This window comes from Thamnophis elegans, chromosome 1, assembly GCF_009769535.1.
Source record: "Thamnophis elegans isolate rThaEle1 chromosome 1, rThaEle1.pri, whole genome shotgun sequence".
Taxonomy (NCBI): domain Eukaryota; kingdom Metazoa; phylum Chordata; class Lepidosauria; order Squamata; family Colubridae; genus Thamnophis; species Thamnophis elegans.
The window spans coordinates 141,711,195-141,843,594 of record NC_045541.1 but is presented as its reverse complement, the minus strand read 5'-3'; the positions used below and the strand labels follow the sequence as shown (position 1 = coordinate 141,843,594).

Genomic DNA, 132,400 nt, shown 5'->3' with positions numbered 1-132,400 from the left:
GCATTTTCCCCCACTTAAAGGGAGGGTGATGTCAGAAAAAGGTAAGAAAAGAACAAATCTCTAAAGAGATGTGCAGATATCCATGGAAAAGGAGCTTGAGCGCTCAAGAATCTTGTCTTTATGTTTGCCCCCTCAATTGAGCCACACAAAAGCTGAATTACCCATTCAAACTACCAGGACAAAAGGATGGAGTTGGATAGTACTCTTGCATCTGTAGTCAAACAGTTAGAGACTTAAATCGAGTCGTCATGATGGAGAAAGAGTTAGACAAAGCCCATAGAATTGCCATCAGCAAACATTTTCCTGTGTCATATTAGTGGGTCTCCATGACTCCCCCTGGCCTGGGGACAATAGCACAAGTTTGCACACTCGACTACTGTCACCCTGCCAACGCTGGCAATGAGCAGAAACAGGACAATCCTTTAAGGGGAAAGCATGCCCACTGCAGGGAAGGTAAGAAGAGAGGGAAGAAAAGCATGTGAAATGCTAATTGAGCTGCTTCCTTTATTGATTCAGAGTTATGTGAGTCCTCATCCTCCTTGCAGAGTTGTCCTTAGGGGTGGCAATAACTTAATAGCATGCTAAAGCATTGAGTCCCCACACTGTGGGTTATCCCTACAGAGGTCTTTAAGAATAGGAAAGGAGAAAGAGAGAGAGTTGCCCTGAGTGAATTTCAGAAATGCTAGACATTCAGGAATAAAGCCAACTAGCAATGCAGCATATCCACAACCAATGCTGGAGCAGACACAAATCCAACTGTTGCCAATTTTAGCACAAACAGCATAAATATAGTTAAATTCTAGAACTTGAGAGGGTTTTTAAGCAATCACTTGTCAGGTCATATTTCTATAGGAGAAAAACCAAACTACTGAATAATGAAATGATACTTTAGAAGAACACTGGTACAACCACAACAATAATAGCAGGAAGACTCTATCCTTATTTGCTGATAAGTGAATATCACTGATATATGTGGGATTAATTTCTAAAGAATCAGACACTGAATTGCAAAGTTAGATTTTGTAAACGACTAAGAAAATAAAGCAACTCTTAGGTAAGTATAATTTTTGATATTTAAAATCTCGTAAACCTATTGGTACAAGTATTTCATTTATATTTTCCTCCTTATAATATAGTCTTACTATATTAAAAAAGTTCGCAATTTCAAGTAAGTTAAGAATCAACACAAAAAATAATGTTGAAATAATTCAACAAGTAATGTTGAAATGCCAGGAAATTGTGTGCTAACAGGCTGATCCAAGATTGGCACCAAAATACATTTTATTTTTCTGCTTACCAAGAGGACAACCTGAATAATTTCAAACAATGTCAGCTCTTATTTGAATATTTTAAATTTTATGTCAGATTCCTTTGTGTAAAAACATATAACAAACAATAAAAAGTTACATAAAATTTTTGCCAATGCTGCTTCTATCAGTTGTTTTATAAGAAAAAAAATCAAAGTCCTTAAATTTATTTCTAGTCTCCTTTGCAGATAATTGAAATAATACTAGTGATGTTGATGATCATATAAGATTTAGTGATTACTGGGTATAAATTCTTTGCAGTAGAATCTCTGTAATAATAAAACTCTCTGTTTTCTATGAAAATTACACAAAAACAGATAATTTCTTTAATCTTGATTCAAAGTTGTTTAAAAGCTATGTGATGAACATGTTTGCAATCAGGCAACTGCCTACGTAGCAGCTGGTGGGATAAAATTTGAAAGTTATGGTAACTTGAGTGAATACAGATTGCACTAAACTCTATTGGAAATAAGTTGCAGTAGTTTCATTCATTGCATTGCAAGAACTTCTCTACTTGTTTCTGCAAATTAAGCCAGACATTGGTGGTGGTGGTTGTTGTTAATCTAAATGTGGTAGAAGAAGACTAATAGGTTTTAAAGGACTTTAATTAAGAAAAGATCCATTCTTCAAATCAAATTTTCTGCAATCTTTTCAGCATTTTCCCACCACCAGTGACTGCCAGAGAGAAGACGTAGTTCAGTCAAACAGATGTTGATTATTGCAGACTTGCTTTAAAACAGTTTTTTGCCTAGAAGCTCATCTAGTTGCTGCAAAAATGTAAGCAATGGATTTATTGTCCTCTCTCTCCCAGTGAGAACATCAATAGACATGTCTCGGGTACTCACTTTTCCCTTGGCAGGTGCAGGAAACCTTTTAATATGGGAGAGTCTCTTTTATTGTTTATATTGCAAACAAAAACAACAAGCCCTTTGGAAAAAGTGACTGAAATACAAAACCATGTGTACATGTGTGTAGAAACAATAAATCACTAGGAACTTTGTTATTTTCTTTGAGGCTAGTTTTAGTCTCAGATCTCTAGTTTTCCACCCTTAGATTGTATAAGCTTTCCCTCCTATATGGTACTAGTTAAACTTTGTTATATTACATTATTTACTATTTACAAATATAAGAAACTTATAAAAATGAGTTTCTAAGTATTACACATATAAAAGTACATAATTAGGCAATAGAAAATACAGCAATAATTGAAATATACCAAAACAAAGAAAACGGAAACATAAACATAAAGCATAGTAAAATGAATAACTAAAAAGGATATAGAAAATTTTGTTTGCTTGGTTGTTTATTTTTTTAACTTCAATTTCTATATTATTTCAATCTGACCCTCAGTGTTTTTTTTTTTTTAAAAATAGCTTGAAAAAGTACAAAATGTTTATACAAATTCAGAAACCATGGGAAAGCAGAAAAAAACCTCATGGAACATGGAAGACAGATAATAAGTCAGCTGATTGAAATACTCATGACCAATAAAATAAATATTTAAATCAACCTTTATTATTGCCTTTATAGCTTCCTTTGGAAAACCTGCAACTTGGAAACAATGAAGGAGCTTAGTAATATTCAGTATTACTGTGTCCAACATCTCTTGGCTATGCTTTTGTATTCTCATTATTTCAGAGTTTAATTTGCATTTTAAGACCTTGTTTCTCTATTTCTGAACTGAATTCATTTGGATGTACTTGGCTTATACACAGTAATTCATATTTCCTAAGGGATATTATAGAAATAAAAAAATGCAAACTTGCAATATCTGAAGAGGAGAAATTGTTTGGAAAGAATAACTCAGTTACCAAATGTATGGTTAAAAAAACCAATAATAATCAGGGCTATGATTTTAAAAAAAACATTGATGCAATACTTTTATTAGACCAATTTAAGATTTAGAGTAATTGCAAATGTTATGAATTTCCAAGTTATCTTAATTAGAAAGTTGATAACTAAATATCTCAATTTTAATATATCAAGAGTCATGTACAATATGAGTCCATGAGAATGTAGTAAAGTAAATATCAACTAGGTACGAACTTGTTATATTCCAAATATTGCTGAACTATGTCTCTTAGCATTGCTAGGGGACATGCTGTTGTGAGGACTATAACAATTCTGACTTACAAGTCAATTCCAAATTCAACTCCCCCACAAGTTTCAACTAAATAAAACAATTAGTAATTATATAAGGGGGAATACAAAGCAGTAAGAAAATATATAAGGATAATTCCTAGAGCCATTTTATGGTTGACAGTGAGGATGATAGTTGACACTTGGGCTGATAGAAGACATAATATCATGACATTGGTATGCATGTTTCTCTATTTATTTCTAATTCATGACTGCTCTACGTTTCCATTCAGTGGAGGCTTAGCTGGTCATTTCAAATGGGAAAAAATACCATTAAAAATTCGCTTTAGTAGCAAAATTGTTTCCCAATATTCTGCAATAAATAAAAGGGAGTACAACTCATTTTGTTAAATTGTCTTGCTGCCATTTAGCTACTAGTATAGTATAGTCTTTATTGCCATTGTACAAAATAAATACAACGAAATTGGTTTTAGCCTCACTGGTGCAAAATTATAGCAGAAACGAAAAAAGAAAGAAATTAAAAAACTAGTAATAAGTTTCCGTGTGTCCATGGAATGATTGTGGTTGTATTTAAAAGTCTGAGAGCCCAAGGATAGAAACTATTTTTAAATCTATTTGTTTAGCTGGCTAGACTTTGATGTTTTCTGCTCAATGGTAGAAGTGCAAAGAGACACTGACCAGGGTATGAATCATCTCTGAGTATCTTCCTTACTCTGCTAAAGCAGTGAGATCTGGTGATGTCATCCAGTGGTGTCTGAGGGCAACCAATGGTTTCTTGTGCCGAATTGATCACACTCTGTAGTGCCTTCCTGTCCGCAGCTGTTAAACCAACATACCATACTATAATGCAATATATGAGGACATTTTCTATGGTGGACCGATAGAAAGAGGTCATTAGCCGTTGTTCCACCTGATTTTTTCACAGGACTCTAAGGAAATGAAGTCTCTGTTGAGCCTTTCCAATCACCAGGGACATGTTGCTTTTCCAGGTGAGATCTTGACTAAAAAGCACTCCCATGAATTTAAAAGAGGAAACCCTCTCCACACAGTCCCCCTTGATATACAATGAGGCAGGTTCCTCTCTGTGCTTCCGGAAATCTAGCACTGTCACCTTTGTCTTGCTAGTATTTAAATGTAAGTTGTTTCTTGAGCACCTTCTGGACTTCTTCCCTGTATGCTGATTCATCCCCTCCAGTTATGAGACCCAGCAATTGGTATTAACAAATGATTTTTCTGTATTAAGTTTTTGAGCTAGCATTAGCAGAAGATTAATGAAAACAAACAAAGCATATTTTAATCCTAATGTTTTTTTTAAATCTAGGATTTAATTTACTTATAATTATAAGGTCCCCTCCCAGTCTAGTCCGTTAAAGTATGCCATAGTGCTGCAGAGACACATTTGGGGTCTTTCCTCTCAACATTTCTTCTTTTAGAGTTCCAGTTCCCCTGTAGCTGATTGATAATAAGGCACTGAAGTCAAGAGCACTATATTCTGAATAAAGGAAACTCTTTCAAGGTCAGACTCAGGTTGAGCTGCACGGGGTCTTCCCAAAGAGGCCATTGGAACCCCTTTGTTCCTCTCTGCTTTGGCCATGTTCATCTCAATGTACATCTGAAAGAAACAATTAACAATAGGGCACTCCACTTGGAATGTCTGGTGCACTTTGAAGCATCCACTGAGGAAAGCCATAAGAATGATACATCATTTTAACTGTGAGACTGTCAAAGTCATACAGCAGTTGAAAAAATGTCTCCACATGCCTTCCCAGCATGCAGACAGGGACCAGCTGTAGAGTCATTTCATATCTGACATGTCATTCCTCTAAAAACTGGCCTCCTGGGTATTTTGGTATGCAAAGATTGGAATACACACACACACACACACACACACACACACACACACACATTTTACAGGACAAACCCATTTAGCATTTTTTAAATTGTGGCAAGCATTTTTCATTTCTTTCAATCATTCATTCACAAGGAAGAGGGTCTGGACTTTAATGTTAATGAATAACTTTTAAAATAATTAAATTATTCATCACATTTAGCAATCTCTGCAAGAAATAGATTCATATATTTACCTTATATTAAAAATCATAGTTTTGTGTGTAGATATGTGTGTGTGTATAATATCTACATTTATTGACAATCTGTCAATATTAATTACTATTTAGAGTGTCATTATTTTAAATATAACATTAAAAAACTATTATAACACATATCACAATATTGATTGTTTAATCATAGTTTTAATCTAATCCCTTAATAATAAAATCTGTTACTTTATTTACTTCCCACTTTCATTATTTTTAAAAATAACTCAAGGCAGTGAATATCCCCAATATTCCTTCCTCCTCCTATTATCCCCACAACAATAACCCTGTGAAATGATATGGAGTGGCAGAGTGTGACTGGCTCAAAGCACGGAGCTAATTTTCCATGCCTAAAGTAGGACTAGAACGCATAACCTCCTGAATTCTTACCTGGTGGCTTAACCACTAGACCAAACTGGCTCAGCATATACATGTACACATACACAGTAGACCAAGTAAATTTAACAAAATATCTAAAAAGTAAAAGAGAAAAAAGAAAGGAAAATAATAAGAACTTGGTTTCCAGTCAGATACTGTCCGCCCCCTTCTTTAACTCATCTTATTTTTAACAAAATGTGATTAGAATAGGGTTGTTGTTTTTTAAATGATATATTTAATTTCAAGGCAACCATAATGTAGGAAGGAATTACATTAAGTCTACTTTTAAAATGCAATGAGAACATTTCAAAAATACAATTTTGCAAGTAAGTGGTTCTTACTTTGAAAATAAATTGTTAGTAAGTTACGGTGGCATCTTTCAGTATAATGCACAGCAACTTCTGAGCATTATTCAGAATGAGATAATAGAATACTGGAATGGGCTGTGCAATCACTTTTTAAAAAATATATAAGTTACATATATTGATCTATAACAAGAACTGTGAAATCTACAGATAATCCCTTTATCATTAGTAAGCATTTTGAACAATCTTTCTCAGTACCAAAAATTCAGGAGGGGTGGAAATGGAGGGGGAAGGGCTGATAAAGTAGTAATTAAATTATCATCCTTAAAATGGAATATAAGAAGAGGCACAAACAATGTTAGGCTTTATGTTGTATAACCATAACTGCCTTTCAGGTTAGAGAGGATTGTTGAGACAAAAAAAAATAGATAATGCTGCTTTCAGATTTTGGGATATAATGGATTCAGTTCTGTCACAGATCTCTTGCCATTTTGAGAGTCACATAGCTAATTTTTATAAAAAGCAAACTGAAGGTCAGTTATAGGCGATGCACTACATTTTTTTAAAAAGCCAATAGAAATCAAATTAGAAAGAATTATCTAGTAGCAGAAGGCACAAGAGCAAGATCTTGTCTTCAAATGATAGGTATTCATCTTCCTCCATTTATGGAATCTGGCAAAGGCCAAGTCTGTGAATTTTATCACAGCATTTAACCCTTTGTGAAAATTCTTTATCTAACTTCTTTTATTTAAATACTTTCCTCAAGGCTATTTACTTCTTTGCATTTTTAATTTTTTTTAAAAAAATTGTTATAGTCAGAGACCACCCCTCAACCAAGAAACAGAGATGAGCGCTGAGCCCTAGAGTCAGACATGACTGACAGGGAAACATTTTACCTTTTTACCTTTAGCCAGAAACTAAGGAAAAATCTATTTAAGAATCTTGATTTTGCAAAAGTTGGAAAATTGAGTTTTCTCCAAGTATCCCTGATCAATCAGAAAATAAAGTACTTAATGTTCTTTTCCAGTTATTCTGAAATACTGTGGTTTAACAGTCATGTTGTTTTTCAGTTATTACTATTGTTATTCAGACGAAAGTTATTCATGCTTAGTCTTGACCTCTGCAATGGATTCTACATGCAGCTGATCTTGATGATCACTCAGAAGCTTCAGCTGGTTTCGAATGAGATGGCACAAGCAGTACAGGTAATGCTTCAGTATGCCCATATAACATTTCTGCTTTGTGGGCTACATTGGCTGCATGGTCGCCTGTTTGCTGCCATGTTCAATTGAAGGTGCTAGTTATTATCTGTAAAGCTCTACACGACATAGGGCCAGATTACTTGAGGTCTGTCTCTCATAGTAGCTGCCTGACCAATTTGATCTTGCAGGGTTGACGTGTTTCAGGTTCCTTCAGTTAAACAATTTCAGAAGAAGGCACCTTTTCTGTAATAGTGCCTGCTGTTTGGAACAGGTTTCCCTGAGATCTGAATGATTCTAATTCTGCTGTTGTTTTGAAGAGCCATGAAGATGAGGAAAGAGTGAAATCCCACATTTCATCATGTTTGCCATCTGCTATATTTATCGTTTGATTTTATTTATTTTTATTGTTGTGAGTTTCGCAAAGTTGAGAGTTGGATGACGTACAAGTTTAAATAATAACAATTATTATTAATGAGTGTGGTAAAAGAAAGCAAAAATAGTATCTATAGTGATAGGCACCTTGGGTTCAATTCCAAAACATCTGGAACACTACTTGAACACTGTAAGCATTGTCAAGATCACCATCAATCAATTGCAAAAGGCAGCTTTACTTTGAATAGTTTACATCCTGTGATGACACCTTTAATGTTAAACAATATCTGTTATACCAAGTCCTTGGGAAGGAACTCAATAAGTGGACAAAAATGCCAAATCCGGACTAAACATTTGGCTGGGTGACAACCATAATAAATCATTTTAGTGTTATTTTCTAAATCTATCAGTACTCACCTCGTGGCTCATTGGTGTCACCAGCAATCAAACTTCTTTTGAGTTCAGGGTCACTTATGACCTGGAAAACTTAGATGAGCCTAAAGATCTCTTGCAAAAGTTGTAGCCAAATTGTAATATCATAAATATCATAAATGATAAAAAAATGAATGTATTAAACATGTGAGAATAGAATAGAACTTAATTATCATTTTAAATGTACACTGATCAGCATGCATTAAAATAAAATTACATTGCATTCAGCTCTCAAAAGACAATCATTATGCATATACTTATATATATTACATATATTATGAACATCATAATCTAGTTCAAATCTATACATTTAGATGGCGGGGTTGTGGTAGGATCCTACCAATTTATAAGACGAATGGCATAAGGAATTAAGCTGTTATTAGTAGTCCTGCGCTAAACACTTTGAAACCCCCTTCTAGAGGGGAGCAATAGAAGCAGACCATGAAGTGGGTGTATGGGGTCTCTAACAATGCTTCGAGCTTTAAGCTTATAGCACTTATAAAGAATATCCTGAATAATGGGAAGCGAGCTTCCTATGATTTTCTCAGCTGCTTTTACTACGCTCTGTATGGACAGGCACTGCTACCATTAAACCAAACATTGATACAATTTTAACAGGTTGTTAAAACGCTCTCAATTGTATCTCTGTAAAAACTGGCCAGGACAGAAGGAGAAAGATGTGCTCTCCTCATCTGACAGAGGAAGTGCAAACGCTGGTTTGCATGCTTCACTAAAGATAATGTATGAAGAGACCAAGTCAGATTGTTAGTTATCTGCGTCCCCACATACTTAATACTATTGACCACCTCCACAGCTGCAGTCTTGATACAAAGTGGAGTGTGACTATGCCAGCTCTTTCTAAAATCAACAAAGATCTCCTTTGTTTTATTAACATTCAAAACCAAGTTATTTTTATTTTTAATTTATAACAACTATAAATTTAAATCATTTAAAGCTGCATTTTGACCTTATTTCAGAAGCCAGTATGGCAAACATCCCATTGTTTTTAACTGAATGGTTATCAATTTTGACAGAATTCGAAATCATTGATATGGAGGATTGGTAGGGATCTTGGAGATCATCTAAGCCAGGGGTATCAAACATCACATGCATGCCACACCCACCCCAGCTCCACGAATGGGAAAAACGTGAAATGTCACGTGATGGCAACGTAACGTGGTGAGTTTGACACCCCTGATCTAAGCGAATCATCTCCAAGAATCTACTGTGTATAAAACTAAAAATGTAAGAATTGGAAGGAATTCTCTCTACTTCCAGGCTGTTTGTCTCACTACTAACAAAACTGTAAATCTCTTCTATTGCATGTTGCTTCCTGCCTTTCAGGCTTCCTTTTCTCTAATGGCAAGTGGTTTGATGTACTCTATATTATATTATTATATTAAAGATATATATATATATATATATATATATATATATATATATATATATATATATATATATATATATATATAATATATATAATAGATATAGATATAGATATAGATATAGATATAGATATAGATATAGATATAGATATAGATATATATATATATAGATATATAGATATATATATAGATATATATAGATATATATAGATATATATAGATATATATAGATATAGATATAGATATATCTTAATCTCTCACCTAGAGACATAGAGATGAACACACACACATGAACATACACAAACAGTTTAGATTATAACTTCGGGCATGTAATCTGCATTCAATTCCTATGATGTTTTCCTACCAATATGATACCATGTTTTCCCAGAAATTCTGAAAATAGTAATTTTGTGTGGATTCTCTTATTTTCTCTAGTCTTGCAGTCTTACAAAGAGCTCCATTCTATGGAACAGAAAGCCATTAAACCAGTGTTTCTCAACCTTGGCAACTTGAAGATGTCTGGACTTCAATTCCCAGAATTCCACAACCAGTGAATTCTGGGAGTTGAAGTCCAGACATCTTCAAGTTGCCAAGGTTGAGAAACACTGCATTAAACCTAGTTCTGAAGCTGGGATTGATATGCCAGAAAAGCAGCATGTAAAATACAAGAAAACACACATAACATCTCCAGCCACCAGGAGGAGCTTTCTCCTTTGTTTTTGTTTTTTCAACACCATCATGTAAGGATATAGAAAATATTTGAAGACTCCAAAATTATGCTTAATTCTAAATCAAGACCTATGCGTAATAAAGAAACTTAATTTATATTCACTTCAAATTCAAAGGAATAATGAATGGAAACTTTTGGAATGAAGTGAGGTATACTTTCCTTGAAATTAGTTTGTCCTTAAATAAAGGTATCTAAGTACAATAGGTAGATGTATTACCCTGTAATTAAAATGATGCCCATGAATACTTTTCATTGTGTCCTATTTTATAAATAGTTACTTGGCTCTAATTGCATCATTATTCATGTGGAAAATAGAATGAAAATAATATCTGCCTATTGATCAGTAAGCTCAATAAATAATGAAATAAAAACAACAATTTTATGAGAAATAGGGATGGGATAGTGATTTTTTTTCTTTTCCTCCCCCTGCAAACTTGCTCAAACCCACTGTAGATCAGTACCCAGTTAACTAATCCTACATAATCTCACAGGACCACCAACTCAAAGAGCAGAGTAGAATTCTATACAAGCACTTTTTAAAGTTAGATTACTGGAGGGTTTTGTCAATATTTCTGTGTTTAGGTTGGGCATGTACTCTGAATCTTAGCATTACAAGGCATGTACCTCCTACTTAAGTAAACTGGAGGCAGACAATAGTATATTAGCTTACAAGGTGGTGTCAAGATATCTTAATTCACACAGAGAATGTTGAGTATGCTTGGAGAAGAACTCAGATTTTGTTGCCCTTGTGGCATGTGTGAAAACTTTATCAGTATCATTATTTATTATTGGCAGAGAATGCTGCATAACACATGAATATGATTAAAATTAAGAATCTAGTTTGCATGTTAATAAAAGTGCAATATGAAAGCTTCACTTAACAATGTTCATAATGGGTCATGGAGGTCAATCTTCATGGGCTAATCTGGTAATATCATGGCATATAGAAGATGGTGCACTGAATATAAAATGAACAACTGGTAAAAAAGCATACATTAATGAAGGAAATCAAAGAACATAGATGTGGTATGGGTTTGTGAAACAATGAAAAGGAAGGATATATTTGAAGGAAAGTGGTCTGATTTTATGGAGTGGAATTGATGAGTACATGCATAGAAATGAAGGTATATATTTAATTAAGAATTAAAAGGGTAAACTGTGTGTCATAAAACATAAATTGAGCTTATATAGCTTATTGTGGATGAATATAAAATTAGAAATTCAGAGGTCAGTTATAGTTATGTTCCAATGAGTGAAAAGATTTGGGCTTTAAAGGAAAATTGTGCAATATTCAGAATGAATAGGATCTGAGGATTGGAAATACTCTATTGGGTAACATGAATGGATGGATGAAAATAAGATGAGACTATAGAAAAGCACATGGATATGTAAGAATGAATGAGAATCGTGTACCTGCTTGGGAAAAAAAAACTATTTCAAATATATATTGATTAATTAGATTAAATATAAGATTATTTATTTAATTATTTTTTTTACTTTTAAAGACTTCTTTATTTAGATAGTATAATCCAGTTTTGGCTTTAGTTCTCCCAAATCTTAAGTCTCAATGAGTTAATTCTGTAAATGCTGCTTTTCTCTCAAATTATTACACACACACACACACACACACACACACACACACACACACAATTTATACAGTGTGAGTTAATGAGTTTACTTTATACAGTAACTTCATTTTTAAAAAATTATTAATTAATTAATTAATAATATTTAATATTTTTTTAAAGCAAAGAATTGATTAGCTAGCTATAACATCTTTTTGATATTGCAAAATGGCACTCCAAAATCAGTTTTTAAAATCTTTCATTTTGAGACAATTAAACTCTATGTAATTCTTCAGAAATCAAAAGGTTCAGTATCCAAGTACTTACATGCTGAGGAAAAGAGGATTAATTGCTTTGTTAAAAGTTGGACTTAAGATCTGTGGATGTTGGCAGTTGATTAAAATAGTTGAAATATATCTCAGATTGTTACTGATTGCTCTATGCAATCTTCCTTTTGAATCTGAAGTCACACAACAGGGAGCCAGATTCAAAATGATTCACTCCCAGGGTAAATGTTTCCTCTACCTTATGAGGACTATCAGACACAAACACATACAGAAATGTAGGATTTCAGGTGCAATCCAGTCACAGAATTCCCTCTACCTCAGTTTTCCAAAGAAATACAGTATGTACGTACAATGGACAACTAAAATAATAGAAATGTTAGACACGTAATGAGTACATAAACTAGTTTTAAATGCATCCCAAACCCTTAATTCTTAATTTGGTGGAGTTATGAAAATGAAATGGTTGTCGATGAGACTAATTCATTTTTTCTTCTATTTAATCATGTCCAGTTCCTAATCAATACAATAAAAAGGGGCAATACAAATAATTATACTAAAAAAAAAACTTGGGAAAGAGGACGGAAGATTGTCCATAAGAAAACCTGTTCATCTCGTCTCCCATGGACATTTTCTTAGCAGTTACTTAGCAATGAAACTGGCTCTAAATGTGCTTTTTTTAAAAAAATGTTTGCATCTTTTCATACACCAATAACTCACAGGCTATCAAGGAACTTTCTGCATCAGTGTAAACTCCAACGCTATAAAAAACATCTCTTTCTGCAATTGGATCTTTACAAACGGGGTTGATGTTGAAAATATTCTTGTAATATGACTAAGGTGACCAGACGTCCCGCATCTGGCAGGACAGGCACACCTTTTCATAATTTTTCCCGCGTCCCGGGCCGTTCTCAAAAAACCCCGCTTTATTTTGGCGCTCATTGGCTCCCCTGCCCATCAGCTGCCGCTAGCTCGCTTGTTCCATTCCCCCATCTATTCTATTCTACACTAAAAATCTAAGCCAGCCCTGCCTGCCACTCACTGATTGGCCTGGACTCCAGCCAATCAGGGAGCTGGCTGGGATGGAAAACTTTAAGCATGCGGCATCCCAGCCAGCTCACTGATTGGCTGGAGTCCGCTTAAGCACACCGCGCGAGTCTCCATTTCATTTCACCTTCACCGTTTGCTTTTGCTGCTTCACTGGTGAGTAACCGGTGGGAATCGGGAGGCTTCGCCGCTTCGGGTGGGTGGCGGTGGCCTTTAGCAAGGGAAGGCCTTCGTCTGGCAGTAGCCGCCGTGGTCTGGCTTTAGGAGCCCAGCGAAGAGCGCCGCATGCCCGCCATGTACCTTTGCCTGCAAACAAAGCCCATCCGCGCCCGCCAACAACCCCTGCGCGCGAGAAACGAGCCTGGCTCCCCCGGGAGACACCCACCCCCAGGCCATGGGGGGGCTTCAGGTGGGGGAAGGGCAGAGGGGTGGAGGAGCCACCGCAAGGGCACCACATTTACCCCTGCCGCCGCCTCATCCTCTGCCGTGCTTTTGAGAAGACATGAGGGCCTTTTTTCCTGGTCCCGCCCCCTCCGCCGCCTTCCTATTGGCTCCCACGGCTTCATTGCTCCTCAAAAACAGTGCTGTTGGAGGAGGAGGTGGCATCAGATTTCCAACGGCGGCAGGGGCTTTGAGGGTTTATTTCAGCCGCAGCGCCGGGCGCAAGCGGCTAGAATTGGCCGCCTGCAAACGACCTCCCCAGACTTGTTTTGATGAGCACGGAGCAACTGATGGTAGTTTGTGCCGGCCGCAGCCGCTCAAACTAGTGTCAGTTGCCCCCGTGTTCAGCAAAGCAAGCCCGAGGAGGTCCTTTGTGGGTGGCCAATCGTCTCGCGCAGAGAACTTCCACTCGGAGCAACAGCCTGGAGCTTCTGCCGCCGCTGGCGGCCCTGTGCTGCGGTGGCAAGAGAGCTGCGGGTCCCCCTGCTGCCGCCACCGCCTTCTTTACCTCTGCCTCTTCCAGAGCCTGGGGTGGCTGTCAAGGCGCTGATGGCGGAGCGGACGCGCCCAGTTTGTTACTGCTTCCAGTAATCGAGACAGACGAGGGAAGAGGTGGTGGTGGACATCGGACGTCGGCAGCGACTGTAACGACCGCTCGGGCGAGGTGTGGAGGAAGAACGGAAGGTCCCTCCCGCCCGCGACGACGGCTCCAGCCATGGACGAGCAGGCTGGCCCCGGCGTCTTCTTCAACAACAACAGCAACAACATGCTGCTCTTGCCGCCACCTCCGGGTGGGAAGCAACCACGCCTCGCGGACTCGCTTCCCACCACAGCACACCACCGCTGGCGGCGTCTGTGCTGTGGTGGGAAGCGAGTCCGTGAGGCGTGGTTGCTTCCCACCTGGAGGTGACAGCAAGAGCAGCGCGTTGTTGTTGTTGGGGCCAGCCTGCTCGTCCATGGCTGGAGCTGTCGTCACGGGCGGGAGGGACCTTCCGTTCTTCCTCTGCACCTCGCCCGAGCAGTCGTTACAGTCACTGCCGACATCTGACGTCCACCACCGCCACTTCCCTTGTCTGTCTCGATCACTGGAAGCAGTAACAAACTGGGCGCGTCCGCTCCGCCATCAGTGCCCTGACAGCCACCCCCGCCGGCGGCTACCGGGCCTCTCTGGAGTCAATTGCAAAACCGCGTTCAGCGCTTTGAGGACCTGAGGCATCTTGGGAAATGCAGTTCCCTATCAGAAAGAATGGAGTAGCTGTGAATTTGTAACAACAACAGAAGATAATAACTTGGTGCTTTGCAGGTTACAAAAATCTCAAGTTTGATTTGCACACTGTTTTTTAAAAGTTAGATAAAGAAATTATGCTGTGAACGCGACTAGAAAGCCGCCCCCTCCCCTTCCTGTGTGCGAGAAAGGGAAGTAGAGGAAAGAAGGAGGGAGGGGGGAAGGAAAAGAAGAAGGGAGTGGGGGAGAAGATGGAAGGAGAAAAGATGGATGGAAGGAGAAAGAATGGAAGGAGAAGGAGGAAGATGGAAGAAGAAAGGAAGAAAAAGAAGAAGGGAGGGAGAAAAGAGGGAAGGAGGTAGGAAGAAAAGGGGTAGAGAGGGAAGAGAGGGAAAGAGCAGAAAGACAAAGAGGATGAAGTTGATAGGCAAGAGGAAGGAGGAAGGAAGGAAGGAAGGAAGGAAGGAAGAAAAAGGGAGGGAGAGAGGAAAGAAGAAAAGATGGAACTAGAAAGGAAAGAAGGGAGGGAGGGAGGAAAGGGGAAGACAGGGAAAGAGCAGAAAGACAGAAAAAGTGAAGGTAGATAGGCAGAAGGAAGGAAGAAGGAAAAATAGGAAAGGATGGAAGGAGGAAGGAACAGAAGCAAAGAGGAAGAGAGAAATGGAAAGAGCAGAAAGACAGAGAAGGTAGATAGGCAAAATAAATGAAGCTGAAAGTATGGAAGGAGGAAGGAAGAGAAAAGGAGGAAGGGAGTGAGTGAGGAAAGAAGAGAGGATGAAGGAGAAAGGAAGGAAGAGAGGGAAAGAGCAGAAGACAGATAAGGTGAAGGTAGATAAGCAAGAGGAATGAAGGAAGAAGTGAGGTGTCTCGAGGAGGGGGAAAACATTTAGTGACCAAAGTTACAGTGGCATTGAAAAAAGTGACTGATGACCATTTTTCACACTTAGCGACCGTTGCAACCATTTTTCACACTTAGCGACCATTGCAGCATCCTCATGGTCACGTGATCAAAATTTTGTTTGGCAATAGATTCGTATTTATGCTGGTTTCAGTGTCCTGGGGTGACCTTTTGACAAAATATAAAATTTTTAATCAACCCCCCCCCCCACCCACCCCCGTCAATGGTGTCTCTCTTTACCAATCTGAAAATCTGGTCACTTTAGATATGACAATCTTTTCTTAAATGTGGAGGAAGATGTTTAAGTGAACAAAAGACATGTACTAAAAAAAAGATACTGACAATATCTAATTTAGGTGTTTAATGTATTTTTAAATTGTGTTCACTCTTAAACCAAGTGTATGAGCTCTCACATCCTGTTGTGCTTTTCCACTGATTAAAAAAGTCAAAATGGAAAAGGCTGAAATAATTCCTCTATTGCCATCTCCTGGCCATGGAAGATAGAATCATGGTGATTAGTTGGTTCTGCAAAGAAGCTGAAGAAACAGTGGATCACCTGGTTAACTGCTACAAGATCAAACAGACTGACTACAAGCAACAGCACAACAAAGTAGCAACAATGGTGCATTGAAGATCTACAAGAAATATCATTTGCCTGCGAGCAAGAACTGGTGGGACTATAAAATAGGGAAAGTCATAGAAAATGAAATTAAATTGCTCTAGGATTTTAGAATTCAAACAGACAAGCACCAGCCACATAACACTCCAGACTTAACAAGTGTTAAGAAAGACAAAAGAAATCTGGCTAGTGGATATGGCAGACCCCGGTGACAGCTGAATAGAAGAGAAAGAACTAGAAAAAATAACAAAATACAAAGATCTGCAAACAGAAATAAATCAACTGTGTCAAAAGGAAGCAAAGGTAGTACCAATAGTAATAGACAGCTGGAGCACCACTTGAACACCATCAGCATTGACAATTCACCATTAGTCAATTGCAAATGGCAGCTTTACTCAGAACAGTTTACATCCTGCCATGACAACTTTTAACACCATCAAACATCCATACCTATGCTTGGAAAGGACTTAATAGGTAGACAAAAATGCCAAATCCAGTCTGAACATCTAGGTGACTGGGTGATGAACAATAATACTTTTCCAGAGTTTCCAAGACAGTTGAAAAATGCTATTCTGATTATCAGACTATTTGTTTACTAATTTCAGCTTGATTATTATTTTGTAAATGAAGTACATTTATACAATCATTTCTTTCCAGGTTTCTACAGGAAACAGTAATCATACTGTATCATTTATATGAAGAAATGAAACATGATTTTGCTGCATATGTTTATATAGTAAACTCTGTCCTTTTAGCAACTTTCATTAAATTCCAATTTATTTTAGCACAGTCTGTCTTAGGGGTGGGTTCCTGCCAGTTCTAGCCTCTTCTATAGAAGAGGTTCCACAAATCTATTGTGCTGTTTAGAACTGGTTCCAGCTCCCTCCCCCGCCTGTCCGCACCACATTTGCCCCACCTGCCACTCACTGATTGGCTGGCTCACCAATCGCCCCGCCCACCTCTAAGAGTCCTTTAAAGTCTTAAAGCTGTTAAGTTTGAACATCCCTGGGTTTTTTTTTTCTAAAGGGTCAGGGGTGCAAGGGTCTTGTAACTTGACAGCTTTAAGACTTGCACACTTCAATGCCAGAGTTCCTGAGCCAACATGACTGGAGGAGGAATTCTGGGAGTTGAAGTCCACAAGTATTAAAGCTGTCAAGTTTGAACACCCCTGGGGTGTTTTTTCTATAGGGTTGGGGTGTTAGGGTCTTATAACTTGACAGCTTTAAGACTTGTGTGCCTCAAATGCCAGAGTTTCTGAGCCAACATTTTTGTTGCTAATCAAGAGCGTTGTTAAGTGAGTTTCACCACATTTTACAAGTTGGCCATGCCCACCCAGTCACATGACTGCCAAGCCACTTCCACTCGGTCACATGGCTATCAAGCCACTCCCACCCAGTCACATGGCCAGCAAGCCACTCCCACAAAGCAGGCCACACCTACAGAAGAGGTTCTAAAAAAATTTGAAACCCACCACTGATCTGTCTGCTGCAAAAGGGAACATTGGTTTAGATTAGCAAGATTCCAATCAAATCTTTAAAGGCACATCTATTTATACCAGTTTATAGTTTATGCCTGCTAAATATAGTAACTGAGTATGATTTTAGTCCGTGTGATTATCCTGTTTGGTATGCTTGTGAAGCTTGCTCATTTCATAAAACTTTTAAGTGTTCAGCTGAAGGAATATGGACAAGTAATGTAATTTAGTCCTAAACCTATTCAACATAAATCTTACCTAGCTATGATATCTTTCACTTTACAGAAAACTGCCATACAAATTCATTATCTTTGTCCACACAGCTTGACATTATTTATTCTAATTTGCTATGTCCTTCCCAGATATCAACAGAGGAACTTTCCCTTCCTTCTCTGCAACTTAATTTTTTGTAACTGAAAAAAAATTGAACATGGGAACCATAAATAAACTTCAATAAATAAAATAATATAAAATATGGACCATTCCTCAGCTGTTAAAAATATTTCTAAGCTGTATCCCAGATACAAAAGTTTTATATATTTTGCCAAAAGGCTATTAAATTCATAGAGACTGAATAATAAAGCTACATTTGAATCATTATTCCTGAAATCAATGTTTCTATCCACTGCGAAGATTTATTTATATTTTTAAATTGTCAGGGGAAAGCACGTAATGTGGTAAGAGCCTTAAGAGCAGGGGTGAAATCCACCAGGTTCTGACAGGTTCTGGAGAACCAGTAGCAGAAATTTTGAGTAATTCGGAGAACTGGTAGCGGAAATTTTGAGTACTGTGTTTTTCAGAGTATAAGACGCACCTTTTCCCCTCAAAAAAAGAGGCTGAAAATCTGGGTGCGTTTTATACAGCATTTTGGTCTCCTGAAACCCCGCCCCCTTCACCAAAATGGCCGTGCATAGCCTTTAGGAGGCTTATAGAGTGCTCCTGGGGGCTGAGGAGGGCATAAATGAGTGAAAAACAGGCATTTTCCTCGCCCCAGCAACACTCCATAAGCCTCCTAAAGGCTATGCATGCCCTTTTTTTGACAAAAAATAGGCCTGTTTTTGCAAAAAAACAGGCCATTTTTGGGAGGTCTGCAGAGTACAAAAACTTTTTTTAAAATTTGCCTCTTCAAAATATTGGTGTATCTCATACTCCGAATACGGTAGTTTGGAGAACCAGCAAATGCCACTTCTGGCTGGCCCCAGAGTGGGATGGGAATGGAGATTTTGCAGTATCCTTCCCCTGCCATGCCCACCAAACCACACCATGACCACCAAGCCATGCCACAGAACCAGTAGTAAAAAAATGAATCTCACCACTGCATAAGAGTCACATCCCTGTGTAAAGTAATACAATTCAACTGATAGCAACTGATAGGCTATTTATGTTGGGAGGTTCTCAAATATTATAGCAGGGAATGCTGATGTTCATTGTTTCAGTAATTCAGTTTAATTATTTCTACCACTCTGCACCACAGATCAGTTTTCTTTGAACCATTTAACCCGTCATCGTACTGATCCTTCCTTCCTTCCTCCCTCCCTTGGAATTAGTATTGTGCTAATTGTATTTTACTAAATAAACCACAGTTGTCCATTCTCAGGGTCCAGAAACATCATCAAATTAAAGCTCTCACCATATTCAGGTAAGAGAGACCTTCCCTTAGGGAAGGATCCAACATGAGTCTGAAATCTCCAAAGCCTAAACCTCTGGTCCCAGTGAGATACAGATTGGATCCTACAACATTATCCTGGGATACTTACAGTTTATTTGCCTTGATTCATAAATTAAGGCTGAACAAAATATAAAAACCCAACCATACCCTGAACTATTAAAAATGGAATAAATCATCCAGCAAAATCTGGTGTGAGAAACCTCCAGCCATTGTATTACATGTCACAATGGAGTCACTGTGTGTGAGTTGGGCAACTATATCAATTTTTTAAATAAATGAATGAATACATGTGTCCTTGGCCTAATTATAATAATTATAGGGTTCACACTTGTAGGCAGAATCATGTATTGTTGGATAGGGTGGAGAAAAGAGAAGTGGAGGGAGGGAGGGAGAAAGAATCAAAAAATGGAAAGAGTGCAAGTACCAGAGAAAGCTAAGGGGGCAGGCTTTATTCATATCTATAACCAGCATGTTACAAGTTCCTGGCACATCCCCAAAAGGAAGACAATTTAAAAACATGTCCATCTGAAAAAAACTGCAAAGCCTGTTAGCATGAGCTAAGCATTTCCCATTCCAGAGTGAAAGCAGCATTAAAATACTCTTAAACATTAAAGTGTTGTGTATGCACACGCATATGCAGATAACCAAGGACCATTTTTGAAGTAGTAAGCAACAATTGACATCTTCCAAAAATCACATTGTTATTTCAATGCTTCAAGTAGGATGCTTCATTTGCACCATATGTGAAACACATACTTAATGTGCCTTGCAAAGATCTATTAATTTCCAAGTTCTACATAAAGAAGATGTGCTATCCTAGGATATAAGATGAAAAGTATTGTTTTCTAATAAACCCTGCATAAATAATTGTAGCAGATTCTCTAAAGATTTCTACAAGCCTCCTCCTTGTGTGTTATTACAAATAAAGATTGCTGAATCAGCCACTTCCATGGCTTATAAAGGTTAGATTGCAGTTCTTGTAACCAAGTTAGCACAAGAACAATCTAGAGTCTCCAAACAGTGATTGCTAAGTAAGGTTGTTCATGTAATCTCAGCTTGGACATTTCTCTAAGGTCCTTTTCCATTTCTGATCATTGTTCCCCATATAGCAGCATATAGCATTACAATATTTTACAGTTTGTGGAATCATTTATAAGGAGTGAAAGTAGGAACCTCCACTCATTTGTTTATGCTATTAATGGAACTTGCTGAATGGAAGATGAGCCCCAACAAAATCTATTTGTTAAGGGAGAGAAATAAGCTAGAAGCAAAGAGAGGCCGTGAATGAATATATCTTGTTAATGGCTGGCTAATTAATACAAATTACATTAAGCTTCTCTATTAAATGAGCAGACTTGGAGTATTCGTTACATTTCATTTCTTAAAAATAAATTATTTTTCAGTTATATCTTAATCTGCAGAGCCTTTACTAGCCTGAATAGAAGTAATGAGGGAAGAGACAATGGGCAGCTCAATCTGCTATTCATGTGCTAATTGTTGATGGGCAACTTCAGCAGCAACTTAGAAATGAAAAAAATGCACTTTATAGAAAATAATGTGGTTATTCTAAACTTAGAACCAGTGGTGGATTTCAAAAATTGTTCGAACCTACTCTGTGGGCGTGGTCTCCTTTGTGGAAGTGGCTTGCCGCCCATGTAACCGGATATGAAGATGCCGACGACACTTATCAGAACCACCTTAAATTACCTCACACACAGCACTGGCATGCATAAGAATATGATGTAAACTTGTTTTTTAAAAGGCATCTTTGGTTTGCGTTAAAACAACTTCAACACATGCAATGTTCTGATTGCACCACAAACGCAGTAGTCATCCTTACCTTTCACAGAGGCACTGGGTTTTATAAATGTGAGCATGATAGTATAGAATAATCATATCCAAGGACCAGTGGTGGGTTTCAAAAATTTTTGGAACCTCTTCTGTAGGTGTGGCCTGCTTTCCGGGTCCACTGGTGGAACCTCTTCTAACCGGTTCAGTAGATTTGATGAATCGGTTCTACCGAATAGGTGCGAACTGGTAGGAACCCACCTCTGCTTAGAACAGATCATTTTCGATCTAAGTAACACATGGAGAATTCAGAAATAATTCTCCAAATGTAGAACTGAAGAGGGGGGGGAGCCATTCTTGCTAGATCTGGCCTTAACAGCTTCCTAATACCGCATATCATGTCTTGCATCCACAAAATGTAAATACAATGGAGACATTCCTCACAATCTGGACTTTTAACTATCAGGTGCTGTCTGTCAGCGTTCCAGATAGCATCCAAAATTAAATTAGAGTCCAAGGCAACGTACTGCTCAAAGTTCCAATTTATTAAGACAGCCATGCTGGCACATCTGGGGGAAAACCTGAATCTGAAGCTTCTTCCGTTCCCTCCACCCCCAAGTTAAAGTTCATGATCTTGCCCCCACACCCACAAGTCCATCACATGGTTCAATCTTCCACTGCCATGCTGGCAGTTCCACCCATCCAGTTCCGGTCAGGTGCAGAGGTGCCAAGACAAAGGATGACATTGGCAATCTAGGAAGGAATTTTATTTTGGCTACATAACATTCTACTCTGTATCATTCCCCTTCCTATTTCCCCACTGTAGAAACAGCATAGTAGAATAGAAGTGTGGCAGGCCAAAGATCCAAAAGGAACATGGCTATAGGCCTGACACTGTCACCTGTGAAAGTGCTAGTGCATAGTCAGATAAACATATAGATACTCCTGCCTAGGAAAATCATTGTTGAGTGCGACTTACGATATAGGGACCAGGAAGAATGCCTCCTTGGTTTCCATTCATTTATTTATCCATGAAATAGAACTTTTGAAAAAACTTATAATTTTTAGTTAGTTCTTCCTGGCTAGGTCATCAGCCAGAGAACTTGCTGAAATCCACAGTTAAACAATGTGATAGAATCCTAATTAGCATTAACAATTCAAATTCACATTGCATTTTCAAATGTTTTGATACATTTTAAAAAAACTACTGTGAAACTAGTATATCAAGAAGATTATATAGAGTTTACTTCTTAGTCTGCTAACTTTCTACTTGAAAGGACTTTTTAAGGAAACATTCAGATATGGTATCTCGCTCTTGGTTCCAAATAGCACCTTTCCAAATATTCAGCCTATTGCAATAGAAGAAGTTAATATATAGGGTTAGAATATGTATTTTAGGATTGAATTGTGGAATCCTTGGTGCTCTCTGAGCTTGGTTGTTTGCTTGTAGATCAGGGGTGGGTTTCAAAAATTGTTCGAACCACCTCCGTGGGCGTGGCCTCCTTTGGGGAGTGGCTTGCCGCCCATGTGACCGGATGGGAGTGGCTTGCCGCCCATGTGACCGGATGGGAGTGGCTTGCCGCCCATGTGACCGGATGGGAGTGGCTTGCCGCCCATGTGACCGGATGGGAGTGGCTTGCCACCCATGTGACCGGATGGGAGTGGCTTGCCGCCCATGTGACCGGATGGGAGTGGCTTGCCGCCCATGTGACCGGATGGGAGTGGCTTGCCACCCATGTGACCGGATGGGAGTGGCTTGCCGCCCATGTGACCGGATGGGAGTGTCCAAGACGATGTCACTGAATTCTTTCCCCCAACTACAATATGATTAAAATAAGTACAAAAACAATAAAAGAGCTACTTACAGATGGAAGATGCCTGTTCTTGCCAGTCTTCAGAATCACGGACTCCAATGAATGGGCTGCACAAAGAAGAGACACAGAAAGCAAGACTTTAATTGCATGGACTGCATTGGGATGAAACCAGCACACAAAATAATAGAAAAGGAAAATTACTCTCCTTTTTTGCATCTTCTGCACCACCACCTCACCATCTTCCTCCAAAAACCTGCACAAAGGACAGACACAGAAAGAAACGCCTTAATTGCATGAACTGCATTGGGATGAAACCAGCACACAAAATAATAGAAAAGGAAAATTACTCTCCTTTTTTGCGTCTTCTGCACCACCACCTCACCATCTTCCTCCAAAAACCTGCACAAAGGACAGACACAGAAAGAAACGCCTTAATTGCATGCACTGCATTGGGATGAAACCAGCACACAAAATAATAGAAAAGGAAAATTACTCTCCTTTTTTGCGTCTTCTGCACCACCACCTCACCATCTTGCTCCAAATACCTGCACAAAGGACAGACACAGAAAGAAACGCCTTAATTGCTGGCACTTCACTATCTCAAGGAGGAAGACAAGACAGAGCACACCACACCCAGCAATAAAGACAGGTACTTACAGGGGAAGCATCTCTGGCTTGCCGGTCTTCTGCACACCACCGTATTACATCTAGGCTGATTGGCTTTGCTTGGCTCCAAATACCTGCACAAAGGACAGACACGGAAAAGAAACGCCTTAATTGCTGGCACTTCACTATCTCAAGGAGGAAGACAAGACAGAGCACACCACACCCAGCAATAAAGACAGGTACTTACAGGGGAAGCATCTCTGGCTTGCCGGTCTTCTGCACACCACCGTATTACATCTAGGCTGATTGGCTTTGCTTGGCTCCAAATACCTGCACAAAGGACAGACACGGAAAAGAAACGCCTTAATTGCTGGCACTTCACTATCTCAAGGAGGAAGACAAGACAGAGCACACCACACCCAGCAATAAAGACAGGTACTTACAGGGGAAGCATCTCTGGCTTGCCGGTCTTCTGCACACCACCGTATTACATCTAGGCTGATTGGCTTTGCTTGGCTCCAAATACCTGCACAAAGGACAGACACGGAAAAGAAACGCCTTAATTGCTGGCACTTCACTATCTCAAGGAGGAAGACAAGACAGAGCACACCACACCCAGCAATAAAGACAGGTACTTACAGGGGAAGCATCTCTGGCTTGCCGGTCTTCTGCACACCACCGTATTACATCTAGGCTGATTGGCTTTGCTTGGCTCCAAATACCTGCACAAAGGACAGACACGGAAAAGAAACGCCTTAATTGCTGGCACTTCACTATCTCAAGGAGGAAGACAAGACAGAGCACACCACACCCAGCAATAAAGACAGGTACTTACAGGGGAAGCATCTCTGGCTTGCCGGTCTTCTGCACACCACCGTATTACATCTAGGCTGATTGGCTTTGCTTGGCTCCAAATACCTGCACAAAGGACAGACACGGAAAAGAAACGCCTTAATTGCTGGCACTTCACTATCTCAAGGAGGAAGACAAGACAGAGCACACCACACCCAGCAATAAAGACAGGTACTTACAGGGGAAGCATCTCTGGCTTGCCGGTCTTCTGCACACCACCGTATTACATCTAGGCTGATTGGCTTTGCTTGGCTCCAAATACCTGCACAAAGGACAGACACGGAAAAGAAACGCCTTAATTGCTGGCACTTACACCTTACATAAGAATAACACAATGAAAGAGATACACTCAAGTACTTACTTGTCTTACTGCTTTTCTGGTTGTTGATATCTCCATATTGTTCTTAGGCTTCCCGATTCCTCTGTTGCAGCTTTCTTCTTCTTTACGCGTGGATCATCAGCCGTGTGGTGGTGCGCTCTGAGCCAAACTTTCACAGTAGGAATTGGATCCCATCTCTCAACAGGTATGCCAACAACACTTATCACCATCTGGTTACTGATGTTTGGAATGCTTAGGCTTGTTCTTTGGTGTGAACATATGAGGTTCATTTTTGAGAACCCCCTTTCCGCCTCTGCTGAACTCACAGCAATTGTCCTGACAATGTCTCTAGCTCTTCTGACAGTGTCAGGAATTTTGTAGTTCTTTGGATTTTTCAGCACATTTTCCAAAAAATCCCTGTAGTCGTTCAAATCAATTTCATAATTAAAAACGCGGCCAAATTCAACCAATGCTTCCTCTCCATCAGCCCATGGAACGACTACATCTTTCATGTCCCAGCTATCTGGCTCCAAATAGGTGATAAAGTGTAACTTTTGTGCTGCTGGCAATAGGCTACCTGTTCTTAGATGGTCGCAATCCATCAGCCTTTTCTTTAAGTTGGTGATGATGCTTTCCAAAAGTTTTTCACGGGGAAGGGCAACAAACCGTTGATTTGGAGCTAAATTCATGTTTTGGTAGGCTTGTGTTTCTAACAATTTCTCAAGTTCATTCTCATATTCGCCCTTTCTCTGTAGTAGCACTTCAACACCATCGATTGCTCGCAACACTAGCTTTTCGGCCACGATGATGTTTGTTGCTCTCTCCTGTAGGGAATTTGACAGGGCAGCAATCTGACGTAGGATGTCAATCATCAGGGCCAAATCCTGCAAAAAATTTAAATTTTGAAAGCGGGAAGCCATGCCTGGGAACCTTTCGTTGCCTTGAAAAAACTGATATAGCGCTGGATAAGCACGCCACACAGCCATGGTTGCCCTTAAACTACAGGCAGCCCATCTTGGTCCCAAAACTCTGCCAATCTTCACTATTTCGATGCCCAATTGCTCAGAAATGTCGAATAGGTCCCTCTGGCTCTTGCAGGATTTGTGGAAGATGGTGTGCACTTTATCCAGGAAGATCTTGAAGTGGTTGACCTGCTTCACTTCTCTTATTGCATCATCCAGCACAAGTTGCAGGCGGTGGTTCAAGCAGTGCCAGATGATGATGCTTGGGAATTCTTGAGTTATTCTGGCGCTGACTCCAGATTTTCTTCCAAGCATAACGTTGGCGCCATCGGAGCAGAAAGCGATTAAGTTCTTCCGTAGATATTCGGTGGTGAATCCAACTTTGTGCAAGCTTTCCATTGCTGCGGAATATATGGTCTCCGCATCTTGTCTCTCTAATTCCAGAAGCTCAACGAAGATGGTTGCTGGGCATTCTGGATCCTCAACTCTAACAAAAACTATCAGCACTGCTGTCATTGAAAGTGTTGAGGCTTCATCAATTATTAGGCACACCTTTCGATTATTTGCAATAATCGTTGAAAACACGGTGGTCTTGATCTGTTTCGCAATGAAGTCAATAATTTTTACTGCAGTTCTTCGTGAATGCAAGCCAACTCCAACATCCACTCCAAGCGTATTCAGCAAATTTACTTGCGCTTCGATGTCTGAGAATGGATTACATCTCTGCGCCAGATCGTAAACGGTGGAAAATATTGTGCAGGTACTGGATAAATGTTTCTCAGTTGACTTATCCAGGGATTTGGTGAAAGCTTCCTGCTCCTGTTGCTTACTGGTCTCCACGCAAATAAGGTGTGCCTTTGACTGAAAATGTTCCCTTAATTTTTTTCTCAGCGATGCTTGTTGTACATCCTTGCTTTTCCCTGATGTTGACACCTGGAAATGTTTCCACTCTTTGGAAACATGAATACCTTTCTCCAACGCGAACATGGGTTTTGCACAGTATGCACAACCCAGCTTCTTGTTGGATACTTCCAGTCCATCAAACCTCTCCTTGAAGTTTGTGTATTGCTGCAAATTCCAGCAGTCAGGAAGTTGTAAAACTGCAGTGGAGTCGATGGAATGGCTGCTTTCTCCGACCTCAACTGGTGGTAGTGGTTGTGCTGGCGGTGCTGGTGCGGCTGGTGGTGCTGGTGCGGCTGGTGGTGCTGGTGCGGCTGGTGGTGCTGGTGCGGCTGGTGGTGCTGGTGCAGCTAGTGGTGCTGGTGCAGCTGGTGGTGCTGGTGCCGCTGGTGGTGCTGGTGCGGCTGGTGGTGCTGGTGCAGCTAGTGGTGCTGGTGCAGCTGGTGGTGCTGGTGCCGCTGGTGGTGCTGGTGGTGCTGGCGGTGCTGGTGCAGCTGGCGGTGCTGGTGACTGCTTTGGATCAGCTAATTCATCAACTCTTGGCTTTTTGCAGAAGAAAGCGGTCAAACTCTGTTGCCTCTTCTTCATTGTGCTAAGTAGATCTAACTGCTGCCAAAGAAATAAAACAATATTGGACTCAATTGTGGTTGTAAGTTGAGGACTCTGTAGGTAACAAGAAGGGACCTCTGCTTTCAACCAACAATGTACAGTCTTTTCAGGAAGGATGAGAAACAGGAAAGATATAAACAAACAGGAAAGATATAGTCTTTCATCCAAGAAGATAGTTCAAGAATGAATGTCATATTCCCAGAGCAATACAGATTTCCTTTTTCTGAAATTTAGTTCTCAGTTCCAAAAGACAGGAATATATGAATGCATATGAAATTATGAATTAGTACTTAGGTCGGTCCAAGAAGCTATTCAGAAGTTAGTGGTTAGAAGAGCAATCGTAAAGGTAGATTACGTGGGATGTGTTTGCACAACAGTGGAAAAACAGAGATATGTAAATGAATAAATATTACAATGTGCAGGAATAAATAAATTGACAATTAAAATCAAGAAGGCTTTGAATACTTTTTCACGTGGGATTGGTTTTAGCTATTGCCAACTAACGGAAACAGGAATTAGAAAGCCAAAAGTATGAAAGAAAAGACCAATTATGTAAAGAAAGGTCCCTAAAATGTATAAGGAAATATTACTAGATCATTATTAATGCGTAGATAACTGCGGGACATTACACACACACACACACACAAACTATGATGGAAAACACAAAAAAATAAGAACAACCCCCCCCCCCCCCAAGACTGCGAATGAAACCAGGTTTTTTTTCCCTAAGCCTAAGGACAGGAAAGACAAAGCCACTGGAATAAAAACCATCAAGGCATTGCGGGCAATTTTAAAGGACAGGCATTCACAGAACCATCAACCACCTCAGAATTACCTAAACAATGAGGGTGAAACACACTAAATCTGATTTTCTAGGATACATACACTTAGCGACCATGTTTCACACTTAGCGACCATGTTTCACACTTAGCGACCATTTTCACACTTAGCGACCGTTGCAGCATTCTCATGGCCACGCGATCAAAATTTTGATGCTTGGCAACAGATTCGTATTTATGCTGGTTTCAGTGTCCTGGGGTCCTGTAATTGCCTTTTGTGACCTTTTGACAAAGTCAAATGGGGAAACCAGATTCACTTACTTATGTTAGTAACTTGTCAGCTGCAGTTATTCACTTAAGAACTGTGGCCAGAAAGGTGGTATAGTGACCAAAGTTACAATGGCATTGAAAACAGTGACTGATGACCATGTTTCACACTTAGCGACCATTTTCACACTTAGCGACCGTTGCAGCATTCTCATGGCCACGCGATCAAAATTTTGATGTTAGATCCCAAGGTTTCAGTAAAACTATTCAATCATAATTAGTTTCATGCATTAGGATTATTTCAAAGCACAAGCAATAATTCATATTTCATTTCAAACTATGCCAACACACAATAACATAAATGAAACCATTACTAATATTCCACACACAATAAGTTACAATAAAACTATTATAAAAAATTCAATGCACAATACATTTCAAAGTATTGAGTGAAGAATACTTTAAAAAGGTTTATTTTAATTTATTTTGGATAGAATCTTTTTTTAAATCGTCTAAGACGATTTAAAAAAATATTATATCCAAAATAAATTAAAGTAAACCATTTTAAAGTATTCTACACTCAATACTTATATGTAAAACTATTATAAAAAATTCTATGCATTAAATAAAATATTTTAAAATACATTAAAATAATAATTAAATAAAACCGGGCCACTTACCAGCAGCAGGCAGAATCAGCAGCACTCCGATGCGATGGATGGATCCTCGTCGCGATGGCAGGCAGCAGGAACAGGTAAGAAACCTGACTGGAGGGACAAGGCTAGGTAAAGTCACTTAGGTTGCCTGGCATGCTTAGCAAGCCAGGCGAGGGGAGAGGGGAGGTGGGGGGCTTGCTTCCCTAGCGAAAACTAGACGGTCGCAGCCACGGCCACGCGTAGTACGCGAGGCCGCGGCTTTTGCAGGGGAAGGCCTGGAGGACTTCCCTTTCGCAAGCGAGGCCGCGGCGGCGCCGGCACCGCCCGCACCACACGGAGGCGGCCACGCGTAGTACGCGAGGCCGTGGCTTTTGCAGGGGAAGGCCTGGAGGACTTCCCTTTTGCAAGCGAGGCCGCGGCGGCACCGGCGCCGCCCGCACCACACTGAGGCGGCCACGCGTAGTACGCGAGGCCGCGGCTTTTGCAGGGGAAGGCCTGGAGGACTTCCCTTTCGCAAGCGAGGCCGCGGCGGCGCCGGCACCGCCCGCACCACACGGAGGCGGCCACGCGTAGTACGCGAGGCCGCGGCTTTTGCAGGGGAAGGCCTGGAGGACTTCCCTTTCGCAAGCGAGGCCGCGGCGGCGCTGGCACCGCCCGCACCACACGGAGGCGGCCACGCGTAGTACGCGAGGCCGCGGCTTTTGCAGGGGAAGGCCTGGAGGACTTCCCTTTTGCAAGCGAGGCCGCGGCGGCGCCGGCGCCGCCCGCACCACACTGAGGCGGCCACGCGTAGTACGCGAGGCCGCGGCTTTTGCAGGGGAAGGCCTGGAGGACTTCCCTTTCGCAAGCGAGGCCGCGGCGGCGCCGGTGCCGCCCGCACCACACTGAGGCGGCCACGCGTAGTACGCGAGGCCGCAGCTTTTGCAGGGGAAGGCCTGGAGGACTTCCCTTTCGCAAGCGAGGCCGCGGCGGCGGCGGCGCCGCCCGCACCACACGGAGGCGGCCACGCGTAGTACGCGAGGCCGCGGCTTTTGCAGGGGAAGGCCTGGAGGACTTCCCTTTCGCAAGCGAGGCCGCGGCGGCGCTGGCACCGCCCGCACCACACTGAGGCGGCCACGCGTAGTACGCGAGGCCGCGGCTTTTGCAGGGGAAGGCCTGGAGGACTTCCCTTTCGCAAGCGAGGCCGCGGCGGCGCCGGTGCCGCCCGCACCACACTGAGGCGGCCACGCGTAGTACGCGAGGCCGCAGCTTTTGCAGGGGAAGGCCTGGAGGACTTCCCTTTCGCAAGCGAGGCCGCGGCGCCGCCGCCGCCGCCCGCACCACACGGAGGCGGCCACGCGGCCTACGCGAGGCCGCGGCTTTCGAAAGTGAGGCCGCCCCCCCCCCAACGACCAGAAGACGGCCACGCGTAGTACGCGACGCCGCGGCTTTCACGAGGGAAGGCCTGGAGGACTTCCCTCGCGAAAGCTAGGCGGCTACCGGCGCCCCCCCACCCGAAAGCGGCCACGTGGCCTACTCGAGGCCGCGGCTTTCGCAAGCGAGGCCGCCGCCGCCGCCGCCACCCGGAGGCGGCCACGCGGCCTACGCGACGCCGCGGCTTTCACGAGGGAAGGCCTGGAGGACTTCCCTCGCGAAAGCTAGGCGGCTACCGGCGCCCCCCCACCCGAAAGCGGCCACGTGGCCTACTCGAGGCCGCGGCTTTCGCAAGCGAGGCCGCCGCCGCCGCCACCCGGAGGCGGCCACGCGGCCTACGCGACGCCACGGCTTTCACGAGGGAAGGCCTGGAGGACTTCCCTCGCGAAAGCTAGGCGGCTACCGGCGCTCCCCCACCCGAAAGCGGCCACGTGGCCTACTCGAGGCCGCGGCTTTCGCAAGCAAGGCCGCCGCCCCCACCACCCGGAGGCAGCCACGTGGCCTACGCGACGCCGCGGCTTTCACGAGGGAAGGCCTGGAGGCCTTCCCTGGCGAAACCTAGGCCGCTACCGCTGCCACCCCTATCCCCCCCCCAGCTTCCTACCGCCGCTACCACCGCTGCCGTCGCCACCGCCCACCCGAAGTCCCGCCGCTAGCGTCCCGAGTCTTGCCGCCAGGGCTTGGTTGCTTACCTGTGGGGAAAGCAGCAAGCTCCTGGAAGGCGAAGGGAAGGCGTGAAGCGCGAAACGAGGCGTCTCGGCAACAAACAAACCCTTTGGAAAAGACTCTTTGAGAGAAAGATTCTTTTCAAAAGAGGAATGTTAGCCGTTGGCGCCACACTTTTAAACGAAGCCAGCCCGCTCACTGATTGGCTGGACTCCAGCCAAACAGTGAACGGCAGGCTGCGCTTAGTCCAGACGGGCGGGGGAGCGCGCGACAGGGCCCAGGACCGGTACCGGCGTTCCCGGAAGTTCCTTACTTCCGGGTTCACCGACGAACCGGATCGTGCGATCCGGTGCGAACCGGTAGGAACCCAGCCCTGTTGTAGATGTTTCAGTACCCAATCAGGTAGCACCAACAATACCAACCTTATCTAGCCTATCCACCCTACTTACTGTCCTATCTCATTTTGCAGCATACAGATCGTGATGCATTGACAAGATTATTCATGATGTTGAATCTATCTTATTTTCTAATTAAGGCTTTTGCAGATTTCACAAGCTTCATAATTAGGGCCTACAGTATGTGGTCCTCTATCAAAGTAACAACCCAACCTCCCACAAGAGAAACAGTGTAAGAGCACTATTTAGATGAGCACAAACACACTGCATTAACCCTGAACATCAGTAAAAGGAAGCATGCATGCATAAAGTTTTGTAACTTTATCAAAAACTGCCGGACTCAATCCAATATAGCACAATCAAGTCAAGTATTGACAAGAATAACAGTTCCATACACAAAAACATCTCAGAAATCACCAACAGACTATTACAACCACATGGGATCACCATAACATAGAAACTTACTAAAGTCCTCCAAAACATCCTAAGTAAATTAAAAGACCCAGCACCCCAGAAAAAAAATCTACAACATACATTGTAAGTATTATAACAGCCAGCCTGAAGGACAAACAGGCAGACAACTAGCTGAGCACATCCATCCATCAACACCAACTAGCAGTCAGAAGACATGATGGAAATTCCTTAATTTCAGAACACATGGACAGACTTAACCATAGTTTCAATTGGGAAGCACTCCCTAGTGGTACTACTGACGCTACCTAGTTTGGTAATGAAATGTCTGCAAGAAAACAACCAAGCTCAGAAGGCACCAAGGACTCCACAATATGTTAAAAATCACATGATTTTTATAATTGAATAGAAAATAACAACCTAAAAATAAATTTAAAAGCAGGATAACAATTTAACAACAATAAGCACAGTAATGCCTTCTTTTAATCTTCTCTTCAATAGCCTGAATATATGCAGCTATTTCAACTATAAAGATGGTGGGATATCCGTGCTTAAATTGTACAGATGGGCGAATGCTGTTAAATATTAAATGAGCCTTTTACATGAATCTCAAAGGGACAGTAGAAAATTGTCCTTATGCTTTCTTCCAATCCAGTTCCTACCGAACTGCTTTTACTCATCCTGTATGGGAAACATCTTCGGAATAGAGGCAATTCCTATCAGGAATATTTTACAAAAAGTTAACTATTTGGATGCTGCAATTCATTATGGAGACCTTGGCCACACTGTTTACTCATTTTGCAGTCATCTACTACAAGCACATTGAACAAAACAAGATCTAGGACTGAGGCCTGAACCTTGTAGTACACAGTTTGTAACTGTTTGTAGTACACCGTTTGTCCCATTAATAATCATACACTGAGGTCTATCACTGAGCCAGCTTCCTGTCCTCTGAACCACCCAGTCATTAAGCCCTAGTCTGTACAACTTTTTATGATTTTTTTATGTGGCACTTCATCAAATGCTCTACTAAAATCCAGAAAGGTTACATCCACAGCACCACCTTCATCCAAAATATTAGTTAAGACATAGTTAAGAAAGCCAATCAGATTAGTTTGACATGATCTACCCGCAGAAAAGTCATGGGTCTATCAAGTTGTGCCCTTTCAAATGTTTGTCAATCCATTTTTTTCAAGAGTGACTCCATTAACTTCACTACTACAGAAGTTAAGCTCTTTGGTCTATAGTTTCCAGCTTCTTTCCCAGCCCCCTTCCTGTGGATGGGTACAATATTAGCTGTTTGCCAGTCCTTTAGAACTTCACCTCTTAGAAGAGACTGGTTAAACAGATCAGTTAATGGTCCAGCAAGCATATCTAGAATTTCCCTCAGAACTCTGGGATGAACACCATCCAGACCCATTTAGATAAAAATAAGATTTTTGTCATCAACACTTCAAGGATTCGCCCAGCAGCTTTAAAAATATTAAATCCTCTGTCCTTTATCCCATCCCTCCAAAACAAGATATACTACATTTGTCTTTCATAAAGAATAGCAATGTACTCTTCAGCAGATATATAGGCATCCCAAAATGCCCAATTAAATATATAGTATTTACACATATTTATATATGCTTAATATATAGAATATTTAAACATATTGAGATATTTAGAACTGCCTCACATGTGTTTTTGTCTAAAAATTTAGAGGCTGATTTGGAGGCTCCTTTACTCTGGCCTTGATAGATAAGTAGCCGCACCCACAGAGATGAGATAAAAAGTAAGTTCCAAGGATGGCTTTTTCCAAGAAAGACTATTTAACTTTCGATCAGGCATCCTAGTGAGGTAAAGGAAGGAAACCCATTATACTGAATAACACTGAGAGAGGATTTGGGTGAAGGATGGCATTCTACAGGACTGAATGAAATATACCGTACGTAGGGTGTTGTAAAATGCAGGGCACACCCACCTAACAGCTTGCTGTCATCGCTCTTGAGTGAAGAATACTTAACTTCATGCATTCGCCTGCTTCTTTCAACCCCATTCACTTGGTAAGAAACAAAATTCCAAGACCCTTTTCATAAAATTATCCACAAGAGAAAATTAGTTCAGCGGTTTGAATCCCTAGCACTGAGTAACAGAGTGAGATCTCGTTACTTGTCCCAGCTTCTGCCAACCTAGCAGTTCGAAAGCACAGAAAAAGTGCACAGAAAAATAGGAACCACCTTGATGGGAAGGTAACAGTGTTCTTTGCACCTTCGGCATTTAGTCATGCTGGCCACATGACCACCGAGATGTCTTCAGACAGCGCTGGCTCTTCGGCTTTGAAACAGAGATGAGCATCTCCCCCTATAGAATTCTGAGAATACCAGTACAGAGGGAAGATGCTCTCTCTCAAAACTGCCTTTCCTCCCGCCCCCAAAGATGAGATGTAGCTTTCATTAGCATATTATTTATATTACATATTTTTATAAAGTCTATGTGGAAGAAAAACTATCTGGCCTATGCATTTATTTACCTACTGTTTATTTTCTCGTTATATCTGTTGTTTGCTGGTTCTTATAATATGTAAAGTATGATATGACTCAAATGGGACTCCTCATGCTACTTGTTTCTAAAGTCTATATATATGGTAATTCTATTAATACCTATTTTTTTAGTATTGAAACTTTTTTCATTCATAATGTTAATATTTTACCTGGCACTTCTATTGAAAGATTTTGAAATAAAACGTAGAATTTTGAAACAGCCACCATTTTAAATGCTGCAATTCAATTCCAAATACTTAAATATTTCTTATTCCAGATTTTTGCTTCTTTTTATTATTTTTTTCCATATTGGAATAAAATTGTTATTAAAATTGCTAATGTCTTTGGTGATATTTGAAAGCCTTGCTTTTTACCACTGTATTTAAAATATCCCAATTTGTATTTTATGAGAGGTTTAAAAGAAAAGCAGTTGCGACTTTTGATAATGTACTTTTTATCTGTATACTTCTGCAGATTCTAACAATTCCATTCTAATGCATATTTAAATTGCTTAATCAGATTTCCTATTGAGTTAAGCTTTTTTCAAGGGGCCTTAACCTGTCGTTCCCGCTGATGAACCATTTTCCTCTTTCACCACTTGTTCTCTCCTAGAGTACAATACTCTCCAGCCATCCTTTACCCATCCTCTGGCATTTTGGGAATTGTCTTTAGACATTATTTATTATTAATCATGCCAATCATTTAGTTATTAATTCACTAACTATAAATTAGTGCAAAAATCAGAAAACTAAATTGGCTCAGCACACCATCTTCTCCAGGGGCTGACCATGTCCTTCGTTAGCTGTGGCTAACTGAGGGAGGCTTCTTTCCGAGGCCCAAGTAGAAATAGGCTCAGCTAACTTTCTAGTCCCTCTGATTGGAAGAACAGACAAGTTTTAAAGGCCTTCCAAAAGATCAGCAAGGTCAGGGCCAATCTGATGATTATGATGACAAAGTTATCCATTTAGTCATATCCGACTCTTGGCAATTCTATGAGCCAGGTCTCTCCCCATTTTCTGATCTTGCACTACTTCTTTGAGTTTTTCTATGCTCTGGTTGGTTTCAGTTTTAGGACCAATCTAATGTTGGGGAAATGTTGTTCCAAACAGTAGGTGCAATAACAGAAATGAAGATCCTGTTGATCTGCTGAATTTTTTTTTTTAAAAAAGCTTAAAATGTTTGGAGAGATTGATTTGATACATTCGCAAAATAATGTTATCTATCATTTATCAATTTAGCTGCTGCATAATGTATTCTCCAGATCATTTCAAATGATACCTTTGCCATGCTTCTATATTTTTTACACTGAAAATAACTGACTATTATACTTCTAAGTCCATCACATTTCACAGTATTATCCTTGTAGCAATAGTAAACCAATGTTAGATATATGATTGGTGAAATCAAATTATTCTCCTCCTTGGCCTGACCTGGATGACTGAAAATCTCTACGGACTTTTAGCTCTACAATTTGGGATGTACACTCTTTGAATGGTGTGGGAGTAGGAATGGATTTCCAGAGGAAAAATTGCAGACTACAGGAATCAGGAGCACTACTCAGGTGACCTGCAGGACATAGATAAACCCTCAAGTGCTTCAACGACCCTCTAAAACAGGGGTGTCAAACTCACATCGTCATGACGGCGTCACATGATGAATTGGGACTTTTTCCCCCTTCACTAAATTGGGCAGGGGCAGAGCCAGCACATGACTCATCAGGTTTGACACCCCTGTTCTAAAAGTATGCAATTTACCAGCTGTCTGCAAGGAATATAAATCCTTCCATTCCTCACTATCCTGTCAGAGCTGAAGAAGCTTCTTGGATGAGAAGCAAAATGTCTTCAAAAGAAAAGAAAAAAACAAGAATGTCCAGTTGCCTTCTGAAAAAGCACCTTTGGGACAACCATGATCTGGATGACTGAGAATCTCCACAGACTTCCTTGGGATAGGAACTTAGACTTCTCTTTCAACTTGCCAAATGCCCTGTCAATAGGCTATTGCTTTGAGGAAACAGTGGAAAGAAAAGTATAGAGGTATTAACCACTCTGGGTATAAGAATCATTTATACTTTCTCACTGGCCTTGGGCAACCAACTACTTTGTATTGATACATTCTTATGGACAGTAAGATTTGTATTTCTGTGTGACACTGGTGATTCCTTTGTCATGTCATGCAGTTTCCTTGGCAAGATTTCAGAAGTGACATGCCCTTTACCTTCTTCCTCGGGGGAGTGGGGGGTGGGGGGGTGGGAGGACCAAGTCTTTCAGTCTTTAGTTTCTAACCTGGTACCTTAACACTACACTACAAAATGGCGCTTGTAGATTATATATGTGTAATACAAAAAGCATGCCTTATTGCTTGATTAAGGGGAGATGGTCATGGCAAGCCTTGCAGTCAATCATAGCTGTGGCTCTTAACTAAATCAGAGCAGAGCAGTTGAAATGATTCATTTGGAAGGGGTTAAAATGACTTGGGCAGAATAGACTAATTTTGAATCACAGCTTGGGTTTTCTGATAAGCTAGGATTGGAAGAGGTATGAGGTCTGTTCCTGCACTCAAGAAAAGTAGGATGATCCATACCGGTGACAGATTAAGTAGGATGTTGTGTCCAAAATCTTCGGAATCATATATCTTTATGAATTACACTTAAAAATAATGCCTGAATTAAATTATTCAAAGCATTGATTAACAATAAGATTTATATTTATAAGATTTTATATTAAAATGCAATTTTAAGGAAAATTGAGTATTTTATTTTGAAAAGGTGGAAATAATATTAGAGCATATGAGATTGGATGTCTCTGAGAACTTTTTATTAATGCATAAAAATAAAAATAACAAATTGCAAATGTACAAATCTATTGAAAATCAAATCTAAGTTTTTCACTGATTACATGTGCCTGGTCAAAACTTACCCTAACCGAAGCAAGGCTCAGAGGACTGTGTTTTAACATCTTATTTGACTTGTGAAGCATATTTCTGCACCAGTGTTTGATTAAGTGAAGAATATGAATTAATATTTTTATAGTTTAATTTTATTAATACCATTTTCTATGAGATTTGTAGTAAACTATAAGTTTCTTTTGTCATCCGAAGTAAAAAATAAGACATTTCAGGAAGATGAGTGAGACAAGGAAAATGGAGCAGTGGCTTTAAATTTTAACAAAAGATAGCTGGAGGTCCTGACAGGTCACTAAACCCCAATGAATCCACTTACTTACTTTGGTGCACATGAGTCATAGGTCCATATAAGATTGATGTATCTGAGTTATGCTTGCTTTATCTTTGTGAAGTCAGCCTTTGGGAGGATTACATTATTTAAGTCTTCTATAAATAACCAACACTAAATTTCCTTTGTTCGGTAAGAAGTCAGTAATGTTTTTATCAAGCAGAATTTTCAACTTAGCTTTAATAACCACCAATATAAAGAAACAACATTGGATGAAATTTAAATCTGGATTTTTGTTTTTAGTTCTGCGATTCTGAAATAACCACCATAATTTGATTCAAAAACTGTAAAGCCAAAACTTTATGCAAAAAAGAAAGGATGGAAAGCAAGTCTGTCTAATAAATACAGCAATATTAAGAAGTGACATTTTTGAAATATTTATTAATACAGTACTGGTTATTTATTTATGTTTTCCCCCTCCCCAGGCTCCTAGAAAGCCTCTGGAGGGGGGGAAGCATCTGCATGTGTGGCCCGCCCACGCACAACGCCCCTGCGCTCCCCCTGCTTTTGGCATGCCAAAAAAGGTTCGCCATCACTGTCCTAGAACATCAAAATTAAAGGACAAACAAATATGCCATAGATATCGATAAAGCAGTTGGACATATTCAACTGTAGCCATAAATTAATGGTAATAATTGAAACCATTTTTGTTTACTAATGGCAAATGTTTGACACACAAGTGCAGAGAAATATTTTTCCATTTCCTCCCGTTGCCTCATAGGGGCTGATATTAGCAAGCTTGACAAATTTTCATCACAATAAGTTTAGTTATGGTAAAAGGTTTGCCTTTTTAATTAAGGACACTGAGAAGAAATATTACATGATTATTATTAAGAGCTCCACTAAAAAAAAGTGCCTACCGAAATTTTAAACTTGATTGTTTGCAATGATTTTCATATAATGGCGCTTTCCAAGTGCAAAATACTTATCTTCAGAAACCTATAAAATGTGTAGGAAATCCTGACACAAATGCCAATAAGACATAAATTGTTGCAGTTTTAAGGTAGAGATCTCTTGCTATTAACTTCAATTTACAAGCATTTCACACTCAATTTTAAACATACAGCTTAAATATGACGAATTTGGGGATAGATAGGTACTATCCGAATGTCCATTGACATCAAGGAATAACTGTCATTCAGAGTCTTTTTTTAAAAAAAAAAAGTGTAATGAGCTTTTTGAAGTCTATTTTGGGATCTCTGCAATTTATTTGTGAAGAATCCAAAATGCAATCTTCCCAGACCTTTAATTCCTCTGATGTATTAGGATTACAACTCCTATAATGCTAAATCAGGTATTATACTGTCTGGGAATTAGGACTGTAGTACCAGAAGCCATATGTCAGGAAATGGTACAATGAGATCACAGACAACAGTTTTAAAAGATTTACAATCCTCTTGGGAAGACATAGTAATCTTCTTTGAGTTGAGCTATTGACTTCATAGAATCATCTATGTAGAGTCCAGAAAAGGGCAGGAAGTTTTTCCCATTTCTCAATCTAGCCTAAAACCATGGAATTTTCTGGTAGCCTTCCATCCAAATATTTTCCATGCATATAATCTGTTGAGCTTTTTCAAAATAACCCAAGGCTGGTTAGGTCCTTCCTCCTAGCTAAACATTTGCAATAGATATGGACTAAGGAAAATGCCCATTTTTATTGAAATGTGTGAACCTACCTCAGTGATTTGAGGACAAACGCATTCTGTGAAATAAACTCTTATTTTATTATTTTTTTCTGGTTTTTTGGACATTAATTTGAGGTTATGTTTCAATTAATGATATGATTAACTGCTGACTTTTATAATCCTCCTGCTCCATAAACCACATGGGAAGCCTTTTAAATCTTTTCATCTTGTTATAGTATGAGTTAAGGGCCAGACATTAAAGAATACAAGGATGGCACAGAATAAAAGTGGCATACTACTGTATGGTTGAAGCACAAGGCGTTCAGAGATATTCCAAGGTATCAAGCTGCAAAGGGATAGAAAATGCTTGAATCTATTGTTCCAATAAATTTCTTGCAGTCCCAGGGCCGTGATGACGAACCTATGGCATGTGTGCCAGAAGTGGCACACAGAGCCCTCTCTGTGGGCATGCACGCCGTTGCCAGTTGCTCTTCTGGTTTCTGGCATGCTGGTCTTCACAGGTGCTGGAGCGCTGGAAAGCGGCCTGAAAACAGGGCAAAAATCAGACCATTTTTTTGGGTTGTTTTCAACTGTTTTCAGGCCATTTTGCAACCTGAAAAACGTCCTGAAAGCAGCCTGAAAATGGTCCCAAAAATGGCCAAAAACAGGCATGCGCATGCAGGCCAACTGGTCTTTGGGTTTCTGGTGCTCCGCGAAGATGAGCTGACATATGCACATGCCAGAAACCCGAAAACTAGCTGGCTGGCACGTGCATGCACTCTGGCCAGCTGATCTTCGGGTTTCTGGCACTCCGACGTGTGAGCATGCTGGAGTGCCAGAACTGGGCATTTGGCGCTGAAAAGGTTCACTATCACTGTCCTAGGAAATATGATACAGTCTTAGTCAGGAACATCTTAATGATGCCCATAAAGGCAAATGATCTTTGCAGATTGATGGAATATTTTCAATGAATTACAAATCAAGCTATAATGCTAATATCATCCAATACTAAAAAAGAAAGGCAAAATAGGGCAAGTCTGAAGTTTCATCAAGTGGTTTGTATGATTTTGAGTGGGTGAGTATGAGATTGTTTTAAAAAGATTGAAAAAGTATTGGTAGACTCCTAGCATTTTGGCTTGCTCATCATTGAATTTATTTTAACGTTGCATAAAGTCAGACAACGCACAACATAAATGTGTTCCAAAAAATATCACAAAGAAAGCATTGTTTTATTCTAATATTAGTTAGTAAATGTTAAGAAGTATATTGAAAAAAACTTCCTCTTGTCCTTGAAAGTGACATAGAAACCACACATGCAGCAAATTGTCAAGTACACAATAGATAACATAGTTTGCTAGTCTTGAATGCTCTGATTTCTAATTCACTTTTAGGTGAAATACAAAGAATTTGTGATAATTTTTATTATTTGTTACTGATTTGAGACTCTAGTAATCTAAGAAGCTTTCTCTATATTCTAATCTATTGAGGATGCTGCTCTTTATCTCATATTTCAAAGCATTGGAAAGTAAGATAACTCTATGCTATGGTACCCTATCAACAGAATGATCAAATAGACTTGGCATTTCACCCAAGCTTTTGCCTAATTTGGTTGTTTTTTAATACAGGTAGTCCTCGACTTACAACCATTCATTTAATTACTGTTCAAAGTTACAATGGCACTGAAAAAAGTGACTTATTACTGTTTTTCGCACTTCTATTGTAGCAACCCCATGGTCATATGATCAAAAGTTGGATGCTTGACATCTGTTTGTATTTATAATGGTTGCAGAGTCCCGGGATCATATGATCATGTTATGGGACCTTCTGACAAAGTAAGATTCACTTAACAACCATGTTACTAACTTAACAGCTGCAGTTCAGAGGTGGGTTGCTTCCAGTTCGTCCCGGTTCAGCTGAACCGGTAGTGGAATTCAGGCCTGGGTCGCAGAACTGGCAGTGACCCAGGCCTGCCTTGCCCCCAAACCAGTTCCCTTGCTGCTGCTTGTCCGCTGGGCTGTTGGCCATCTGCATTTTGGTTTTTAGTGCCTGCGCATGCGGACTTCACTGTAAATTGTTCTGCACATGCACGAAGAACAATTTACAGTGAATAGCGCGCAGATTGCGAACAGGTAGTAAAACCTGTCAGCAACCCACCCCTGCTGCAGTTCCCTTAACAACTATGGTAAGAAAGGTTGCAAAATGGGGCAAAGCTCACTTAACAACAGCTTAACAATAGAAGTTTTGAGCTCGATTGTGGTTGTGAGTCTAGGACTATCTGTATGGGATGCTTTAAATAATTTAGTGTTTTGGTGATGCCATGTCATATTGGATGGTGAAATAAAGTGATCTTTTGAGGGAACAATCTATTTACTCTGTAAAATGTTGGCAATTAGTCCCTTTTTTGTTTGAAACAAAACAACTAGCCAATCAACTATTTTAAATTTCCCAAATTCACAACTATTACATCCACTTCAACCCCCTCATTCAAGCCTTGTAGCATTCTAATAAATACTCCTCCAAGGTGAAGTGGAGCCATTAATGGGTGTGGCAGTCAAGTGGCAATTCAGCTAGCTATGAGCCTATTTAGCAGTATTAGGTAGTCCATCTTTTACCATTATACGGCATGAGGGTCTGCTGTTAATGGGTAGAATGCCTACTGAACTGCTAAAGACCTTGCCCAATATCAATGTCAAGCTGACTTTCTAAAATATAGCCAAACATCCTATTTCATTGTGGCTGGAACGGTTGAGAAATGTGCCTTGTCAACTTCAAACATTCATGAAATCCATCAAAAGTTTGGGGGATTTTAGAACTGTCGTGAGGAATATGAAGTTTTTAGAGTCAGATGTATTTTATTATTTGAGTTTATATCCTACCTTTCTTCAAAATAGCTCAGCAGAATGTATATGATTTTTCCACTCATTCCCAACCCCCATTTAGCCTTACAATTACCCTCCAAAATTCATTGATCAATGACAATAAAAGTCGTTTGTCTAAAGTTAGTTATCTCTGAGTGGAAATGTGAGCCTTGCTCTTTACATTTCTAATATATAATCATATTAAAACATTCAAGACCAAGAGTGTATACAGTTTGGTGTACGTTAGATAAAGGAGTTACCTCTCCTAGTGTTTTCTTTCCTTAATTTTAAATACAAACACAAAGGTTCTGAGAAAATATACCCTTGAAATGATGACCATGGCCAATCAAATTACAATATACTGTTGTTGTGTCAGTATTGGTATCCTTAAGCATATATCACCCAGCAATTTTGGATAAATAATATCTTCTGGAGGCATTACTAACAATTTGAAAACAGATGGGTCTTTTTTCTGGGCAACAGATAGAACAGTCATATTTTCTACAGGAAACAGAAAGGCTTACTAGTCAGAGGCATACTAGCAACAATGATTATGGTGAAATGCTAAGTCTCAATGCCATTGCTCATCAGGACTTCACAGGACAATTATAAATCTACTTCTTACTCTAACTTTACAACATTACTTTCTTCTTCTATAATATATCCTGTCTAATCATCAAGAATTATAAATCATAACTTCATTTTTCTGTTTTATTCAAAAACGTCCATGACTTTTCCTCAACTATTTGTCCATCTATCCTAAAGAGAAAACCTCTGGTCTCAACTGTGCAATAATCTTTAAAATCTTCAGAATAAATACATGTATTTGAATCCAAAATGTGCTAACTTTTTACCCATCTACCAGGCATAAAAACGTCTTGTTCACGTTTTCAGCATAAAAACGTCTTGTTCACGTTTTCAGCATAAATTTGAAATGCCTTTATATTGTATCTTCTAGTTAATTGCTTCCTATGCTGTGAGCCACAAATGTTTTTTTGGGAAAATGTGAGTCTGTACTCTCAACAGTCTTTGTGCTTTTTCTGTGAAATGTAAATTGATCTTAGTCATTTTATAAACTTCTATCCAAAGTTCATATCTTTCAAGTCTTTGAGCAAGAAAGGCCAGTTCAAATTGTCAAAGACCTTCTCTACATCTGAGAAAATCAATGTGGCTTGTTTTTCATTTTCATGTTACTCCAAATATTCCAAAATGCCCAACGCATTTATAAGGTTGTCCTTGAATTGACTTTTAGATAAAAACCCATATTGATCCTCATGAATAAATTATTGCAAAATTATTTTCAGGCTATTGTCTAAAATTATTGTAAACAACTTGTAGTCAGTATTCAATAATGATATCAGCCTATAGTTTCTTGTTTAAAGTGAAATCTTGTCCCTCTTTAGATGTTAGTGCTACATTGGCCTCTTTCCAAATCTGGCATTTTTCCTCTCTGGAAGATAGAATTCATAGTGTTTGTACAGACTGTAACAGTTCATCCTCAAAACATTTGTAATAAAAACTTGATAATCCATCTAGTCTAGGTACTTTTCTTAATTAATACTTTTTATAGCTATAATACTTGCAAGTGATCTCCCTTGCGTTTTCCTTGATATTAATGAGTCCATGGCCTGGTTAGCATAACAGATAGAATTATACCAATCAGCAATATAATAATGGTACTGCAGCTTCTATTTTTTAAATTCTCCCTGCTTTAGTTCCATTTGGAAAGATTCTTATAAAATGTGTGTGACTAAATTTTATAAGACTTGACTGGTTCTATGAATGTGTTAATGAAAAACATTACCCTAACCATTAAACATAACATTGCTTGAAGATTTGGTGCAAGATAATTTATGACATTTTCTGTTGGCACATATCTTGAGATCTTGTGCAGTGAGAACACCATATTGTTCAAGATCCTGCGTAAAATATTGCACAGGGGCTTGGACAAATCAAAGCATATTGTCCGATCTTTTATGGAAAGTATTTTCTTGAACCATAATCTGCACTAACACTGAAAATCACTTCTAATTCTAATCAACTTTTACTATATGAAAAGGTTGCTATTATATACTTGTCACAATGTTCAATGATATATTCTGATTGTAGCTGCAATTCTGTGTTTACTGGAGTCTTTTTTTTATTCAGTGAGAATTATTTCTGGGAAGATGTGTATTACAAAATACACATGGTATTACCAAAACAGCAATAGTTACTAGTTTACAGCATTAATTAAATTATAATTATGCACTTTTGCTATAACATATACTGTAAATTGTGACTAATTTCTGAAGGTAGCTACAGAAACATTTAGAATACATATTTTTATTGTGAACACTTGCAGGTAGTCTTCGATTTATGACTGTAATGGACCCTGCTCATTACAGCCATAAGTTGTGGTGGTCCCACACCCTTCTCCTCCCACCATCATGCCTCACTTATTTTTGTTGAAGTTCACCTTTGGGAAAGAGAATCAATCAATCTTCCTTCTGGCCTTCCTATACAATGGCTATGTAGTGCTGTCCTGGAATGGGCATTTTTTGGGGAGGTGAAGCAGGGAGAATTGAGTAGCTGCAATTTTTGGTTTCCAAGAATTGTGACCACTTCCAAAATGTTCCCTGCTTCCAGGGGGGAATCACACAGCCTCTGCATAGGAAGACCGCAGAGCGGATCAGCTGTTTCTCCTTCCCAAAGGCAATCTGTAGAAAAAAGGAAGCAAGATGTAATGGGAGAAAACAGACTGGGACAATGGGATGAGGAGCAGAACCAAGGCCTGCAGATAATCCAGCTGGGTGGAAGGTAGATCGAAGGGACTCAGCATGGCAGGATAGTGGAAAAGATAGAGGGGATGCTGCTGTAGCATCAGAGGTGGTATTCATCAGGTTCTGACCAGTTCTGAGAACTGGTAGCAGAAATTTTGAGTAGTTCGGAGAACCGGTAAATACCACCTCTGACTGGCCACGCCCCCATCTATTCCCTGCCTCCCGAGTCCCAGATTATCGGGAGGAAATGGGGATTTTGCAGTAACCTTCCCCTGGAGTGGGGAGGGAATTGAGATTTTACAGTATCCTTCCCCTGCCATGCCCACCAAGCCACGCCCACATAACTGGTGTTAAAAATATTTGAATCCCACCACTGTGTAGCAGTAGGTCAGTCATAAGGGCAGGTGAATTGTCAAGTGGCTGAATAGTTCATATGACTGCAGGGGCTCTGCAACAGGCATTAAGTTCAGTACAGGACATAAGTCTCTTCTTTCAGAGCTTTCATAATTTCAAACAGTTGCTGAATTGGGGTTTGAGGTTATGACTTCCTGTATATTGCAACAAAAATGACAAAAGATGGCTATCCTGAATATAATGAAGGTCCCATAAATTAGGAATGTACATGTGGTTGGACTATAAAAATGTCCTTCTTGATGGTGGCCCTTTGTCGATGAAACATCATTCCCCATTGAGGTATGATTGGCCCCCATCCTGTTGCTTTTCCAAAAGCCTTAAAACATGACTTTGTCAGTAGTCCTAGGGAAATGAAAATGGAATCAATCAAGTGATAAATTTCATTGGCTGCTGCCATGGGAAGGGTGTATGTGTGAGTTTATATTTATATATTTTTTTAATACAAGCTGCCTAGAGTTAGTTTAATTTAGTTTACTTTATTGTCATTGCACATGGTACAATGAAATTAAATGCCATCTTCAGTGTACATTATAACTATAAAAATAAAAACACAAACATACTGTATTTTTCAGAGTATAACACCTTTTTCCCTCAAAAAAGAGGGTGAAAATCTGGGTCTTATACACTGAATACAGCATTTTTGGCCTCCCCAAATCCTGCTCCCTTTCAAAAATGGCTGTGCATATCTTTTAGGAGGCTCCCAGAATGCTCCTGGGGACTGGGGAGGGCATAAATGAGTGAAAAATGGGCCGTCTTTTGCTCATTTTTGCCCCTGCAGCCCGCAGGAGCACTCTATAAGCCTCCTAAAGGCATGCCCTTTTTTGACAAAAACAGGCCTGTTTTTGTGAAATATGATCATTTTTTGCTCATTTTTGGGGGACCCAGCCCCTAGGAGTACTCTACAAGCCTCCTAAAGGCTATGCATGCCCCCCTTTTTTTGACAAAAACATTTTTGGGAGGCTACAGAGTGCAAATTTTTTTTTAAAAAATTGTCTCTTCAAAATCTTGATGCAAACCCCAGTGCTTTTATACTCCGAAAAATATGCTACATCCTTTACTTTCTATAGAATTGAAATTGAAAACCCGATATTGCACTATCCCATAGATTTCAGTATGGTTACTGCCCTGGGATAGAAGCTGTTTTTAGAGTCACCTATGTGTGAGTTGGGCGACCATATACGTTTGTTAAATAAATCAATATTAAATAAAATTTAAGTTCCAATACCTCAGTGTTCAAGGCACAAAATGTATTAACATGAAATTTGTTGGGATCTGAACTTATAGCTAAAAGAAATTTCTGTCATAAGGCTACCACTTTTTCCCAGCACTATCCTAGACATTTTCAAAATTTTTATAACAGGATTTTTTTTAAAAAAAAAAGCTATTTGATTCCTACCACATAAATTATATTTTTCTGTTTTTAAATCTAGAGGAATTATAGTTAATAATCTTGATAAATATAAAACAGATCCCATTTTTCAAGTTTAGTAGTTGTGCTGGCTGATTTTCTGAATATAGGTGCTATCTCTTTAGTTCCTTGATGTTGCTCTCAAATGCTCAGTAATAAAATCAAACATGATCTAGATAACTGCTACAGGCAGGATGACTCACAGCTCTTGACACTGAGGTTTCTATTTTACCTCCACTTACTTAGCAGTTCAATGAACCTTGCAACTCTGAAGAATTCAGAGATTTGTGCTCTAAAGTCCTGTAATTAGGAGAAAAATGAGAAAAATAACTGCTGTAATTTTTGATGTGTGCTATGTAAAGCTATGTTTCTTATACTGTCAACAATCAAGAATGATTGCACATAGATAATACAATTTATTATATGCCTTGATCAAATATAGAAATACCTTTAGAAAATCAACAAAAAATTTGCAAAGCTTCTGTCTCTGGATCAGAAAAAGTATAACTAAGTCAGATATTATCTATTCTGCATTAAAGAATAAATTTGAGGGAAAGATAGAGTGAGGGGAGATATGATTTCAGTAGTGTTGTGTTTGTCACAACTATGTCTATTTTGTCTTATTTCACAAACATATTTGAATTCCATATTCATTTATCCATAAGTCTGTTAATCAAGGGGATATCACATTGCATCTTTGGTGCTGAACTACTTATTAAAGGTTCATTTTATTATCAAATATGCTTTACTTCCATCATACATTGATTTTACTCTATTTAAAAATTGATTTGAGCTCCATATTAATTTCAATTAATTAACTTTTTCCATGCCAGCAATGGCTTCTTCTGAAGTCAGCATATTATCTAACATGATAGTTGGGGCATTCATAAGAGAGTTAAACAGGTGAAATGGTGGTCACAGCATCATGATCAAAGCCTCGTCCCTTTGCTCATGTGTAGAACAATACAAACGGTATGTACAAATCATGATATTGTGACTGCTTTCTTGCCTGTTTTGAAATACGCACACAAGCAAGCATACACACATGCACACACTAAAACATACACACCCTTATGACACTAGGTTAATCTGGTTCTCACACTTCAGTTTCATTTCAATTTTATTTCATTACCTTTATGGTAACGAATTCACTCCATAGGATGTTCCTTGTTTAGATCTCTATTGCCACTTTGAAAACATTAATTTTATTCTTATCAAGAATCATACTGATTTTCTCTTCTACTTTTAATTTTACCAGTCCTTGCTCTTTTTGACTATATTCTTCTTCTCTATACACACATTACACAATAGCCTTTCATACTTTTGCACCCATCATATTCCTTCTTGTATCTTTTCTCATTCACAATCAATCTCTTTACATTATTATATCAAGAATCTTTCATACCTCCCATTAATGTAAATTCATACTTCTGTGGATTTTGTAATGTTCTTTTAATTATAACAAACATCTTTTATATCAAGGTTCCATATATTAATTTTCAATTCATTTCATTTGAAATTATATTTAATACTGTTTCATATAGAACTCATATTTCCCTCCTTGTAGTTATTCTTTTATTTTCATTTATTTCACTATTTTTCTTCTATGTCTTTTTCCAAAATCCACTTTTACACCACTAAAAGTTGTACACTTCTCACCAACCTTGTATTGTTCACCACATCTCTCAATCTTTTATCACACATAATCAAATCAATCAAATATATAGATGTATGCTTAACCCATGGATTTGAAATGGATTTTTTAAAAGCAAAATGATCACCAAAGAATTTGAATGCTTATTCATTCTTGTTGCTTCAAATATCACTTTTTCTTTACCCTCTCATCTTATTTCCACCATCCATTCATTATTGCCTAACAGAGTAACTCTCCTGATCACATTCATTCATAATATATTACATAATTTCATGACCGCCACCCAAACTCATACCAAAGTCAAACCTGGTAGTAATAAACAAATTTACACCACTAGAGATTGCAGTATAGATGGAGTAGAAAATCTAAACGTCAGTGTAAACATCAGGTACCATGGACCTGATCTGGAGCACAGTTTTCGATGTATTATCTATTGTGGCTCTGGAACAAAGAACAAATAAACAATTGTTCTAATTCTTGAAGCACAATATTGATGAATCCAATTTTCATTAATTTAGTGATATAAGTGTCTTATGGAATAAATGCCATAATCATATGTTCTATTTTCCCATCTTACATATATTTCATAAGATAGGCCCTATCTATCAAAATCTGATAGAATTTGCAAACACGTATTTCATAATTTCATGCAATCCAGATCTTGGATTGTAATGTAATTTCAATTCAGAGAGAAGGCACAATGTTAAAGAAAGCTGATTTAAATTATCAACCTTATAAATTCCTTCTGGATTTAGTCCGCCAGATAGTTCTGGGAAGCCAAAGCAATCTCATATCAGTTTTAAATGTGATATTATTTGACTGATGCTGCATTCTCACACAGATTGTAAAGATCAAATCCCATTAATATGCTGGGACTTATTTTTGAGTCCATATACTTAATGTATGCAGAACAATAACAAAACTGTGACTCATTATTTGTTGGTATATACAGTATACCATGAAATAAATGTGACTTACATAACCTTAGTTCCCATTCTCACAAGGCAATTGTCTTTGCTCATTATTCTGCTGGCTAAAAATGTAGTTTGTTTTCATTTTCTCCAATTGCTTTGCTTCTATGTTCCTAATGAGTATGACTGTGGTAACACTTGACAAACAGAAGATTTCTATTTGCTTTCTTGGAAACTCTGTTAAAGGTTCCCAGTGTTTTCATTATTACAGAAGTGCAATAGAGATGAGGATCACAAAGTATCTTTTCAAAATACTAAAAAAGGGAACAAGAAAAAAACTTTGGCAAGTACCCTACATAGCACATCCAAAGTTTCAGAAACTGCCAATCTAGGGTGTGACCAGTATCGATATACAGCTGTTCTTGTTTTGTTGTTTCCTGTAACTTTACATGGTTTTTACTTCTTTTGATCCAGGAAGATTCCCCCACTGCCATCTGAAATATGTAATTCTTATTAGGGTACCATTGGCTCTCTCACTCTTTAGATTTTGGCAGCTGAGTGAACTATTTTCTGGCTGAGCCAGCTGAGAGCAAAGCTAGGCTAATCTGCTGCCAAAGTAGAGTAGCAAAGAGCTCACTGCTCCAAGGTCCCTTCTCCTCAAATTCACCTGGTCTGATGAACAATTTGTCCCATCCCAGTCAAAGGACAATAAATTAGGTAACAAAAATATGCTTCCCACAATTAGCTGTCTAAAGCTACTTCTTTATTCAGATGTCAAAGAAAGCCTTATTTTCCCACCCAAGGAACCATTATCCCTGGTCCCCACCTTGGCTATCCTTAGGAAGGAAAGGAGGACATATTGCACAGTGACTGGGTTGCTCTTTAGACAGCTGAGCCAGAATTTAACACATTTTATCTACTCTAGAAGGGAGGTAATGGTGGGCATATCGTTTACACTTAGACACAACAGACCATCTTATCCTTGGATGTTCCAGAGTCCTGCCTGTGACTGGTTTCTGGCCTGCAGTATGAAACTTGCATGTTGGCTGCAGAGAAGATGTAACCTATGGTCCAAAGCTTGTGGAAGGAACTGGTGGGGAAAACTAAATTCTATTATGGGAAAATCAGTTTGTCGTTAAAAGTCATTGTGCTTTTGAACTTATTTCCACTAATTCATTTTCTCAAGATAAAGTTCTGAGATGTTTCATCTTTTTAGATGTTGTAATAAGATAATGAAGGAACAATAAGCTTTGGGGTTGATTTGTGATTAATGTGGGGTCTGCAATTACTTCATTTTGCTATGTTTCCATCAAAAATGAAATATATTCCAGTAGAGGCATATGTGACAAAATTAAAAGATTTGCAACCTTTATGTAACTTGCTTTGTGTTTCAGAGGAAAAAAATATTTCTGCTTCAGCCAGTTTGGGCTCAATTATCTTACCTTAAAGTGTGTGGGAATCTGCTGTATACTGCCCCTGTATTTAGAATTAATTCAAGGACGGTCAAGCTGTAATCCTCCTTACTCATAACTCTCCAATCCAGTAGTATGCTGGTAAATATTTAACAACTGGTTCAATTGGCATGGTCACTGACACACTTGCCACAGAATTGATTGGTGTACCAGGTATGGTAGGTTAGCTCTACTTTCAGTCACACAAAATTCCCAAAATTTTAACAAGTAGCCCTCACAAGTTGGTACACGTTGAGTCGGAAATACCACTGCTCCTATCTCCTTGTGATTTGTCTGCCTCCATTGTCAACCAGTAGAATAAGTGGGTTGAACACCGTCTAATGACAGCCTCTGGTTTAAATCTACCAATCCTCATCCATGTTGTATGAAAAGCAGTAAATTTCTATAATTCTCAGGCAAGCAGCTACTTCACAATCTTTAAGCAATCTCCCTCTAAAGTAAGCATTTAATAGAAATGAGGACAGCTGCAAAAGACGGTGGAAAGTGGTGGAAAGAATTGGGGCACTCAGAAGCATCCGCCTTAATTTAAGTAAGGAGATGGAGCATTTGTTTAGCATAATTGAGGATACCAGTCATAGTAATGTTACGTTTATTAATTAATTGGTTAGGGAAAGCCCAGCCATTGAATAGAGCGGGACTGATGTTGAAGGGTAAAGATTATTGGGGAAATGAAGGAAGATAGAGCTGTCTGTGAGAGCTTGCTGCCCCCACATGTCATGGAAGATATCAGAGCATTGTGTTGTCAGTGCTGGAAGTCAAGAGACCTGCCAATGTCAGGTTCTGCGCATGAAAGGTAAGAGTGTTATGTTTTGTTTTACTTCTGGCACTAACCAAATATTTTAGCCATTTGACTGTTGCTCAGAGATCGTCTATTTATGGCAATATGAAGATGATCCTGACTTCTAGTGACTTCATGGCCCTGCTGTTAGTTTGATAAGAGCATTCATGTGATTTTCCAAAATTCCTGATTTTTTTAACTGCCTGGCTAGCCTATAGGCCCAATCTCCTGTTAGACTGCTACCTAGACTATCTCACCAGCCTAGGCAGGTGCTCCATCTATTGAAGCCATCTTCCTTTATGTGTACAGATTATATATTACTATTATTTCTAATTTCTATTATAGGCCATTTAATGTAGCAACAGTTCAATAGAATGCAAGTAATCAAAATGAGATAATAGAAATTATTACCGGAATATTTTCTCAAAAATCTTGGTTCAAGGGAAAGTCAGCCTTCTTTCCAGAAAGGGAAAAGGCTGGATGATAAATACAGCTCAGAGAAATTGCATTTCATAGCCTGTCTATGCCATTTTTTTTCTTGCTCCTCTTCTATAAAATCACAGCTGACTTTTCCATGGTCTCACTGTCCCAAACGCATAGTCTCTCTCCCTATCAAAACCAACTACTGCAGTAAATGTGTGATGGCCAAAAATAAAATAAAAAATAATAGGTAAAAAACTATCACTCAACCCCAACAGCTAAACAGAACCTCCAGGAACAAGTGCAGTATACCATCGCAGGAAGATGGCAATTAAGTTAATTTAGGGATAGGCTAGCATTCGGTTATTGTTTATCCACTTTTAGAAGCTCATTGTTGTTGGGGGAGGGTGTATTTCAACTTTGGAAGAGCCATAATTAAGTAGTTTTGGCCACAGTTGGCTTGGTTGATTGGCTTAGGATAAGAGAGCGGTTGAAAAGCCAAGACCATATCCCAGATCCTGAGAGTTAACCGTCCCTCAGTCCTGAGCCCGCCACCCAGGCGCAGCTTTTCCTTTCTAGAGCGCCACCTGGCCTCCGACTCTAGTGGCGAGGATTTGCCCCCAGCAGCATGCAAGGAAAGGGGTGTGTGGGTCGTATGCCCGGAGAACTCTCTAAGCAGCAGCCCGAAGATGTTTTAGTTGTGAGTTCTGGGGTTGGCAAAATTACGCGCACAAAGTCAAAACCACACGCTCGGGCGAGCCAAGTGCCAAATCTAAAACGAACTTGCTCGGTAGCTATGAAAAATCACTGCAGAAACGGCAGCGCACCAGATACGGGCGCGATTACATTCGCAGGCGGGAGCGACGAGAAACCTCCGGCTTCGCTGGCAGCTTCTTCCCCCTCCGCCCTCCCGCACGGGCAAGGGCCTCTGCTTCTCTCCAGCCGAAGGGGTCCCCTCTCCTCTTCAGTCCACCCCATGAGCTCCTTCTCTCCGGCCGCTGCTTGCAGGCGTTGCCGGATGACGGACGGCTAGGGATCCGAGGCGGCGAGTTCTGCTACTAAGAGTGGAGCAAACAGTCCTACTACTTAACGCAGGGAAAGAGAACCGGAGCGCTTCTTCTACTCTCTCTCTCTCTCTCTCTCTTTTGTTGGAGAGGAGTTGATTTTTTTCACCAGGCGCCTTTTCCCCTTCCCCCCATTTCTCTGTAGTCGTTGCAAAGAGAAGGGGAAAAAACAAACAAACAGCGGAATCTGGAGGATCTCGCGCGTTGCCCTCCCTCCAGCAACCCGGGGGTGGGGGGGTTGGTGCTCTTTCGGTTGAACCTTCGGATTCCTCCAGCTTTTCCGGCCCCTCGTCGTCGCACACGTACGAGAAGACTGGCTTCCCATCAATATCACAGCCACGCGTTTCGTGGAAGGGGGACCCCCTCCTCTCTTCCGAGGGGGAAAAACAGAGAGTTTCTTCCCCCTCCCCCTCTGTGAGCGGACTGTAACCGGCGCTAGGTGGTGGTGGAGCAGCAAAAGGAGAACTTCGGGCAGATCTGCCGTGTGGAAAAAGATCGGCTTTCCTTGCAAAACTTTTTTTAAAAGCTGCCTTTTCCCTCGCCTTCCGCCGGTCGCAGTTTGTGCTCCACGATGTAAAAAAGAAGCGCAGCTACGGCACCTTTCTATCGAGACGCGGCCCGTTCCGCCCTTCAGGGTAAGGGGATTTTCTAAAATATCCTTTATTATTAAGACCCGTTTAAATAGCCGCCGTCGCAGGAGAAGCAGAAAACGGGGGTTCCCGCCTTGGCTGAATAGCTGACGTTCCTCCCTCTGCACCACCAAGTCTCTCTCTCTGATTCCTTGAGCATTTCTAAACCGGGGCGGGGTGGAAGGGAAGCTCCTGTTAGCCCTGTGCATACTTTTATTTATAATAATGCACCGTTTGTGAGAGATGAAATGTGCCTGCCTAATGGGAAGTTTCATTTCGAACGGAGGGAGGCTTTCCCATCACGGAACAAGTGAATGTCTGAAGCCATATGTGTTTATCCTGTTTCTTTTTATATTTTATCCTCCCCAAACCTATGAAGTTAAGAAGACTGCTTTGACCAATACTTTATATGGAAAAACAAGCTACTTGCTCCCTCTTCCACTGACCTCATCAGTTTGAACTTGCTGTGTGTGTGTGTGAGGGGGGGGAGGCAGAGAGACCATGTATCTGGGAAAGGGGGGTTCGCTAAAGCACTGTTGCTATCTGATTTCTTTCTCCAGATACCCAGATTGTGAGAAGGAGCTCCCATTTCCTCCAGTCGTGATGCTAATCCGAAAAGTCTTGCTCTTCCTTCAGTGCTGCTGGCCTTCTTTGCTGCTTCACTGGATGCTCCATCCTATGTGGGGCTTCATTCAGGTAATGGAAGAACTGTTTTTTCCCCCTTCCCTTGCAAGGGTGCCTTTCTTGGGTTTAGTCATTGACTGAGTTCCCAATGCAGCCTTAACTTCTGCAGAAAAGTACTTCGCAAACTGCTAATGAAATTACTTTGGCAGCAAAATAGCTGAATTCAGAAGGAAGGTGCAAAAGTGTCTGTTGATAGTAAATTCAGTTATTTCCATTCTGCATATATGGCTAATAAGGGTAGAGAAAACCTCACAACAGCTGTTATATGGTTTTAGCAATGTTGTGTTATTGTAGTTTCTGTCCATGTATCCCTTGCTTTCAACTCTTTTTAAAATTGCACCATTGGCATATCTGTGCACAGCTAATAGTGTGGACGCTAGCTCTTTGGCAGATCTTGATCAGGCTGTTAATTTTAGAAGTGTCACAAGTTTCATGTTTATCAGTACAAATGAATGTGGCTATTACTTTAAAAGTCAGAGGTTTTGGAGATAACTATAAAAGGAGAAACACTTTCTCAAAATCATTGTTGATTACGTTCATAATATTTGATGTTGAAGTGCTTGGTATTTTTATTATTTGATTGTTAGTTCTAAAGTGATTTGTTCCACATATCCTCCATCACTGCACTTAAGGCTTTGTGACTTAATGTGTCAGAGAAAGTAGGATTTTGAATACCAGTTTTGATGCTACAAACAAGTGTCTAAACCTATGGTAAGACTCTCAGTCTTGTACTTTCAGAGAAGGAACTATAGCAGCAAGCTTGGATGATGTGACTGAGCACAGAGGAGGAGAGTATGCTGAAGCTACTTATTTCTATTCTGGCATTTGCACCCCTCCCCTTCCAGTAACATTGGATTGTGGTGTTAGTAGTGGAAGCACTGGAAATCAGTCTAGTATGTGTCCTTGGCAGTGAAGATAGCTGTACTTCAAAAAAATTTGGAACCTCTTCTGTAGGTGTGGCCTGCTTTCCAGGTCCACTGGTGGAACCTCTTCTAACCGGTTTGGTAGATTTGACGAACCGGTTCTACCGAATAGGTGCGAACTGGTAGGAACCCACCTCTGCTGTACTTTTTCTCTGCTAACTTGTTCCTTGGTGTCTTAAATTGCCCTTCTATTTGCTGCTTTGGATTTGAATAGGAAAGACCAGTGTTAGTTTCAGGTTTGCCACAGTCATATGTAATTTGGTTTTGTTGATTATAATCCAATTTGTTTTCATACAAGAAGCAATGAGGAATGCATATTTACATCCCATTTTTGCACAGCAGTTCAAGAGAGCATGTGCAGTGATCCTCCCTCCTATTTATCTCTACCACGAGCAGCACTATGAGATAGGTTGAATTGAAAGAGGCCACCTGACCCAAAGATGTTTAATGAATTTCTGTGGCTGAAGTTGGTTGCAGCCTAGGTCTTCCTTCTCCTAATCTAAACACTAAACTGGCTCTCTTTTAGGCTAAGAGAATTTGGCTTAATTTAAAGGAAGAGTAATTAGTAGTATGAATCCTAATTAGATTTGTTCAGATGTAATTGTCATTGAGCCCAGTGACACTTTCAACTAAATATGATTAGGCTTGCTGCCTGTGTGGTATTAAAGTACCAATTGTGATTCTAGGCACACTTGTCTGAAAATAAACTGAACTGGATTAGATTTATTTGCAAATAAATTTTCAAAGGATCATATAACGATATAAAGATATGGGAAGAGGGCTCAAGATGAATGGAAATAAGATAATCAGACCTAGAACTCAGAACATCTGAAAATATTTTCTAATATTTCAGTTGAAGTTTTGAGTGAAATGCTGGAGGTGTTAGGGAACTGTTTCTGAACAGAGTTTTAAATCTGGAAAACGTCTGTGTTGATTCAGGTTATATTTTATTTGACCTAAAAAGTTCTAAATATTTTTAAGTTTACAATGTTCAAAATGAGAGTATTGTTAGAAGCTTAACCTCTGGATAAATTATATGAGTCTGCTCCAAATCATTTTAACATTTGGTCTGTCTTAACTGATTGGTATATTTAATGGAAAAATACTTAATAATTGAACTAAGATAAATTAGATGATACATGTGGGTAATGTTACTTAGGGAAGTTCCCATAACAAGAAAAGTATAACAACCTAACTGTATCACATATTTTTTACACTCCAATGATGCTCTTTTCAAATAAATATGTATCTATAAAGCCACTTCTGGCATTCTGCCATTGATTTTAGGCTTTGGATACATAATTCAATTCTAATATATGTTGCATGAATCCATACATAGATAGTATTATTTTGTTTTTATTTATGAACAGTGCTTGTACATTTGTTTTTAATTATATTCCTGGATGTCTTCCACATTTTATGATAAATATTCATTGTTAATCCCCCATAGTACTATTTTTATTGCCTTATCCTAAATTTTCTAAACAAAACCCAAACCTCAAAAACTATAGCATTGGTTGCCTCACTGAAAAGGATGCAGGTTACAATATGCAAGGGATCCAAGTCTTTTCCAGCATATTTAAATGCTCAATGCTCTTGAGCTTAGTATCTACAAATACGTTTGTTCATTTGGAGTAGGACTTCATCCTTGATTGTGTTGACAGGAAGAGGGCTTTCTAAGACTCCTGACAGTAGTGGCAAAACAAGGTTTTCCAAATAGACTAATTTTATTAGCATTTTGGCACAAGATCTGATGCAACTATGAATTGAATGCAGACTGAGTCAGCTTGTCAGCTTCTGGTTTCAATTTGCCATGCAGTTTGACCTTGACATTTATATCTGGCAATGACTAGTGATCATTATAATACATATAGGGATAACAGCAAAGGCTGCAGTTATGCTGACAGTATCTATTCTTAATGACACCAGCAATATTAAAGTAGCTAGCTGTTCAGAAATGAATCTGTTAGTAAGTAGGATACCAATAATCTATTTCAGGCAGCCGCAGTATAGCCCAATTAATTAGAGTTGATTCTTTGCTTATAATCTGGCTTGGTCTTGATGGGGTCACTGATAACTTGAGTACTTAGAAGACATAGAAAACTAAGTTTTGCTCTTATAAAGGTGGCAGACTGTGTACGTGTTAATATTTAAATTATTTGGTTTAAGTTTCTCTCTGTTGGTCTTTAGATCTATCAGTTGTCCAACGCGAAAGTAAGATTCTCACTTTGCTGCCTGTGATGCTTTAGAATCTGGGTGGCTAAATTAGCTTACATAATTGAAAACTGGGCATGTTTACAAGGCAGATATAATTATAAGAAAATAACTGCTTTTTAAAACCAAGTACCCTTCAATCAATCATTTAAACATACATAAGCAACTGTTATATAAGCTTTGTAGATAATTAACATTATGCAAAACAATAATATATTGAATTAGGTAGTAAAATCAAAGCATTTTCAAGTACAAATTATGGGACAGTATCTATTTTTATTTGCTTTTGTGCTTCTCAAAGTGCACACAGAGATGTATATTTTTTTCTTGTTATCAAGAAAACTATGGTGAAATGTCTGTATCAACAGGAGTCAAACTCAACTCATAGGATCCTTAGAGTTATGCCAAAATATTAATCGAAAAACTTAATGGAAATGTATACATGAGCTTGCCTTTATATTATGCCTGGGAGAAAAGTGTTAGATTTGTGAAATGCTGTGATTTTATCAACATAAGCAGTTTTTGTTCCTGTTGGATTATAAAAATAAAATTAACCACCATACAACATGAGTTTGTGAACTAGATTCCTGTAGAATTTAAATGACGGATAATCCCACCAGAGTTAAAAAAAATAATATTATAGTATTATCTTTCAGCTCAGTGCTATATAGAATTGTGTGATATCTTGATGTTCTACTTGAATAGGATACACTTTGATTAAAGAGCGGGTTAAGGACTGAATGCTGGCTCTAACCTTTCTATGGTGAATCTCCAAAAGATTCCTGTTCCCTTTGCTGAATGCTAGGAGCCACCATACTTTATAAAATCAAAAATATCCTATATTTTAAAATTTAACTGTTAATATTGTGTTGCTTCTCCTTCCCTTGTTTGCTGCTCTATACTGCTGCTCTTTTGATGCAAACTTCATAATCAAGAAAATATTTGTTATTCGGCAAATTAAAAACATTAGAAATATTAGACAGTTTAAAATGTGATATCCTCACAGTTAGTGACAAATAATATAGTATTTTCCGTTCATTCATATCAGTGAAAATTCATTTAAGACTACCAGCAGGGAAAACCTGCAGTATATAATTTTGGTTATAGATACAATAATATGAAAAGAACAACAGGGGGCAGAGGATGAGTTTCATGCTTCATTTTTAGGTAAAATGTAGCTCCATTGTCTTGGGCTTATAAGAAGGGATAACAGAGAATTTGAACCAGCACGAAGTTTGATGAGGTCTTGGACAAGATGCATTGGTAGACTCTTCCAATGCTACATGGCAAAAACCTAACCGTGCAGATAGAAATCAGTAGTGATAAGCAATTATGTAATGGATGATGGTGAAGATGGAAGATGGTATTCTGTAATTCAGATTTGCCTAAATTCTGTGGCGCTATTACCATTTCAGCTTTATAGATGACTGAATTGGGGTAAGCAATTCAATACTTTTCAGTGAAGGTAGATTCCTACAACAATGGGCTGCAATAGCCATCAATTATGGAGACTAGGAGCAATGATTCAAAAGCTCATCTTCTCTACCCACTATTAAACTACATCATAAATTTACACAGAAGATCATGTACTGGGCCTGTGCTATTGCAGAGAGGCTGAAAGTATCCACTTCCATTAAAAAAACAACAACACTTGCTTGTTACTTTGAAATCCATTGAGCTTCTCAAATTTCCCTTTTTCCTTCTTTCATGTAGTCACAAGAAATACGGAAGAAATGTTCCTTTTTATTTATAATAGCCATAATAAATCAACTGACTCCATATTGTCTCTTCTGGCCAAATGTAGCTCTTGTGTCACATATTTGGCCAGTCAGGAAGGGCTGCAAGAGTCCCTACCTTTTATGATACGAAGAGATGGCGCCCAAGACCGGCATGTGCTTTTTGGTGGCAACCTCAATGTTTTAGAACACTTTTCTCCTGAGAAATACCTTTCTCCTTGCAGATGTGTTGTAAAGCTCCAAAGGCCATCTTGATCTGAACTGTCTAGGCTACTTTGATGAGAGTTTTTAAAATTAATACTTCTTTATAAACTCTCTTTGGAGATAATGTGTTAATTTTTATTGTTGGTTCTAGTGAGAACAACCAATATTCTGTAAAATGGGATAACATATAAGCTGGTGTATGACTAAAATTTGTTTATGATTGAGAACAAGAGAGAGTATTCTCCAAAACTCAAAAATTATGCTGCTCAAGTTTGATTTCCAAAAGGACAGATTTCAGTCCCTTTCTGTCAGTCTGTTCCTTCCCCTCTCTCTATATATGTGATATAACATTGCTCCTCCCAGCTCTATTCTGAAAGAGCTCTAATAGCTGTTTTCAGGGTGGTCTTTAACATTCTTGAAAGGCTTTTTGATTTTAAAGTAAGAATTATGGGGGGAGCTTTGTAAATAAGGGGAAATATATGAAACAAGCAGATTCTGCAGATAGTAGGAAAAATTAGATTTCTTTGAAGAAAGTTCTGAAGTAAATTGCAATAGTTATAAGTTGGCACAGCCACTTTATTCTTAAGCCAGGATTGTCAAACTTCCGGGGCACGGGCCAGATGCGTCATACTCTGGCCATGCGCATGCCCAGTTTATCGAAGGGGGGGAAGTTCCAATATGTCATGTGACGGCGACATGCGTTTGACACCCCTGGTCTAAGCTGATCAGAACTGGTCCTTATCTACAGATAATGACAGAATGTCTCTATAAAGAATTCAGGTATTATAAATCTTCAAAAAGAGCAATGTGCATATGAGATAATGTAATCTTGCTTTCATGCTTAATTATATGCATATTAGTTAAATGAGTGTTTCAATCCAAGGGCTGTTTTCCTTTCTGGATATTATCTTTTTATCATAATCATCATCATCATTATGTTAATTCTCTTTAGCTTGTTGCTTGTTTAGTTGGGATATTGCTCAACAAAATGGGAACCTGGCACCAAGTTTCCAGGCTTAAGACTGAAAATAATCTGAATTCTTTCTGGAAAAAGATTGTACTAGTTGGAGGGAGGTTAAAGAAGAAATAGAAACACTTTCCCTTTTAAAACCATTGTAACCTTAAAACACCATTTATGCAATTTCCAACCATAATAATAATTTCTATTTACAATGCCTTTTTATTACTACACTATTTTTGATAGTTATTGAAATAAACTGTACATGACCACATGTTGTCAATTACCCATTATAAATGAAAGCATGATATTAATCTGTTAAGTCATTGCTTGGAATTTGATATCTAAAACATAGAGGATATTTACCATTCAGGAAGTGTGTATGTGTTGTGTGTGTGTGGTCAGTGGTGGGTTTCAAAATTTTTTAGAACCTCTTCTGTAGGTATGGCCTGCTTTGTGGGAGTGGCTTGCTGGCCATGTGACCAGGTGGAAGTGGCTTGCCAGCCATGTGACTGGGTGGGCATAGCCAACTTGTAAAATGTGGTGAAACTCACTTAACAACACTCTTGCTTAGCAACCAAAATGTTGGCTCAGAAACTCTGGCATTTGAAGCATGCAAGTCTTAAAGCTGTCAAGTTACAAGACCCTTGCATCCCTAACCCTTTAGAAAAAAAACCCCAGGGGTGTTCAAACTTGACAGATTTAAGACTTGTGGACTTTTAACTCCCAGAATTCCTCCTCGCTCTTCATCTTGATTTGCGGATGGGCGGGGGGAGGGAGCTGGAACCGGTTCTAAAAGGCACTGTAGATTTGTGGAACCTTTTCTATAGCAGGAACCCATCCCTGGTGTGTGTGTGTAGTGGGTGGTGTAGCATTAAAGTAAAGGTCATTTCCTTGCTAATAATTTATAGCATCTTCTACTGCCACCAAGCAAATACTGAAAAAAATACAGAAGCTAGTCTGATTATAATTATAATAGTGAAGTAGTGGTTGTATGACAATACACAATATTATAAATCACTAGTAAGGAAAAGGCCAGTTTCCTGTAAGTTGGGTCAGCTCCTGCTGACTATTTATGACAGATTCAAGCATGATATGATGTGCAAGTCGAAGTAATCTTTACTGTTTATTCTGTTTTCAAGGCTATATTGAACATGGCTTTAAATGTGTCTTTGCATTTTAAATGCAAATTGTAGCTGCAGACTGAGATAATTATTAGGATTGCAGCAGACAGAGAGAAAGAGTAACAATGCATGAGCTTAACCCTTCCTCCCCTCACAAAAATGGCTCCTGGGACTGCACTGAAAGAAAATCCTTTGTTCATATGAAAGAGCTTTTTTACTTTAGCAACTAAAGCAAGTCCTTTTCCTCAGGACTGTAGCAGCTGATATTTTTGTCTTGTGAAAAGTACATATAAAATATATTCACAACTAGTTCAGACTGTGCACACAAGCAGAAAACAGTGAGCTAGGAGTAAAGGAAAGTGTGTTGGAGGCTCTTGATTGAATACTGCTCTTCTCTTTCCCTTAAGTTCAAATTAGTTTCATGGCACAATATAATCCTAAGGCAAAAAGAGTCTAAATTTTGTGTAAGAAGTGTTGGGGGAATGAGAAAAGTCAAAATGATTGCGGCAATGGTTCAGTCATAGATGCCATCTTGACTTTTATGACCCCACTCTGTATTGTTTCTTACCACTGGTACTCATCAATTAATAAATAGTGGCTCCTTTTTAAAACATCTTAAAATATTTGTCCTTTCTAGTATTAAATTTGTACCGCTGAAGTCTAGGATATATACCCGTATTTTTTGGACTATAAGATGGACCTTATTCCCTCAAAAAAGAGGGTGAAAATCTGGTTGCATCTTATACATTGAATTCGGCATTTTGGCCCACCCCCTTTGCAAAAATGGCCATGCATAGCCTTTAGGGGACTTCCAGAGTGCTCCTGGGTGCTGGGGAGGGCAAAAATGACCGAAAAACAGCCCATTTTTTGCTCGCTTTTGCCCCCCTCCCAGTCCCCAGGAGCACACCTAAAGGCTATGCATTCCCTTTTTTTGACAAACAATGGGCCCATTTTTGTGAAAAATGGGCTGTTTTTTGCTTGTTTGGGGGGGCAGCCCCCAGGAGCACTCTACAAGCTTCCTAAGGGCTATGCATGCCCTTTTTTTTGACAAAAAAATGGTCCATTTTCGTGAAGGGGAGGTCTGCAGAGTGCAAAAACTTTTTTTTTAATTTGCCTCTTCAAAATCTTGGTGCATCTTATACTCCAGTGGGTTTTATACTCTGAAAAATATGGTATATTACATGGTTCAAAACACTACTTTATTTTCGAGTTTTAATTCAGGTAGGAATTACCACTTGATTCTCTGTCATTCCTTCAACTGGTTTGCACTGGCGACAATGCAATAACTAATATAATCTGTTATATAATTTAATCTAAAAGAGGATTGCAGAGTGCAGGAGTTTTGTGAACAAGTTGAGAGAACTGCAGACCCATTGGATGTGGAGCCTCAGATGCTGGCTGCGTTATTCTAATATATGATGAAATTGTAGATTACAGAGTATCTACCAAGGGTTCACTTAAAAAATAAATGTCCCAAAGCTTTGGCCATTGTCATAGCTGTTCTAGTATAACAGAATCCTCCTGAAAAATCATGGTAACCCCTTTGGACCTCCATAATTTTTTAAAAGGCATAAGCACTCTGTACTGTAGTTTATGTCAACAGATGTGACAGGTACTTATGCCTTTTAATAAAATGTGTGAAAAGGCTACCAGGCTCCTCCTGGGTTTTGCCCCAATAGACTATTGACCTCTTCTCTTGTCCAACAATGTTTCCTGAACATTGCAAATGAAAGAGTTAATTAGTCAGTGCCAAAGATGCTAGGCCAAAATGGTAATTGTTGGGTAATGCAGACATCTGTCTCAGAATAGCCCCCTAAATCTGTCAAGAAGATGCAATAATTTTGAAGGAGATGCCCACTTGGCTGTTCGCACCAAGGGACATGATTTAACACTCAGGAAAGCTTCATACTTATTTCATTTAGTTTAGGGGGAAACCTAAATAGGGTTAGGGAAACCAAATCTGAAGGATAAAGGTCATGCACAATATGGAGGGGAAGACAGTTGTGGGTAAACATTCAAAATGGCCAAGTTCATTCAACCAAGTGAAGAACAGATTCTTCACATAAAACTTAATTAAACAGCGGATTTTGCCACTACCATAAGGCTACTAGTTTTAAAAGGAGTTAGGTAAATTGACAGAATTGACAGAATATGCACTAATATTCTAAAAGTTACATATGACAGAAAGTAATATAAGATGTTTATTTTTTATTTTTCAATTTTATTGCATTTTTATATCTCTTAATACTTTATATTCTATACAATATGTTTACAGTATTAAAGAGTTGCCCTGTGATGTGATGGATGACAAATAAATTTAATTAAAAAAAAATAAAGTTAAGATTTTGTTAGTTGAATAATTAAAAGCAATGTTTTTAAAGTATGGTCCTGGATCCTGTGGGAGTCCAACAAGATCCTCTCAGTGGTCTGCAAAATCAAAATCATTTGCTAAGTTGAAAAATAATACAACATTAAAATCCCAACAAATAATCATAAGAGGTGATAGTAGCAGCAAAAGTGTTAATTTTAATTTTTAATATGAAAATACAAATATAACCCAGATAAACAAAAGCTTCTTAGGGATCTTCCAGAATATTTAAAAGTGAGAAGGTCCTGAGAGAAAAGGTTTAAGAAACATTAATTTAGAATATTAAATATAAACACAACAGGAAATATTCTGTCAGTGTTAATTAGTTTAGGATATCACTAAACAACCATAAAATTATTAGACTTTTTATATAGAAAAAAGTCTAACATAGTATTAAGAAAAACACTACTACATATTACTGCATAGCTAAATAATTGTTGTATAATAACAATTTCAGTGTTGACTGATTAATGCATATTAGAATCTATACAGAGAGAAATAGAGAGAAGAAAAATAAGGAAAACAAAATAAATTTATTGAAGATTAAATACAAAAAATTATTGAGGAAAAAGAAAAAGGGAAAATTTATTAGAGTTTTTAAATTGTTCCCTGCTCTTTTTCTAAATACGTCAGATCTGTTAATTTACCATATTGTAGACAATTAAACCCCATTAAAAGTCAAAATGTCAGTAATTCGTTTTCACTTTCATTTCAGCTTCATTTAAACCCAGTTTTTGAAAGTATTGGCCTTGATTGATATTAGGGGGATCAGCAATAGCAATAGCAGTGGACTTATATACCGCTTCATAGGCCTTTCAGGCCTCTCTAAGCGGTTTACAGAGAGTCAGCATATTGCCCCCAACAATCTGGGTCCTCATTTTACCCACCTCGGAAGGATGGAAGGCTGAGTCAACCCTGAGCCGGTGAGATTTGAACCGCTGACCTGCTGATCTAGCAGTAGCCTGCAGTGCTGCATTTAACCACTGCGCCACCTTGGCTCAAAAATACTAATAAGATGTCAAAATAAAAAAAGATAGAAGTTAGTAACGGACCAGGTTATTACATATAACGCCTGAACCAGGCCAAACTGGTAGAATCCCACCCCTGACTCACATTGATGTTTTCTCTTTTGTTTCAGAGTCCAGAGCAAAGAATAATAAGTTCAAATTTCAGAAAGCAGTTTGCAATTGAATTGCCACTTAGCAATGGAACGAGTTCCTCCCAAAGCTGGGTGTGCATTGCTTTCATTGCAAGTTTCAAGCAGAAGCTAAAAAAATATTTATGCGGGATATCTACTCTTTCACTCTTTTTTAGAGAGAAGATAGGATCATCCATTGTAGAATAAACCTATTGTAGAGAAGGGGAAATTCTTGTGAATTAGCTACATCAGCAGGGAATGTATGGTTGCGGACCCAGTGCTTGCTGAGTTTTAAAGACTACATTGATGTGAAGAAGAAAGTGTTGAAACTGGAAAAGATGAAGAAGACTGTAGAGGTTGGAGTAAAAAGAGAAAGACAAGAAATGTAATGGTGGGCTATTTTTATCAGGCTTATACTAAGAGATTTCCCTAGCCTTCTATGTTACCTGGCTTTCAATCAACCAATTATCCAGTCAGAGAATAGAGTGGTGCCTCAAGCTGGAATGTCAATAGGGAGAAAAGAGCCAGAATCTACACAAGTAAGATGTGGCCTCCATAACCAGAGCTGAAGCTGGAGGGCCTTTTGAAACAGTTGGTGAGACAATAGCAGTAAAAGAATCAAGCTGCTACTTCAAACATGATTTAGTCTTTCCTTAAGTCAAAGAGTCTGTTGTTCGTGACAGCTGTCACCAGGTTCTCTACATCTGTGTTTGTCAACCTCAGCAGCTTCAAGATGTGTGGAACAACTCCTAGTATTAGTCAGCCACATCTACAAGTTCACATGTGTTAAAGTTGCTGAGGTTGAGAAACACTGGTCTACACACCATTGGAGAGTTAGTTACTATTTGCTTTTAGGTTATCCTACTTAGCTTGCCATCTTTCTATCTACAACGGTCTCTATTACACCTACAATTTTATGTGTAGTATGATGGAATTATTTGCTGTACATGAGCATTGTTTAGGTATGGTTAAACTTAGCCATAAAATACCGGAGATGGGTTGTGTAGCTTCTTTCTGGTTTTTTTGAAGTCTGCTTAATAGATGAATGGTACTGCATTGGCAGTATTCAAACAATCCTTCAGAGTTCTTGAGGGCTCCCTAATGAAATGGCTTTTTTATTTACCTTAAGAGAAGGGCTGGCACACTCTTTATGAATAAATTTGGTGCCCCTAAGTTTAGTAATAGGTTTCAACATGCAGTTTTAAAACAGTGAGGATTTTTTACATGTAGAGTTTCAAGTTTCTTTGTAATTCAGCCTGCCATTAAAAAAATTGCCTACTTTCCCTCAGGTATTTAAGATATAAAATACTACCTTCAAGGGATCAAAGGAAAAATACTTTAAATTCTTTCATCTGGCCATGTGATTATTTGCATTGTGCCAATGTACTGGTAGATTTCTTCGGAATGTACAAGCTGCATATATATAATTTTGTTCTTGTTAGAGTGAAATCAAAGAAATCACAATGATTCCTTTTCAGCAGCATATAGTAGTCATACACTAAGCTAAATAAAATAACCATAAGTATAATTGTTAATACCATTTTTCATGTTTTCCGATTTTGGTCTAAATGGAGTTGATACCTATGTCTGTGTGTAATTTCCTATTGAGACATATATTAGTTTCACACTTCAGTTTAGTAACATACTGATTGTAGTATTTGGCAAAACATAAACTTTAGCAGATTTGCATAAACTACTTTAGATATTGATTACAAATTATAGAAAAATAGAGGAACTTTAATCATGCTATCATGTGATCCTCACATAATCCTAGATATGTTGATTCAAAAGTATTTTATTTCAAATTAATGAGTTTTACTCATTAATGCCTGCAATGCAATTAAGATGTGTTTTCAGACATTCTATGGATGTGCATCATGCTTCTTGCCTCACTTTCAGGAAGCACGGCTGAAAGTTGTATACACATTGTGGTTCTCTTTGTGTTGTCATTGCCTTTTCCCAAGAATGATGATTGACAACAGCCTTCTCAGAGTGGTATCCTTCTAATGTGTTATTGGTTGCATGCTTGGACAGGGCTCAGTACCTAGAAAGGGTAAATAACCCTATCAGCAATGAAATCAACACTAATCAGCTGTAGGTCTTGTGAATATATTATTTATATATGCAAATATATACAGTACATACAAACAAGCAAAATAAAATTAGGGGTGTATAGGAATAGATTCTGGAGTTCTGCCATAAATATGTCATCTGACTTACAAAATGTCAGTTGATTCATGGTGTGAATTTTGGTTAATTTATTGGTGAAAACATATACTATAAAATAGTATGGAGAAAGCATTTTTCGTTTCTTTTTAGGTGATATAGGATTGTGCTACAACAAGAATTGTTTAGGAGAAATAGTGCTGACTTAGAAACAACTCTTCTGTCTTTAAAATAGGGCCTGCAGTTAATTTTCTATACATTAAAATGTCTTTTTTTTTTAACTTATTGTATATATTTGTGGCTAAGTGAAGAACTTTAGGTGCCAAAATATATCCCAAAAGATAGTTTTGGCATATCCGCAGATAGGCTTACTTGCTAGTATATATGATATTTTTTTAAAGGTACCCATATATCTCTACATACTTGTGGATAAGCCCATCCGTGAATAAGCAGACCCTCCAATTTTTAAACAAACTACCATGAAAAATGTATCAATTTATCTGTGGGTGGTTCATTTTTCATGATATTTTTGTTAAAAATTCAAGGGTTAGTTTATTGATTATGTATTGATTAGGTATTATTTAGGTATACAGGTAGTCCTTGACTTACAACAGTTCATTTAGTGACTATTCAAAGTTACAACGGCATTGAAAAAAATGACTTATGACCATTGCAGCAGATCCAAGAATTCCCTGCATGGAAGAATTCATTGTACTCTAGATCAGTGATGGGCAACCTTTTTGGCGTGGTGTGTCAAAAATCGGCAAAAAATCGAGCATAACTCGCGTTGTGTGTCACTTCGACAAAAACATAATTTTCCTCAATTTATAGTTTAAACTACAAAAATATATAATTGCAATATAATTGTATTTAATAAACCAAAAACAAATTATTTAACATAGCTGCTTAGTAACTTCTTTGTTCATCAGTCGATTTCGTATGTTGCCCTTGATATTATTATCAGTATCACTTACCAACGGTCCTGCTTAGCAACCAAAATGTTGGCTCAGAAACTCTGGCATTGAAGCGTGCAAGTCTTAAAGCTGTCAAGTTACAAGAACCTTGCACCCCTAACCCTTTAGGAAAAAAACCCCAGGGGTCTTCAAACCTGACAGCTTTAAGCCTTGTGGACTTCAACTCTTCAACTAAAAGAGAGACTGATAAATATTAAAAAAAATAAAACCAAAAAGCAGCTACTGCAGTGGCTTAGAATTTTACTCAATTACTGTTGAGCCCATGGAAAGTTCTGCAGCCCCAGGAGCAAAGGAAGGGGGACGGAGAGAGAGAGATTGGCTGTTTGGGGTGCTTGAAACCACCTGGCCCTCCCCAAAGGAAACCCTCATTTGCAGGATGAGCCTCGACTGGCTCTGCCCAGCGGGGTTACCCCAAGCGCCATTGGGCAGCGACAGATGTTTATCCTTTTTCCTTCGGCTGCTTCAGCTGGGACTTCAGACACCCCAAGGGAGGGACTTTATCGGGCCTCCCCCTCCCCACCCTTTGAATGAAGGTGTGATATGGCTCCTCCATCCCTGCTCTTTAACCCAGCCAGAATTACAGGAGGGCTGCCCCCGTTCTGCTTTCCGGGGTGGATCTTAACCGAGGGACACCAAGACCCCAGAATGGGTGGGGGGTGGGGGAAGAGCTTCTTGACGGAGGCCACGATCGACTTTTGGAAGTTGTGTTTTCGTAAAATAAGATTAACCTTTGGATGTGTTTGTTCCGCTCGGCCAGCGGCGTTTTCTCCCACTTAATCCCGGCGGATCCTGATATCTGAGCTGGAAAACTGCAACCCCCCGGAAATGATGACGCCCCGCTGAGTAGCTGGGACTTGCAGAAAAAGGCTGCAGAGAGAGAAGCGTTCAATCCGTAATCCGTCTGTGGGGGGCGCTGGGGACAGGCCGGGCCCCTTCTTCCCACCTCTATCCCCCCCACTCTTGAGGGACAAGCCCTTTCCCCTGTCCCAACGGTGGAATTTGAGGCTACCTCTGCTTTCCCTCTCCCTCCCTCAGTTGTGCGGCAGCGGCAGCGGCAGCTCTCAGCCTGGGCGGCAGCGTCACACAGGCTGTGGAAGGAGGGGGAGGAGGAGGGAACCAAAGAGAGCTTTTACCGAGTCTGCGCCCCACATCCAGGACCGTCCTGGCGCCTCAAGCCGCGTTTCTTCCTGCAAAGCCCTTCTGGCGTCAAGCGGAACTCTCGGGATGCCCAAAGGGCTTTGCAGGAAGAAACGCGGCTTGAGGCGCAAGGACGATCCTGGCTGTGGGGCGCAGACCCGGTAAAAGCCTCTCTTTGGTTGGTTCCCTCCTCCTCCTCCTCCTCCTCCTTCCACAGCCTGCGTGACACTGCCGCCCAGGCTGAGAGCTGCCGCTGAAACAAGTTTGGGGAGCATGTGCGTGTCACCCGAAATGGCTACGCGTGTCAGCACTGACACGCGTGTCATAGGTTCGCCATCACTGCTCTAGATCCTTCCTCCCTTTTTCATGCTGCAAAAAATAATAATAATCACCAGATGATGCTCTGACCATTATAATCTGGTAACGTTAAATTTCCCCTCCCCATTACCAAGACAAAACTGTTTTTAGTTTGTTTGAGGTTTTTAAAACCTTTTTTCTTTTTGGATTTATTTGTTGATAACTTTAAAGGCATTCATTTAATTGTGAGTTCTTTAATATATTTAGGTGTTATTTCAATCTTTGGTCAAGATAATGCTTTGTTCTTTGTGTTTGATCCAGTTTGACCTCTGAAGATACAGGAGCTGTGAAATCCTTATCAGGCACTAAGCTTCCCATAGTGCCTTACTAGAGTTTAAATCAGCCAGGTTCTTATTTTGGAGTTGTTCTTATTAATTGTTTATATAAAGCATAGATTTGCATTGCATTTGGATCCAGTGAGTGTTCACAAATGCCTTGGCTGTACTTCAGGATGAGAGATATGGATTTAAATAAAAACATAATGGTCTTTAAAGAAAGATTCAAAGATCAGATTTTAGAATGGCAACCCTGAGAATAAAAAGATATACTGATGGCCCTCGACTTAATGACCATTTGTTTAGAACTTTAAAAAGGGACTTATGACTGTTTTTTCACATGACCGTTGCAGCATCCCAGGGTCATGCGAACACCTTTTATGGCCTTCTGACAAGCAAAGTCAATGGGGAAGCCAGATTCACTTAACAACCATGTTACTAACTTTTCTGCAGTGATTCGTTTAACAATTGTGGCAAGATATGTTGCAAAATGGGGCAACTGCTTGGCAAAATAAATTTTGTGCTCAATTGTGGTCGTAAATCAAGGACTAGCCATAAAAGAAAATTGGGGGGGGGGGAACTATTTTAGAGCAAAAAAGTAAGGCAACAGAAGACATATGGCCAAACTGGGAATATGAAGCCATGCAGAAAGTAACTCTTTTTTTTCCAGTGGCAAATGCAAGAAGTTTGACCCAGACTGGGACTGTAGGGGAGACAGAAGTTTACCATCTATTTCCCACCACAAGCCCCATTCTGATTCAGATCAAACGACTATGCCCTCCACTTACTCAGTTACAAATTCAATTCTTGTATTCTAGAAAGTAAAAAAGCAAAGAGAGACAGTGGAGAACACAATGAATGCCTCTCCACAGCAGTGGATCCAGGAGGACGCCTTGGTTTACTGAGGAACTCCGGGAAATGAAGCGCCAAAAGAGACGCCTAGAGCGACGCTGGAGGGCTAGTAACTCCGAATCTGACTGAACACTGCTAAGAACCTTTATTAGGTCTTATTTAGTGGCGATATGAGCGGCAAAATGTGCCCATTTTTCCGCCCTTATTGCGTCTGCAGAATCTCGCCCGGCTGCCCTGTTTAGGATAACTCGCTCCCTCCTGAAAGGGAAGTATGCGAGTGATCCCTTACAGGGAAGAGCTGAGGAATTTGTTCAGTTTTTGTCGGACAAAGTCACTCAGATTCGGACGGACCTGGACTCCATTTGGACAGTGCCAGCAGAGATGCTGAGGGAGGGCCTTGATCAAGTTTTGTGGAGTGAGTTCCAGCTTGCCACTCCTGAGGAAGTGGACAAGGCCATTGGAGCGATGAGTACCGCCACCTGTCTACTGGACCCATGTCCCTCCTGGTTGGTTTCGACCAGCAGAGAGGTGACACGAGGCTGGATCCAGATGATTGTAAACACCTCGCTTCGGGAGGGGTCTTTCCTGCAACCTTTGAAGGAAGCGGTTGTGAGACCCCTCCTTAAGAAGCCTGCTCTGGACCCAGCGGTCCTCAAAAACTACCGTCCAGTCTCCAACCTCCCATTCCTGGGGAAGTTTGTTGAGAAGGTGGTGGCCTCCCAACTCAGCGGACCTTGGATGAAGCGGATTATCTAGATCCCTTTCTGTCTGGTTTCAGGCCTGGCTATGACACCGAAACCGCTTTGGTCGCACTGACCGATGATCTCTGGCGAGCCAGGGATAGAGGGCATTCCTCTATCCTGGTGCTTCTTGACCTCTCAGTGGCCTTCGATACCATCGACCATGGTATCCTTCTGCGGCGGCTGGAAAAGGTGGGAGTGGGAGGCACCGTCTTACGGTGGTTCTCTTCTTAACTCTCTGGCAGGTCGCAGTCGGTGTTGGTCGGAGGACAGAGGTCGACCCCTAGGCCCCTGGAATACGGGGTGCCGCAGGGCTCGGTCCTTCCCCCCTCCTATTTAACATCTACACAAAGCCGCTGGGTGAGATCATTCGACGGCACAGGATTAAATACCATCAGTATGTGGACGATACCCAGCTGTTTCTGTCCGCCCCATGCCAAGTCAGTGAAGTGGTAGAAGTAATGTGCCAGTGCCTGGAAACTGTCAGGGTCTGGATGGGAATGAACAAGCTTGCGCTGACAAGACTGAGTGGCTTTGGATGCTGCCTCCCAAAAACAGTCCAGACATTCTACTTTTAAACCTGGGGGGTGAAATCCTACACCCCTCAGAGAGGGCCCGCAACTTGGGTGTTCTCCTGGACCCACAGCTGACACTAGAACATCATTTGTCAGCTATGACCAGGGAGCTTTTGCCCAGGTTCGCCTGGTGCACCAGTTGCGACCCTACCTGGACCGGGAGGCACTCCAAATGATCACTCATGCCCTCGCCACTCAAGGCTCGATTACTGTAACACACTCTACATGGGGCTGCCCCTGAGAGTGTTTGGAGCTACAATTGGTCCAGAATGCAGCTGTGCGAGCGATATTGGGTGTATCTAGGTACATCTATGTTACACCTATCCTCCGCGAGCTGCACTGGCTCCCTATTGGTGTCTGAACACGCTTCAAGGTGCTGGCTTTAAAGCCCTACATGGCCTAGGACCTGGATGTCTCCGTGACCACCTCCTGCAACATACCTCCCAGTGCCCAATAAGATCGCACACGGCAGGCCTCCTCCGAGTTACCATCAAGCTGCGCAGTGCGTCTGGTGGCTCGCTCGCGAGAGCCTTCTCTATAGCTGCCCTGGCCCTTTGGAATGATCTATCCCCTGGGATACGGACCCTCCCCACCTCTTGCCTTCGTAAGTCTGTTAAGACCTGGCTGTTCCGGCAGGCCTGAGGCTGTTGATCTAGATTGATCTTCAGCCCCATTAAGATCGAGTGTATGTTGTGCCTTCCTTTAACTCATCTTTGTCGTATTTTAAACTTTTTAAATGCTTTTCAACTGTTTTTATGTAAGCCGCCCGGAGTCCTTCGGATTGGCGGCATACAAATCTATTAAAATTGAAGAGTTTAGAAGAAATGAACAAGGACAATGTGCTCTGTTTTCCCACAAACAGGAAACTACTATTTGAATTTAAAAAGAAGTTTCATATACCATGTTTTGAGGGGCGCCCTATAACAAAAATGAAAATGAATTGCTGACTAAGCTCATTAGACATGGAGCTGATTGTCAAGAGTATTGAAGAGAGATAATCAGTTGAATGCTTGTTCATTCTTTTGCAGATTACTCAGGGCGAACTCCAGAAGTCATGCCGCTAAGCCTCTAGTAGAGAAAGCTACAGATAATTGCCGCATATCTGCCAATGCAGACCACCTCCATTACCGCCACCGGCACCTCCACCGCCACCCACCAAGGTTGCTCGGGGCTTCATGTAAGTAGAGGTTACCACTGTTTCTTTTTACCTTCAGAAAGCCTAGGAGCATCTGAAAGATTGTTAAATCACTGATTGGGAAGAAGGCCAATATTTATTTAATGCAAAGGTAGTAATATTTTTCTAATGCAGAATGGGAAAATAGTCCATAATTCAGATTGTTGATTGTTTAAACGCTGTTTCCTAAACATGCAATACATGCAAATCCTTGAATAATGCCATATGGCAAAGCAATGCTAATGCAATGAGGGTGGCCATGATCTAGTATATAAATATGTTTATAATTTCCCCAATTTATGTTCTGTCAAACTTAATGTTACACATACTGTAGCTTTGAGTGTGAATGCATCTGCATCCATCTCCTGGCAGGAAATAGATTATCTAACCCTTTCAAGTCAAATTTCAGCCCGTGAAAACTTGTATTTACATCATCAGTATATGAATGATGCCCAGTTATATATATCATGATATATCACAAAGTCTTAAAGTGGCCCAGATTAGAGCTCCTGGTATAGAGTACAGTTTCTCAAATAGTGATAGAAGTAGCAAAGTTCCCTTATATTAATATTTTTTACTTTAAGAGGCCCATTGATATTAGTTGGATCTAATTGAAATGTTAGTTCTCATGTTAAAGGATCTGGATATCCACAGGACTAAATTCTCCCTGTGGTTCTCACCATGTGGTAGGATCAGAAAAGGATAGGCTCTCTCTGGTTCTCTTCTCTTAGGCATTGTCATCTCCAGGGCCATGGAGTAATACATCTTTTTCAATTTTAATCACCTCGTCTTTGGAACGCATATTTCCCAAGATAGACAACTCCCATTAACATATGGCTTCTTAAGAGAGCCCTGGAGTGGAACTTATTTATGTAGCTTTTTTGGTGGGGGGGGGGTATGTTGCTTGATGCTTTATGTTCCTCAGTGCTGAAGATTTTATAATTGCGTGCTGTTTATTCTGATGTTTATCTTTGATACTGTAAGTAGGGGATGGAAATTGCTCAGAGTCCTTCTAAGGTAGGACTGTCAAACTCCTGGCCTGCAGGCTGGATGTGTCATCACGGGTCACCCTATTGCCCAGTTTAGCAGGGGGGAGGAAATCCCATATGTCATGTGACACTGCTGTGACGACGTGAGTTTGACACTCCTATCCAATGGTAAAGGAGAATAATAAAGAAAGTAGTGGGGAATTTCTATCCAGTCTTATGGTATGAGGCGACTCATTAATCTGAGTTTTGTGTAAATAGGTTTTATCTTCCTAGGTTAATTCTAGATTAATAGCTAATGTAATATCACTACTTACTAGCCTCAGGATCACTGAATAGGTATTTTAAAAACAAGCAAAAAGGTCCATTTTATTTCAGGAACCTCTGGATTGTTCAGATGATTTCATTCACGTTTGGGAGAGTTTGGGCTTAACATAACGTGGCTAATTCGGCCCTTTCATCAATACATTTTTGTTACCTGCCTCTGGGACTCATTTAGTCTCTTGTAAGACCCTGTCTAAGTGTAATGATATCATTACTTATTTTCAACTTGAGCCATGATTTGCTCCTTTTTCTATTTTAGCCAATAAAAGTATATTCTGATAGTATACCATGATATCATCTAAGGTATATATTAGCTATTTCCAACTTTAAGAATTCTGTGAAGCATAAGAGAGAATTCTACAGCCAAGATGCCACAGAAAAATGCCTTTCCTTGCCCAGATCTTAACTGATATGCAGGATTATATGGGAGACAGCAATATTTTACTGTGGGATTCCAATAAACATCTTATTTAAAATATTGGTTACATATTTTTTCCTAGCTACAAGATCATCAGTTGTCAGAATTGAAAAATCTAAATATTTAAATTATACACAGACATAAAATAAAAAAGTGTTTGAAGTCTTTAGAAACTTGAGTTTCCTGCCTGCTCGTTCCAACAGTCACTATACAGGAGAATAGATGTACATAATTCTAATATCAAAATAGCAATATTGAGAATTCAATGGGAGACAATCTTATCCTCCCAGGGTAATATTTGATTTGTTCCACTCAAAGTGGCCATGCTTCAACAAAAAAGGTTCCAAAGGCAGATTGCAGTGCAAAACAACTAAACCAGAATTTATTTTCATATGTAATTGGATGGTGTTCCAACACAGATGAAGTGGGAATTATCTTTCCTGCTATGGGAAACATAGTTGTCTTCTTTTTGGTGTCAGATTAGCATGGTAAGAAAAGCAATATTATTGTCAATGATTGCTATATTTGCTTCTGCATACAACTGTCACAGATGGTGTCTTATGTTTACAAAATACCTCGGTCCATATCTGTGTTTATGTGTCAGAGCAAGCAACATTAATACAATTTCAGGCATTTAGAACATTGACTTTTCTCACAGTTATTTGTTATTAGAATTTGTTTTGCTGAATTTAGATGGACTGCCTCTATCAATTTCTCACAAACCCAAGTAAACTGTAAAGCAATTTTCTTCTTGCATTCTTTCTTATTTTATTCTGTTTTGGGAAATGTTTGCATCCAGGGATCCCCATTTCCTTTATTATTCCTTTTAAATAACTTTAAAAGTTATTTAACTTTTCTCTGGGCTAGTAAATATATTTTCTGAACACAGAATGTTTTCTTCTGATTATCCCTGTGCATGGGTTGTGTAAGTGGTGAAATTCATATATATTTTTTACTACTGGTTCTGTGGGCGTGGCTTGGTTGGCATGGGAAGGATACTGCAAAATCCCCATTCTCTCCTCACTCCTGGGGGAAAGATATTGCAAAATCTCCATTCCCACCCCAGTCTGGGCCAGCCAAAAGTGGTATTTGCTGGTTCTCTGAACTACTCAAAATTGCCGCTACAGGTTCTCCAGAACTTGTCAGAACCTGCTGAATTTCAGCCCTAGGTTGTGTAAGGTGACCAGATTTTCAGATTGGTAAAGAGGGACACCTTTGACCGGGGGGGGGGGGGGGTTTGATTAAAAATTTTATACGGAGCAACAAAAATTTTCATACAACGCAAAAATAGTATTGTAATGTTTTTTTTTATTTCAACATAACTACAATTTACAAATATAAATTGTAACTGTTGCCAAACATCCGAATTTTGATCATGTGACCATGAGGCTGCTGCAACGGTCGCTAAGTGTGAAAATGGTCGCTAAGTGTGAAAAATGGTCATCAGTCACTTTTTTCAATGCCATTGTAACTTTGGTCACTATATCACCTTTCTTGCCATAGTTCTTAAGTGAATAAATGCAGCTGATAAGTTAGTAACATAAGTGAATCTGGTTTCCCCATTTGACTTTGTCAAAAGGTGATTATATGACCCCAGGACACTGAAACCATCATAAATACGAATCTGTTGCCAAACATCAACATTTTGATCGCGTGACCATGAGGATGCTGCAACGGTCGCTAAGTGTGAAAATGGTCGCTAAGTGTGAAAAATGGTCATCAGTCACTTTTTTCAATGCCATTGTAACTTTGGTCACTAAGCCCATTATATCACCTTTCTTGCCACAGTTCTTAAGTGAATCTTAAGTGAACATGTTATATCTTAAGTGAATCTTAAGTCTTAAGTGAAGATGTTATACAGTAGAACCTCTGGTCACGAACGCTTCTGACCAAAATATTCACATTCTCCCCGCTGCTGATTTCCCCTTCTGCACCATTTTTTTTTGTAAGCGCCAAATTTCCAAAATTAGGTTTTGATTCATGACCAAATCAGTTTGCGACCAATGTTATGGAAACGAATTAATGGTTGTGACCAGAGGTTCTACTGTATTCATGCCTTTACATACTCTATATCACCTCAAAATGTTGCACAGCCTTCATAAGTTTCTAATACAGATAAAATTAAATACAACATCAAACCATAAAAAAGTAAAATTAACCTGGCTGGAAAATCCTATGCCTGTCTTGCTATTATTACTGACACACTTGCTGCAGTATTTGATGGTTAAAAGAAAAAAAAATATTGTTAAAGTGTGTATTATGTTCACTCCCATGTCTTGTCTTCTGCGTTGATTTTGAATTCATTAAAAGAGCTTATTTTACATCAATCCCTCTCATATTATTCCTCCTATGTTCAATAAATCCTAAGAGACAGCATACTATACATGAAATTCCTGTAACTCTATATTTAGTAAATTGTGGAGCTGAGTTTATCCAATTAACTCAGTTTTTGGACTTGAGTAATCACATACAATAAAGGAAATAAAACTATTTAGAATGAAGTGTAGTTGGCTATTAAAGGTGATTAAGGGTGTCATGCAGAAACAATTATAGTTTTGATCAGGAAAATACCCTAAAAAAACCCTTTTGTTCTTTCAGGGTTTTCTTTAATGATTTTTCCATGGCACATCACATATTGTTTTGAATAATAAAACAGCAGCTGCACATTTTAAAAAACCTACATTATTTTAAAATGCATTAAAAAATAAAAGAAAGAAACCCAGCACACTTACCAGAAAGTTTCTTTTCCCACCATTTGAGCAGTCCTCCAACCTCCGTACCCCTCCCCTCTGGAAAATCCTGGAAGTAACACTGGCGACCCCTCTAGCCATTTCCTGCAGCTCTATGGTACTAGATCATTTTTTTCTTATAAAATAAGGTAAAAAAGCGGCACGGGGGGGAGGTCCGTTTTGTTGCTTTAACGTTTTAATATCTTTAGTGAAAGTACTGAGACAGAGACAGAGAGGTTAGACAGGGTGTCTTTTGTCTTGCCCCGGTTAGGATTTCTTAAGCAAATCCATTGGGCTTTCAACATGAAGCCAGAAAAAAAAAATCGGGACTTTTTTAAAAGGCGGAGGGACGCGGGAAAAATTGTTAAAAATCGTGACTGTCCCGCTGAAATCGGGTCATCTGGTCACCCTAAGGTTGTGTGGTATTTTAAAAAAAGGGTTTGAGATGGCGCTGTCGGTGCACATCCTCTCACTCCTCCCCTGATAAAAGTTTTTCAGACTTTGAATCATCAGACTGTATGGACAAAGACTTTGATCTGGATAAATAAAACCTATTTTGCCTTTAACAAGGAACAGGAATGGCAATTATACCCAAACATTCCACAGTTAGCTTAATTTCAGCTGTATCATCATCTGCCAGGCTGGGAAAATGATGATGGAGGAGGATTCTTCTACCAATTCTGAATCTGAGATTCTGGCTCAGGTATAAGTCTTGAAGCCAATCCAGTAATATCTGGCAGAGCTTAAATGTGATTAAAAGAGGTGCAAAAAAAAGTCTCACTATGAAGAATGAAGCAATTATACAACTCAATCATAATATTCCTGTTTTACAAAAAGAGATGATTGTAAAGGACCATAAAAAGAAATTAAATGAATACTTTGATAATAACCCGGCTAAAGGGACAAATGTAATGATTGTTTGGGATGCTAGTAAAGCAGTTAAGAGAGGCTATTTTATACAATATGATTGTCTGGAGAGGAAGAAATCCAGGAAAAAGATGCAAAAGATATTGGATGAAATTAGAAAGAAAGAAATTCAATCTAAAAAGACACCTATGGATAAGGTGACCAGATGTTCAGATTGGTAAAGAAGGACACCTTTGACTGGGGCGGGGGTGGGGTGGGCGGCTTGATTAAAAATTTTATACGGAGCAACAAAAATTTTCATATAACGCAAAAATAGTATTGTAATTTTTTTATTTCAACATAACTACAATTTACAAATATAAATTGTAACTCTTGCCAAACATCAATATTTTGATCACATGACCATGATGCTGCTGCAATGGTCGCTAAGTGTGAAAATGGTCGCTAAGTGTGAAAAATGGTCATCAGTCACTTTTTTCAATGCCATTGTAACTTTGGTCACTATACCACCTTTCTTGCCACAGTTCTTAAGTGAATAACTGCTGTGTAACTTGCATGTGTGAGGATGACATATAGAACTTTTTGTATCTTTGCAAACTATTCTAACTGCTGAATCATACCCCAAACTTAGGTAATAGCAATACATTTTGATCCTATGTCCAGCAGGTTCTGATTGAGTAAAAAATACACACTCTTTCAAAACTACAATAAACACATCAATCTATAAATAAGATGTGAAACCATGTGGAGCAAATATGTGTTTGTTAGCATATCAATTAATCCCCTCCTCCTTAAGTTAATACATGGATGTGGAATATAGTATGGTATAGATGTCACAAATCATGGTGGGGAAACTTTTTCTTATGGAATGCCATTGAAAAACAGGAAAGACAATAAAAAAAGATATGTGATATAATAGATATGAGGCGATCCATGTAAGTGGATGAGTTTGCAACATTTGTATCTTTCTATAATTAATTACCGGTAAATACATTTTTAATTTAACACTGATTTAATTTCACTGGTTCTGGATTGATATAATTCCAAGCAACATGCTTCTTGGTTTAAACCAAATGATAACTGCAATTGTGTTTAACAAAGCTTGGAGAACACCTGATATAATTTTCTTTTCAAGAAGCAAGTATGATGATACAAACGATACATCACCAGGTTTGTTACTGTCCTTTCCCTTATTACATAAAGATATGAGGTGGTTTGATTGGAATATTAAACTATGGAGGTGGTCTTTTTTGTACTATATTTCATCTTTTTGTACTATATTCTCCTTGTCCATGGCTATTATGATTAATACCATCACTACCATTTGTGCCAAGTATCTGTGCCCCTGGATGTTTATTATAATATTGGCACACTTACCAATTATTAATCCAAAGCAATTAGAATATTTCTCCGGTTTGTTTCAGAAAATTATCTTCTTTCTAGAAAAACATTTATCACTGATTCTTCAAGTATTTTATGAAAAATAAATGCAGATGGGGAGGTTATTCCTGCAACTAATAATTCATGACTCTGATCAGAAATGTTTAAACATTTTATGTCAAGTATTAATTTTCATCATAGCAATACTCTACTCTAGTGGCATAAGAAAGCATAAGCATAATCACCATTGTACAAACAGAAATCTTAGCCTTCAAACCATTAATGGGCTACAGTATATAGTTTTTGTGCTAATTCAGCGGTTTGAAAATTGAACAATATTTTCAAAATTAAATCACCCTGTGTTTCAGCAGTTTAGAAAAGGAGGAAGAAAAACTTAAAGCAGGGCCCAAAGTACTACCTCAATTTGAGGGAATACATTTTCCAGGAAAGAAGTCTATGTGCCAAATATTGCAAATTAAAAAAAGGTTATGTGACCATCTTCAAAGAAGTACTGAGTATGTATACTTTATTTTCATAAGAAATTAATTTACTTCTTTTTCAATCATAGGAGTGAGGGCTATGATAATCTCCCATTCCCAAAACAAGGTTTATAATGGCAAAGAAAAGAGCAAATGCCTCTTATATAATACTGTTTCCAGGAGAATCAAACAACTAAGTAACAAATTTTAACAAGGAAAAGTTTACTTGCCAAATAAGATATGTTCCAAGTGGATTGCCAATATCAACTGTTTCCAGCAGCAAGTTTTGTTTTCCAATGCAGGATGGCCAGTTCTGTCCCTTCCATTGTTTGGGAAAAGATTGCTTACTACCTACATTCAGATGTATTCTAAAATTATACCACAGCAAGCTAAAATGCCTATAAAATGACTGCAAGCTTTAAAGAATGTCTTGCTATGTAGAATATCCTGGCATAATTTTAGCTATGGCAATATTTAAATTACATGAGTGTAAACAGATTACAAGTGGTCCTTAACTTACAATAGTTCATTTAGTGACTGTTCAAAGTTACAATGGCACTGAAAATGACTTATGACTATTTTTCACACTTATGACCTTTGTAGCATCCCCATGATTATGTGATCAAAATTCAGATGCTTGGCAACTGGTTCATACTTATGACTGTTAGAAGTTGTTGTGACTTGTATGTCTAATAAATGGCATTTACAATAACTGTAAAGTAGAATATCCAGTTTACTGATCTTATAAATCAACATTAATGTTTTAATGCAAGCGAAAGCCTAGGAATCTGAATCAGAAAGTGATTAAATGCAAAAATCCAAGGCTTTGAAACTTGGAAAGCACATGGCACAGAATGGTACAGAAACAAGCTGCAACTAGTTCACAGAATCACAACTGTGAGTGCATCCTTTAGTTAGAACAGAAGCACATAAAACCACCTTGTATATTTTCAGACCAAAAAATGAAGATTGATCAGATTTTTTGCATCCTCAGTTCCATGTAATTTTCCTTCAGAAATCAGTACTGTTTTCTACCCTATTGTTACAAGTACATCCCCATTTAAATGAAACTGAAAAAGTTCCAGGACAGCAGAAATAATGTACAAGAAAATGGATTTTATTTATTAAAGGAACCAGTTTACAATGTGAGTCTCAAGTGAGAGCCATTTAAAAAAAAAGAGAGTACAGCTGATACCTACAGATATTGAAATGGAGAGCAGCAAATTCCACTAATTTAGAATCATAATTAAAATAATCCATGGAGTACTATGAATTATATGCACCATCTCATATCTGGACTTCTGAATTTGGAACTTATTTGTATGGTGTATAGCTGCTACCATATAGAGATATTTTTAGCAGGCAATAGAATATTCCCAAAGAAAGATATATTAAAAATCCCACAATACATATAAAACAGTTAAGAAAATTGACACAAATATTTATCACCTACTTTGATCTTGCAGTTCAAGCATCTTGCAGTCCAGAGTCTTCTTCAACACCACAGTTCGAAACCCTTTGAATAAGATGGGGGACGACAACCCAAGTCCAAGTGGGGGGGAAAGGGAACTAGGAAGAGAAGCAAATCCAACGAGGAGAAAACTAAAGGGAATGGGAAGACGGGGAAAAAATCCTTTCCTTTCTACTTCTTGGTCTTTACAGAACGCATCCTCTAACCAGAAGATTCACCAGCAATATTAAAACACGAGCCTCGTTGACCAGTTAGAACGAGACAGTTTTTAAAAACAAACACTTTCATCTTCCCGCTCTTCCGCACCAACGTCATCTTCCCTTCGAACCAATAGGAGGCAGTGGAGTAGTTCAGAAGCGGAGCCCAAGGGCTCATGGGTAACATTGTTTTTCAAGGGCAGCTTTAATTACAACCGCCTTGAAGTGAACTCTATTTCCCACAAGTCGCTTCTGAATTTTTATGGTTGTTTCTTTTTTTGGCTTAGTGCTCCTGCAAGCAAGCTCAGGAAATATATCGCTCAGCTGATTCGTCAGTCGCCCTGCGCTCATCAAAACAAGTGTGTTGGGCAGGAAGGGAAGGCTTCTGGCGGCTCCCGGGCGGTGATCCCACCGCCATCCGCTCACGGCTCTTCTTTGGATGGCCAAAGCCTTCCAGCCCACCCGGGGCGAGTCAGCTGCGGTGAAGCCGGTGGTGGGCAGGAAGGTTTTCGGGCAGCTCCTGGGCGGCTGGTGTCCGGGTGGGAAGAGAAGGCGGAGATGGCGGTGGCATCTTTGCTGCAGAGCAGAGGCGCAGCTGCGCCAACAGCAGGGCAGCCTCCATCGGGCAGCGAGGCGAGCTGCGTATGCGAGGCTGCTCGGCCAGCCCGCCCCGCGACTCCTGTTAGTGCGCAGCGCGTACTTGCCACGCAGCATCCAGCCCCGCAGACCGTCCTCCCGGCGCACAGCCCCTATCATCCTGCAGTTCCCTGGCGGTGTCGGTGGCAGTGGTGGCCGTGAGACCTCCTCCTCCTCAGCCACCACCATATTGGCTCCCCCCTCCCTCTGAGCCCCCTCCCTCCGGCTTCCCTCAGGCCCCACCCTGCTCTTCCCTCGCCCTCGCACCTGGCTGCACTGCTGATGCCCTTTCGTCCACTCAAACGGTACCGGGACTTTTTAAAAACGTCGCGGGACGCGGAAAAAATTGTGACAAAGCGTGCCTATCCCGCCAAAAGTGGGACGTCTGATCACCTTACCTTTGGACTCTAAAAATGTACATCAGATTAAATTGTTATATCAACAATTGTCTGTCTTAACAGTTAAATTAAATTAAGTGAAACATAGATATTTCGAATGTGTAAATAAACCAGGAAGACGGCTGGCATATAAATTAAGAAAGGAAAGAGAATGATTGAGAAAATTCATGAAGTAATAAATGTAATAAAGATAATGATCTTATTTAAAAAATTCTTTCACAATGTTTAATCTGTACAAGAAACAGGAGCTTGATATGCATAAAATAGATGAATATTTGCAAAGACAACACTTACCTAAACTTTCACAAGCTTAGAGACAACTTATGAATGATCTAGTAACCACTTTTGAAATATCAGAAACTTTAAAAAAAATGAAACCAGGTAAAGGTCCAGGTGGCCTTACAAAGGCAATATTATAAATTCTTTGATCATCAACTTCTTTAGCCAATGGCAAACCTTTGGCACATGTGCCACAAGTGGCACATGGAGCCATTTGTTAGGGCATGCAAGGTGTTGCCCTGTCAACCATATGTGTGCGCTGGCCAGCTGACCTCGGCCTTCTTTTTTGGCCATTTTTCGCCCTCCGGAGGCTTTCCTGAAGCCTCGGAGGGCGAAAAACAACCCAACCCACAAACCAGAATGGTTTGGGAATGGACTTTCGATTTGTGCATTGGGCCATTTTTTGCGCTCCGGAGGCTTCAGGGAAGCCTCCGGGATGGGGCGGGGGGAGGCACTGCTTTTTTCCCTCCCCAGGTTCCTAGAAAGCCTCTAGAGCCTGGGGAGGGCGAAAAACGGGTCCATGGTGTGCGAAAAGTTGGGGATAGGGCTGGGGCCACATGTGCATGCGCATGCGGGGATCGTGCTATAGCATTATGGGTGTGGGCATGCCCACACATGACCCCTCTGTGCTAGGTTAGCCATCACTGCACTAAAGGATATAATGAATGGAATATGAAGCAAAGGTGCTTCAAAACTGGTAAGAAGCTAATATTGCATTATTACCAAAGAAGGGATATAACAATAAAAACCATAGATTAATGTCATTATTAAATAATGATTATAAATTTTTTGCTGCAATTTTGGTAGAAAGATTGAAAAAGGTTTCACAGACATACATTCATGAAGATTAATCCACTTTTTTATCAAAAGACAGGCAAGAGACAATGTAAGGACTGTTCTGAACATTATTGAATGCTTACAATATAATGAGAAGCAGGCAGCTTTAATATTTTTGGATGCAGAGAAGGCATTTGACAACTTAAATTTGGTTTTTGTGTTTAAAGATTTGGAAGATAAGGACTTGGAGAGAAATTTATTAAGGGTCAAAGCGAGCAAAGATTATTATTAATGGAGATTTAACTAAACCATGGGAAATTCAAAAGGATATGAGACAAGGATGCCTCTTATCTCCCCTGCCATTTATATTGGTGTTGGTAGTTTGGAATAGGGATATTAGGCAAGATGAAAAAATATTTATATTTTATATAAATATAAATAAATATAAAAAAGGAAGTTTATAAATTGAGAGCATTTGCTGATGATTTAGTTCCGTTTTTGTAAGCCCCCCCAAAGCAGATGAATACATCATGCATTTTCCAGTCACATTTTATGTTAATAATAAATATCAGATTCACAGATATGACAGTGTTTATTTTATTTATCTCATTTATATAGCTGTACCTTTCAACCAAAGTGACTCTGGGCAATGTACAACAAAGCTAAAATAATAAATAAATACATGCAAACCCCTAACAATATTAATTATAGAGACATTGAAAAAAATATAAAAACAAAATGAAGGAGGAAATAACAGATAGAGGGATGTTAAACCAACTCTGAGCTTTTATCCTATCTTTAAAATCTGTTGGTGATTATGTTTCATTCCATGGAATCTGCTGTGGGAGAAGTTTGAGTTTGCCTGTGGTTCTGGAGTAAAAGCTTCCATCTAAAAGTCTCTACATCTGGATTTTTTTTTTCTGTACTCTTTTTTGTTTATATTTTGGTTATTTTCAAGGCAGAGAGTCTGGGCATCCTGCCAGCTCTACCATTTATTTTTAACACAGTGTGTTTTTTCCAAGTAGTAATGTTAGAAACTGTCTTGTAATTTTCAGTATAAGAAGAGAGATGAAACTACTGTGCTTTCCCTTTTGGGAAAATGTCAAGTTCTTTGATATTTTTAATTCCTTTTACTTTTATATACTTTCTCTCTTTTCTTTTAGGATTTTTTTTGTCTCTTTAATACATTTAAGAAAACTATAGAAAACTCCTGGCTTTTGACCTTTGCTTACAATTTGCATATTATCTGCACACTTCTCCTTTGGACATTGGGAAATTCAAAAGCAGCTTGTGGTTTCAACTTCAGCTTCAAGGAGCCACCAGTGGTTATTTTAAATATAAGAATACCTTTTTTTAAAGTATTTTTATGTTAAGAATAGTATATGCAAAAACATCTATAGAACTTAATATATAGGCAAACATAGTTAAACGAAATTACTAATGTATAAATGGAGTCAAAGCAGTGACTTATTTGTGGGATGCCTTTTCTGTATAATAATTCTGAATAGCACAATGAATTCTGCAAAGGCCAGTTATGTTCTTTTGGTTAATTAATGAAGTCCAGAAGGAATTAAATCATTGGCTAGGATTCTTCATTTATAAACTATAATTGAACTACTTTTGCTTCTGTTAACTACTTTAAACTTCTGTTTATGTTTTTTCAGAAGGAATTCATTTTTGTCTTTAGTATTTAGAATTCAAAGTCTTCAGTTTCAGCCAATATCATGGACTTAAATTGTTAGTTATTTGTACTTGAAGAAGTGCCAATGTTTAAAGAAAAGGCATTTGGCAACTGTTCCAGTACAAAACGTACTGTTTGGTGTGTTTACCCTGAAATTTGTGCAGATGATCTAAAAGAAAGCTTAACTTGTCAACCATCCCAAAAGGCCCATTTTATAAAGGCCCAAGAGTAGTAACTTTGATGGATGAAGGGTTGACCTAATTCAGTGCAACTCAATTCAGTTCAATGCTATTTAGTTTCTTTGATTCAGGCACTACTCATCTTCAAACTGATTTGAGCAGCTCATAATAAAACAAAGCAAGATTTTAAAATGCAGTAGATATAAAAAGAATGAAACATGGGGAATAGTTTTTGCAGCTGGTGTAGTTTTTGATCCAGGCGCAACCATATTGCAACTTGCCTTGCTTCCTTGGGATTTTTGAAAAATATTCTTCCTTTTGCCAACTCTCTTCTTGGAGTCCAGTTCCAGGCCCCCAAAAGACCTTTGAAAAGAAAAGAAAAAGGTCAGATATTTGCAGAAATTGATAATTATGATAATGTGACGGTGATAAAATTTTTATACGCTGAAATGTTTCTTCGTGTCATGCCAGTCTTAACTTTGCAGAAAGTCTTTCTTCAATCAATATTCCAGCATTTATTACTCAACTATTTGTTTCATGGACATTTGCTTATAGAGTCTGATGTCACTTGGCTTCCCATGTAGGCACTATTTTTTTTCTCTTTTCCACCAACTAAATGCTCCCAGACATAGTGTTAATCATCATTTCCCTCTGTTTTCCCCTTTCCCGGTAGTTCTCCTATTTCATACCTTTCCTGTTCACTTTCCTGATCTTTAGTTACATTTTTCTCACATCAATTCTATTGTTCCTTATCTAGCAAGCTTCCTGAACTCTTGATCATTAGTACATTTAGTTTATTTTTATTGCTTCTTAATTAAACATAAAAAACAAAATAGCACACAAAAATAATAGGATGGTGATAGATACATTGTCAGAGAAGGGGAAAAAAGACATAAAAATGCTTTAACAAAAAATAAATAAAAGAAATAAGAGGAAGAATAGCAGAGTTAGAAGGGACTTTGGAGTCTTCTAATCCAACCCCCTGCTCAGGCAGAAAGCCCTATATTTGTCATGGCAAACCTATGGCACACATGCCACAGGTGGCACACGGAGCCATATTGGTGGACATGCAAGCTCAGCTTGCCAGCTGATTTTTGGGCTTTCTGGGCCCACCAGAAGTCAGGAAACAGGCTGTTTTCAGCCTCCAGGGCTGCCATTTTTGCCCTCCCCAGGCTCGTAGAAAGGGTCTGGAGTCTGGGGAGGGCAACAAACAGGCCCTCTGTGCCATCGCGTGCCAAAAGCGAGGGGAGCATGGGAGGGTGTTTGCGCACACATGCGTAGGGGCGGGTGCATAGAATTATGGGTGTGGGCACGCACGCACATGATCCCCGCACTCCCCCCACTTTTGGCACGCAATAGCAAAAGGTTAGTCATCACTGCCCTATATCATTTCAGACAAATGGTAGTCCATTTTTTTCTTTAAAACATCCAGTGTTGGAACATTCATAACTTCTGGAGACAATGTTCCACTCATTAATTGTTCTAACTGCCCAGATATTTCTCTTTACGTTTCTTCTCTCCTTGATTAGTTTCCCATCCATAAAGAAATCTAATATGGCTGACTCCCTAGTTCTCTTCTCTACTTTTTGGGAGATGAAAGTTGTCTGCTAGGTTGTCAAGAACCTGTTTGATCCTCCATTTGGTGCAGAATTTGTCTCCAGATGTTGGGATAGCTAAAAAGTCCTCTGTTGCTATTGTGATGTGCTTCCTACATACCTTAGTGAACTGACTAGCAAAAAGTTCATCTCTTTCCTCTATTTGTTTGGGTGGCCTATAGCAGTGTTTGTCAACCTTGGCAACTTGAAGATGTCCGGACTTCAACTTCCAGAATTCCCCAGCCAGCATCCGCTGGCTGGGGAATTCTGGGAGTTGAAATCCAGACATCTTCAAGTTGCCAAGGTTGACAAACACTGGCCTATAGTATACCCCTATGGCACTGTTAACCCCCCCCCCCTTTATATTGACCCAAATGCATTCAAGATTGTTTTCATTTGTATTTGTATTTGTATTTATTGGACATTTATAGGCCGCCCTTTTCCCTGAGGGGACTCAGGGCGGCTTACAATCACAAAGGAAAGGGAGTGTAGGACAGTACAAAAAAAAGTGTGAACAAAAGTAAATTAAACAATAAAACTCAACATTCACTCAACATTCGGGAGGGGCGAAAATAGACTTATCCCCAGGCCTGACGGGCTAGCCAGTTCTTGAGGGCTGTGCGGAAGGCCTGGACGGTGGTGAGGGTACGAATCTCCACGGGGAGATTGTTCCATAGTGTCGGAGCCGCAACAGAGAAGGCTCTCCTCCGAGTAGTCGCCAGTCGGCACTGACTGGCGGATGGAATACGGAGGAGGCCAACTCTATGCGATCTGATGGGACGCAGGGAGATAATTGGCAGAAGGCGGTCTCTCAAATAGCCAGATCCACTACCATGGAGCGCTTTATAGGTGGTGAGTAGGACCTTGAAGTGCACCCGGAGATCGACAGGTAGCCAGTGCAGCTCGCGGAGGATCGGTGTTATGTGGGCGAACCGTGGTGCGCCCATGATCACTCGCGCGGCCGCATTCTGGACTAGCTGAAGTCTCCGGATGCTCTTCAAGGGCAGCCCCATGTAGAGCACATTACAGTATTCCAGCCTGGAGATCACAAGGGCTCGAGTGACTGTTGTGAGGGCCTCCCGATTCAGGTAGGGCCGCAACTGGCGCACCAGGCGAACCTGGGCAAATGCCCCCCTGGTCACAGCTGAGAGATGGTGGTCAAAAGTCAGCTGTGGGTCCAGAAGGACTCCCAAGTTGCGGGCCCTTTCTGAGGGGTGTAAGTTTTGTCCCCCCAGCCTGAGTGATGGTATGTTGGTCAAATTTTTGGGAGGAAAACACAACAGCCACTCGGTCTTGTCTGGGTTGAGTATCAGCTTGTTTGCTCTCATCCAGTCTTTAACGGCTTCCAGTCCCCGGTTCATCACGTCCACCGCTTCATTGAGTTGGCACGGGGCGGACAGATACAACTGTGTATCGTCCGCATATTGGTGATATTTTATCCCGTGCCTTCGGATGATCTCGCCCAGCGGTTTCATGTAAATGTTAAATAGTAGGGGGGATAGGACCGACCCCTGCGGCACCCCATAAGTTAGGGGCCTCAGGGACGATCTCTGCCCCCCCACCAACACCAACTGCAACCTGTCCGAGAGATAGGAGGAGAACCACTGCAAAACAGTGCCGCCCACCCCTATCTCCCGCAGTCGTCGCAGAAGGATACCATGGTCGATGGTATCGAAAGCCGCTGAGAGGTCCAGGAGAACTAGGATGGAAGCATGGCCTCCATCCCTAGCTCTCCAGAGATCATCGGTCAATGCGACCAAAGCAGTTTCTGTGCTGTAACCGGGTCTGAAGCCAGACTGGAAGGGGTCAAGATAGTTAGCTTCCTCCAAGGTACGCTGAAGCTGGAGAGCCACCACCTTCTCAACAACCTTCCCTACAAAGGGGAGATTGGAGACTGGACGATAGTTATTAAGAACAGCTGGATCCAAGGACGGTTTCTTCAGGAGGGGTCTTACCACCGCTGTCTTAAGCGCGGTGGGGAAGTACCCCTCCCGAAGAGAGGCGGTAACAACCGCCTGGATCCAGCCTCGTGTCACCTCACTGCTGTTGGCAACCAGCCAGGAGGGACACGGGTCCAGTATGCAGGTGGAGGCACTCACAGCTCGCATAGCCTTGTCCACATCCCCAGATCATTGTTCTGCTCTATTTCTGTAGAAATGTAGTTATTTCTTATATACAGTGCAACTCCACCTCTTCTTAAATCCCTCTAGCTGTATATTCCATTTGTGGGTTTTATCCCACCAAATTTCTGTAAAGAAAAGAAACAATTGCAATTTTATATACACTTATCTAATGCAAATATTATTCAAGTATGTACATATTTCTAATAAATTTGTGATATTATCTTTTTAACATACTGTATTCTGTATAAATAAGTCCCATTTTTCATTATACTTGTCCATACAAGCTTTTGTTCAATCTCCAATTTTTTCTTTCTAGTGGTGGAAAGAATGGTTGCACAGCCTGCCCCTTCAGAGAAATTTGGATAAAGCAGATTATCTAGCCTGCTTTCAGTTGGGGTTCAGACCTGGGTTTGGGACTGATACAGCACTGATCACATTAATGGATGACCTCTGGCAGGAGTGGCATCCATCCTGGCTCTTCTTGACCTCTCAGCGGTATTTGATACTATTGATCATGGTGCCTTTTTGGGGCGGCTTTGGGAATTGTGTGTATTGTGTTGATTTTCCTCCTTTCTCCAGGCCGGTTCCAGTTGGTGCTGATAGAGGGAGAGAGCTCCAGCCCCCGGCCCCTACTGTGTAGGATGCCTCAGGGCTTCAGTTCTCTCTCCTCTTCTATTAATATTTACATGAAGCCACTGAGTGAGGTGATTTGTTGGTTTGTGGGTAAGATATCATCAGTATATAGATGACACCCAGCTTTATATCTCTACACCAGGCCAGAATAGAGTTGGAAGGTACAGTATCTTGGAGGTCTTCTACTCCAACCTATGCTCAAGCAGGAGACCCTATACCATTTCAGAAGTGGCTGTCCAGTCTTTTCTTAAAAAGCTCCAGTGATGAAGCACCCACAACCTCTGAAGACAAGCTGTTCCACTGGTTAATTGTCCTTCTCACAGTTAGGACGTTTCTCCTTAACTCCAGGTTGCTTCTCCTCTTCATTAGTTTCCATCCATTCTTTCTTGTCTTCCCTTCTGTTGCTATGGAAAAGAAGTAGACCCCCTCTTCTTTGTGGCTGTACCCCAAATACTGAAACACTGCTATCATGTCACCCCTAATACTTCTTTTTTCTAGAGTAGCCACATCCAATTTCTGCAACCATACTTCATATGTTTTAGTCTCCAAATCCTTAATCATCTTAGTTGCTCTTCTCTGCACTTCCCCCCTCCCCAATATTTGCAATATTTTTTTTATAATGTGGTGACTAAACCTGGATTCTATAATCCAGATGTGACCTTTCAGCTCCAGCGGTCCTTGGAGGAAGCTAGTTATCTTGATCCATTCCAGTCTGGCTTCAGGCCTGGCTACAGCACAGAAACCGCTTTGGTCGCATTGACCGATGATCTCTGGAGAGCCAGGGATGGAGGCCACGCCTCCATCCTGGTACTCCTTGACCTCTCAGCGGCTTTCGATACCATCGACCATGGTATCCTCCGACTGCAGGAGGTGGGGGTGGGCGGCACTGTTTTACGGTGGTTCTCCTCTTACCTCTCGGACAGATCGCAGTCAGTGTTAGTCGGAGGGCAGAGATCGACCCCTAGGCCCCTAACATATGAGGTGCCGCAGGGTTCGGTCCTGTCCCCCCTACTTTTTAATATCTACATGAAACCGCTGGGCGAGATCATTCGGCGGCACGGGATAAAATACCACCAGTATGCGGACGATACACAGTTGTATCTGTCCGCCCCGTGCCAACTCAATGAAGCGGTGGACGTGATGAGCCAGGGCCTTGAGGCTGTTAGAGACTGGATGAGGGTTAACAAGCTTGTGCTCAATCCAGATAAGACCGAGTGGCTGCTGTGCTTCCCTCCCACTAATTTGCCAAGTGTTCCATCTCTCAGGCTGGGGGGTCAAATACTATGCCCCTCAGACAGGGTCCGCAACTTGGGAGTCCTCCTGGTCCCACAGCTGACTTTTAAACACCATTTGTCAGCTGTGACCAGGGGGGCATTTGCCCAGGTTCGCCTGGTGCACCAGTTGCACCCCTACCTGAACCGGGAGGCTCTCACAACAGTCACTCGTGCCCTTGTGACCTCTAGGCTGGAGTACTGCAATGTGCTCTACATGGGGCTGCCCTTGAAGAGTATTCAGCGACTCCAGCTAGTCCAGAATGCGGCCGCGCGAGTGATCGTGGGTGCACCTCGTTTCACCCACACAACATCTATCCTCCGCGAGCTGCACTGGCTACCTGTCGATCTCCGGGTGCGCTTCAAGGTGCTACTTGTCACCTACAAAGCCCTTCATGGTATTGGATCTGGGTACTTGAGAGACCGCCTACTGCCAATCACCTCCACTCGACCAATTAGATCCCGTAGATTAGGCCTCCTCCGAGTTCCATCAGCCGGTCAGTGTCGACTGGCAACCACGCGGAGGAGAGCTTTCTCTGTGGCAGCTCCGACCCTATGGAACGAACTCCCCGTGGAGATTCGTACCCTCACCACCCTCCAGACCTTCCGCATAGCCCTCAAACTCTGGCTGTCCCAACAGGCCTGGGGCTAAAGACCTCAACCCCACCCGAATTGTATGAATGCTGTGCTTTTAACGATGTATTGTCTTATGTGTTTAATCTGGTTTGTCATCCCTTCCCTCTGAACTGTGAGCCGCCCTGAGTCCCCCCAGGGAAAAGGGCGACATACAAATAAAGTACCTATACCTATACCTATACCTTACTAAGGTTTTATAAAATGGTACTAATACTTCACGTGATCTGGATGCTATTCCTCTGATTACGCAACCAAGTATTGTTCAATTCAGTTCAGTTTATTTAACTTGTATGCCTCCCTACTCCCGGAAGACTCAGGGCGGCTAACAATAAGAAGGGAGGGGGATACAAAAATAAAAACAACAATTAAAAATTCAGCAACAGACATAACATCGGATGGGGCTGGATAATTCAACAGCCCCAGGCCTGCCGGAACAGCCAGGTCTTAATTGCTTTGTGGAAGGCCAGAAGGATAGTAAGGGTCCGGATCTCAACAGGGAGATCATTCCATTGTATTAGCTGTTTTGGCTGCTGCAACACACTGCTGGCTCATATTTAAGTAATACATGTCGTGGGTGTCCTACCTCTGTGTCTGGAGGCTATTGGGAATTGGATTGTCTGAAACAGGCTCTGACTCAACCCTAGCAAGACAGAATGGCTATTGATATTTGGACCCTCCAGAGACAAGTTTTTTCCATCTTTGTTTCTGGTTCTCAGACAAACATATGTGCAATCTAGGGGTCTTCCTAGACTTGCAGGTCCTGCTTGAAGAGCAGATAGCAGCCATGTCTCAGAGAGCCTTTATACACCTTCGGGTGGTGTGCCAGTTGTACCCATTCCTAAACCAGGAGACCCTGCTCACAGTAACTCATGGCCTTATAACCTCTTGTTTAGAGTACTGCACCATGCTGTACTCAGAGCTCCCCCTGAAAAGCATTTGGAAACTTCAACGGGAACAGAATGCAGCTTGCGGGTAGTAAATGGTGCCAGATACATGGCACATGTAATATCACTACTGCATGAGCTGCATGGGTTACTGGTATGCTTTCAGATGCAATTAAATTGTTTTTATTGTACTATATGTTTTTGAATTGTAAGCCACCCAGAGTCATTGACTGAGGTGGGTAGGTATAGAAACTGAATAAATAAATGATTTATAGGTGGCAAATGTGATCAGATCTTCGACCCATTAAATGGAGTCATACATTTTTCTTTCCAGCACTACAATATTACTCTTTTAAGTCATAGTAATGGCACAAAGAATCTTAATTTACATTGTCCGATTGTCAAGTTCCATGTATTGTACTTGATACATAATTCAGAAGAATATTATCTTCTGAAAATTTTACTTTTTGTCACACAATCCTATTTATATAAACCACTGCTTTCTATTCAAATCAGAATAGAGCTGGAAGAGACCTTGGAGGTCTTGTAGTCCAACCTTTGCTCAAGCAGGAGACTCTATACCAGTGATGGCAAACCTTTTAGACACCAAGTGCCCAAACTGTGCATGCATGCCCAAACTGAAAAGTGAGTGCATGTGAACATGTGCAGACATGGGTGTGCACATGCACAGACATGCACGCATGCGCAGCAGAGATCCAAAGACCAGCTGGCTGGCAGGAGGTGGGCCATCCCAACACCGGCAGTGCAGCAAGAGGTAAGATCTTTTATTTCGTGAGCTTCTGTTTCATTGTTTCCAGAGAAACAGAAGTTCTCGAAAGAAACGCCACGGAGATCTAACCTGGGGTGACAGTGCACATGCCAGCAGAGTGCCATAGGTTTCCTATCACGGCTGTATACCATTTCAAACAAGTAGCTGTCCTGTCTCTTCTTAAAAACTCCCAATGATGAAGCTCCCACAACTTCTGAAGGCAAGCTGTTCCACTGTTAATTTTTCTCACTGTTGGGAAGTTTCTCCTTAATTCCAGGTTGCTTCTCTCTTCGATTAATTTCCATCTATTGTTTATTGTCCTGCCCTCTGGGGCTTTGGAAAATAAGCTGACTTCCTCTTCTTTGTCTCTTCTCTCCCAAAATATATTTAAAATAAGTATTTTCCTTATTGCGTCTCCAACAAAATGCTGCTTTTGACAGTCCTTTATCGTACAAATATTATAGAAATCTAATAAATACTAAATACTAATTTTTGTTCTATAAATCATAATTTGAGATCCATTGATACTTTTGCTATAGAGGTTAATGCATCCTCCGATTATCTAAGCAATATAGGAACCTCTAATTTTTTATTCCACTTATTTCTTAACATATGAATGTCAAATTGATTTATTCATAACAAATATCTATAAAAACTAATAGTAGTTTTTTTTTTAATTTTGAAGGATTTAACAAGCTGCTCTGTTATTAACTAAAGCTGAAAAAACTGCTGGTCCAAATAATATTAATAAATGTAATAGTAAATATTGCCACTGTGTTATATCTGATAATAATATTTATCTCTTAACATGTAAAATGTTAAAAATTCATCTTCACCTAGTAGTTGGTCTAAAATCAATATCTCTGCTTTCTCCCAATTTTTAAAGGATTTCCTCATAGTCAATTTGGCATGGGAAAAAGGGTCAGATTTTTATTAGACATTCCGTTCCATGCCTTTCTAATTGATAGTTGATAATTGCTTCCAGAAATATTTAGTATACTTAGATCCAAAGTCAAAAAATATTTAATTTAATTGATAATTGATTTCTCTGTAAAAATATTCTCAGAATTGAGGAACCCAATATAAATTTACTTTCTGACAATATTTTCCAAATATAACACATTTAGTTTTATACATTTTCTAGACTTTATTCTGATTGTGTTTGTTTTATAATAAAGATCTATGTCACTATATATGAATTATTAAACCTTAGGAGAAGGCTAACATGTTTATTGCAGTCTATTATACTCTGACTCACTGATCCCATAGAATATTACAACATAGCCTACCAATGTGTTCTCTCCCTTATTATTTCCTCATTTTTTTTAAAAAAATGCCCTGGATTGCACAAACTTTGGTCGTTTTCAACATGAATTCATTGCTGCCTCCCTTTCCAACATCTGTGTGTGGTGAATTCCTAATGCATAGGCAGATACTCCAACACAAAGCTTAATGTTTAGTTTGGGTACCTTGTGATATATGTGCAGATTATCTGAAAGGAAGGCGCATATGCATGGAGTTTTGGGTCTGTGTGGATGGATGGGATAGATAGATGAAATAAAAGGGGGATTCTGCAAATGTTTGTTGAGTGGAATGAAAAATTTTTCTCTGTTCTTTCCATCTCTGTTTAAATAGTTACATTGAATTCCTCAATTAGTTTGCTTTGAGTTGTTGTTTTTTGTGATGCTTATTTCATTTTGGTTTAAAATGTTTCAATTTAAGAAATGGTTACCCTGTTTGCTTTGTTCAAATTCTTGGAGAAAGGTATTGATGAGTCAGATGCTGTTGATTTCCATCCAAAGTAATCTTTAGACTCTCCTGGCAGCAGGAATAAAGCACTGTCTCAGTCCAGCTATACAATAAATGGATCTTAATTGGCATAAGCCTAACCCTTTAGAAGCAAGATCCAAGCCATTGTCCTTATTGTCCCCTGCCGTACAGACTGTTCTTGCAGAGTTGTTTAATTTTGTCAAGCATTTTTAAAAATATGAACAATTATGTCATATTCAAATTCAGCAAATAGACTTATGATAAGTAAAGGTAAAGTTCCCCTCGTACATATGTGTTAGTTGTTCCTGACTCTAGGGGGTAGTGCTCATCCCCGTTTCAAAGCCAAAGAGCCAGCGCTGTCCAAAGACGTCTCCATGGTCATGTGGCCAGCATGACTAAATGCCGAAGACGCACGGAATACTGTTGCCTTCCCACCAAAGGTGGCTCCTATTTTTTTATACTTGCATTTTTACATGGTTTCAAATTGTTAGGTTGGCAGAAGCTGGGACAAGTAACGGGAGCTCACTCTGTTACGTGGCACTAGGGATTTGACTGAACTGCTGAGCTTCTGATAGACAAGCTCAGCCTCTTAGCCATTTAGCCACTGCTTCACTTATGATAGGAACCCTTAATCATCAAAGTGGTAAAGCTAAACATTTACCCCAAAAATATAAATCAGAGTGAATGAAGGTCTTTTTTCTTATGGAGTTTTGGGTTGTACATATTTTCCCCGTTTAATGAGTTTAAAACCACAATGTCCCATTATTTCTGTCCAGTCAATACTTTTTGTTTTGGAAGATTGCTTATAGAACTGGTTTGTTTGAAGAAGGGAAGAAGAATGGTAGATCCCTCATCACCACAGCAGGAAGGATAAAATCCTTGGAGTGCTGAAATTTTATTGTTATTTTGTTAATATTATTTAGCATTTGGATCTTTGTAAATCTATTTTTGCTGCTTGAGTCATTTATGATTAGGTAGCCTTATAAATCATAAGAAAAATCAACTCATAAATAAAATACATTTTTCAGGAAACAGCATGCCTAATCCTCTCTGTTTGGGACTATTCAATTTGGTTTCAGAACTTCTGTTACTTGTCTTTTAATGATCTCCCAGTCTGGTTCATGGTTCACATTTAGCAGATCAGTCTCAGAAGAGTGGCAGAGGTTGCAAATATTTTGGTGTATTGCACAAGTTTTCTTTGTATTCCATAAAGAAATTACAGTAAGGCTTTAAGATAAGTAATATCTAGCTATACAGCTGGAATATCTTTGATAGCTGTTAGAAATCTTTGAGTTTCATAAGACTGTATTTTAAAATGTTCTATGAGCTGATACTTCTTTGAAAAAGTAGAATAGTTATAAGTATTCTGTGACATCACTCAGATAACATCAAAAGAGAGGTTATAAATTATTTGTAAACTGTCTGAAAGCTTTGGCGTGTCATTTAATAGATAAATCACTAGTCATTGCACCAATGTTGAGAAATTTAGTCAATTGTTTGGGGATACGATTGTATTATATTGTCTGTCTGATTCCTTCCTTCCTTCCTTCCTTCCTTCCTTCCTTCCTTCCTTCCTTCGACCTACTATCCAGGTAAAGTCTCTTTTCTGAACTGTAAGGCTCTTTCTCTTAAAATTGTTAGCCTGGCACTTTTAAAAGTATATTAAAAGTATACTTTTGCCATCCCTTGATTCCATTTTTGTCAGTGAAAGTCCCCCATGGCAAATCTAAAAATAAATATAATGAATGATACTGGGAATTTCATTTTAAACACCTGTCTGCAGCCTGTACATTCACAATTTAAATTATTTGATTATTTGTAAGAACTTCATATAAATAAATAACTCTGACACTTGCCTTAATTGAAATCCATGTTCACTGTTTTCATTAGGAAGTAAACCAAAAGAAGCAAATAAGTAACACTGGCCTTTAAAACTGTACATTTATTTTTTGAAAACTAACTCAATAGTGTGCTCCTTCAAGCTTTTCAGCAGTGGTTACTTAATAATAGTTATATACAGTAAGTTATAAATTCTTAAGTTTCAAGCATAGATTTGTAGGTATGTATAGGTAATCAGTATAAAACTCTGAGATACCAAAGCTAAACCTCAGTCTGTAATTTAAACTATATTGCCTACCCATCCTGTGAGATCATGGTGATTCAGCAAAGGGGATCCAGTCATCCTAGGAACCTTGGATGTCGTAATGTACGGATATAGTATATGTGCAGATCTAGCAGTATGGCCTTTTATAATTGACGAATGGAAATTTTGTCAATGCACATATTTTCTAAGTGCTATTCCAATTTTTGGGGGAAGGGTATGACACCCAGTGTGCTGATAACCATTGGGACCACCACACAGCTGATTTATGCCATTATCTTTCAATTTTGATTTTCAGAGCTTGATATTTTGTGATCTCCAATTCTTTGTCTTCTCTTCTGCTAACTCCTGGGATTGCCACATCAATTATCTACCCTTTCTTCTTTTCAACCACAATTAAAGCTGATGTGTTATGACTAAGGCCTTATCAGTTAGCATTTAGAAATCCCACAATATTTTAACTGCTCATTTTCGGTTGCTTTTTCAAGTCTATGTTTCCAGCAATTTTTCATTACTGGCACTTGATAATTTTTACATCTATTCCAGTGAATAATTCTGGCAATTGTGTTATGCCATTGCTAATTATTACATGTTGCCTGACTCCAATTATTCTGGGTAGTTGCTAGGAATTTGCATTATTCAAGTTCCATGGAAATTCTACAGAAAAAAAACAAAAAAACCCCCTGCAAATGTAATTTTTTTTAGTATGTAAAATGCAACCAAATTCCCTGTTCTCCTTCTATGCTAAATGACAGGTTTAAGCATTATGAATGTGAATTTTATTAAAGAGCTTATTGAATGTGGGATGGTTCTGCCCAATGTGTTTCTATAATTCCTTTAAAACAAAGATTGCAATCCTTGGGAAAGAGATTTCTCGCAGAGAGCACAAAATAATACCACATCTTTTCCCGTTACATTTAAATTGAGTATAAAGTATTGTCACAACAGAGAAGGTAAAATAATCTAGCCTGTTTAGCTTTGGGATAGAATTTCATTAAGAATCCCAAGCCAAGGACTACATTGTGGTCTTTAGGAATTTTTAGGAATATCAGGGAAGAAAGCAACTGGCATAGCTGTTCTGTTTTTGCTGAGGAAGCAACAACCACATCTCTCCAGGAATAAAGCTCAGCTTGAGGGATGATTTACTTTTTACTCTTTGGTGGAATGCACAAAATTGTCTGCACAGTTTGTCTTTCCCTCCACAAACCTGTTTGGTCTGAGACCTATTATTTCCTGGGTAGTCCCCCCCCCCCCCCCCCCGGCTAGCAGAGAAGCCAGCTTCTTTGAATGCCTAACAATGATCTGTGTTTTCACAAATAATTGTTTCAATCTGGTGTCCTGCGAAGAATTGTTCATTGTGAGCCGTATGTCGAAAACCAGAATGCCGTTATCAGTTTTTCCTCTTGCTATAAAATTTGATCCAGTTCTCCATGTCTTTCATGACTGCTCAGGTGTTGCCAGCTGTATTTCCAAGGGTCAGGAACAATGAAGCGAAGCTGATGTGATGACATTCTGGATATGCCAAGGAGTCACTGAAGTGCATTCATGAATACTATATAAGACACATATATTTAAAATGATCTCCGCTAATACAAATGTTAAAGATCATCATTTCTTTAATGCTGAATTCATTTCTTAGATGGCATATGTTCAGATGGGCTTTGTCTTTTTATTTGGCCTATAGAGCATATTTAGACGGAATTTATAATAATAATATGCCAATTATAATTCCCTCAAATAAATATTGCTTAAAAGTTGTCCAAATATATGACTTGTGTGATTTTAAAGTATATTTCGTGTGGTGTATGCATAATGTTACAAATAAAATATAATCATAGACCAATGATGGCGAACCTTTTAAGCACTGAGTGCCGAAAAGGGAGCGCATGCGTGCTCGTGGGGGCCGCAACCCGAAAGAGAGCTGCCCAGGTGGCATGCATGTGCCGGAAAATTAACTTTCCATTTCTGATGCGTGCATGTAGACTGTCCAGCTAGTTTTCCAGTTACTGATGCGCATGCACGTGCAACGATTAGCTGGCCGGTGTGCATGTTCATGTCGGAAAACGGAAGACCAGCTTTTCCAGTTTCCAACACTACTGCACACATGAGGGCCAGCTGATCGTTGTGCATGCATGCGCACCAGAAACCCAGAAGAGGAATGGGTGACACCACATGTCCCAGGCGACTTGGCTCCATGTGCCACTTCAGACACCGTGCCATAGATTCACCATCATGGTCATAGATAACTTGGTGCTATGACAGATGATTTGGTGTTTGGCCAGTCATCTTTTTTGAACCTTGGCAACTTCCAGTAATATGTAGAAGATGCCATGGTCTTTCACTGTCCTCTTAATAGACCACATATAGCTGTATTTGTTCTGATCAAGTAGTAAAAATAAATGGAAAATTTATTGGACAAATAAAATGGACTAACTTGATTAGGAGAAAACTACTTTTTATGTATGCTACAAAAAAGTAAAATATCATATTTAGCAGTAGAGGTAGTTTTGGACTTACAACAGTTCATTTAGTGACTGTTCAAAGTTACAAAGGTACTGAAATAAGTTACCTATGACTGTTTTTCATACTTATGACCATTGCAGCATTCCCATGATCAAAATTCATGATCAAAATTCAGCTTGGCAACTGACTCATTTATGACGGTTGCAGAGTCCTGGGATCATCTTTTGCAACCTTCTGACAAGCAAAGTCAATGGGGAAGCCAGATTCACCTAACAACCTTGTTACTAACTTAACAACTGCCATGATTCACTTAACAACTATAGCAAGAAAAGTCATAAAATGGGGCAAAATTCATTTCACAACTGTCTCTCTTGGCAACAGAAATTTTGGGCTCAATTGTGATTGTAAGTCGATTAAAGTAATATCCCGAAGATACTATTCCTGATAAGTAATTAACAATGTATGTTGTTTCCCTTTAATATTTCACAATAAATTAAAACCCTTCTTGGAAAGCAAATATTATATGAATACCTCCTGTACACACTTCTTGAAAAATATTTTCCACTGAACTCAGGTTAATTTTGAATATATTAGTTCATGAATTGGGTTTGATTTGGAAAGGTTTGGATTAAAATCTCATATTAGTTATAAAGAACTGTAATATACTTTAGGCAACTAGCTGCCTAATTATATAATTATCATAAATTGATAATGACTAAATTCAGTAGCTATGTTTATGTCACTTTGAGCTTCATGATAGAATGAAATAGAAATAATCAATCTTTTAGTTAATATCAGTACAATACACATTTTAGGGCTGAACCCCTTCTTTGTTTTAAAATTCTAATTTCCAGGTGCTTTAAAAGTGACAAAAAGAAAAGAATCCTTATAAGAATTAAAAGGAGCTTGTGGAGTGGGAAGGATTAACCCCAAAACTCCTGCAAAGAAGTGTTCACATGAAGTTATTGTAACAGTGGTTGCAGGATTTGACATTTATGTTTGATGTGTTTTTCTTCATTGGGTTTAATATGTTGATATAGCAGCATGCTTTTACTAGGTAAAACAAAGATTGGTTGATTGGCAGCTGCTAAGAATGGGACTTCCATTCATGTTAAGACATTTTAAATTCTTCAACAATCTTCAAGTGTTTAACAAGTTAGAGACAAACCTTTAGCTTAGTGCCACAACATCTGTTTCATTTGCAGAAAGCATTGGCATCTCCAGATAGGTCTTGGACATGCTCTTGCTGACCCAGCAGAGCTATTGTCTATAGTTTGTATATCATGTTATGCCTGATTTAGTTAACATAGTGAGCCACAATTCGCTAGATATACAGAGCATGTTAACGCCCCCCCAAAAAACCAAATTCATAAACCACAGTGGCTGGACTCATACAACACTCAGACTAAATGTTATTAACATTGAGTTGCATGGACCAGTGAGAATTAAGGTAGCTTTATAGCAGTTGGCTACTGCTGAAATACAGTATAATATGTAGTGAAAAAGCACCATAGAGTTTATTACCTGAGGTAGCTGAGAATGTTCTATAGTATAAACTGACTTTCTTGGTAATTTCTTCCTCATTCTGGGTTAAAAAGAGCTCCTCAGATCATAAACTTTGTGTTCGGTAGGACTCAACTAAGTGTGTTTATCTTTTACAGCTCCCACCATTCCTATTTGCCCTGCTGCAGTGCCCTGGCCAAGTCCAGCTATAATCATTGCCGCATGCTGTGCCATACCGGTATTCCTCTTTCTAGTTTTCATCATTTGCTACAAAGCCATAAAAAGGTAAGACTGTGTATTAGCATATTGAAGCTTGATGCTACAAGATGAGCTGTTTCCTGAATATATCAGCATGGAGATGCTGCAGTGTTGCAGATTGTGCAGTTCTCTAAAAGGGATACCATAGTTACAATTTCTGAATTTACTCATTGCACACGCACACAGACGTTTTCCCTTCTTTCCTTTCCCTTCCCTTTCTTTTCTAGCTCATAAATCCTAGATGCTGTCTTGTTTTCAATAATTGAAAGATCAGAATAACCCAAAACAAGAACAGGGCTATTGATTTCAGGAGGAGTTGAATATACAGGAGGATAGAATGAGAACACCTAGTCGCGAGGGAAGAAGCTGCAAGTTATTTGGGAGGCATGTACAAGTGCCTCTAAGTCAGTGATGAAGAACCTTTTCGGCACTTGAGTGCCGAAAAGGGAGTGTGCACGTGGCACCAAGTGCTGAAAAGGGAGCACTTCGCATGCCTGTGTACACTTTGCACATGCATGCACGCTTCACCCATGTGTGTGAAGCATGCATGCACTCGTCTGGGCTGTAAACAGGAAAAGGAACTGCCCAGGGGGTATGTGCATACTGGAAAATGTACTTCCGGTTTCCGGCATGTGCATGCTTGCCAGCGAGCAAGTCTTCCGGTTCCTGCCGTGCATGCACACATGCTGATCAGTTGGCCAGCGCGCATATTCATGCCAGAAAATGGAAGACCAGCTCTTCCGGTTTCTGGCACTGCCGCAGACACAAAGACCAGCTGATTGTCGTGTATGCATGTGTGCCAGAAATCCAGAAGAGGAATGGGCGACAGCATGCATGCCAGGTGACATGGCTTTGCGTGCCACTTTGGGTAAATTTGCCATAAGTTCACCATACGGCTCTAAGTGGTTAATACAGGTGGAAGCATGGAGGAGAGCCACAGCATTGGCTGCTCCAATGCAGTCTGGACTTTGTTACAGAATACTGGAAGATTGTTATGTTACCAGAGCCCCAGCATCACTGGAGTTGTATAAGAATCAGGTATAGAGGAAAAGCCCATCACCGAATTACAAAGTTCTACCTGTGCCCTCTAGCTGGAAAATCATACATTAGAACTTTGTGTGCATTTATTGTTTTCCCTGCTTGCACACAAAATTAGCAAGTCTGGGAGTTTCCAAAGAAAGCAAAATGTAGATATGTCTATCATTTAAAGCCTGCTGAGAGAAGTTAGGTTGTGATTGTTTTTTGTTTTATGTTTGCCCTGAGTGAAAAGAGCATTTCACTGTTCCACTAAATTCTTCCAATAAATGCTCCGTTAAGCAGTTTCCTCAGGCTATTGGCAGTTGCTTCACTAGGCTCTATTAACTATTTGTGATTTTCAGGGAAGTAACGTTTCCTCCAGTTTGAACTTTCAATGCAACAGAATCAAATAAAGTATTAAATAGTAAAAATTGGAGTTGATAGAGTGGATTATAATGCTTCATCTTGTAGATGTGGAATTCAATTCATTCATATTCCTTTAAATTAAACTTTCTTCTACTTACCAAATGCAGAGAAACTTCTGATTTTAGCTATTTTAACAAGCAAATGAATATATAGTTTGGCACTACTGTCTTATAATCTGAAATTGTACTGTCTGCTTTCCCAATTCAAGATTTTTTCACCTCATCCTGCTGTGACAGGATATACATCAATTATAAACACATATTAAACTTCATAGTTTGTTCTATTGGAATCAAAATATCCTCTATGTTGATCCTACTTCAAAAGACACAGCCATAAAATTAAAGCACAGAATTTCTCTGAACATATTTTGAATTTGGGAGCCTCCAGAACTGAATTCAATTTTCTTTATAGAATTCTTGCTCACATGAAGCTTTCTATGCTTTAGCAGCTTGTTTTTAGTGGGAAAATGGGAAATGTTGCTAGTACCATTAAGCCAGGGGTCAACAAACTGTGGCTCTTTCATTCCTCTGCTGTGGCTCCCTATCGCCAGTTGGCACCACAATTTTGAGAGGAGCTTCCAGTTAGGGATGGATGGGAAGCAGGGCACACCAGGAGGAGACTCTGTGGCAAAGGGTGAGTTTTCTGGTCAGCTTCACAATTGATAGGGCTTTTGGTTAAGGCAGATAGAGGAAAAAGGACACCGCGCTAGGAGGAGACTCTATGGTGGGGAAACTGGACTTCCAGTCAGAATTGAATGCGGGGCTTATGACCTTTTTGGCTCTTTTGAGTGTTTAAGGTTGCCAACCCTTGCATTAAGCAATTACTAACCTCTTTCAGGTCACTCAGATATCTGTACTATTCCACATTCTTACCTTTTCTTCATTTCACCCTTGGATAGATCACATCTTGTTCTGCCAGAATACCATAGTACTAAATGTTCAGTCTGTTTTCGGTATTCAGTCTACTTCAGATGCAGTCCTGTCCATTTCCTGCAGCCCTTTGTCTGAGATAAAGCCAGAGATTGGATTTAATCAAGATTCAGAAAGTTTCCTGTGCACTTTGAGTTAGAGACATAAAATTATTTGAGGAAGGGAGAGATACCACTGCAGTTCAATCATTTTATGGTCAAATTTAATATTATAGTTTGCCTTCAGTTGTTTGGTTCTTATTCAGCACAGAATATTGACTTACTTGGGTGTTTATGAAGAAATTAAAACCTTTTTTGTTCAACAAACCTATAGGGACTGAGGTGGTGAATTTGTCAGTCCTTCAAGGGAATGTTGTATGTAATTTGACTGTTCTCTAATGACTCTGTATTTGTTGAGTTGTTTTCAATGATTTATGTTCTTAATATTGTATTCAACTCAGAATCAGTTTAAGACTAGAGTGGCATATAAGCCTAAAATAAATCTTGAGGTACTGGAGGGCAGTAGAATGCATAAACCATGGCCAGTTGTCCAGTTCAGATTTTAATTAACATTATGAGGAAGAGAATATCTGTAGCTCAGGATTGGCATGCTGTATTATTGAAATTCTTACAACTCATTTTGGGTATGTAGACGTTTTATTACCGTGCTAGGTAGCATAATCAGTGCAGGAATTTTTAGAGACATGACCTTCATTGTTTGATGCAATTGTATATTGTATATTCTTATTATCTTGCCTACTTTACCTGTTCTTAGATGGAAAAGTCCCATGGGTAGATATTTGATATTGCAGATGCCTTGCGGGTAATAGATTATTTGACTGATAAGGTAAAAATTCTGTCTTTCATTTGTGTATTAGTGGCTTCAGTGATATTGATAGCTGTTTTAGGGGACAATTTATTTGGAGAATGCTGTTCTTTTTCTGCCACTAAATTTTAGTTGTTTTTATGTTATTAGCTTGATAAAGAGATAGCTATAGTTTATTTAGGTGCCACTTGATTGTTTGAGAAGAAGATAGAATGTTATAAGCTAATTGCTAAAAATTGGGTCTTTGATTGTTTTGTAGGCCATGGGAGGGGGTTTAAGCCTGCATGTCTGTTAATTCTGCTTGTTGTTGCAATCTGAAAGCAGAATGAATGAGTTTTAAAAATGTCTATGGAGAATCTCAGTCATCCAGGTCATGATTGTCCCAAAAGTGCTTTTAACTGGAAAGAGGAAATCCATCATCCAGTCAGAGCTGAAGAAGCTTCTTGGATGAGAAGCAAAACGTCTTCAAAGAAAAACAAGAAAATCCAATTGTCTCTTGAAAAAACACTTTGGGGAGTTTTAAAAATTTATATGTATAATTAAGTTTGTCCCTCATTTTGTGAAGTAGGTTTTTTTATACAACACATCATAAGATTCAGCTTAAGTATCTTAGAACCACATTAGAGCCATACTTTCATTTTATTTTAAAATTTAGGGTTTGATTAATATATTCTGCTTCAGATTATTTTTAACCTAGCCAGAATCAGTTTTCTCTTATCTGAGAAATTTAGAATACTCTTTTGATTTTCCTCTTCTACTTTGCCTTTATGTTACTGAATATATTGTAAGCAAAAGGATCTAAAATTGGCTCATGTATTTATTTATCTAATCCCGTCTTTCTTATTTTTATAAATAACTCAAGATGATGAACACACATACTCCTTCCTTCTATTTTCCCCCCACAGCAACAAGTGAGGTGAGTTCAGCTGAGAGAGAATGATGGTCCAAGGTCACCCATAGGCTTCCATGCCTAAGACCGAACTATAATTCACAGTCTCCTGTTTTCCAGAAAACTCATATTTTAAACAGATAATACAATCTGCTATCTGTATAACAAATGAGTGTCCTCCTTATCCTCTAAGGTAAGGGTCCCCAATCTCCAGGTCATGAACCAGCTGCAAAGCTGATGGTGGGCAGCGAGTGAGTGAGCAAAACTGAACCCCCACCCCCGGTCCGTGGCAAAATTGTCTTCTACGAAACTGGTCCCTGGTGCCAAAAAAGATTGGGGACTGCTGCTCTAAGACAGTGACTGATGCAGAAAATGTTTTTGTGCCAGGTGATCACATACTGTGCAAACCTTATGTTGAAAATACTGGTGACTTTTGTAGCTTTTCCTAATTTGGTCTCAGATGAAGTTAATACAATACATGTAATAGCCTTCTTCAAATTCGTTACAAATTTAATGTGTTTCTGTAACTCATCTCTTCATCTGTTTGCTATATAAAATTAAGTAAAACAAAAACTTGCAGTTGGTTTATCAATTCCCTGTTTACACAAGAGGCAAACCCTAATTGATAGTCAAATCGAACTTTTAAGTCTGTGATTCTTAGTGGATTTAGCAGCTAACAAAAGTATAATTACTCTTCTCCTTTAAAGAGAAAGGCAACATTTTCCCCCTCACCCTTTCTTTCGCCTTGCCCTTCACCTATCTTCTGTTACCAACCTTAGCTATTCTTGAAAAGCTGCAACATAGCTTGGTTGATACTTGGAATTCCACGGCTGTAGGTATTTCTGCCAAGAGGTCCATACAGTTTTCTTTGCTTTTTATTTCTACAAGCAGAATTCCAAGTATACCACACAGCAGAAAGCTCAAGAATGGGCAATGTTCATTATAAATGTGGTGTCTTCTGCATAATCAATCATTGCAAAGCCCAGGGAGAATCTCAGTTGTGACCTGGCAATCTATTAATCAGTTTCTCATTGCAGAACATTAGAATTACTGAAATTCAGAATCACCCTCTTGTTTTCACCCATTAATTAAAGTCAATCAGTGTTAATGCTTGAGAATAGAAACAATTATGTCTAAAAAAGAACAGCACACAAATTATATGATAAAGAATTACACATGCCAGGCAGAAAATAGCTTTCTAAAATTGTGAAGATTCTTTACTTTCTTTTTTGACAGTCTAGTTATAATCTTATTAAACATTATTTTTTTAAAAAAATTACAAATAAAGAAAGGCAAGCTTTCTATGAGCACAGACCATCTGGGCAAGATGATACCGTTATCAGCCTAATTTCACATCTTTTTGCTCTTGAATCTAGCTAAAAATGATGGATGTTATAAGCCCACAGTTTTGGAAGGCACTACTACACAAAGAGAAGACTGGCCCTGCTCCATAGTGAAGCTCATCATTCTATTTTAGACCTCAAGATGCTGTCAACTCTTTATCTGATATCTGTACAGATTGTGATAGTTCAACTTGTAGTGCCTTCTTATTCTCTTGGAGACATATAGACTGCAAAATAAAAACTCTGTTTGGCTTGCTTTCAGACACAAGAAAGAATGTATAAAGTATTAGCACATATAAGGCTGCTTCTTATTAACTCTATGAGAGATAGTGCTCCTTTTCCTTCAGAGGTACACATTTAAAAAGTGTAACTCCAGGACACCTCTAGATGAGGGAAAGGCTACATTTTGGTGGCCAAAACTAAATTTAATGTTTTGGAGGCAGGAAGAGGTCTCCAAAATAAATAAACCTTATTATTCACATTGGTAGGATCAGAATTTTCCCATGCTTGGGTAGCCTTTTTTTTTTAAAGCCATGTACATGTATTTTAGGGCGTGTCTGTGTGTTTCATTAAAACGGATGGAAATTTGGGACAGTGCTGGTGATGCACTGCAGATATTGAAGAAAAGGAGATTTGGAGTTGGAGCCTCTTCCAGTCCATTTGGAAGACAGTTTCTATGGCAGAGACCTACATGTTTCTTTGGAAGCAGTAAGTGCTTTGTAGTGGAATAAGGTGAAGCTGCAAAAAAACGAAAGCCTACTAAAAGAAACATTCCCTAAAGGCTTCAAAAACAAAGACATTGCACAGCTTTGCTATCCCTGGGTAGCCTTTTGCTAGGTTGGACTTCCAACTGTGCCTAAAAGCAAAAAAACAAAACAGAGAAAGGCCTTCATTGATGTAGGTTAAGAGTGGCATATTCTTGTGGCAGAAAGCATTCTCCAAACCAACTGGGACAGAGTGATTGTTAAACATAAAACAGCAAACTGTAAATTCATCATATTCTATTTTATCCAGCATTAAGACTAAATCTGTTCTTGTTAATGCAGTTTCATTTAGTAGTGGCAAATACCTATGAATGCTACATGGAGTCTATTTCTTTAACCTTGTTTTGTAACTTTAAAAGATGATAACTATCCCAAGATACCAAAAAAAAAAAAAAAAAAGCAAAGATTTCATGGGAGACACCCATCTCTTCATGTTTAATTGATTTTATTTATTTTAAATTACGCGGGGGTCAAACCTAGTGAGAACTTGGATGAAAGGTTACTATGGAATTCTAGGGTTGTAGAAGGGATTAGAAAAATCAAACAAATATTCTGGAAGTAGCTACTAACATATTATTGCTAAGAAAATTACATGGACAGCTCTGTGTAACTTGAATTTACATCCCCTGCAGACCTGCATGTGACTAGTAGATCTGGTAGGAAAGGAATTTTTATTTCAGCAACTAAAAATTGTAATAACAATCAAGATCATACTTATCAAGGATCATTTAATTGCAGTCAATTTCATTTGGGAAAATGTCATCATCATTCTTCAGAATTCATTTGTCAAATGAATAAGAAGTCCCTTAATGGTTCATTGAAGTATTATTGAAAAAGTACATGATTATTGAATTAAAGAAAGGCATTGTTGACACTACTAAAAAATAGTCCTGTCCTCATGACTCTGATATTTACTGGGCTACTGAATATCTTCAAATACTTTTTGACATAGAATTTACCAATAGCAGGTTATATTTCCACTCCAGATAACAGTTTCCGTTTATGCTGTGCTATATGCTATGCTGTGCTGTGCTGTGCTGTGCTGTGCTGTGCTGTGCTGTGCTGTGCTGTGCTGTGCTGTGCTGTGCTATGCTATGCTATGCTATGGGCATGCTAGTATAATACCTGGTAAGAAAACTATAATGTAAACTCTAGAATTTTTTTAAGGTGGGGGATATTGATATGTCATACAAGAAACTAATGATAGATTTCATAAACAAACTTGCTTAAACCCAAAATTCCTGATTTTTGTGGCGGAATCCTATACAAATGAAATGAACTATGATTCTGTGATTCCTTGAACAGTCTATTATTTCATTGGAATATATAGGCATATAACCTACCTTGCAAATTATTCTATCATTAGTCCATCTACCTTATGCTATGCACCAGCTGTGCAGCAGCTATCAAATCTATAAGACAGAAATATCACAGATGTTCTTAGAGAGGCTATACATTCAATCTATGCTTTGCGAGTTAACATCCAGCATGGTTTATAATTGTTCCCAGATATTAGACCAGTGTGTATCTTTTCCTCAGTTGTTAAAGACCAGTCTAATTACTTGACAATAATAGAGACCATAGATCACATTGAAGTTGTTCAGGTTTTCATTTTATAAAGAAATATCTTCAGCAGATCACAAAGCATCTTGGATTCATTCAGTTCACTGTCAGGACAATAAACCAGAAGTGCTATTGATGAGTGTTTCATCTGCCTCTTTTACTGATACATAGTCAATCCTATAGAGCAGCGGTTCTCAACCTGTGGGTTGCGACCCCTTTGGGGGTCGAACAACCTTTTCACAGGGATCGCTAAGACCATTGGAACTCTAAACTTTAAACTCCACCTCTTGTTCCTCGAAACCCCCTGCGGATGGGCTCCGGAGTCATTGCCAGCTGCGCAGAGTGTCACCGCAGCTCCACGCCGACGAAACATAGGTGTGCGCGCACACCCCGTACAATTACAGCCTCAGAGACTTCCTAATGGTGGGAAAGTGTTCTCACTCTGACAAAACGCTGCCTTGTCTTCACAGCCACCTCATTTCCAATTGTGGGGGAGAAGAAATCCTCTGCATGGATCCCCCCCCCAATTTGAAATGAGGCAGCTGTGAAAGATGTGTGGGGTCTGGAGCCCATCCATGCTGCCGAGGATGGGCACTGGACGGGATGCAGGCAGTGCTGGGAGCTGGGCTGTACACGGAGGAGCCGGCGGCCGGGGTGCCCTGAAGCAGCACCAGCCAGCATGTCCCGCAAGAAATGCCCCAGAGGCAAGGGCTGTCCTCCACTCTGCCCATCGCCCAGCAACACGCTGCTGCCGCCACTTCATCAGGCTGCACGGCCTTTTTTCCAATTGAGGGGGAGAAATCCTCTGCATGGATCCCCCCAATTGGAAATGAGATGGCTGTGTGTCTGGAGCCCATCCGCAGGGGGAGGAGTCCCCCTCGTGTTCCTCATATTCCCAGATGGGCTCCGGAGTCATCGCCAGCTGTGCAGAGCCTCGCCATGGTGACACGCCGTTGAAAACATAGACGCATGGCGTGTGCACACCTCGTAAATTATGCCTCGGAGGACTTTCCCCCACTGAAAAACGCCGCTGCCAGGTACTTTTAACCTATGATTAAACGTGACCACAGTATGTGGGTGTGTCTGTGTGAGTGAGTGAGAGAGACAGACAGACACACACACAGAGTGAGAGAGATGGAGGGGAGGGGAGAGAGAGATACATAGACAGACAGACAGAGGCACAGAGAGAAACAGACAGACAGAGACACACACAGAGAGAGTGAGTGAGGCACACACATACAGAGTGACAGAGATGGGGAAGGGAGGGAGCGAGGGACAGACAGACAGACGAGACACAGAGACACAGAGTGAGTGATTGAGTGAGTGAGAGACAGACACACACATTCAAAGAGTGACAGAAATTGGCTGGGAGGGGAGTGACAGAGAGAGACAGAGACACACACAGAGAGAATGAGTGGGAGACACACACACACAGAGTGACAGAGATGGGGAAGGAAGGAGAGAGACAGATACAGAGAGAGAATGCAGAGAGAGACAGGGGGAGGGAGCGGGAGAGAGACAAAGAGCCACACACAAAGAGACGACACACACACACACACACACACACACACAGAGAGAGAAAGAGAAAGATCTATTCTCTTAATATATATATTAAGAAATATTTCACAATATATAATTACATATTGTTTTTGTGATTAATCACTATGCTTTAATTATGTTCAATTTATAACAATAAAAATACATCCTGCATATCAGATATTTACATTACGATTCATAACAGTAGCAAAATTACAGTTATAGAGTAGCAACAAAAATAATTTTATGGTTGGGGGTCACCACAACATGAGGAACTGTATTAAAGGGCCATGGCATTAGGAAGGTTGAGAACCACTGCTAATAGAGAGTTGTAGTCCCTGTGAGTAATCTGTTTCACTGTTTGAGGTGTTTCTCAATCTATTATTGACACTGCAGACACATGTGGTCTCAAAGTTAGGAGTGTCTTATTAACATAGGCTGACATACTAGTTGCAACTCAGTGGTGGGATTCAAATAATTTAACAACCGGTTCTCTGCCCAAATGGCCAGCTGGGTAGGCGGAGCTCAGTGATTATATGACTGGGTGGGCATGGCCCAACTCAACATCACGTATGTCATGGGCACTTCGCCTTAGCTGTTACAATATAATAAGGGTTAACCGGAGATACAGTTTCTGTAAGCAGGGCAATAAAGATTAGGCTAGGGTTAGGGTTAGGGTCACTTATTGCCTAGGGTTACTTATTGTGGTCTGATGGCTATTTCATTAAGGAACAAGGGAGATGGGCAATTAGCAAGTATTAAATATACAGTAAGTACATAAATAAAATGTGTTGCATATGAGGTAATTTTGCAAAAGAATGTAAACTTCGGTTAGACCAAAGTAGAGCTGCTAAGAAAGTAATTGTGATTAATCAATATGATAGCATGGTACCATTATATTGTCATCTGCATTAGCACTCTCTGTGTGTTTAAAGCCGATCTGAAGTATTGATAAAGACACTTGGCAAATGAATGAAAACTAAGTGTGATACCCTTAATGCTTATGGGGAAAATACCAGAAATTTCTGAAAGATATCTTTCTCTGCAGATATAATTAAAAACTGGAAAAAGAAATCATAAAAAAGAAAAGATTTCAGCCACGGAAAACATACACAGATAGTTCACATTTAGTTTAACAGTTATGACTTTACAATTAGTCCTTGCATGTATAACTTTTGCAGGTCTATAAAGCAAAGGAAAGCTGAAGTAAGATAAAATAGTTGCAGTTTCACATAGTAACCACTTTACTTAAAGACCAAGCTACCGGTCCCAGCTGCGGACACTAAAGAAGGACTGTCTGTATTTGTGAGCTAAGGTTCAGAGTAAATAAGAGAGGCAGTGATACTCTTAATGAACTCAGAAGGACTTTATTATTTAGCATTATTTGGAATTGTTGAACATTCTTGTCTGACAGAATTTTACTGACATTTTTAAATTATTTAAAATTCTCCCTCTTTTTCACTCTTTTTGGAATATACACTCCTTGAGTAACTTGATATCATCTGTGAAAGTTGAGAGAGCTCAGAAGAGTTCTGTTGTAAATTTATCTTTCTGTACAGTTAATCTCTCATATACATAAGAAATGATGTAATTTGTGAATTTGGCCATCATGACAACCCTAGATTTATTGTAGGAGATCATGGCCCTAATCCATGTAGGCAGCCACATGTCAGATTTGGCTTTTGCCTTGGAGCAGCTGAAAGATGTTCTGAGGAAGGCATAGTTTCATCACTCTGAATATAATATAATTAATGGCACAGCAAACTTCTGGAGGGAGGAGAGCCCACCCCAGGCGTCTAATAAATCACTCTATTTCCTCAGACCAATGTGGAGTTCCCTGAAGCCTGGTAGGGAGTTCTTTTGAGTATCTCACTGATATCTGGAATAAGAGTTACCTATAGCACTTGACAGGATTGTTTCCAAGCATTCTAACTTGGACCATTAATTCAAGTAATTTCCTTGGAATCTCCAGGAGATAAATGGCTTAAGAAGTGTTTAGAGTGAAGCTGGTATAAAAAGAAAAATTTATATAACCAGACATGGGTAGGAGATCATATTCAAATAGTGGTAAGAATGGGAATATTTCTCTGGTCTTGCTGCTTCTGCAGATAGTCATCCTAAGCATTATTAAAAGTGAATTAGTTCCTATTATGGAAACGCCAGGTCAGAAGATGAATTTGCCATTGCAGTGAATTCAGACAGAATCTGGAGGATAAAATCATTCAGATAGCCCCAGGGTTAGAGACTAGCTGTGGTAGGTCCAGCTGAAATTACAGAGGTCTTGTCTTGCAAAATATTGGGATATTCTGAATACTGGCAAAGTTCTCTGTACTTGATCATCTATCCTACCCGGCTGATGAAAGACATCCTTAAAGTAAGGGAAGGCTGAGCGTGGACAATGGGAAATGTATACTTCAATAAGGTGTTGTTTCCTCCTGTCTTCAAGAAGCCGTCATCCAATTATACTACAGGTAGTCCTTGTTAAGTGACTGTCTTGTTTAGCAACTGTTCAAGTTGCAGCATAAAGTAACTTTATGATCAATTTTCAGATTTACAACCTTGCAGGTCTGTAAAACAATGGAAAGCCAAAGTATGAACATAACCATAGTCATATGTTGAATGTAGCATTCACTTTATTTAACAACCAAATTGCCAGACCCAATTATAGTTGCTAAAGGAATATTACCTGTAGGTAACTATTGACTGGTATCCAGCTTCACTTGTTAGGGACAACTGCAGAGAATCACAATGAAATAGTTTATCTTGATCTCTTCTGGTCAGGATTCAAGCCTGCGTGTGGGATTGAACCTATGTCATTAAGCCTTGTTGATGACCTCTGGTGGGACTTGGGCAGGGGAATTGTAATTCTCCTGATCCTGCTTGATCTCTGAGGTGCACTTTAAATTGCTGATTATCTCCTTTAAAGTTCTACATGGCTCAGGGCCTGCATAACTCTGTGGCTGCCCTATCTAGTTTGAGTTGGTGTGTCAGGTAAGATGTAGTAGAGAAGGCTGCAGGTTGCAAATCTGAGGTAAGGAACCCATCCTTAAACCTTCTCAATGATGGATCCTTGCTTCTGAACCTCCCTGTCCAGATGGTCTCATTTTTTGGCATCAAATCCCCTATTTTTCTTTTCAAAGAGTTAATGAAAGTAAGATTCTACAAAGATGTTTAAGATGCAGAAAAATTCGGGTCTTCATTTTTTTTATTTGTTGTTATTTGTAACTACTTAGAATCTTTGGAAATACAATGACATATAAGCCAAGCTTATTAAAAAAAATTACCAGAAAGTAGATTTCAGTTAGGCATCGGAGAAGTGGGGGCACTACTGGTAATAGCTGTTCAGCAGGTTAAAAGACTACCTTAGGAAGTATAGATTGTCCTAGATTGGCTGTCAAGAATCCATCACTGGGTCAAAGATCAAACAATTCCTTTCCAGACCTTACAATCTATCAATGATTCTATCAGTTTAGAGCCCAACAAACTAAGTTCCGGCCCTATGGAATGAGCTGCCCCCAGAGATCCGGGCCCTGCCCACTCTCATAGCCTTTCGCAAAGCCATTAAAACCTGGCTTTTCCGGCAGGCCTGGGGCTGTTGACCCCTTGATTGAGGTCCAGCCCCCTTTCGATTGGGTGTTTGTTGTGTTCTTTTTTTAACTTTGTTGTGTCCCATTGTTTTTAAAAAATTCTTTTTAATTTCTTTTTTCATTTCTGTAAGCCGGAGTCCCTCGGGATTGGGCGGCATAGAAATTCAATAAATGAATGAATGATGAAAATGAAGTTAAAAGCAAATGAATCTTAAGTATTAGGGGGATTTAGGGAGATTTATATTAAATCTCAGTGGAAAATTAAGTGACTCTCTAAGGATATGAAAGGACACATAATTAGCATTGAGTTGCAGAGGAAGAGAGTAGGTGAGTATAATTCAATTATAATTACAATTAATGACAAAGTGAGAAAATATTAAATACATGGGACACAACCACCACTGAATTAATTTTACTAATTTTAATTTAATTTAAAACTTAACTCTGTTAAGATTTTGCTCTTTGAAGGGTGTCACCATCCCTGGCATTACAACGGCACTGAAAAAAAGTGACTTTTGAACCATTTTTCACCCTTAGTGATCATTGAAGCATCCCTATGTCACGATCAAAATTTAGATGATTGGCAACTAACTCATATTTATGATGCTTGCAGTGTCTCGGGACCATGTGATCACATTTTCAACCTTCTGACAAGCAAAGTGAATGGGGAAGCCATGTTTCACTTAACCATGTTAATCACTTAACACTGCAGTAATTCACATAACAGTGGCAAGAAGGGTCATATAATGGGGCAAAAATCACTTAACAAGTATCTCACTTAACAACAGAAATGTTGGACTCAAAATGGTTGTATGTTGAGGACTACCCGGAAATGTCTAAAATAGGACCTGAGCACCTCCCTTTTCCATCCAATATTTCTTAGTGCTTCTTTCCTACCATCAGATTAGACGACTACATCATCCCTCCTTTTTGGTCCCCATCTTCAATGTCAGACCACACTAAATAAATGGTTAGATTTCATTGTAACATAAGACAGACCATGAAAAACAAGGAGTGAAAAAGGTTGGGCATTATTCCCATAAAAGTAGTTGCAACATTTTCCAATAGTAGTGGCCCATGTTTCTCTCTCTTTCTCTCATAGTTGCTTTGCTGTCTGAATGAGACAGATGGATAAGAATAGGATGTATTTAACTGACACATTCTAAATAATATTCTCTTGGATTTTGGATGCAGGAAAATGAGAGATGAAAAGGGAATGAGAGTACAAATTTGCACTCCTATTTCATTTCTTTGCTCAACATCATAAAGTTTCATTTGTTTAGCATAAAATTGCTCCTTTCATTTAAAGCAATTTTACAAAGAGTTCAATCAGTGATTTGCTAATTAGAAAAACAACTGCACGTAGAAGATTTCATAGTAGACATTTTAATGAGTTGCTTCTGCTTCTGGCATGAATTTGGAGTGGATTTGCATGGAGTGAATATTTATGAATTTAAACAGCACTTAACATACACCAGTACTAATTGCAAAACAAATACCAATTTAAAAAGATGGAGCAGAATGGAGGGAAAAAATAGAACAGAATTGGAGTAATGAAGAGTGAGTAAAGAGTTTAAAAAATATTAGTTTTGTACATATACATATTTCAGATGTTAACAAGTAAATGGAGGCTATAAAGAAATTTTGCAATAGGAGAATAATGAGGACTTTGGGTTGTTTTATTTACTTTGGGTTGTTTTCCTAAATATCAACATACCCTAAATATATTATAAGCAAGCTGTAAAACAGAGTGGTCAAAAGTTAGGAATATTGTTTTTAAAAGATGCATACTTTTAAATATTCAAATACATGTAGTGCTTGACTTGCAACCCCCAGAATCTATCATTGAATGAAGTAGTCATTAAGGTGCCCACATGCCCACTTCACTCAACAACCCTAATCCTGGTTCCTCCAGTTCTAGTCATTAAGTGAATGGAGCAAAAGAGCTTCATCGATGGTTAGGAACTCCTGTAGTAGGCTGCAGAAACAAATTTGGATCTTTGGGATCCACGCTTTGTTTCTGCATCCTACTGGAGAAGTTCATCTGCCCTCCATGCATGGAACAGAAACCCCTGTGGCGAGCTGCAGGAACAGAGTGGAATATTCTGGATCTGAACTCTCTTCCTCCATCCTTTTGCACAAAGGGAAACTCTCTCCGGGACTGCACAAAGACAGCCCTGATCTTTGGGATTTGACCTCCATTTCTGCAATCCACCCGAGGAGTTCCTCAGGAGGCAGCCCTCTTTATTCTTGAATCTCAGCTCTCCTTTCACTGTCAATCAGCTGCCTGCTTGCCAGAATCTCAGCTCCGTGTCAGGTGGTAGCAGCTTGCAACCTTCTCTGCTGGCTACCCCATTGACTATCTTGAGAAACCAGCAGAGAAATTTGGAAATGGTGATCACATTATCATGGGGTGCTTGGAAACTGGTCTTAAGTGCAAACAGGTTGCCAAGGACTTAGATCGCAATCGTGTGGCCATGGGGGGGGGGGGGCAGCATAATGTTTCATGAGAGCCAGATGTGCATTTTATGTAATTGTATTGCTTTTTGAAAGTTTTATAATAATTTATAATAATTATAAGTCTCTGTATTATATTGTTGTGCTTTCTGACCCAGAGACCATAATAAAGGTTTGATTGATCATTGTACAATCCAGTCATCATAAATTCTTCATTTTGTTCTTACTGAAACAGCATTATAATGTCTCTGGATTCTCTCCTCTTCCAGTCTTGTATCTAGAATTAAAAAAACAGAGTTCAGTGAACGCTAAGGCTTTATAGCTTATAAAGCAAACTTGAATTTCATAAATTGGTTAGTAGTGATCTTTGCAAACTGTAAATTGTATACATGTTGGGAAAAATAGACAGGTTAAGATTACAAACTTAAGTGTTCATGTAAAAGCAAACTCTGTTTAAATTGGCAGTTTAGTGTTAGCAGTACTTAGTGGTAATAATGTAACAGTGTTCCTCGCCATGCTTCACGGCAAGAGGTTGTTTTAAGGATTGCACATGCCCACATCTACATCTTCCAGAGAGAGGAATCCAAGGGTCTCTACAGAATCCTCACCCTATCTGTTTTCTTGATTTTGAAACAATACTGTTCTTCATTTGTAGATATTAAGCCACTGGAAAAGTATTTACTTACTTACTTTACTTACTTACTTACTTACTTACTTACTTACTTACTTACTTACTTGTTTATTTGTTATTTATTATTTATTTAATCAATCAATCAATCAATCATTCAATATGCCCCCCAATCTCCCTATCAATTGATTATGGTACGTAGGATACTGTAGTTATGTATGATTTGGCTTCCATGTCTAGATATTTTTGAATCGAGTAGCTAGTGGAAAAAGTGACATAAAATAAGACTTGGTCAAGGATTTAAGGTATGAAAACTCTTATATTAAACAGATTTACAGGGAATAATGCCAGCTGTAAAAATAGAATATTATTAAATGTAAATTAATTTTGCTTATGCATAAAATGACACTAGATTGTATGCATAGCATTTGCATATTATATGCATTTACATGTATAAAGTAGCAATTTGTATATGTGCATAGAATTATCCGATAGACAAATTTTCTTCATTGTAACCAAGTACTCAGAACAGAGCCTTTTAAATCAAGGGTTATTATCTTGCATTTCCCCCCTATTTTCCTTGTTCAGGAGCAACCTGCTGCTCTCTAAATGGTTTGCCATTGGCAGTCCTGCTGGCATTGATGAGAATTGAATATCTGGAAACCATCTGGATGCCCATCCCTTTTTTTTCCTGTCATCAGAAAATTGTTAAGAGTTGTAATACAGAATTCTTCAGTCATTCGTGGCGTAGATAAATAGTCCAAATTTGAAAATTTATAGAATTGCACAAAGTCAGTGGTGGAATGAGATACAATATTTTTAGTTTTAAGAATCCTTTTATAATTAATCATTTGTACAGAATGTTTTTCAGTATTTGCATAGCTAATGAATTTGTTCTGTCTCCTTTTCTTTTTAAAAATATCCTTTTGATTGGGATTTAAACGAAGGAAACCTATGAGAACAGAAGAGAATGGAACAAGTCAAGCTGAATATGCAATGACATCCTGTCAAACAGCAAGACAGTTGATGCTAACAATGCAGTGGCGTAATTTCCGAAACCACCTCTTGAATAGTAAACATTAAAAGCACACATGGAATATGCAAGGTGGAATATGAAATGCAGCATCAAGAGAAGACTTATGGCCGAGGACTTCATTTCAGAAATAGCGCACGCTTCAGATATTCTGAGAAGAAAAGCAGGTGACTCCTCTTTGGCTTGCTGAGTGTCACGAAAAGTGGGATTATACCGGGGGCTACTCTGAAAAAGGGATTCACAGAGGCCTACTCACTGCATGCTTGTTCTTTTGAAAGCAACATTGCAGTGCCCCTTCTTCTTTCCTCATCTTTGATGACTGTTTATTTTTTGAAAATGCTTCAGCGATCCTTTGATAATTAAGAGAGTGATCTATTCAAGATGGTAAAATACCATAATTGGCTTGCAGATTCAAGCTTTGCATTTTTCTGTTTCTCTACAGTCATTTTAAGACCCACCCTTTATGATGATCATATTGTTAAAGTGGAAAATCTCCATTCACTGAAAGGGAACATCCCTCCCTGCCCAGATGCATGATTTCATGGAATGTATCCCCTCCTACACAATCCGATGACTAGATATAGGTGCCATTCAGAATGTCTTACAACAATTAGCTTACTGATGGAAAGAAAAATGTTACCTAGGATAACATTTTTAAAGTGTTTTAAATATTGTTAATCCATAGACCAGAAACATTTTGGGCCTTAGTGTTTTAAAAAAAATCTATATTTCGGTATATCTATTATTATTTGCAGTTTGCACATGTATAACCACCACACTAATCTGTAGACAAGATCTCTGGAATGATCTAAAAATGTTTGACTCTGGAGGACAAGAAGCTGCAATGGAAACAACTCCTTGAAGACTTTCCTATTCCTTGAGTAGCTCCTCCAAATGAGTGCTAAATAAGAATTTTCTGTTGTAGGGAAAAAAGCTGTGATAGATCAGTCCCCTTTTTAATAAGGGGCTGCCAATAGTGCCAAATTTGCTCTGTTTTGTATCACTTTGTGATAAAGTACCACAAACAGTTTAAAAGCATAATCCAACTTTCCATTGTCACAGTGTCTTGTTAGGCACAGTCACTTTAATTTGTAAAAGAACGACTGATGCTATTACTTGTCCATACCTTGTTTAAGAACTTAAAATATGGTTTCTGTCTTTCCTTTTATATGCCTTCATTTGTCACAGCTGTACCAGCAAAACAAAACAAAATGAGGTGTCACGATCTGGCTTCTTGTCTTGCTGTCAAGCTTCAGTGATATTCTGTCTTTGTTGATTCAAGCAGTCTAAAAGAAACTAGCAGTACTGTAGTCTAGAATCATGGTTTTGTGTCAGTCCTAAATTGTAAGAAGCTGGTATGCTGGCTGAATGTAGCTAGGATTGTCTCCAGTAGAATTCCAGTGTATTCCAACCTACAATCAGTTTTTCAGAAGACCTCTTAAAAGTGAGGGATGGGGAACATCTCTGCATTGAATTCTGATACTCCCTCACTTAGACAAAGTCACTGTATAATGCTGTCTCAGTTAAATATGAAAAATGATAGATAGGTGAGTGAATGAGTGTATGCACGAGTGAGTGAGTGAGTGAATGAATGAATGAATGAATGAATGAATGATTTTAGAACCTTTGGCCACTCAACAGTATACAATAATACTTAAAATCAATATAGTTAGTGCTGTTGCAGCAACAATAACTTGCCTCTTAATAGCAATATAAATACTTTGCAACCATTTTAGTTATGTCTGAGCTTGCATCTGCAAGGCAGTAAGTTACATAAAATAAATAACTTATTCCTAGGAATCTTAAAAAGCAGTGGTTGATTTGTTCTTTATATCCCAGTAGAGGATACAGTACAAAAAAAGCATGTTCCCAAGAGTAAGGGTTGCCAGGGTGTCTCACTAGAAAATTGGTTCCTTATAAATCTCATTTCTAGGATGGATAAGGAAAATTCATTTAAACAGGACTTGGTGAAAAAAATCCTAAACATACCTGTTCGATATGATAGTGATCAAAATATCTTTATTATGATTTCCTGGACCAGGAAAAAATTAGTACCTTCGTTTTAGAATACTTTATAGTTGATTTGTTATTACTGTAATATTGCTAGAAGGCTGTCATCAGTCACTGGAGACATAGTCACTTCTGGCAAAGCAAAATAGGTGATATCAACATATAATAAAAAAAGGCACATGTATTTGTTAGCTTTGGGCAGGAAAGTCTTCAGTTTCCAATGAGGCTGCCAAGTCATTCATATAAAATTGGAGTCAAGACACACCCTTCTCTAGCTCCACCCGTAGAAGGAAATATATTAGTTAAAGTGCCATTAGGTCTATATGTAATCTGCAAAAAGGATTTAGAATAATTGCCTTTGGTCAGTTATGTTTCCCACAGTTGTCTCCTAGAAACAGATGAAATGAGAGGCACATCAATCAGATAAATAATAAATAAATTGAATTGAAAGCTGCTTTAAGCCAATAAAAACTATGAAAAGATTACACATCAATCTGCACAAATATTTCTCAATGGGATGGTATAAGACATATGTAGGACAACCTTCTCTGAATTCAATCTGCTCAGTCCCCAAGATTTTAGGACCTGCCAGTTATGTCTTTAACTCATTTAAGAGATACATAGCATAAAGTTTGCCTACTCAGGGCTGACTTAACGCATGGGCCTGATGTGCACTTGCCCATGGGCCCCACGAGCATAGGGGCCCCATACTATCTGTGTATGTTAACCCTTCATGCATCTTTTATCATATAAATACCACAACATATTTATTACATTTTACTGCATTTTAATTAATATTAACATGAAAATATATGTTTAATTTTATCGACATTTTTATTCCTGTGAGTAGTTGTCATAGGGGCCCCAGTCAGGGGCCATTAGTGTTGTTAAGACAGCCCTCTGCCTACTGTTGATAACATGGGTATTATGGTGAAATTTGTCCATAGATTTCCCTTTATTGTTGATAGGGATTTTTCAAGCAAATACAATTAATAAGGAGTAATTTCCACCATTTTGAATTGATTTTAATACATTCTGAAGGTATAGGATCTGTGGGACTTACCCTGCCTTATCAATTTCATTTTTATGGTCAAGAAGTGTGCCTGGGGAGGGGGGGAGGGATTGGTAGTAAGAAGCACAGTGGACTCAAGGAAATGATTGTGGTTGTAAATTGCAAAAAAAGTGGCTCTCTCAAGTTCCAGCAGAGATTTTACATAAGGGGTTTTCAGAATACCTTCCTATAGCTTTGGAAATAATAGATTTGTTTGTCTTTACTCCTAGAAATATATATAAAAAAAACTTTTTCGAAGTGGCATGGCTGGGGAATCTTCTTACTGCCTGCTGTAGAGCTTTTGTAAATGTTGCAAACTTGTTATTTAGAAACCTACATCTTACTTTCATCCACTGTTTATTATTATTTTTAATATGCCTGGGTTATATAAAAAGTTTACTTTACATTGAGCCAGCACAATATTCATAAAAAAATAAATAAGATTATCATTAAAAAAATAATCTCAGATATCCATTATTGACATGAGCATCTTTTGCATAACCATATATTCAAGGGAATCAAGGCCATAAGTATTTCAAGATTCCGTCTTCCTACCTCTTGCATCAATCTTGGCTCCTGGATTGAATCTTGGTTTTGTTTTTGGTTCTTTCACTATTATTTTTCTTAGGATTGTAGTCACTATTTTTTCCTGGTCAAGAATATTCATCAGTTTCTTTAAATTTGCCTTGGCAATTCATGACCACAATGCTCCTTCTTAGAAACTCTTTTTTTGCCATTGTTGTTACATGAGTCGTGGTTATTAAGCAAATCCAGCTTCCCCATTGATTTTGCTTGTTGGCAGCTGACTGAGAAGGCCACAAATGTAGTCATGTGACATCCCCAAATACATGCTGCTTGCCAAGTTCCCAAATTTTGTTCCTATGACCACAGAGATGCTGCAAAGAAAATGCAAGGACTGGTTGTAAGTCAATTTTTTTGCCACCATTGTGATTTCCAATGGTTGCTAAACTAATGGTCTTAATTTGAGGACTACTTGTGCAAATAGTCGGATTTATTAATATACAAAAATATATAAAGTGATAGGTTATATATAAAGTATACCTCTCAGTGCAGCACTAAAATATGTTTAATTACCACATAGTTTTATGTAGAGAAACATTAAAAAATGTAAAATAAAATAAAAACGAACAAAATACTAAAACATTGGGTTTTAAATTGTGCAGCTACTTAGATATTGGAATGCTCAATTATTAGTGGTAAAATTGAGACTAGAATAGCATGGACGGGTACCGTCTTTCATTTCTGACCTTCATATTTGCTGATTGATTCAGCATTTCTGTAGCTATTTCGGTTACATTTGTTAACAAGGCCCTCCATTCTGTCAAGAAGGACTTTATTAGAGTCCCCTGCTCGCTCACAGAAGTTCACCCGTTGTTTCTCTAACAGATAAGAGATCGGCAAGAAACCTGATTTTTATTCCTTCTATTCATCAGGATGAGCAGGGTCACTAACAGATTTTGAAGGCTTGTTCTCTTGCTCTCCATTCACTACACTCACTTGGAGTTGACAGGCATTTAAGAAGAGAAGTACGTAACCTTTAGCTGGTTTATACTATAGTTAATCTTGCAAGAAATTTTCCTTTCTTCAAGGACTGGTATCAAACCAGACCCTATTAAATTGCAGGTAGAATCATGAGAAGTAGAAGTACAAAGGGAAAAAAACAGATGCCAGAAAGCACTAAAGGATCTGCACTTGGATAGAAGTATTTCTTTTAAAGACAGTAAGCCAGTAATGGCTAACCTTTTTGTCCTCGCATGCCAAAATCACGTGCACATGCATGGCAGCGTGCACACGTGTGCCCACACCCACAATACAATGCACCCCACATGCCCTGTGCATGCACATATAACCCCCTTTGCTCCCACCCCTGTGCTTGTGCCTGACCCCCCTGCAACCCGTTTTGGTCTAGTGGGCCTCCCTGAAGCCTTCTAGGACCAAAAACGGGCTGCGGACACTACACACTGCCCCATTTTGGGCCTAGTAGGCCTCCCTAAAGCCTCCTAGGACCAAATATGGGCTGGGGGTGTGGCATACTCCCTGTGGCCAGTTTTGGGCCTAGCAGGCCTCCCTGAAGCTGCCTGAAATAAAAAATGGGGCTCCCCCACCTTCCATGCATGCACACGTGACCCCCCTGCTGCCATGCACGTGGACAAGAACCCTCCCACAGGCATGCACATGTGACACCCCCCCCACGTACGTGTGTGCATCTCCCGCATGCATGCAAATGCGCGGTGGAGCTGAGCTGGTCAACGGCTTGTGTGCTGGCAGAGAGGGGTCCATGTGGCACCTGTGGCACACGGGCCATGGGTTCGCCATCACGGGCATAGGCAGTTCTTGCTATGTTAAAGATAATATTAGAGGAGTAATAAACTTACTAGCCAGTTTGATGCTCCTTCTTTCCTCCTAATTAATCTGTTGTGCGAATTGCATAACAGAATCACTTTTAGAGGCTTCTCTGTAGCGTAGCTGTTAGCTATTCTCCAGACCTCAATAAAGCAGCCTTAGCCTGGACCTCCTCCACCTATTTATTAAAATGGCCCTGAAAAAAAACCCCATGAACAAAATAGCAGCACCGTGATTATAACAGTTTTTAAAAAATATTGCAGAACATGACTGCAGGCTACAATGTCCCTAAACATAAGTGAAAAAACAAGAATAATAAAAGCTGAACTGTATCTAGTTCATTGAAACAGCCTCCCCATCATATTCTTGCAAGGAGTCCCTTAAGGGTTTAATAGTTGGCATTGGTGGCTATTAGTTACTGGAGGTCCTGCCCAATCATTATATATTTCAATATAAACATTATTAAGCAGTAGGGGATATGTAAATATGTACATTGTCCAGAAGGAAAAACATTCTTAGGGAGAAATCCGTGGAGAAAATATATAAATTAAGCTACTTATCGAAGTTTCTTCTCTTCTAAAAATTATAGTTAGTATCAGGGTTGGGCTACAAAATTTTCAGCAACAGATTCTCTGCTCGGTTGCTGGGTGGGCAGGGCCAAGTGGCCTCCTTCATCACGTGGGAGGGTGGTGTTTTCGCCTTCCCCAGGCTCCGGAGGTTTTTCTTGAGCCTCTGGGAGGGCAAAAACTCCCTCCCTTGGGCTCCGGAGGCCTTCTGGGAGGCCTGCTTTTCCTCTTCATGGACCCTGCACTTATCTCGCATCCAAAATGGGCCACATGGAGACTCCTGGGAGGGACGTGGTGGCAGGGCATGGTAGGCGGGCCAGCCAAGGGTGGGATTTGTAGGTTCTTCAAACCAACCATAATGTTAGCTATAGGTTCTCCCAAACCCAGGCAAACCCATAGCAGCCCACCTCTGGTTAATATCTTGTTGAGACTTAATGAAAATGGAGCAATCAAAGTACACTATTAAGGTTTCTGGGCCTTTCTTTTCCAATTAGTTTGGCCTATTGTAATTGCAACAGTAAAAATAATATAAGTTGGATTCTTGGAGGCAGAATTGTTGAGAATTAATTGCCAATTCAAAAAAAAAGGCTCTTAAAAACCATACTCCACAGTCACTTACAGTAATTTACTCCCTCCTCAATCCTACTTTGAATGTTTCATGGGGAGATTTGCGCTCTCTTTCTCATTCAGATTTCAATGTTATAATCAGTAGCAAGTATATATTTTTTCCTAAAAGAGAATAGACATGTTTTATAGCATAAACTTTGTATGTATGCAGGGTGCAATTATTATGTTTATCAGAAGAATTTAGTGAACTAGTCATTTAATTTCAAGACTGAGCATAATAGTTCTGTGACAGCAAAAACAAAAATAATTCAACTATCATTTTTTCCCATAGGATTCAATGCTCTCCTTTAACTTGGAAAAAAATGCAACCCCTCTGCTCCATAGTTCAGATGATGGGAAGGCTGAGCAAAAGTATACCATGCATGAATTATATGAACACAGGATGCGAGTTATGTTAGTATAGCCACTGGTCCATGTACTCTTTCTCAACTGCAGCAGCAGCTTCCTTGCCTTTTCCTCCCCAAGGATGACCCAGGTTAAATCCAGATCATGCTGCATGTGTGTCCCCAACTGCATTGCGATTGTGTCGCATTGTTGCTTTCATTCATTAAAAGAATCAGATTTCCTGTTAAACCTTCACTGAAGTTAATAGAAATCTCATAGCGGATACCAGTCCTTAATTATTTGCATCTGCTACATCCATCAGTACTTAAAATGCTCTGCAAATCATTTTCACTCAAAATACCTTTGGGCTGAACCTCTTGTTAGTTCTTTATTCTGAAAGCCTTTTGAATTCTATGTAAGAATGTATTTTCAGAGAAATCTTAAGACATACTCTCTTTATTATAGTCACTGACAAATCCAAAGTAAAATCAGAACAGAGAAAACATTTCGAAGACAGATGTAATTCTCGTTTTAACAAAAGTACACATAAATCCAACTTAACCCTAACACTTCATTTGTTAATAGTGAAGAACAGTTCAAAATGCACAATAAAGTTCAACGTAAAAATATTAAAACGAAAAGAAGAAAAATGTTTTTGAACTTCAAGCCAATAGATATATCCAACTTAAGAAAAATAGAAAAACTAAAAACCTGGCTACTAATAACTGCTCTTATTTTAATTGCAATAGAGAGAATTCTGGCTGCTTGCCAAGCCAAGTTGTCTTTTGCTGAGGGTTTGCTTGTTTTTATTTATTTTTTAGCCTGAGAGCAATATAGAAGATAGAACTGTGTAGATTTCCCTAAGACTCAAGTGGAGGCTAAAATATGGTCTATTTGTAACTTTTTTTTCTTTCATTCAATCATGTCTGATTCTCATAGACTGCCTAGACAAGTCCCTTCCGTTTTCTTGGGCAGGTTCTTGCCATTGCCTCCTTCGTAGGATTGAGAGAGATTGGTCCAAGGTCATCCATTTATCTTCCTGTCCAAGGCAACTAGAACTCTCCCAGATACATACATACATACCAGAGTTTCTACATGCTTACACTGATTTGGGTGAACGGTAGTGGTAATTTGGCTTGGGTCGCAGAACTAGCAGTGACCCAGGCTGGCCACACCCCCGAACTGGTTCCCCAGTCTCCACTATGGTTGCCGGCATGTTTTTTAGTATTTTTTTCATGTTCTTCACGATGCATAGAACAATTTACAGTTGATGAAGTGCGCATGAAGCGAACCGGTACCAATGCCGGTAGGAACCCACTTCATACACACACACACACACATACACACACACACACAGACACACTGGCCTTTGAGGACTACTGATGATATGCCGTTAAACTGAGATATTATTATATGATGTTATTATTAGCTCTAATTATATCATTGAATATTCAAAACTGCATTATGATAGTCATCAGAATTTCTGTTATGTATTCTATTCATGTCAATGAGCAGCTTAAAATTATTACAAATTATGCTTTCATTTTATTTGGCTTCTTTCCAAAAAATCTCAATGACAGATTATGTGTTTGTAACATACCATATATGCATGCACCATACATACGTACGTACGTACGTACATACATACATACCTTACCTAGATGAAAGAAGAATGTGGGATATATAGAAAGTTTATACTTTGTGGTATTTGAAGCTATTCCTATCAGTAAAATAGGAAAATAATTTTACACTGCAGGGAAACCTTAATGGAGTTTTTGGGGAAAGGGGTTTTTTTTGTTATTCCAGAATATCTATTACATTACTGTGAATAATATAAAATTAAGATAAATTAAACTGCCTCATATAAATCACTTCAAATGCAACAGACTTGTCTATTATTTTAACGGTTTGTCCAGATATAAATCTGAGTTTTCATCAAAACCTGCTAAATGAGAATCCATTTAATTGAGATTTCACTGTGTAGGATACTGCATAGGAACAATAATATAGGCAGGAGAATGACATTATTCATATGAGTGGTTGTAGGAGTTTGTAGAAGCCGAAGATTAAATGTAGTGGAAATTTTAGAATTCTTACATCCACTTTTTGACTTGACCCATTTCAGATAACCAGAATGATGGGGTTCGTAGCACATGGCAACACCTGACCAACCTTAATCAATCTAAAAATGTTAAGCTGAATCCAACCCAGCTTACATTAAGATTCAAGGAAGGCTCAACAATGCATGAGGCAACGAGAAGTTGAAATATACAGTATAGAGAGAGATCCCAGACATTAATAGCATATCACAAGAAATCTGTTTATATACAGATATGTCCATGAAGTCACCAAGAATCTAAAGAGAATCTTTACTGATTCAGAATTTTGGAAATTGCTGTTTCCAAATATTTGGGGGTGAGGGGGTGGTGTGATTGGTCTTGAAAAATGATTTGATTTTGGACTTCGTTATTTTTCAGTGGCAATCTTTTCCCAAAAATTATCATACAACTTTTGTTGTACAAAGTTTTGACTCAAAGTTTTGACAAAATACAAGTTTTGACTAAAAGCTAACAAAAATATTAATTACATTAAGGCCCCATTCAATTTTTGTAAACCCTAGAAATAATGTTACCTCTTCTGAAGTTATACCTTGTTCCCAACTTTCAAAACAGAGGAGAAGAATATGCCTTCTAGGGTTTTATTATATAACCAAAATTTGATTTAAAACTACCTGGTTAAAATAATAATAAATAAATAAATAAATAAATAAATAAATAAATAAATAAATAAAGTGCTCTCTAATGAGTTTAATTAAATGCAAATGAAATATACAAGTATGTATAAAGGGTGTGTTGGTGTGTGGGTGTCTCATAATGATAACTTCATGCTGAAAAGCATAATCCCAATATAACAATTTACAGGTATTATTTTTTTTTATTTTTAGTTCTTTTTTAAAAAAACACACACACACAGATTGAAAGGTTTTGTGTCCAATGGCCATATAGCTAGCAAGCTTTTCAGTTATTATTATATCTTATATGCTCTACTTATGTCAAGCTGACTGTACATCACCAACAGCTGAGACATAGAACAAGAGAGAGGTCTTCAAACTTGGCAGCTTTAAGACTTGTGACTTCAATTCCCAGAATTCTGGGAGTTGAAGTCCACAAGTCTTAAAGTTGTCAGGTTTGGGGACCCCTGACATAGAGGGAGTGTGGTTCCATCAAAAATATGATTTATTGAGTCCCATTAATTTCCATGAGAGAATAGATCAAAGCATGTGTTTAAAATCTCCTCCTGGGTCTTGAGAGTGCTTCACTTTGGCTGGAACATAGCCATATATAACACATGTGTGGAGTTAAATTTCCATTGCCTCGCACTTTCCAACTGGTTTCTATCATGCAAAATGGGTATAAACCTATCCTCTTCACATGATATCTTTGTGCCAATTTTGCTCTTGGCTTTGCACAAGTACCTAAAATAATTCATAGTGTAAGGCAAGGGGGAATTGTGACTGTTATAAATATATTTTTATATATTCTTTATAGCATTTCCTGCATCTCTGCAACTGAAATATATATGGTTTTTAAACTGCAAGGGTAGTGTGTTAAAAGCTAATGCATGAATGTAAATAACTCTTTCAGATCTGCCTTTTTGAGTGTACGCCACATTACAGATTAAAACAGCTCTTGTTCTTTGAAAATCTGTAGCAGTGGTTAAGTAACTGATGAGAATGGCCATAATCCAAAGAGTCCCTTTAAAAATAAATAAAAGCATCTTGTACCTGCACCAGGCTGTCTGCTTTGGGAAAGGGAAAACCGGAAGTCTCATAATATTCATGGAGTTCATTGGATCATGGCCAAAACCAGTTTTAGAATTAACGCTATGTTTTAAGACAAAGCCATTAACATATATTTAGTATTTAAGGATATTGCTCAATACATAACATTCTGTACCAAAAAAACCCCCCTGTGTTGCATATAGAGATTGTGCAGTACCCTATTAAAAAGATCATAACTACTTTTTATTTTAAATAAAAATATGCTTATTAAAAGTTGTTTATCTGTTTTGTTGTTTGTTAGTTAAGATTCATTTTCTTGCTGTAGTTTAATTTGAATTCTTGAAGATGCCCAAATTCATACATTCCTAAGCTGTCCAGAACAATTACAGTTGAATAATAGCTCAGTCATAGGAACATAAGAATTTGTCTTACATCAAACCTGGGCAAACTAGTGTGTACTGAAACATTGATGTATACAATGCTCTAATTTTGTCTTCTGTCATATACTGCACTTTGGTGTTGCATCATGGCTTACCATTTGATAAAAAAAATGAATGAGTAGCAATTTATCCATCCACCATCTGTCATTGTTGTAAGTCAGTGGTTCCCAAACTTGCCAACTTTAAGTCTTGTGGACTTCAACTTCCAGAATTCTCCAGCCAACTCTGCTGGCTGGAGAATTCTGGGAATTGAAGTCCACAAGTCTTAAAGTTGCCAAGTTTGGGAACCACTGTTGTAAGTCATAGCCAACCATTTACATATTCTGGTTATCTTTCCAATACCCTACTCCCCCCTGCCCCTTCCCACACCCTGAATCTCATTATGAGTAAAGAGAATGCAAGATATTGAGGCAACTCTATTCTTTGAAATGAACACATGCATTCCCTGGGTTCATATATTGCATTAGGCGATTATTATTTAATCAGGATTATACAAACCACAATCAGTTACATTCTGAGACCAAGCCAAATGAAGTACATTGTAGATTTGCGCATTTGTTGAATCAGATCAACAATTTACATGGAATGAAATTTCTGTGATCTTTGCAAATAGCTCATAGCAAAAAAAATAAAAAATAAATTACAAATCTGTTTCTTGTGAACTTTTGTTTTTAATAAGAATTTCCAAACAAGATCACATAAAATGCAATAGTTCCATTAAATCCATTAAAGTTCCATTAAAGAAACAAAAATCCACATTAAAAAAAAGTAGCAATGTGGGGAACCAGAAAACAAAAGTTTATGCAGCTTTTGGCTTCCAAGGAAACAGAAAAACAAAATACATTGTATTAGTATTAATACAAGAGCCAAGGTGGCGCAGTGGTTAAATGCAGCACTGCAGGCTACTGCTAGATCAGCAGGTCAGCGGTTCAAATCTCACCGGCTCAGGGTTGACTCAGCCTTCCATCCTTCCGAGGTGGGTAAAATGAGGACCCAGATTGTTGGGGGCAATATGCTGACTCTCTGTAAACCGCTTAGAGAGGCCTGAAAGGCCTATGAAGCGGTATATAAGTCTACTGCTATTGCTATTGCTATTGCTATTAACTCTGTCAAATTATAAAATAGAAAACAATCATAAATTTAACATGCGGGTTTTTTCTTACTTGTGTGACACGTTCACAACCATATCTCTGGAATTTCTGAAACACTTTTTCTAGCTGTAATAATTCACTAGAAACATGCACAACTTTTTCTGGGCTGCTTGTGAATGTTTTAAATGTTATAAGTCTCCCAAATCCACTCTATGTGTGACTTGGATGGCTATATAAATTTAATAAATAAATAAAATGAATAGCTTACCAGGAAAGTTGTGGGAGACAGCAGGAGAAAAACTCAATCTGATTTATATGTAATAAAGATGAAATCTGGTTGATATGATTATTCTCCATACAGATACTTAATAATTTTCCACTTCTGACTTATACTACTGGTACTACATTTGTATTGGAAGCACATACCAAGGTGCTACCAAGTTGAAAAGATTAGCCAGTGACGTCACCATTTCCCAGGAAATGCTTGATGTGGCTCCTTTTGTGGCCCTGATATTTTCCCACAAAAGTACTACCTATTTGTCTATTTGCATTTGCATGCTTTCAAATGCTAGGTGGGTAGGGGCTGGGGCAAATTGACAGGAACTTCTTCTGTCATGTGGCTCACTCTTGGGTTTCAAACTGCTGAGCTGTCAACCTTTCAATAGTCTTTTGATTCAGCATCCTAACCACATGAGTCACCATGGTTCCTTGAACTTCTAATTAATGAACATTTACAATGTGATAATAAATGGGAGTCTTCATTGGACATGCTAGGATCTCTTGGACTGTGTTCCAGAGGTGGGTTTCTACCTGTTCGCACCCATTCGAGTGAACCATTAGTGGTAATTTGGCCTGGGTTGCAGAACCGGCAGCGACCCAGATTGGCCACGCCTCTGAACCTGTTCCCTGGTTTCCGCTGCCATTGCCAGCATGTTTTTTATTAGTTTTCCATGGTCTTCGCCCATACACAAAACAATTTACAGTGAACTGTGCAAAGCACGCACAAAGCGAAGTGGTACCAACGCCGGTAGGAACCCACCCCTGCTGTG

General features: G+C 39.3%; 1 protein-coding gene across 1 annotated transcript; it reads left to right on the top strand.

The window, feature by feature from the left end:
• The first annotated feature begins 53,308 nt into the window (after positions 1-53,308).
• On the top strand, positions 53,309-124,806 carry PRIMA1 (proline rich membrane anchor 1). Its single transcript, XM_032233472.1, is given in 9 exon segments — positions 53,309-53,721; positions 54,276-54,411; positions 73,169-73,198; positions 73,200-73,236; positions 73,239-73,291; positions 73,293-73,317; positions 102,022-102,148; positions 119,012-119,067; positions 119,070-124,806. Coding segments are annotated over 8 exon segments (465 nt in total). The 5' UTR covers positions 53,309-53,721; positions 54,276-54,318; the 3' UTR covers positions 119,114-124,806.
• Positions 124,807-132,400: the final 7,594 nt, after the last annotated feature.